This window comes from Prunus persica, chromosome G2 (assembly GCF_000346465.2).
Source record: "Prunus persica cultivar Lovell chromosome G2, Prunus_persica_NCBIv2, whole genome shotgun sequence".
Lineage (NCBI taxonomy): Eukaryota > Viridiplantae > Streptophyta > Magnoliopsida > Rosales > Rosaceae > Prunus > Prunus persica.
Window position 1 is genome coordinate 851,934 of NC_034010.1, and position 113,991 is coordinate 965,924.

Genomic DNA, 113,991 nt, shown 5'->3' on the forward strand with positions numbered 1-113,991 from the left:
TTGCCACAGGGAGCATTGTTGCATTAAGGTATGACAATCATGTGATTTAAGGCCAAGAAGTCTTGAATCTTGTACAGATACAAGATTTTTAATATTTGAAGAATAACCTTCAGGGACCTTCATACCATAGAAAGAATTGCAAACCTCTCTCTTCTCTGCTCTTGACAAATTCCAAGGCCCAGGAGGCAAACGAGTACGTCTTTCTCCATACTCGGGTTGCAAATCAGTTTTGACCCCCATGTTCAATAAATCTAATCGAGCAGCAATCCCATCTTTATTTTTTCCAGGGATCTCCAGCAATGTACCAATGATACTATCGCAAACATTCTTCTCAATGTGCATAACATCTAGGGCATGCCTCACAGGAAGGTATTTCCAATACTCGAGATCAAAGAATATTGATTTCTTCTTCCAACAAACTCTGTCACCATTTTCAACCATATGCAGCACTTCTTCTCCGGTTAATGGCTCTGGAGGTATGCCATATTCAGGTTTCCCATTAAAAGCTGCACGTTGCCTCCTATATGGATGATTGATTGGTAACCATTTTCTATGCCCAATGTAACAAATTTTGTGGCCATTTTTCAACCTGTGACTAGGTGTATCATCGCCGCATATTGGACAAGCTTTATATCCTTTAACAACACAACCAGATAAGTTTCCATAGGCGGGGAAATCATTAATTGTCCACATTAATGCAGCTCTGAGTGTAAAGTATTCTCCATTATGTGCATCATACACTCCTCTAATCCCAACCCACAAGGATTTTAAATCATCAATCAAAGGCTCCAAGTAGACGTCTATATCATTTCCGGGTTGTTTAGGACCGGAAATCAATAAGGTTAACATCATGAACTTTCGTTTCATGCACAGCCATGGAGGGAGATTATATGTAACTAAGATAACCGGCCAACAACTATATCTGCTACTTAGAGAACTGTGGGGATTGAATCCATCAGATGAAAGAGCCAATCTCAAGTTTCTCGGCTCATTACCAAACTCAGGCCATTTATCATCAAGAAGTTTCCAAGACGGGGAATCCGCCGGATGAGACATCTGACCGTCAATTGATTTTCTAGCAGCATGCCACCAAGTCAAACTCTTAGCTGTCTCATGTGATTGAAACATCCTTTTAAACCTTGGAATTGGGGGAAAATACCACACCACCTTCGCTGGCACACCCTCTTTCAAGATTGAATCTTTGCCTTCCTTCCACCTTGAGATACCACAAGTAGGACAATTAGTTGAATCCTCATACTCCTTCCTATACAAGATGCAATCATTGGGGCATGCGTGCATTTTCTCATAACTCAGCCCCAATGCACACAAAGTCTTTTTAGCCTCATACATGGAGGTTGGTATTGTATTTCCTTCTGGAAGCAAATCGCCTTGAAGTATCAATAATTCTGTAAAACAGACATCACTCATCCCATGTTTTGCCTTCAAATTATACAACTTCACTAATGCCGATAACTTCGTGTACTTTCTACAACCAGGGTACACTGGTTGATCTCCATCCCCAATCACATTGGCAAACTCATACGGATCCGAACCAAAATCACCAAAATCATTATCATCCATATCAATTTCTTCAGACACAAAACTGTACCTACTATGGCCATCATCTTCTTCAACATTTCTGCTAGCATTAGTAGTTGCTTCCCAAGGTTCTCCGTGAAATGTCCAATTCTTATAGCTTTGGTCAATTCCATTAAAGTATAAGTGATCCCTTATAATTCCAACCCCAAACAACTTCAAATTAACACATTTAACACATGGACAACGGATATGTGTTGTAGTTAGAAGATTTTCTACAGCAAAGTTCAAAAATGCTTCCACCCCAAACTCATATGCCTTCGATCTTCTATCCGAGTGCATCCATGACTTATCCATCTCCGACACTATAACCTATTATCTATAATAAAGTGAAAATACAGGCAATGACCATCACTATAGCAGATTATACAATGATCTAATCGCAAGTAATAAACAACAGAGACGACGGGTTTTAATCAAAAACAGACGTATTTGGCATATATAGACGACGGATTTTCAACAGACGTCGTCTATTATACGTAATACAAACGACGGTTTATGAAAAAACCGTCGTGTATAAGTAATACAACGACGGTAGTTTAAAAACACCGTCGTGTAATCGTCGTCGTACGCCTTAAAATTCGTCGTGTCTCAGTTTATTTTCAAGAACACAAAACCCATTAAGAACACAACATATATATGAAACCAAGCAAGAAACCAACATATACATGAAACCAAGCATGAAAACAATAAATCCATTCCCAATTCAACATAACATAGGGTGATTAAAAGATACGACAAAATTAAATCCATTCCCAATTCAACATAACAGATAATGTAATCCATGAACCCATTAAACAGAAAATCCATGAACCCATACCTATAAGCATTGGTGCACTTTGCACCTTCTCCAGAGCGGAAAATGACAAGATCAAATAAAGGTGTCCTTTTGCTGGAAATCATTTGGAAGTTGGTGATGTGTCTTTTTGTGTTGATTTCCAGCAAAAATACACCTTTATTTGATCTTGTCATGAACCCATTAAACAGAAAATCCATGAACCCATACCTATAAGCACATTATTAACAGATCGCAAAGCATATACCTAAAACCCTTTAACAAAACAACCTAATATCATTCAATGAATTTACAAGGGGAAGATAGGGTTTGTACTTACAGGTTGGACGAGCTCACAGATTCGACGAGCCTGGAGAGTGCAACTTTTAATTAGAGCAGAAGTGAGAGAGCGAAATGTTATGTCGCGTGAAATCTGAAATTTTAGGTTTCAGGGATCAAAGTATAAGACTAAGAGCCAAATCTAAAAAAATTTAGGTCGTGCGAAAATTTTTAGAGCGCGCGCGTTATAAAACGTCGAAAGAAAAACCAAGGCGAAAGTTCTACAAGTACCGACGTAAATTTAATATTCCACGACGGAAACTTCATTTTTCGGATTAAGAACGTAAGGCCGTTCATTTTTCGGATTAATTTTAAATTTATTTTGAATTTTTTATATAACGACGACTGAAAAACCACGTCGGTGTTAAGAAATTAAAGACGTTGTAAATTATATAAACCGACTTACATATTAAAATAACGTCGTTTAAAGCGTAAACCATGTCGTATGTTTTACTGTACGACGTAAAATATGTATTCCACGACCTAACCACCGTCGTTAAAAATTAATACACTAAACCCATAAAATTAAATTATACAATTTAAAAAATTAAGTTTATAAAAGGTTTTATGGTTTTAAAGCCTAACATATAACATAGACTACCCAAAAATTATACTTTAAAAATAAACCCCAATAAATAACAACACTAATCTCTAAACCCTAGACTCTAAACCCTAAACCATTAAACTAGAAGTGATTTTATGACTCATCAAAACAATTTTGTTTTGGATGGTCATTTTAAATTTTTGTTATTCAAAATGAATTTTTTCAAGGTTTATGTGGAAGAAAATATATCAATGACTTCATAGGAGTTGACTTTTCAATTTTCTGATTTATTTTATATTTATTTTGAATATTTTGATATAAAAATAATAAAATATTCTTACCATACAACAAACCACGTCGGTGTTAAATAAATTGTAGACGTTGTAAATTGTAATAGACTACTAAGTCGTTAAAATGACGTCGTTAAAATGAGAAACCACGTCGGTGTTAAGAAATTAAAAACGTTGTAAATTATATAAACCGACTTACATATTAAAATGACGTCGTTTAAAGCGTAAACCATGTCGTATGTTTTACTGTACGACGTAAAATATGTATTCCACGACCCAACCACCGTCGTTAAAAATTAATACCCTAAACCCATAAAATTAAATTATACAATTTAAAAAATTAAGTTTATAAAAGGTTTTATGGTTTTAAAGCCTAACATATACCCTAGACTACCAAAAAATTATACTTTAAAAATAAACCCCAATAAATAACAACCCTAATCTCTAAACCCTAGACTCTAAACCCTAAACCATAAAACTAGAAGTGATTTTATGACTCATCAAAACAATTTTGTTTTGGATGGTCATTTTAAATTTTTGTTATTCAAAATGAATTTTTTCAAGGTTTATGTGGAAGAAAATATATCAATGACTTCATAGGAGTTGACTTTTCAATTTTCTGATTTATTTTAAATTTATTTTGAATATTTTGATATAAAAATAATAAAATATTCTTACCACAACAACAAACCACGTCGGTGTTAATAAATTGTAGACGTTGTAAATTGTAATAGACTACTAAGTCGTTAAAATGACGTCGTTAAAATGAGAAACCATGGCGGCTATTTAACTATACGACGTAAAATATATATATCAACGACTTAACCGCTGTCGTTACATAAACGTCGTCGATGATACCCTGAACCCTTAAGAAATTGAAGATGTTGTAAACCATAAACGACTCAATTGTTCAAAGAACGTCGTCTAACTATATTTTTACGTCGTAATTGTTTAAAACACGAAACAACAAAATACGACGGTTTGTGACTTTATTAGGTCGTTGGAAAAGTATTACACGTCGGTTAAGCAATTTGTATGTTTGTTTTTTTTTTAATTTAAGAAAACCTCAACAAATTTTTACATTACATATTATAGAGAAAATTTGTACATTATACATAAATATCAAGTGTTCAATAATTGCCCTGTTTAATAATTTGGAAAACAAACTCTGCCCATTCATTCCGGACTTCATCAATGGCTTCTTGGGGGTATGAAGCTTCCTGGTTTCCCTTGGCATACTGCATAAACAATGACTATTAGGGTTTATAAATAAAAAGAAATTCAATCACAGACGACGATATTTTTCATAACCGACGTAGTATATCCATTCAACGACGTTAATTTTACACGACCGTCGTTGATAATACAAAAAACGACGTGAAATGTATGAAGGTAATTTCTTCTTACCTTATTCTCAAACCCCAAGGAAGGATCCATGATGATGTCCCTCATGAAGCGCATTACATAATACCCGCATTCGACATTGCTGGGTTGCTTTGGTGTGCCTGAGAGAGTTTTTCAAATTACATTTTTACGTCCTGCTCGGGCTATGTGGGTATTATATATTTTTAAAGCACTGTTCACGATGTTTTTGGCCTCTTCATCGACCACACGATTTCCTGGCAGAGGATCCAGAAAATAGACGGTTTCTCTCTTTGCTCTTACAATCAGCAAAATCCAATGACGGCTGCACAAAATTAATATAAAAACGACAGTTATTTACAAAAACGACGTATTATAGTATTTCACACGACGAAGTAAAGTAGCTAACGACGACATTATATATTTATCACGACGATAAATAAATACCGACGTGGTTAGTAGTTTCAAACGACTAAATAAAATAAAACACCGACGTGGTTAGTTTATAAGCTGTCATTTATTGAAAATCATAAAAACAAAATCCTAAGGAGACTAACCCTGGATTGTAAGGCATCATGAAAATCTGTTCACCGTCTGTCTTCTGAAGTCGAGCTGCTACGAGTCGTGATCTTTCAGTTATTGTGCCAGAGTTGGCACTAACTGTAGCAGGGTCGATAAAGCCAACCATACTGCACATATTGGCTTTTTTCAAAACATCGTGTAAGTACCTAAACAAATAAAATAATATAAACAAGTCAGCACACAAAACACGACGGTTATGTATAAAAAAACGACGTATTATAATATTTCACACGACGTACTGAAATAGATGAGGACGTTATAATATATTTATCACGACGGTTGTTAGTTAAGACGACGTGGTTAGTTAGTTAAGACGACGCAATATATAAACCAACGAGTTATTATTTTAGAAGTACAAACCTCATATATACAGCCAATACAGTAGCTCCAATTTCTTCCATGCCTGCAAATTGTGTAATATCTTCAGGCAGGAGGAAGGTATCGCGCTCACCACCAAACACCTCCTTATCAATTGTAAATTGGAGTGTCTTATCCTCAGGCAGGAGTGTCGTTTCCACAAAACGACAAAGGGTTTTTAAAGAAGATGGCGCCTCCATATTTGAATAAGCACCAACTTCAATAACCTGTTTAAAGAAATAAAAAAAATGACGTGGTAATTCAATAAAGACGACGGTTTAAGTAATAAAACGTCGTCTTAAAAGTATTTAAACGACGGTGAAAAAACTGTCGTGGTAATTCAATAAAGACGACGGTTTTATGAATAAAGCGTCGTCTGAAACCATTTAAACGACGGTGCAAAAACCGTCGTTTAAATATTTTATTACGTCTTAAAAAAATTCCGCCGTCTAAGTTTTAAACAAACGACGGATTAAATAAAAATATCGACGTCTGAAATTTTGAAAAACAAATAAAAAAGGCAAAGTTATGTGAACATACCTTGTCGTCATGCTTTTCTTCATCTTCTTTCTCCTTTTCTTCTTCCTTCTCTTCATCTCTTTTTTCTTCTTCCTTCTCTTCATCTGGCTGATGTTTCCCCATTTTGGCAGTATCATCCTCCAAATGTAGGGATCTCACATCACCTCCAGAGCAGCTAGCTTTGTCAGACATTGGATTTTTGGGGCTTTGGCTAATTCTTGGTTTAAGCATGCTTGGATCAAAATTGGGAATTAATTGGGAAAGCTGACTCAGGAAATGCTCCCTCTCAGCCTCTACCAATTGTTTTGTCCTAGCCTCCATCCTTAAGGCCTCTTCCCTTGCCTTAGCCTCCATCTTTTTAGTCTCTTCTTGAAGGAGAACTCTTAAACTGTCCTTCAAACGGTCGTCAAAGCTCACCCTCTGTGGTTTGGGCAAATTGAAATATTGCCTTGGGGAAACACCAGCACCAACTCCCCTCAGTCTGCCTGGATGCTCGGGGCCCAAAGCCATGGTCAGCACATCATTGCTGCCATCTACTCTGACTTTGCCTTCCGAGACTTGTTTCTGCAATTCATCCTAAAAAAAGATAAACAAAAAAACACACGACGGTTATTTATGTACAAACGACGTATTATATAATTTCACACGACGCAATAACGTATAAACCGACGTTATTATAACTTATCACGACGGTAGTTATACCGACGTGGTTATTTATTTAAAACGACGAAATGAATAAACAACCGACGTCTTATGCTATAATTAAAGATAACAGAGTAGTGATTCCTATTTAGACCGTTAACGACGTTTTTAAAAAATTTTCGACGTGGTAATATCATTCACACGACGCGAAAATGAACCACCGACGTCTTATGCTGTAATTACAGAAAACATAGTAGTGATTCCTATTTAGACCTTTAACGACGTTTTTAAAAACTTTTCGACGTGGTAATATCATTCACACGACGAAAAATATAACATACGACGTAATAAGAATAATTCACAGTTTAATAAAAATTTAAAACAGAGTGATAGTAGGCTTACAATTAATTTTGCTTTCTCTGCCACCTTTGGATCAGGGATGTTACCATGTTTGTCCTGTCTAGCTCTCTTCCATAAGGTAGATCGATCAATTTCTACCCCAGGCATGGTTTCCTCCAATTGATCCTCCAATCCAGCATATCCTTTTCGAGACAATCGATGATTGTACTCGAGTTTCTCCCTAATCTGTGCATGTTGAGAATGCACAGACTCAAAATCTTTGGATAGCCTTGAAGCTACAAAGGCATCCCATTGTGCTTTCTCTATGAATTTATATGTTTCAGGGGGTTGGCTTAATTTCTCCCTGTCATTGGTGTATGGAAGGATATAATGCCTCGTTAGTGTAGACTTGAAATCCTTCCATTTTTTGGCAGCAGAAGATAAAACAGAGGTCTTGCCCCCTTGGCCTACGACAAAAGCCATGTCAACTGCTTCCCAAATCTGCTCCTTTATATCCTTTGGGATTTGGGACCATTTCTTGTCCACAAGTGGGATCTTGGAGCGTGCCAAGACACCAATATACGACTGCATCTCAATATGTGCTTGGCCAACACCTTTCCCCCTTTTATTGTACTCAACAATTGGCCTCAGTTTCTGAAGCTTTCTCTTCACAACACGAGGCATTGTGCTCATACCTCGACCAGTCTTTGAATCATCAGAGATTGTTGTCTGGCTGGTTGGTTCTGTCTCAGCAGATGATGAAGCAAACTTCATCTTCTTCGAAGACTTCATCTCCTTCGAAGACTTGTCTTGGGGAGCTACCACTCCAAGCTTCTTGGAGCCAGAATCCTTAGTTTGTTGTTGAGAAACCATTTTAACAGACAAAACTGCAAGTGAAAATATTTCAGGAAAACATTAAGAACACAAACGACGGTATTAAAAAAATACGACGTATGATATGATTTTAGACGACGCAATGATATGATCTCAGACGTAATAAATGTTTAAAACCATTATTTATATAACGTCGTGGTATATATGTTCACACGACATCAATAGTAATACACCGTCGTGGTAAACTATTAATTATATAACGTCGTGGTATTTATGTTCATACGACGTCAATAGTAATACACCGTCGTGGTATTAACATTCACACGACGTAAAACAATAAGATATTTTTCGTCTATATTAGATACCAACCTTAGTTTCTTTTTCTTTATATTTTATCAAATAAGGGAAAAACAAAAACCATTGTTCAGCGAAATCAAACCTGCAATTAAACAAGCATATAAAAAAAGACTATTATTTTAAAAACAACTTTGTCAATTTTCAGACGACGCTAGAACAACTGACGAACCGTCGTGGTCTACCGTCGTCTTATTTAGTTGATGTAGTTGTCTTCAAAGTTGGAAACTTTCTCTCTTTGTCTGTATATTTTATCAAACTTGGAAAGAAGTAAAATGATTTTGGCCAGAAAAAAGGTAAAAAGATTTTTCAAACAAAAAACGTATGAGCATGCAAAACAGTAACCAAAATAGTGAAAATGAAAGCTTACCTTTTGCGTGCAATGAAAGAAAGAGGAAGATGATCGATGTTTAAGTTCAGAGACGACGAAGAAGACGAGAGGAAGACGATGAGAAACTCTGACAATGCTCTGACAAGGAAAAAAGACGAAAAGGTTTCTCTGGGAGATTGAAATTTTTAATCGGGTTTGGAAACAGTGCATGTGTAAGTCGAAAAGTTGCTTACATATAAATCCATTTCAAAAAAATAATACGGCGGTTACATTTAACTACGTCGTTTTTAACTAAAACGACGCAATATTTTTCATTCGACGTGGAATCATTTCATTTAACGTCGTTAGGTTTAATATAACCGACGTGGATTTTAATTTTTAAATTATGAATAGAATTTTTTTTCCCGTGACCTTTCAGTTTATTTTTCAATTACAGTGCGTTATAAATAGAGTTTTTTTTCCGGAGGAAATTTAAAACGAAGGAAATTAATATTCTGCAATATGTAAAGTTTCTTTTTTGGATGACAGATTTAAATAAAATAAGAATATAAAAACAACAAATGTGTAAGTCAAGTAGACGAAAAGTTGCTTACATATAAAACCATTTCAAAAAAATAATATGGCGGTTACATATAACTACGACGTATAAATTACAAAATACGACGGTACATTTAACTTCGGACGTGGTAAATAAATACGACAGTAGTTTGTAGGTACCGTCGTAGTAAACTCAAAAATTAAAGTACATAAGTAATAACTCGCGTCATGGTATATTATTTAACACGTCGTTTTTATTAATTTACCGACGTGGATTTCTGTAATATACGTCGATCATACCGACGTTGATTTTACAATTTAAACGGCGGTTTTTTTGTAAGGACCGCCGTTGGTTTTAAAAATTTATTCTATAAATTTGTCGCTTTCATTCATTTTCGGTTTACATTTAAGGTTCCAAGTTCTTCCTCTCTCAGTCTCTCATGTCTCAAAGATAATAATTTGGATGTTTTCTCAAAGAGAAATTGAGCTTACTCGCATCAAATATATGTCCACAAGAAGAAGCTTGTCAACTAGCCTTCTCACTTCCTTGATCAAGCCTGATAGGACACTTAGTGCTTCTGAATACTCCTTGCTTTCCATCAAAAGAGATGCAAGCCTGGCCTCCACTCGCTGTCGAAGGAAAGTTCGCTTCTCAGGGAAATCTGAAGATCAGATGTGCCTGATCCTCTGCTTGATTTTCTTGCCTAAGAAGATCCGTCGGATTTATTGTGATAGCCACTTCCTTTATCCGTAGAGCTTCAGAAGAAGAAGATGGGTTTCAAGAATGCGATAAAGAATAGAAATGGCTTCAGATGGCCTCTAAAGCATGAGCAATTGAATCAGTAGTTTCTGGGAGATATGATGAAGACATTGTCAATGCTTTGAACTACACAAGTCCTGCAGAAAGATATGTTAAAGAAACTGAAACAACGGCGGTTTTCTGTTCTACCGTCGTCTTTTCTCGTCGTCTATATTAAGTTACGATGGCGGTAGATTTATAATTACCGACGTAGATTATTTTGTTAAACGTCGTTAAGTGTACTACAACCGACGTGGATTTTAATTTTAAATTATAAATGGAGTTTTTTTTCCCGTATTCTTTCAGTTTTAGTTTTCAATTCCAAAGCGTGATAAATAGATTTTTCTTTCCCGAGGAAATTTAAAATGAGGGAAATTAATGTTCTAGAATTTGTAAACTAACACGACGCAATATTTGCAAATCTGTGTCATCTGTTAAGATTATGATGTGGAACAGAGTTCCATCTGGTAAGATTTCGTAACCCTTGGGATCTCAGACAAAACTGATTATGTCGGCGGTGTTCTATATAAACCGTCGTGGTTATTTCAATTCTTGTCATTAAGTAGATCTACCGACGTAGGATAAGAAAATCAAAGAAAAAAATTGTTAACAAAAATTCTTATTAAGACGACCGTTAAAATTAAAGGTACGACGTATAAAATGAATAAATACGACGATAAATTTTATTGTACGATTTAAAGATAACGTAGTAGAACTATACGAGAATGACGTCGATATATTTATATTTTCCGTCGTTGTAAATTAATTTAATACGGCGATATTTTGTATTTTAAAGCCGTGGATTTGTTTGTAATTATACGGCGTCTTATACGAAAACCTCGTCGTGTTATTTTATGAGTAAAAACGGCAGTTTTTATTGAAATCGTCGTCTTTACTTTCTACGTCGGTCGATTCATAACTTCTGCCGTTCTTTGTTGGCATTGATTTTACACTGCGGAAATCTGTTTCAAATAGACGTCGGTTGTTTAATTATGTACGTCGTTGTTTTTGAACAGCCATTTGAAACTCCATTTTTTAGTTGTCTAAGGTTGTATTACACGACGGTGTTTTTAGAACCGTCGTCTTTTTATAAACCACGACGGTTTTCACTGAGACCGTCGTTGTTTTCTGGTCGTCTTTTTCACTTTTTGTAGTAGTGAATGGGTTTCAACAAACTCAATTATCCTGAAGTTTTTCATCATTTTCACATCAATGTCAAACTGACCTAAAGCAAGCCCAATACTCCCCCTCCCCTAAATCAGTTTCAATTGAATTTCCCCAAAATGAACCCTACCTTCCCAACTCCTAACCCTACCCCTCAACACTCAAACCACCACCACCATCCACACTCAAAATTTGATGTGGAAAATTGTAGTTTCTAAGGTGGTTTTTTCTATTTAGTATGAAATGTAATATTATCGTTTCATTTTTATGGGTCTATTTTGTGTGAAATTTTCTTTTACCTTTAACAAGTTGACCCCCGGAATGGAATTTCTTGTATTGGCCATTCAGCACATCTTCTCTAGCCAACTTCACTAAGCCCATGTCTGTGAAAGTACTTTATTAAAACATTAGCATTTTATGGGTTTTCATTAATACATAGTTCTTTGGAATTAATAGGTATATTATTAAGGCAACGACAAAGAAAGGAAGAACTATATTTACATAGAGTGTTGCTATTTCCACCCCCTGTTCAATATTCCCACCCACCTTATCTTCCCACTATAAATTTGAAAAAACACAATCTTATCTTTCCACCCACCATTATTCCTAAAATACCATGTAATTATTAATTCATGCAAATTTCCACTATGTAATGTCCTAAAAAACACAATCCTATCTTTCCTCCCATCATTGTTCAATCGAAGAGAATTTGGGCTTTTGAGGGTTTGAGGTAGAAACTTGAGAGACAAAGAGGGTTGGTAGTTTTTGGTTTTTAGTTGGTGGTGGAAAAGGAAATTTATTTGGAAATCAATATATGAGAGGCTGGGCAAAATTGCCAGGTGACCATTTTTTTTTTTTTCTTTTTTTGGGGTGGGGGAGAGGGGAGGGAGGGAGAGGCGGGGGTGGAAGAGGGAGGGAACTGGAGACTTGGGAAGTATCAATTTGTTCATGGCTTTATTTTTGGATGAGTTTTGAATAGATTTTTCTTTACTCTATGCATTTCCATTTGTAATTTGCAAGAATTGAAGATAGAAGAAAAGAGGTAGGAATTTTGTAGGGGATTAGGAGACTGGGTAATTAGTCGGGTTACTATGTCAAGAGTGAAGGTGGCTGTGGATTGTCTAACTTGTTGGATGAATGTTCTTAGAAGTTATTTTATAAAGGAGTAAATTTATCTTTAAAAATTTGAAGATAAGATAGGCGGAAACAGCAGCACTCTTTACATATTCAATTCTAATGAATATACGTGCTCTTGTCAAACCAAAAAAGAAAAAAGGTACTCTCTTGTTGTCTTGTCACCTAGAGAAAATCAAAATAGGTTACAAAATGTACTAACTTTCTGATTTCTCTAATTTCCGAGTTGTTTCGTTTTGTGGAAGGAAGCAGAGTCAAATACACGTTATGAACTATGATTATTCCAACGGTTGTTTACTCGCATTGCCCCAAAATAGGGATTAAAATGGGTTTTCAATGAACTCAATTATCTTGAAGTTTGTCATTATTTTCACATTAATGCCAAACTGACCTAAAGCAAGCCCAATACTCCCCCCCCCCAAATCAGTTTCAACTGAATATCCCCAAAAAGAACCCTACCTTCCAAACTCCTAACCCTACCCCTCCGCACTCAAACCACCACCACCATCCACACTCAAAATTTGACGTGGAAAATTGTAGTTTGTAATGTGGTTTTTTCTATTCAGTATGAAATGTAATATTATCGTTTCATTTTTATGGGTCTAATTTGTTAAATTTTAAAGAGACGGGCTAGCAGTCTACTACTAGCAACACCGATATTGTCCCCAACCTAACCACCTACAAAGCCCAATAGGTATGGGTATCACAAAAGACCTTGGTGATATTAGTAATGGAACCATTCATTATATGTTGTATTTTATTTAGTAAGTTTCCGATGTGGGACTTCTATTCTTCAACATGTCCCCTCATGTGGGACTATCACATAGTTGGCCACACATGAAGCCAAGTCCACATCGGAGTCAAACATTACACCACGTATTGGGTAAGGGTAAGGGTTTCAAGCCCAACATGTGAACACCACATATTGGGTGAGGGGTAAGGGTAAATGCTCAATATTTCAGGCCTAATCATTTAACCCGCTCTGATACTATGTTAAATTTTAGAGAGATGGGCCAACAGTCCACTACTAGCAACACCGATATTGTCCCCAACTTAACCACCTACAAAGCCCAATAAGTGTGAGGTTTTATCACAAAAGGCCTTTGTGATATTAGTGGTGGAACCATTCATTATATGTTGTATTTTATTTAGTTAAGTTTCCGATGTGAGACTTATATTCTTCAACATATTTTGTATGAATTTTTTTACCTTTTATACATTGACCCCCGGAATGGAATTTCTTGAATCCACCACTGAGCGCATCTTCTCTAGCCAACTTAGTTAAGCCTATGTCTATGAAAGTACTTTATTAAAACATTAGCATGTTGTGGGTTTTCATTAATACATAGTTCTTTGGCGAAAGGAAAAATTAATAGCTATATTTCACTTAACTATTTAAGGCAATGAGAGAGAAAGGAAGAACCATATTTACATAAAGCGTTGCTATTTCCACTCCCTTGTCCAAATATTGTTTTTGTTTTTTTGTTGGGGGTGGGGGGGGAGAGGAGGGGGGGTTGTGGTTGGGTTGTGTGGGGTTGTGGTTGGGTTGTGTGGGGGTGTGGTGTGGGTGAACTGGAGACTTGGGAGTATCAATTTGTTCCATGGCATTAGTTTTGGATGAGTTTTGAATATATTTTTCTTTACTGTACGTATTTCCAGTTTGTTTTCCTCCTCTGATGAGTCTTCTTTTGTAATTTGCAAGAATTGAAGATAGAAGAAACTTAAGAGGTACGAATTTTGTAGGGGATTGGGAGAATGGGTAATTGGTCGGGTTACTAAGTCGAGAGTGAAGGTGCCTGTGGATTGTCTAACTTATTGGATAAATGTTTCCTAAGTCCTTAGAAGTCATTTTACAAAGGGTTAAATTTATCTTTAAAAAATTGAAGATAAGATAGATAGGAAAATAGAACAAGGGCTGGAAATAACAGCACTCTTTACATATCCAATTCTAACTAATATACGTACTCTCTTGTCAAAAAAAAAAAAAATACATACTCTTATGTTGTCTTGTCGCCTAGAGGAAATCAAAATAGGTTACAAAAAATACTAAATTTCAGATTTCTCTAATTGCCGAATTGTTTCATTTTGTGAAAGGACGCAGAGTCAGAGACACATTATGAACTACGATTATTCCAACGATTCCTTACTCGCTTGCCCCAAAACCAGGCTTAAAATGGGTTTTCAACAAACCCAATTATCTTGAAGTTTTTTTGTGTCAAGTTCTAGGTTTGTTTTAAATTTTAAATATGTGGGCATTTGTGCGAAGATTCTGGGAATTGATTCACTGGATAGATTCCCATTCCCTTTTTTTTCTTCTTCTTCTCTTATTTGGTGTCGCTCTCTTGCTCTCTCTCTTTGGCTAAAATTTTCTCTTCTCTACTATTGCTCATTTTCTTCTTCTTCTTCCTCACTTCAATCATCTTAACCTAATCAAGTCACTGGTCTGCAGGTCAGATGAAAGCCCAATTCGTCAAATCATTAAATAAGGCTAAGATAGTACTTCATTGAAAATATTAAACTAAATAAACTAATTTTGTACAAAATAAATTAAAAAACAAAGTCCACAAAATAATTTAAAATAATTAATTACAGTTTATTAAGTAATTTTTGAAATTAGTAAAATATTTAAATACCAATTATTCACTAAATAAATAATAATTAAAGTAATTGAAAAATAGTAAGATATTACTTAATTACAAAAAAGAAAAACATTTTATGTAGTACAGCAGGGGGGCTATACTCTTTAAATATTAGTACATTTTAACAGTATAGCTGCACGGCTATATGATTAAAATATTCGAACATATTAAACTAAATAAACTACTTTTGTACAAAATAAAATAAAAAACAAAGTCCACAAAATAATTTACAATAATTAATTGAAATTTATTAAATAATTTTTGAAATTAGTAAAATATTTCAATACTAATTATTCACTAAACTAAATAAATAATAATTAAAGTAATTTAAAAAGGGTAAGATATCACTTAATTAAAAAAAGAAAACCACTTTATGCAGTATAGGCGGGTGGCGTACATTTTAATAGTATAGCCGAGCGACTAGACTTTAAAAATATTGGAATATATAACAAGTATAGCCACCCTTTAAATATTAATTTATTTTAAAAGTATACTCCTTATTTACAATGGCGCTTGCATGATGCAGACGTCTGAATGAGAGAATAAATTGGTATATATATATATATTCAGTTTGTTTGATAATCTTCAATTAATATAATGGAAGGATCAAAATCAAGCTGGCATACTAATCCCAGCTTCAATTGGCCAAGCATGGGGAAAAATAATGCTCTCTTGTTGGCATCAGATTGGTTGTAGGCCAAGAAAAGTATTTAAAGTAGAAACTGACGCATTATATGGACAATGATGAATTAGTGAATGTATGCTTTAACACAAGCAATTTATTTGCAAATATTAAATATATTAGAATTTTTATTGCTCAGAACATGTGAAGGTATCTGAGCGAAGAAAAAAGACCGGTACACGCACCACAAAATTAAAAAATTAAAAAAATCAAAGAACACAACACTTTATCTTTAGTACTTTCCACTTTTTTAACCCAACATAGGTAGCACAGGCAAGGGTTTTCGTCAAACGAGTAATGGTGGGCTTGACATTAGAACATTGAGAGGTAAGAGGGCTTTTGTTTCTATTGTAGGTGAGATCAATGTCACTGGTGGATAGCAAGCAAAACCTCTGGACTATAAGAAAAATAAAAAGAGTATGGTAAAAAATAGATGAACTAACCACCACAATGGTGCAAATGGATTATTTAAGCTAAGTAGATGAATTAAAGTTGTTAAGATGAGGCACTTTCTAGTTGGATAATAGCCGCGCGGCGATACTATTCAGTGAAGAATTAATATTTCAATATTTCAATTAATTTCATAAAAATTACTTAATAAATACAAATTAATTATATTTAATTATCTTAAATAATTTTGTGGAATTTAAAATTATTTCCAAAATAGTTTCAATTATTTAAAAATTCTAAAAATTTGAATTTTAATCTCCAAACTCTAAATCCAAGTCTCGAGCCAAAAATCCTAGCTTTCGAACTTGTCCGAACTTGTTCCAAAATCGTTCGCAAGCCTTAAACGCTAGCTGTAAATCTATTGTAGGGCACTTAGGACTCAATTAGGCTTCGATAATCACGTAACTCGACCTAGGGCTTTACGATTTAGGTTTCACTCTCAGTCTTGGGTTAGTATGACGTAACTGAACCTACACTAGACATGTTTCAGCGAATTTTGTCGGGATAAACCTCGCCCAATGAACTTTAACAGGATAGACTTATCCCGGCGAACTTTGATGGGATAGACCTATCCCGGCAAATATACGTCGCCAGTCACCCCCTTTTATTCCTTCACAGCCAGAGCCACTATGTCAAAACGACCGGTCGCTTTGCCCTCCTTTCCCGAATATTAAGCCTCTGTGTCAAAACAACCAGTCACCAGTGAAAAATGATCGATCAACTCCACGCTGCCAAAATCATTTAGAGGAAGTTGAACTGTTTTTTGAGATTTTGCCCAATTCGGACCCACATTCAGCTTTAGTACCACACCAATTACCTTCGGAAGAAGTCGTTTAGGTAACATCTCCTCCTGAAACTAATAACACTAATGAAATATACCATGATGATTTGATTTCAAAAAACATAAAGGATGCAAATACCCCTATATACCAACTTCCAGAAAGAAAGAATCGTGGTAAACCTTGATTACAGTACGAAGCTGATGTTAAAGCAAAAGGAAAATGCACAATCAATAATTATATATATCTAAGAAGATTATTAGAGTCACATGTATACTTTGTGGAGCAGTTGGAAGATATATGTCCCCAGTAGTGTGACTGAAGCACTAGAAGACTCAAAATGGAAAGAAGCCATGAATGAATCATTGCGATGACAGGACCCGACCCAAATTCGACTTTGGAATTCGTGTCAAACCCGGTTTTGTCCACCCCCTGGCAGGTGTCAGGCACGAATGACCAAAATATGCTTCTTGCACTAATCCAAAAACTGATTTAGGGTTTGACTTCAATCTGAAAACCGGCAGTCTCCCTTCAAAAAGGCACATGCACAGCAAACTCAAATAGTCCCGAGCATTCAGCACAATCAACTTTACAAAACTGAACATAACAAACAATCAAACACTTGCAGCTGCACCAAGGTTAGCATAGGTTGCCCAAGTACCCTTACTGAGGGGATCAAGCCACACATACTTCTTTATGCAAGAAAATAAAGTTCAACCCATTTGTAAGCATATGAATTACATATTCCATCGCACTTTCCTAAAACCAAAAGATTCAAACTGTAATCAACCCGCTGAAACTTGAGCAAAAGATATTGATTTCATAACAATCTTCCACCTATCACATATGTGCATATACAAATACATATATATAATAGCTCATTACAGATAAGTAGGAAAACAAGAAAATTATTAAAATAACATCAAAGAACACAACCATTTATCTTTAGTACTTTCCATTTCTTTAACCCAGCATAGGTAGCACAGGCAAGGGCTTTTGTCACACAAGTAATGGTGGGCTTGATATTAACATTGAGAGGTAAGAGGGTCTTTGTTTCCTTTGTAGGTGAGATCAATGTCACCGGTGGATAGCAAGCAAAACCTATGGATTATAAGAAAAATAAAAAGGGTATGATAAAAAATAGATGAACTAACCACCACAATGGTGCAAATGGATTATTTAAGCCAAGTAGATGAATTAAAGTTGTTAAGATGAGGCACTTTCTAGTTGGATGATATTAGAAAAAGTATATACATAGATGCGCCATAAGTGTAGGCATGGCCTTTTCCTATTGATCTTGTTAACTCTATCTAGGTGTGTATGCATGGTTTTGGTCCTCCTTTTTTGGAATATACATATATTGCGGGGTGTGGAGGAGGAAGCAGTACTACAAACAGCTTAGCACATTCTAGATAGAGATTTGGGGATGAATATTCTCAAGGCTAAACAGCTTACTAATTATAAAAATAGCATGCAACTGTGTATAAAAATAGTTAGTGATTGGTTGGATAGTTTGATGGTGTTGAGCCTTCCCAATCGGACTATAAATTGGCCTCAACTCAAAATGGAATTGCATCACCCTTCCAAAGGAAAAAAAAAAAAAAAAACAGAGAATAAAATAACAAAGTAGAAGGAAAATCAAGATGGCTATGAAATTAAGTTTCTTGGCAATGCTTTTGTGCTTATTGTTAGCATCTACACCTAAAGCTCATGCTAGTGTGTTTGACGTGACGAGTGCAACATACGGTGCAAAGCCTGGCTCTGATGTCAGTACGGCCTTAGCCAAAGCTTGGAGTGATGCATGTGCATCGCCATCCGCGAGTAAAGTTGTTGTTCCGAGCGGGACATACAAGTTAAAAGAAGCAACTTTCAGAGGCCCCTGTAAGGCTCCTATTGAGATGCAAGTTCAAGGCACATTGGAGGCTCCAGCAGATGCTAGCCAACTCACAAGACCGGATACTTGGGTTGGTTTTCAGTATATTGACATGCTCACCTTATCAGGTGGTGGGACTTTTGATGGCCAAGGAGCACTTTCTTGGAATCAAAATGACTGCCACAAAAACAAAAATTGCAAACCTCTTCCCGTTAATCTGCGGTTCGAATTCCTCACAAATTCCAAAGTTCAGGACATAACTTCACTTAACAGCAAATTTTTCCACATGCATGTTTTCCGGTGCAACCATACTACATTTCAACAGCTTACCATCACAGCACCTGACGAGAGCAGAAACACAGATGGAATCCATATCGGGGCTTCGACTGCTATCAACATTACTCATTCAAAGATTGGAACTGGGGATGACTGTATTTCTATTGGTGATGACTCCCACGAAATCACAGTGACTGATGTTACTTGTGGGCCAGGCCATGGAATAAGCATTGGAAGCCTTGGAAAATATAAGGAAGAAAAGGATGTGACTGGGATCATAGTTAAGAATTGCACCCTGACTAATACGGAGAACGGTGTGAGAATCAAAACATTTCCAGATTCTCCTTCCCCTAGCACTGCCTCGGGTATACACTATGAGGATATTATCATGGTTAATGTCAGTAACCCTATCCTCATAGACCAATTGTACTGCCCATATACTCAGTGTGAACAAAAGCCTCCGTCAAAAGTTAAGATCAACAATGTCAGCTTCAAGAACATTAAGGGCTCATCTTTCTCTCCACTTGCAATCAAGCTTGTATGTACCACGGGCATACCGTGTGAGAATGTGGAGTTGACTGACATTGATCTCACCTACGGTGGAAACAAAGGCCCTCTTACCTCTATGTGTTCTAATGTCAAGCCCACAATTACTGGCGTGACAAAGGCTCTTGGTTGCGCTACATCGTCCTTGGCACCTCTTCCTTTATCCAAGAAGTAGAAAGAACTAATTAATGTTCTCTATACATAAATTGTTGTGTTCTAATTTGCTTTTGTGCTACATGTTCTCTCCTTTGTCCAAGATAAATGAATACACAACACAATTTTCATCAAAGCCAACAGGATTTAGAGCCCTCTTATACCATTATTGACCTGTTTGATCTCAATTTTCATCACTGAAAACGTCCCTTGTGAATATGGCAGTAACACCGCCTGATATTTCTCTGTCTTATATAAAAAACAATCGATAGACCTTTCCCGCCGAAATTTTGTCGGGACTATTGAAGTGGAAGCAGATGCACAATATATTATTACTGCTCTTGAGAAAGATGGGGAGGATTTAAATGTGTGGAAGGTCACCTTTTTAAAGAAGCTAAGTGCCTTGCACATTCTTTCTCTCTGGTGAGATGGCGATATAGCTCCATAGAATGTAATAAGGTGGCTCAACGAACTTTAATGGGATAGACTTATCCTGGCAAACTTTGATGGGATAGACCTATCCCGGCGACAATTATACCTTCACAGCCAGAGCCACTATGTCAAAATGCCGGTCACACCCTATATAAAGTAATGACCTTCCACAATTAATCTAGCTTGCTGCAAAAGAATTGGGGAAAAAGTAAAAATTAAAGTGCATCTGAAAAATTAATATGATGGGTTGCAAGTAGACAAAAATGAATTACAAGAGGGAAAATCTAATTTCCTATAAGAAAAGTTAGTGTATGGTGATAAAAATAAATAATAAATTTAAAGGATTTTTTGTAGCAATGGTCCCGGATTTATACCCGTAGTTACAATTTGGTCACTCAACTCCAAAAATAGCTGCAGAGGTCCCCCAATTATGATGGTGTTGCATTACTAGTCCCTTTCATCAAGTCTATCTATTTTTCCGTTAAATCCATGGGTAAAATTGAAAATTCATTCCAAATATTTATAAAAACAAAATAACAAAAAATAAATAAATAAGGGTTATTTGTAGCAATGGTCCCTCAACTATACTCGGAGTTACATTTTGGTCACTCAACTCCAAAAAATAGTTACAAAGGTCACTCAATTAGGTGTTATGTTGCACTATTAGTCCTTACCATCAAGTCTCTCTAATGGTAGGGACTAATGGTGCAACACAACACCTAATTGAGTGACCTCTGTAACTACTTTTGGAGTTTAGTGACCAAAATGTAACTCCGAGTATAGTTGAGGGACCATTGCTACAAATAACCCAAACTTAAATAATAAGGATATCATAAATCAACTTTAATAATTAGGATATCATAATTCAAGTGATTTGGTGAATGGGTTTTCAGTTTTCTTTTGTAATAGGTCAATAAGGCCTTCTCCAACCCATGAGGGGCTAAATCCGAACTTCTCCCCTCCAAAAAGTGACTATTTGGATTTTGCCTGGACTCAAATTGTTTTTCTCCCAACCTTCCGGACTCAAATTTTAAGTCCGCAACTTAATTAAATTGTTTAAGAATGGTTTAAGTCTATTTTTTTTTTTTTATGGATAACTTTTCTTCATTCAATCTTTTTAAATAACTTCATAATTAAATTTTTTGAACAATTTGACCTAAAAAAAATTAAAATTCCACAAATATAATTTTATTTCAAAAGAAAACACACAACATAATTATAAAAGAAAACACACAATACTTCAAATTCACCATACATAAATGCCAATAGGAATAAACTAATAACCACCATCGTGGGGGCTTGGATAATAGTCCCCTGAGTTATCTTCAGGATTAACTGTAGACTGTTGACCCCCTGCATGTTCTTGCATAATTTTATCTTGTTTATCCCCTCAATACTTCTTCTTTCTTGGAGTAAATTTAGACACGTCCATGGACATTATTTTTTGTTCTTGGGCTTCCGTATCTTGTTACTTCTGATACGCATAAGCATTAGCTTGATCTTGGACAAACTTGTCCAATATGTTGAGCTTTCGTCTCCTATCATCCTCGAAAGCAATACCTTGCTCCACCAAAGTTTCCAAGTACTTATCCCTTTTTTGTTGAGAAGGGTCAGCCATCTTCCCTTTTTTTTTTTGTAGCCTTTTGTTTATCTCGCCCCTCAGGCCTTGGACTAGGCATGGTGATTTCGTCTGCATCGTTATCCAAATTCACCATACTTGTACTAGCTCCAGAAGAACGTTGTGCGGGAGACTCATTTATATCGTTCCACTTTTGGCAATCTTTTAAGATTTCCCAAGCATGGTACAACTTGAAAGGCCTATTTGGAAGCTTATTATCATTAAGAAATATTGTTTTTGCATACACATCCTACGCATAAAAAATAAATTTAAGTTTGGAGTTGAATAAAATTACAAATATAAATTTAAAGCTTTAATAAGAATGGTTACTTACCATATCATGTAAATTTGAGCCACTTTGTGGGTCCGTATTGACCTTAGTCAAGCATGCCTTCCAAAGAGAACATTATTGGTTGATAGTCTTGAACCGAGAAGTAATGGCTTGATATGTTCGTCGCTTGGGTCCACTAATGCCCGGATCATTTTTCAGAAACTTTTGATATACACAATTCCAAAATGTGTTGCTTGCTTGATTGGTGCCAATAGACCCATCTTCACTGACAGAAACCCACCCTTTGCACAATGCCTCATCTTCTTCAGGCCTCCAATTCACACCTCTTTGAGGTTTTGTGGACATCTTCAACAAGAATGAAAGGAGATTGATGAGATTGACAAAGGAAATATAAATTGAGAAATAGATAAAATATTTTTGGTAGATTATTTGAGAAATGAATGGGTATTTATAGAGTTTGGAGTGAGTTTTGGGGTTGGATCTTATCTAGATTAATTTAAAATATTATTTTGACCGTTGGATTTAAATTTCAGCCGTTGGATCTTTCTTTTTTTACCATTAAAATAGCTTAGATTTAATCTAGATCGTTACTTTAAAGTTACTATTAGAATTTTAAATAATAATAAAAAATATTATTTGAATTCCAACGTCTCTTTGAGCTGGAAACAGCCAGCATGTGGGCCAGTGATACTATTTGCTTTTTAAAAATTAAAAAGAAATTATAAAATATAAAAAATAAAAAATAAAAAGGAGACAGCCAAATTGCAACGACTCTCTCCCCTAGTGCCGACACGTGGCCCATGCCACAGACAAGCCCATCAAAGTTGGTCCCAGCGCAGGTCCCAGTGGTTTTCAGAAGCACATGAGCTCTGTCACCTCAACGTGGGCTCCATTGAATAGTGTTGGGTCCATGCAATACTTGAACCCATATTTGGGTCTAAATTTGGGTTTTCCCAAATTTTGGGTCTTTCATTTTATTTGGTTGGGAAAGGTTTGAGGGATATTTTGAGTTTGAGTTCTTGGGTGGCCTAAGGTGGCCCAAATTAGATGAGCCTATTTAAATTGCCATTGTTTGGATACGCCACAGTTGTTACCACAAGAAAAGCTAAAGTATTCACTCGTGGAGTAGGAAAAATCGTTTGTTGAGGAGGTGAAGAATTACTGTGACCACTGGTTTGCCTCGGAGTGAATCCTCTCATTTCCACAGGCATTCCTGGGATTCTTGAAGCGAGGCCATCACTGCGAGGACTGTGATGTCCAAGCGCCAGTTGATTCGCCATGTTGTTGATGTTAGCTTATGTTTTTCTATTTTCAAGAGAAAAAGCCAGTCTAGACTCAGCTTTAGAACTACTGCGATTTGCAGAAAGTTAGTATTCAAATTTCTATTCAAACTCTCGATGAGAGTCTTGAGCATGCGTTCAGCTGCCACGTATTCAGCAAAAGATTGTATTTGGCTGTCTGAATTGACAGATTCTTTATCCATGTTCCCCTGTGAAGCTGTTTCCGTGGGATTGAGATTTGTGTCCTCCATGTAAACTTTTCTTCTAGTCTTTCTGACCATGCACAACGTAGTCTCACTGGCGTGCCAAAAAATATGTTCACCCCAGGAAGAGAGAGTGGAACCAGACACACTGTGTAAATAGTGTTCTGCCCTCTCCTCTGTGGATCACACTTTTATGTTAAATGCAGGGGCAAAATGATAAACCAAAAAAAAAAAAAAAATCAAGTTTTGAGAGAGTAGAAATTGGGAGAGAGAGAGAGAGAGAGAGAGTTTAATTTTAATTTGTTATTCATATTTTAATCAATTTTGATACAAAAATACCATTTTACCCCTGCATTTAATAAAAAAGTTAACAAAATTGACGGTATGACCATTTGTCCGAACGAAACTAAAATTAAATGACCACATAAACTATTTTGGAAATTGAGGTACTCAAATGCAAATCATGTCTAAATTCAAGGACTAATGAAACGATTAACCCAAGAAACTTGGCTAAGCCTAATAGAAAGATATATGATTAATCTGTTATTTGATTTTAGTGATTGGCGCTTGATGATCTGAACTTTTAATTAAGTCATTGTGTTATGAGCGGGGAACTATATTAGATTAGTTCTTTTTAATGCCTTGTATGACTAAAGACTTCAATATTCTACTTTACGCTTGTAAAGGCGTTTCTTAAGACTTTGCCCTAGATCGGGCTAGAAACATCAAGATTGGACTAAGAAACCCAAGATCGCGCTAAGAAACCCAAGATCGGGCAAGCTTTCATGACAGAGATTTCTGGTTTTTTCTAGCATGATATTAACTGAAACAGAGGTAAAAATTGATTAGTAAGCACTTTATGAACCTAAAAGTAAAAGAAAGCAAGATTTAGAACTGAAGATTTCTCAATTCAATTCATTTTAGCAACAAAAAAAAAATTGAAAACAACTGCAAAGTAATATCAGCTGGTGCCTTTTACTCTGTTGGGAGAACTTCCGGGTATTGAGTACATTCGAATGAATTTTGTACAGAAACACAAAAATAGGTTAAAGTCCGGCAATCGTATGACACATGGAGCTGAGCTAAAGAGAAAGCATTTAGAAATCAGACTATTCAATTAAAGGCCAAATTTGACCTTTTTCTTTCTTTCTCAACCAGGCAATTAGGTGCCAAATGCTTTCACCTAACCACATTCAGTACTGAAATTTAGGAAAAAGCTTGGCAGGCCTTCTATCTTGTGCACTGGACATGATAGAAAGGCTTTTATAGAAAAGCTTGGTAAGGCTTCTATGGTATACCAAAATCTCTTCGCAACATAAACTCACAACAGCTGAGGTAACTATGCGTATGACTAGTTACAAAAATACAGAGCTGATATAAAAAGGGGTACCTGGGATTAACAAACTACAGCTTTCTCAGTAATCACTAGCTAATTATCTGTAAATCTAAAAACCGAAAACAAGATATGAACAGAAAATCCAGGCATTGATCAAAGACTTATTCCTAAAGAAACGCCATCAAACATTTTATATTAAAGAAAAGGATAGCCAACGGTTGTGAACAACTGAGGATGTGCATCATATTGCACTAGTGCTTGTCCTCCTTGGGGATCTCCTTTGGTGAAACTTTTGATTCCAGTTCCTTGGTGATTCTGAAATAAAAAATCCATTAAGTAAAATTAAAGTGTCATGAAATGCAAAAGAAAACAGAGGAAATTGTTGCCATGATAATAAACATGAAATTTCGTATCACAATTCATCGAGTCCTCAAGATCATACTTAGGTGGTATCTTTGGCAATAATCCATGTCCAAGTTTGACATTGCGCCTGAAGATGGTAGCCGATTGCTTCACATCACTCCTCAGCAGAAGAACCACCGCACTTACACCAGCGACAGTCAGGATGAAGTTTGTCAAAGCCATACCTCTTGTGTTTCTTACAAAACCTACTTCCAATACAATGACAGAAATTATTTAGAATGCACTCCATTAAATGTAGTTCAAAAACTTAAAACCCAAGTCTTAGCTAACTTAGCCAATAGGATGAATGATTCATTAAGTATCAGGAATATCACTATCCTTTTTGTACCAAGAAGACTCTGTTAAAAACGATGACAAAAATATATTATTTGTAAACAGCTAATGAAATAAAAGCCAAGTGAGGATTAGTTAAAATCAAGGTCCAGACTTCATGGTTAACATTTGTTTTCTATTCAAGCAATTTCAAATCTTCAAAGAAACAAAATAAAGGACTAAATCCTATCAAATTACACAAACCCATCTAAAAAAACAAAAGAAAAGTGCACTCTAAGACAAACCCAAAAGTAAATTAGCCTCTCAACTATGTAAACATGGAACCCAGAGCCCCTATCTCAACTGGTTCAGTGCAAAAATGGAAGACATGCTGAACAACTATTATTATTATTATTATTATTGAACCAAATCACATGAAACGACAACAAATCAGCACTAAAATCTAAAATTAATTCAGAAACTTAGGGCCTGTTTGTTTGCCAGGATTGGATTGGATTATGTAGTAGTGGGATTGGATTAGATTGGATTGCATTGGATTGGAGTAGATAACACTAATCCAATCCCATGCTTGGTGTTAAACAGGATTATGTAGTTGGATTAAGTTAAAATATGCTATTTTGAGATTTATTTTTTATAAAATTGAATTAAACTATATTTTTTTACGTGAAAATTAACAATTATGCAAAAACGAAAATAAAAGCAACAAATACTCCAATAAAATAAATATAAAAAGGTATTTTCTAATAAAATCAAAATTCATAAAATTATAAATTCCAAAAATATTCAAACACACATAATTAACCTAATGATTAACAACCCGTATTTTCCCTCCATTCATTAAATATTCAAATACACAGGTTCTGGTGCTTTTAGTAGGTGGCCTTGTACACACTCCATTTAAAACCGAATTGAACTGTTAACAGTCTCTCCTGAACGTTGGAACATATCTTACATTGGACGATTCTTTACATCGTGAGCAAGTATATGTAGAAAGATACACACTTGCTCCTCCACAGGCACCAATCCATCATTTTTCAACCTCCCATGAGTATAAAGTAAATTACACAGCACACCAACTGTCCTCCTATCCATTTGGAGTTCATTGACACATTGTATGTCACTTGAAATTATGAATCTAGCTATCTAATACACTCAAACGAGTGTCATGCCTAACTGATGCGTGATTACCAAGAACTTTTCTTTTCTTCCGATATCTATGCATAAAAACACACAAATGTAACAACACCATTGTGCCCATCACAATTTTTTTGTACATGCAGTTGCCTTGCCAATACAAATAACACAACTCTTCTTCTATGCATATCTAATCATAATACATGAAACAAAATTAAAAAACTTGTACATATATCCAAGGTTAAGCCAATCAATATAACACAATGAAATTCACGACACAAGAACAATTTCCCTTTTCTCCTTCCTTAAGATTCCATTCAATGCACATGATGACATTAGTTCTATACTGTCTACGAACTCAATTAATCTATGGTTGTAGAACTAGGTTGCACTCGCATTATGTACACTCCCCCATTGGCTTACAATTAGACAAAAGCAAAATAAAGCCATGCAATTAATCATGCATAATGTAGGAGAAATTCTCAAGGAAAATGCATATATAGCAAAAAAATTCACATAAATTAAAGCAAAATTCTGAGGCTAAAGTATATGCACCATCATCATCATCATCATCATCCAAAGAAGCATTTCTGTTAAGCAAAACAGGGCAGTACAGTCCTCATGCATAATAAGACAATTCAAAAGAGAAGATCCTATCTGTAAATTGCTGGCATAAACATAAATAAATACAGTACACTTCCAAAGCTACATATGTGCTGACTCCCAAGTGCTAAAAGCTACGCTAATATTGGCTACTTAACTTGGTTGGTAATTGATCAAGGTGCAACATGGTTAGATTATATATAATCTAAACAAAACAAAACTCCACCTAAAAGATTCCACAATACATTCTGTTTTGTTAGTTGGAATGAACTCTTATGAGAACAATTCTAATAGCATGGATTAGCAACCAAAACTGTTGAGAATGGGAACAAGAAAGCAAATAACTCAAACGCAAGAACTGGATTGAATGACTTATTATTGAACAGCAACCTTTGGCTATTATATAGCCTTACATAAACTAACAAACAGCTGAAATACAGCCCACGATTCACACTAACAGAAACGTGGTAACGTGCATAAGGAAAACAGTAAACAAGTCTCCCTACATAATAGGGACTTATTTGAAACAGAAAACAAACCTAAATATCTGAGAATCCTATACTAATAAGGAATCCCAAACCCGTCATTCCCTCCCTTAAACTAACTGCCATCAAGCATTTAGTTTACATCAGCAATTTCACAAACTCCCAACATACTCCGAAGCTTCTGAAATGCATCAACCTTCAGTGGTTTGGTCATTACATCTGCCACTTGATCATCACTCCCACAATGAACCAAAGCAATCGAACCCTCCTTTGTAAGATTCCTCAAGAAGTGGTACCTTACATCGATATGTTTGCTGCGACCATGCATCACAGGATTCTTTGAAAGCTTAATGGTTGAGCTATTATCACACTTGATATGAGTACAGACCTCATCACCATGCCCGAGCTCCTTCAATACCCTTTTCATCCAAATTGCTTGACACGCACACACTGCAGCTGCTACAAACTCTGCTTCCGTAGTAGATAGCGTAACAATTGGCTGTTTTTTCGAACTCCATGACACAGCACCAGAACTTAGCAAGAACACATAGCCACTTGTACTCTTCCTATCTTCCATATCTCCTGCATAATCACTATCCGTGAAAGCAAGCAATTTACCATCTCCACTTCTCTTGTAATGAATGCCATAATTCACAGTCCCCTTTAGATATCGAAGAGCTCTCTTCGCAGCTTGTAGATGAAGCTCAGTTGGTTTTGCCATATACCTGCTTATGAGACTGGTGACAAACATCATGTCTGGTCTTGTGGCAGTAAGGTACATCAAGCTTCCCACCATTTGCTTGAAGTACGTCTCATCCACAGTGATTCCATCTTCATCCTTACTAATCTTAAAGCCTGGAATAATCGGACTATTCACCTCATTGCTTTCCAACATCCCAAATCTTTTCAGAATTTCCAGTGCATACCTTTTTTGACATATAAAGATACCATCTGCTCTTTGAAGTACTTTGATGCCAAGGAAAAATCTCATGCTTCCCAAATCAGACATATCAAATTCTCTTAACATAGAACTCTTGAACTCAGACATCATATCCTCATCATCACCAGTAAAAATTAAATCATCAACATAGATACTTACAATGATAATCTTTCCTTCTCTGTTCCTCTTTGTAAACAAAGTTTGCTCACTGTCACACCTCTGGAAGCCTTCATTGATGAAATGTGCTTCGATCCGACTAAACCAAGCTCGTGGAGCTTGTTTTAATCCATACAAAGCCTTGTGTAGCTTGTAGACCAAATGCTCCTTGCCTTTCTTCTCGTAACCTCTTGGTTGCTCAACGTAAACATTTTCACTTAGCTCTCCATGAAGGAATGCTGACTTGACATCCAACTGAAAAATCTTCCAACCATTTTGTGCTGCCAAAGCAATGATCGTTCTCACCGTGTCCATCCTTGCCACTGGTGCAAAGACCTCTGTGTAGTCTATGCCATGCTTCTGTGAGTAGCCTTTGGCTACTAAGCGTGCCTTATGCTTGTCAATCTCCCCATGCTCATTGTACTTGGTCTTGTAAACCCACTTGACACCGATCTTTTTAGCTCCAGCAGGCAACTCAGTTAATGTCCATGTCTTGTTTTTTTCAATGGAGTTGATCTCACTGTCCATAGCTTGTCTCCACTTTACATTCCTCACTGCTTCTTCAAAATGAAAAGGATCTTCAGTTGCCACAACTTGTGCCACGTGTGCCTCATCTTCACTCAAACCTTCTCCACTAACATAATCATTCAAATAAGGAGGAGCACGTCTCACTCTCCCTTCATTCTCATCAGGCCCATTTGAATTTCCTACTTCTCTACCCTGTGCTTCTTCACTGCCCTCACTCTCACTTCTTTCCCCTCTATCACCATTGCCATCTTCATCTCCATTTTCACTCACCCTCTCTTCACCCTCATTGTTTTCTTCATTCTCTCCCCACTCCAAGTCTAACAAGATTTGCGCCTCATAATTCACTCCCCAATCCCACTCTTTTTCTTCCTCAAAAATAACATCTCTACTCACAACAATTTTTCTAGCTATAGGATCAAACAATCTATACCCCTTGGACTCCTCACTAACTCCCAGTAAGACACAAGAAAAACTTTTATTATCTAATTTACCTCTTCTTGCATCTGGAATGTGAACATGAGCTAGGCATCCAAAGACCCGAAAATGCTCAACTGAGGGTTTTACTCCACTCCATGCCTCTTGTGGTGTGACATTCTTCACTACCAATGTCGGGCACCTATTCAGAACATAGAAAGTCCAATTCACAGCCTCCGGCCAAAATGTTTTCGGAATCCTCTTATCAGACAACACGGAACGGACCATATTCATCACGGTTCGATTTTTCCTCTCAGCTACGCCGTTTTGTTGTGGTGTATATGCAGTGGTTAATTGTCTTTTGATTCCACTTTGTTTGCAAAAATCATTGAAGTCATTTGAAGTGAATTCACCCCCTCTATCTGTCCGCAAACACTTGACAAACAATCCTTTCTCTTTCTCCACCATCTTTTTGAAAATCTTGAAGCAATTCAGTGCCTCACACTTTGCTGCCAACAGATATACCCATGATTTACGACTATAATCATCAATAAAACATAGTGTGTACCTCTTGCCACTGTTGGATATAGGGGAAATAGGCCCGCAAATGTCTGCATGAATGAGCTCCAATGGCTGACTTGCTCTCCACGTACTTATCTTTGGTATGTCATCTCGGTGCTGTTTGCCATTAATGCAATCCATGCATGTTGTGTTTGAAGCTTGAAACTGAGGAAGTCCATGAACCATCTTCTTGTTTTGCAAGGTTCTCAAACCTTTGTGACTCAAGTGGCCATATCGTCGATGCCAAAGGGAAGAGAGATCTTGAGAGCTTGTATGAAGACATCTTTCTGGCTGAGCATTTGTAGGGACTGGAGTCTGAGCTAGCAGTATAAACATTCTATTTACACTCATCTCAGTCTGAATAATCAAGCCCTTCATCGGATGATAGATTTTACAGACTCCCCCTTTAATCAATATTGCCAAGCCTCTTTCTTGAAGTTGTCCTATGCTCAAGAGATTATTTTTGAGCTCTGGAACATAGTACACTTCATGGACAACATGGTTAACTCCATTCAACAGCAGCTTCACATTTCCCTTTCCAACCACATTCATTCTACTATTGTTTCCCAATTTAACTGAGTGTAGAAAGCTCTCATCTAGATTGGTGAACATACCTCGATTTCCACACATATGATTGGAACACCCCGAGTCAAGGAACCATGCATCATTCCGTTTCACCTCATGTGATTCAACATATGACATCAAAAGCATCTCATCCTCTTCATTCACTTCTGTGTAATTGGCTTCCTTATCCCACTTTGGACACTCATACTGGAAATGTCCAAGATTGTGACACTTGAAACATTCCACCTCAGCTCTGTTGAATGCCTGACCTCCTCTTCCACGACCTCTTCCTCTGTAATTGGTTCTTCCACGACTTCTGCCTCCAACTCTTTCATCAGTTGTCACCTTCAGAGCTTGCTCAACGCCACTGCTCCTGTGAAACTTTTGCTCATGCACAATGAGCGAGCTTTGAAGCTCATCAATAGTGAGTGCATCCATATCCCTAGACTCCTCAATCGAACAGACTATATAATTAAATTTTTCGGTGAGGGATCTAAGAATCTTCTCACAAATTGTAACATCAGTTATAGCCTCCCCATACACTCTCATCTTGTTTGCTACTGACATGACTCTAGCAAAATAATCAGCAATTGTTTCACCAACCTTCATTTCGAGAGTTTCAAAGTCTCTTCTCAAGGCTTGAAGAGTCGAGCGCTTCACTCTAGCATTGCCTTCATATTTCTTTTTCATGGACTCCCAGATCTTCTTTGATGTATCCTTCTCCAAGATCGTCTCTAGAATAGTTCTATCTATCGCTTGGAAAAGATAGTTCTTGGCCTTGAGGTCCTTGAGCTTCAATGCTTCTAACTCTTTCTGCTGCCCTTCTGATAGAGGTCGTGCTCCTGTCATCGGCTCTTCATAACTGGTTTCAATCAGACTCCAATACTCTTTGCTTCGAAGAAAATTTTCCATAAGCATGCTCCAATGGTCAAAATGACCATCAAAACGTGGAATGGATGGTTGCACAAAATTTCCTTCGGAGGTCATCTTCTTCTCTCTCTCTGTGTGTTTGGAAATCACTCAAAAGCTGCGGCTTCTTTTCTCAGGCCCAGTGGGGGCTCTGATACCATGAAGGAAATTGAGGTTCCACCCCAAAACCAATTGGCAATGGGGGGAGTTGCCCAACTCCTTATAAACCCAGGCTAGGTCCCTTAACATTTCAATGTGGGACAAACACTCTCAACACGCCCCCGCACGTGTGGCAAAACTTTCAAGCCTAACACGTGGACAACACATATTGGGTGACGTGGAAGCACGTGTGGCCGTTGGGCCCAACACGTGAAGCCTTGCTCTGATACCAGTTTGTTGAGAATGGGAACAAGAAAGCAAATAACTCAAACGCAAGAACTGGATTGAATGACTTATTATTGAACAGCAACCTTTGGCTATTATATAGCCTTACATAAACTAACAAACAGCTAAAATACAGCCCACGATTCACACTAACAGAAACGTGGTAACGTGCATAAGGAAAATAGTAAACAAGTCTCCCTACATAATAGGGACTTATTTGAAACAGAAAACAAACCTAAATATCTGAGAATCCTATACTAATAAGGAATCCCAAACCCGTCAAAAACAACGGGGCTTCGCTGATTTATTGAAATAAGAATTCAGGAATTCTGACATCTTAAAGAGCTAGAATAACCATTGCTATTTGCTAGTTCTAAAGAAGATAACAAAATTATTAACACTACTGGTTTTCATACAAGGCTTCAAATTATTTATCAGTCTTCAATATTTTATTTCCAGCAAAGCATGCAACTGTTTTGAATTTGAAGGCTGCTGCTTAGATAGGTGTGGAGTCTCTCAACTTTTAGCCATTATGCTGGAGTGAAGTGGTTAAAGCAATAGGATTAATTGGTTGGTTTATTTTCTCTTTAAAATGCAGGAAACTGCACCTACTCTAAATGCAGAGGAACTTTTCGACAACATTTTGAACACTCATCCAAACAATATACTCATTACAGAAACTAACAAATGCTTGGCAATAGATTAGACAAAAACTTAGCCACAAGCATCAAAAAATCTATACAAAAACTCACGTCGAATATAAACAAAAACGAAAGATCTTGAGAGAACATCAACGTCATCAACTCATCAGTCAACAATGTTGGCGTGACTTATGGATATTGATTTACTTTCCTTACACACCAAGAATTCCTATTATAATTGTAATTGATTTACTTTAATTCCTGATTTCCTACTGCAAATAGATTTAGGAATTTATTATTTACTTGCCCATTCAGGTTTCGTTGTATTATAAATATGACCTCCTACAAGGAGAAGAATATACAGAAAATTCCCACAAACAAATATTCTCTTATAGTTTTCATATTTTAGCATGGTATCAGAGCCGCGATCTTGGAATTGCTGACTCTAGTTTCAAACCCCCGCCGCTGCTATGGGGGTTGATGATTTTTTCAACCCTCATGGAGGTAGCACCACCGACTCCTTCTATAATTCTCCACCAACCATCATTGAGTTGAGTGCCCCGATGGCTCCGCTCCTACAGATGCAGACTTTGACTCCGAACCCGATCCCGAATCAGGATCCTTTTTTGACGACCCCGACCCCGACCCCGACTATGACGACGACGACCCCGACCCCGACTCCGAAGACGACCTCGACCCCCACTCCGATGATGACCCCAAACCCGAATTTGTCTCTGATTCAGACCCTGATCCCAATTTCGACTCCGACTCTGGCCCCGACTCAGGCTCAGATTCCGATCCCAATTCCTACTCAACCTATATCCTGTGCATCTTCCGCTACACAAATTATGACTTCTAGATTAACGACCCCGACACGTGGACTAGATTGCGCATATTGTGGTGATCCAAGACACACTTGTGAGACTTGTTTTAAATCGCATGGCTACCCCAATTGGTGGGCTACTCTTCTAGATCGAGGACAATGCAATATGACCAGTAATGGTACTGGTTATGGATTCCATACTTCCGATAAGATTGATTCCAGGAGCTGGATAATTGATTCCGGTGCAACTGATCATATGACGTTTGATCCTGATGATTTTCTGAATACTACACCACCTCGACGAACCTGTATTGCAAATGCCAATGGTGTTACTTATCCTGTGACAGGGGCTGGCACTGTTGCACTATCATCCTCTCTCACACTGTCTAATACTTTACTTGTTCCATCTTTATCCACTAAATTGTTGTCAGTTAGTCAGCTTACTGAACAATTGAATTGTTGTGTACTCATTTACCCGAGTTTTTGTTTGCTTCAGGATATTCACACTAAGGAGATTCTTGGTCGTGGTACTAAGAGAGGGGGGCTATATTATGTCGATGACTTCAGTCCCGGCATGGCTAACAGCGTGACACATCCCTTTGATAGCAAACAAAAGCAAATCTGGTTGTGGCACCGTCGATTGGGACATCCTTCTTTTAGTTATATGAAGCATCTTATACCAGATTTATTCTCAGGTTTCAAGGACTCTGACTTCACATGTGATACTTGTATTTTGGCCAAGAGTCACCGTGTGCCCTACCCGTTGAGTACGAACAAGTGTACTACTCTATTTACGTTAATTCACTCTGATGTCTGGGGACCTTCTCCTATCACTGCTCCTTCTGGTGTTCGATGGTTTGTCACATTCATCGATGATTGTACACGGATGACATGGCTTTATTTGCTGAAGAATAAAAACGAAGTGTTTTCCTGTTTTCAGTCCTTCCACAAACAGATGAAAACTCAGTTTAATGCTCAAATCCAGATTCTTCGCTCCGACAATGGTGGAGAATTTGTCAATCATGACTTTCAGACTTACTACTAACAACATGGAATTATCCATGAGACGACTTGTCCTCAGACACCACAACAAAATGGTGTTGCTGAACGAAAGAATCGACATCTTCTTGAAACCGCCCGAGCACTTCTGATTGGAGCTCATGTTCCTCGCCATCACTGGGATGATGCTATTGTCACCGCAGTTCATCTGATCAACCGCATGCCTTCTAGTGTACTGACCTTTAAAACTCCCTTACAGGTGCTTGCACAACACAGACCTCTGTCTTCTGTTTTGGTACTCACACCCCGAATCTTTGGATGTGTGGCTTTCGTTCATCTCCACAAAAATCAACGTAGCAAACTTGATCCATGTGCGCTTCGTTGTGTTTTTGTGGGTTATGCCACTCATCAGAAAGGCTACCGCTGTTATCACCCTCCTACCCAACGAACCTATGTCACTTTGGATGTGACTTTTCTGGAATCTGAGCTGTTCTTCCATGACCCATCATCCAATTCTACACTTCAGGGGGAGATACGAAGTGAAGAGCAGAATTGGAGCAACTTGAAAAATCAAGAAATTCTCCTTTGTACAGAAATGATTGATCATTCCGAGTCTGGAGCACGAGATTACTCTCTGTCGAAAAGCGACCAATCGCCCATTCATAGCGATCAATTGCCTGACCCACCTGATCCATGCGAAGATATTTCTGATCCGAGTCTCACACCTACAGACAATACAGAACAACAAGATGAAGACCCCCCCTCTAACTCAACAGTACCAACAGACCAATCTCCTGAGAATATCCTTGAGGTAACTACTCCTACTAGACTTGTGCATTTAGATGATAAAACTATTGGATATCAATTACCTTTCAGGCAAAATAGTGGGAAGCCACCAAACCGTTATTCACCTGATATTGGCAAGACATCCAAGTATCCAATTGCAAATCATGTATCCACTGAGAAGCTGTCTGAACCACTCAAGGATTTTGTGCATCAGTTGTCTGCTATCCATATTCCAACCAAGGTCTCTGAAGCATTGAAAGATCCTAAGTGGGTCCAAGCTATAAAAGAGGAGATGAAAGCCCTTGAGAAAAATCAGACTTGGACATTAGAGACTATACCCCGAGGAAAAAAGACTATCGGATGTAGATGGGTGTTTACTATAAAACACAATGCAGATGGATCTATCGAGCGATACAAGGCAAGACTTGTGGCAAAAGGGTACACACAGACCTATGGTATAGACTATGAAGAAACCTTTGCTCCCATTGCAAAGTTAAACACCGTCAGAGTCTTATTGTCCCTTGCAGCTAATTTGGATTGGCCACTACACCAGTTTGATGTAAAGAATGCTTTTTTACATGGCGAACTCACGGAGGAGGTGTACATGGACATTCCTCCTGGATATAATACTACTCTGACTGAAACAGTTTGCAGGTTACGAAAAGCATTGTATGGATTGAAACAGTCACCACGTGCATGGTTTGGACGGTTCACCATGGCAATGAAGAACAATGGTTTGAAACAGTGCAACTCAGATCATACTCTGTTCTTGAAACATCGAAAAGGGAAGGTAACAGCATTAATAATTTATGTTGATGATATGATTATTACTGGGAATGATAAACAGGAAATATCACAGCTACAAGACTATCTGGCTACGGAGTTTGAGATGAAGGATCTAGGTGGACTCAAGTATTTCTTGGGAATTGAGGTGGCTCGATCGCAGCAAGGCATATTTTTCTCTCAAAGGAAATATGTCTTAGACTTGTTGACAGACACAGGAATGCTAGATTGTAAACCTGCGGACACTCCTATTGTTCAGAATCATCATCTTGGAGAATATCCGGATCAAGTTCCAACTAACAAAGAAAGATACCAAAGGTTAGTGGGAAGATTGATCTATTTGTCACATACTCGACCAGACATTGCTTATGCGGTGAGCGTTGTCAGTCAATTTATGCACTCTCCAAGTGAAGACCATATGAATGCAGTTCTTCGGATACTTAGATATTTGAAGTCTGCACCTGGAAAAGGACTTATGTTCTCAAAGCATGGTCATCTAAATATTGATGGTTATTCAGATGCAGATTGGGCAGGTAATGTAACAGATAGAAAATCCACATCGGGTTACTTCACATTCGTGGGAGGTAATTTGGTGACATGGAGAAGCAAGAAATAGAATGTAGTAGCTTTATCCAGTGCAGAAGCTGAGTTCAGAGGCATGACTAAAGGGATTTGTGAACTTCTTTGGTTAAGAAAGTTGCTTACTGAACTTGGGTATAAACCTACATCCACAATGAATCTCTTTTGTGACAACAAGGCTGCTATAGCCATTGCACAGAATCCGGTTCAGCATGATCGTACTAAACATGTTGAGGTGGATCGACACTTCATCAAACAAAAGCTTGAGGCTAAAGTGTTTCAGTTTCCTTTTGTGAAATCCGAGGATCAATTGGCGGATATTTTGACAAAGGCGATTTCCAGTAAAGCATTCCACAATTCACTAGATCAGTTGGGCATTGGCTACATCTATGCACCAACGTGAGAGGGAGTGTTGGCGTGACTTGTGGATATTGATTTACTTTCCTTACACACCAAGAATTCCTATTATAATTGTAATTGATTTACTTTAATTCCTGATTTCTTACTGCAAATAGATTTAGGAATTTATTATTTACTTGCCCATTCAGGTTTCGTTGTATTATAAATATGACCTCCTACAAGGAGAAGAATATACAGAAAATTTCCACAAACAAATATTCTCTTATAGTTTTCATATTTTAGCAAACAATACAATGAAAACTAACAAAACTAATGGAGAAACAACGCAACCCAACAAACCTATTTGATAAAAAATTTCACTTCCAATGTTAAATCCTGAGAAAACAAGAATTGCAGAAAGGAAACAAACAAATAGAGCTTGAGTTCCTGAAAAACCTTGGGCATGTCAACGAGGGAGACAGCGAGTTACCTGGGCGGAGACCACTGGAGAAGGCTGAAGAAACGACAGAGGTCAAGCTCAGTTGAAGCTCTGAGCGAACGAGTCAAGCGTGCGAGGCGAGAGAATGAGAGTATAAGGCTGGCAATGGTTCGTGTGTCGGAACAATAAACCTGTCAAAATGCTCAATCTGAATCCGATTCATTTAATAAACGTATCGTGTTGGGTTTGGGTCATCTTAAACAGATTGTTAAATGTATCAGGTTTGATTCATTTTAAACAAATTATTAACTTTAATAACCTATTTAATAAAAAGTAGCAGCAACTAATAAACTTCAATGACCCTTGATTAATTAAAAAAATTATTTCACTTTAAACCAAAAAAAAAAAAAAACAAGATACTACATCACTAAAGATTAAATTTTAAATTTTAAAAAAATATATGAAAACAAGAATAACATCATCATGACACGTTTTCTATTTCCACAACATAAGACTTCAGTTTGGCCTTTTGGACCTCCTCTTTTGGGTTTTCACGCACTACTTTTTGGGGCCAATCACTTGAGATTCCAAAAATCACCCTCTCCCTTTGCAATTTTCGAATAACACTCTGACAATCTTCAACCAAATTCCATTCTGCCACCAACTGAGCTCTTAATACTTGTACTTCATGGAATTTCACAATTAGGCGATGCCTAACACTTGTGACAGATGCCGCACTTTGCACGCTCAATGTCACGTCATCACTCACTACCATGTTATCATCCATTGTTCTCAGCACACGCACATCCTTGGAAGTCATTAAACTCCTCACAACTCCAATGACAACATCGTTGTCAAGGAGTAATGAGTTGTTTACTATAACTAGCCCTCGTGAGAAAGCAAAGTAGGGCATCCACACTGGTGCAGCCCCTTGCCCCCAAATCTGAGTTGGCGGTGCTAGGTTTAGATCGAGAGAAAATGAGAAGGAATATGCCATTTTATTTCTGAGTTTGAGGAGATGGATTTAAATCAAGATAAATAGGAAGGAAGAAAATTGGGAGTTGGGCTTTTTTTTTTTTTTTTAGTTGTAATTTTGTGTCTCAAGTCCTCATCTTCTCCTTCTTCTTGTAATCTCTCCTCTCTCTGTCTTTCAAGATCTTCTCCTGGCAAATCCTCTCTCAAGGTACGAATATTTTTCAAGATCTGTCCTTCTTGGAGCCCAAAAATTTGTTCTTTCTTCATTTGAAGAAGAACCCATCTTCATAAATTCAAAAAGGCCACTGCAAACACAGAATTCATATATAAAAAGTTGAATTTTGAGGACATAGAGATAAGAACAACACTAGAGCCAGGTCCGCTACTACTACTTCGTTCCGAAAAAGCCAAAACTTTGGAGTTTGAGATCTGATGAGCACGGGATGTGACCACTAACAGAGCTAGATGCATAGCAACAACAGTTGGTTTTCAGTTTAGACAGCAGCAGAGAAGAGACAGCTCAGGATGTTGAAGTTTGGATTAAGTTCAAGAATTTTAGCTTTCGTTGGGAATGATAATGGTTTTTTCGGCATGTATTATTTGGGAATGATATTTGTTTGGAATGAATGTAGTTTTTGAGCATGTACTGTTGGCATTTAAAATTTGTTCAAAAATATAGATTTTTTAAATTTTTATTAAAATAGTTTATTTTCTTAACTGGTGGAAGGGGTGGCAATTTCCTACACATTACACGACTCGAAACCCGCACAGAAAAAACACAACTTGAACCCGCACGATTAATAATTGGGTAATTTTCAGGTCAAGCCGTTATGACCCGTTTATTAAACGGGTGAGTTTCGGATCAACCCGTCAAAACACATGTTTAACCCGTTTATTAAACGGGTCGTGTCAACCCGTGTACTACACGCCAACCAACGAAAAAATGAAAAGAAATCGAGACTTCAAAACACACATAAGGGGTTTCGAACCCCCTACCACCCTCATTCCTCTCCAACACCTTATCCACCATGCTACGTACAACTTTGTGATTATATACTATGCCTTTTGATGTTTATAATGTTTCTTTTTCTTCTTTTGTTTTTCTTTCTTTTCCATCTATCTTCTCCTCTCTCTTTTTTTCTTTCATTTCCTTCTCTCCTCTCCTCTCTTTTTTTTTCCTTTTTTTTCCTTCTCTTTAGTTTTCTCTCCTCTCTCTTCTTTTTTTTTCTTTCTTTTCCTTCTCTTTACTTTTCTCTCCTCTTTTTTTTTTTTTTTAAAAAAATTTCTTTCCTTCTCTTTTCTCTCTTCTCTCTCTCTCTCTCTCTCTCTCTCTCTCTCTCTCTCTATTTTTTTTTCCTTTTCTCTTCTCTCCTATCTCTATTTTTTTTTTTCTTTCTTTTCCTTATATAGGTTGGGTTCGGGTTGAGCATTCTTGACACGTTTATTATCCCGACACGACACGACCCATTGCCAGCCTTCGTGTCGTGTGATTCGCGAATTGTAACGGGTCGTGTTCATGTTTGATATTTTTCACCCGTTTTTTTATCGTGTCGTGTCGTGTAGAAAAGCGGGTTGATAAAAACACAACACGAACACTGCAAACACGACACAAATGCCAAGTCTACTCGTTTCCTTTTATAGACGAAGCAAAGTATGACCTTTCTGAACGAACGCGTTCAGCAAAGTCATCACGACTTTCCATGACAGCTGTCACCTGTAATTTCTAAGAGATTGCCGGATTTGCTGGGATTTGTCTCCATCATTATCTTGGAGTTGTCACCTGGAATTTGCAGGGGCCACTTGGGGTTTGTGCGAGTATTAATAAATATATACATATATATATATCATAATTTAAAAAAGGGACAAGAAATTATACTTCTTTAAAAAAAAAATAGTTTGTAGAAACATTATAAATATTAAATAGTGTAGCATATAATCACAAAGATGTATGTGGCATAGTGGATAAGGTGTTTGAGAGGAAAGAGAGTGGTAGGGGTTTATTAAACGGGTCATGACAGATTGACTCGAAAATGACCTGAATTTTTATTGTGCAGGTTCGCTCTGTATTTTTTCAATGCTGATTTTGAGTCGTGTAAAGGGTCGTATCGGACATTACCACCCCTAAGCATGAGGCATCATCTGGATTCCAACCTGTTGGTTTAAATTGTTTTAGTAGAATTTCACAGGAAATTAAGATTGTCAATATTTTTTTAATCAAGTGAGAATTGTATTCATAATCTAGTTTTTTTTTTTTTTTTCTTTGCTAGGAAAAAGAAAAATTACAACCGGAAACCACACGGGCACGCATGCCCCAACAAGTCAAAATAAAAAGGAACATATCAACACAAAGGAAGACCCTGTTCCCACAGATAGGAAGGATTAAGATTATGGCCTAAACTAGCAACAACATCAGCAGTAAAATTAGCTTCCCGAAAGATGTGCTGGAAAGAAACCTCTTCACAGTAAGTGCTTAGCATCCTAATATCTTGCACATGGAGACTACTACTCCAAGGAACCGATACCATATTGTTGACACAATCAATGATGAGTTTGGAGTCTCCTTCCACAAAAATCTTCTGCCAACCATTATGGAGAGCATGGGCCAGGCCGTCCCGAAGAGCCAAACACTCCACAACTGTAATAGACACCTAACCCGAGTGTTTCGCTCCGGCTAATCTAACATTACCATTTCAGTCAGGGATCACAAAACCAGAAGCAGCCAAGTTACTACACACCGAGCCATCAAAATTCACTTTAATCCAGTCAAGAGGTGGAGACTTCCACTTGATGGCAAGCACACCATTAGGCTTCTGAGGAGGGCAGGAGTTGATTTTCCAGTAGTCCAACCCAATGTGACCAGCCACATTAAGGGCTCTTACCGGGTGGGGGGCAATATCTTTAAAAATACAATTGTTCCTGGCTTCCCAAATCTGCCAACTGAGAAGAAGAGCTTTTGAAAGAACACGGGCCATCTGCAACCTTAGTATGAGGTAACAAAGCGAACCACTCGATGCCATCAAAGTTTTGTTGAGCAATATTGGGGAAGATAGATGTGCACCTCCAATTATTAACTGCAAACTGACATTCAAAAAATAAGTGATTAATAGTCTCCATATGATTATTACAGAGAGGGCATTCTGGAATGATATTAGGTAAGAATTTGTATAGATGGCTTCTAACTTGCAACCTTTTCCGAATGAGTAACCAAGAAAAAAGCTTGACTTTGGGAGGCAGAGTACATTTTCTTCAACAAGGAAGCCTTAGGGTGGCATAGCTCATCTTGTAACTGTAAATTGTTGGCATATTTGATAGAGAACTTCCCATTAGGGTTAGGCCCCCAAATTAACTCATCCTGAAGAGGAGATAAAGGGAGAGGAATGATGAGAATTTTTTCTACAATATCTTCATCGATCGCTTGAATGAGATTGTCACGTTGCCAAACCTGATTTTGAATGAAATCTAACATTTTAACATTCAAATTGAGGTTATTTCTAAGAAAGACTGGAATTAAATCTAACGACGGAAAAGGAAAGACCCAATTAGCAGTCCAAAAAGGAATGGATTGACCATTACCAACAATCCATCTTCCTTTGTGGAGCACAGAACGCGCATCAAGGATGGCTTTCCAAGTCGAAGAATGCGAAGTCTTTTTTGCAATCGAGAGGAAGCAACCCTTCTTTAAGTATTTCTTAGCCATAATCTGAGCCCACCAATTAGAAGAATCAGTTAAGCAAATCCAACCTAGCTTTGCTAAAGCCGCCTTATTAAAGTGCGTAGCAAATCTGACCCCGAGACCCCTTAAACTTTGAGGCAAACAGATGTCTTTCCAGGCAACAGGGGGACTTTACAACCATTACCCCAGAAGAAACGTCTACATCAGGAATTCATTTCCTTGCAAACTTCTTTCGGGCATTTGAAACAGGAAAGAGTGTGGTTTGGGATACCCGAAACACTAGCCTTGATTAAGGTGAGACGACCAACCCTAGATAAAGTTTGGGCCTTACGGAAAATTTGGAACATATTCTATCTATCATCATCTTTGAATTAGCTGGGTCATTCCAAAAAATAATATTGTGTATGCCAAGGTAATGACCTAGAGTGGTCTTATGTTGTATCTGCAAGAGGTTGCTTAGAGCATTTCTAGCTTGAGAATGGACATTACCAGAAAAATAGATGGTGGACTTATGCAGATTGATTTTCTGTTCTGAAATTTTTTGAGAAATTTTCAAATAAGTAATTGATATTTCTAGCAGCCACAGCAGTTGCCCTTGCAAAAATAAGACAGTCATCTACAAAAACCAGGTTATAGATCCGGTCACCTCCATGGGAAAAAGGGCTCCATGCATAAAATAAAGATGTAAGGAGATAAAGGATCTCCTTGGCGAATTCCTCTAGAAGCACTAAAGTGTCCATAGGGAGAACCATTAATCATCATGGAGAAAGAAGTGCTAAAACACAATTCATAATACGATCACACCAATCAATGCTAAAGCCAAATTGAGACAGGCAACCTCTAATGTAATCCCAGTCAAGCAAATCATAAGCCTTTTCAAGGTCAAGTTTGATAGCCCTAGCACCCCGAGAACCTTTCTTACGCTTAAAATCATGGAACAACTCATGAGCAATAAGAATATTGTAAAAAATGGATCTCCCTAAGGCAAAGGCTCCCTGGTTTCTGGATATGCACTTCTATAGAATAGGCCTCAATCGACTAACAAGGATTTTAGTGATGATCTTATACGAGACATTGCATAAACTAATCGGCCTAAAATGGTTAACAGATTCAGGAGAGGCTACTTTAGGAATGAGGGCTGGTTAATGTCCTGTAGGGGAATATTATTGGAAATAAAATCATTGACTAGGTTTTTCACCATGTGTTTAGTGTTGTCCCAGCATTTCTGGTATAAAAAAAAGGGCATGTAAGCCATCAGGCCCAAGAGCTTTAAGTGGCCCTATACTCTGAATAGCACACTCTAATTCAAAATCTGAGACAGGAGCCAAGAGATTCTCATTATCTGAACTGGTGACACAAGGCTCAATCACTTGGAGGAATTCAGACATCAAGTGATGGTTGGGGGCCTGCTCAGCCGTAAATTTAAGCTTAAAAGCCTTAATAAAAGCATTAGGAAGGATATCACCCTCAACCCAAAGACAATCAAGATCCCTAATTCTAAGGATTTGATTACGTTTTCTTCTTATGAGGGCTTGAGTGTGGAAATATTTGGTGTTTTTGTCACCCAACTGAAGCCAGTTAGTTCTAGCTTTTTGGGCATAGAAAACCGGTTCTTGATCAAGCAAAAGTTTTAACTTCGTGTTTAGATTGAAATCTTTGTCTAACAGAAAAGGGTCGTGGGGGTTTTGAGCCAACTGCTCTTGGATTAAAACTAAGTTTTCTTGGGTAATTCTAAGTTTTTGAAAGAGGTCTCCAAACACGAGAGGTACATCAACATCATCAAGAAAATATGATTTCCCTCCAAATCAGAGCCACAAAGCGCCAATCAAGATTTGACCTTTTTATATAAAAAAATCCTACAAAGTAAGAAAAAACAAAAACAAAAAAGGTAGAGGAGACCTCTTTTCAATGTAACAATGATTCAAGACTATCCGTAGTTCAATTGACCAAAATAGAAAAAAAAACGGGGAAAGAGATGACTATTCAAAGAATTTTTTCAATGATCACGAAAGCCAACTCGTTTATTGAGAGGGTGATAGCCGTTTGTATCTTGCAACAGTACTAGGTCATCATGTTGGAAATTAAATTAGAATCTTAAATCCTCATCTTCATCTTTGCAATTGATGAGCCCAGAATAATGAAAGGCTTGTATAGATCAATAATGTGAACTGCAGGCATAATATAACTTTAGCATTCAGATCGGTTATCGGCCGGAACAATCTACGTGAACATAAGCAAAATGTTGGCCGCCCTCTTCTAGACTGATGCATTAATCAACAAAATGCATATAGTGAAAATGCCATTTGTTCTGCTCAATAAATATCTTTGATGAAAAGAAAGATGATAAACAGTGTTTATTAATTAATTCACAAAACAGACTTCAGATACAAATTTAATTCCAAATTGTACTATCAAAATCTCCTTTTACCCCATAAGGTAGTTCAACTTCCAATGAACTTCAGACAACCAATCTCACAGATATAGCACGGTATATCCAATCCTTTAGTAATATGCCTTCCGTGGATTGTTCTGCAACCCAAAAAGTCCAGAAAACATATCAGAAAGTTAGAGATGACAAGAAGATGAGAAAATTTCTTTATACTTCTAATGCCAAACATGGAAAAACACACAAAACGAGAAAAAGGTAATTACCAGAGGATTGGGTCTGTATCGGTAACCAAGCATCATTCGCTTCTTATACTGCTCATATATATCATCTTCAGGAGTCACTTCTCCGGGTTGTTGAGCACCAACCCCCAGATTGTCTTTCTTCACATTACCAGCCATTATTGGATCAGAAATTCCTCTTCTAGAGCTCCCCAGACCCTCACCTGAATTCACTTACATCATTAGGTTTCTCCCTTTGAAAAACAACGCATCACCGTAGTAGAAAGGACTGATCACTGAAAAATCTGGCAATAAATTCAAAGAATAATCTATTTTCTGGATACCATTACGAGAGTTTATGACCAACCTTCTTTCCAACCCATTTTAGACAAAAGTTTATGACCCACATTATCCGCCTGGATTTTTGCCCTATCTGCAGCTTCTTTGGCAGCTTTCTGTGAAGCTGCATCATTACAAGCGGCCATAAACTTCTCCAGCTCTTCTTGTGGGATGTAATCACCCATGTGATGACCTTTTTTAAGAGAAGGTGCTGTTAAGAAAATAGGAAGAAAAAAAACATCTTGAGACCATGTATTTGCATCTATCTGACCCAAAAATAGAGCTAAAATATAAAAATGTTTCCGAATAACTATATGCAATTTCTGGTTTCCATCAGTAACAAATATGAACCTTGAAGAGAAGCAGGTGGGGGCATTTCATCTTTTGACTGTTTAGGTTGTCTCTTTCTCTCTTCTTGAGCAGCCTTTTTCACGTAGTACTCCATCATGGCAATAGGATCTGCACCTGTTGGCGCAGTGAGCTCACCTATGATTGCAGGTACAAGTAGTAAATTCAGGACCAAGCAGAAAAACCCAATCAGTAGTCCCTAAATAGTTCAATGAATACAACAGTACAAATACATAGGTAGAGAAATCCAGACATTCCAGCAAAGGTATTACTGGCACAACTGTGTTTAAATTGTCTAACAATATAATATAGCCACTACAAAACGTCAGCTTACAAAAAATAAAAAACACCAGCAGAATTTGGGTTTTAGAAAGTGAATCACGATAACAATATGCTCCCCATCACATACCAAATTACAAACAAATTATATAGTTGTTTCTGAATACATGAACTGAAACATTAACCATATCTAAAAAATCGAAGGGGGCAAAAAACACTGAAAAGCAACAGAAGATGTTATATCGTATACCTGTCCTTCCCTCAGTGGCGTCATATAAAGCAGAGGCAGGAGTTTGATAATTTGGATGCTTCAAAATAGACCTTTGGGAACTACTTGTGGATTTGGAAGCGGACGTGTTTGTACCTCCTACACACAGTAACAACCCAAAATTTGAGTCTAAAAAGAAACTAATTTTACAGAATAAGGGCAACAACAGTTAAAGAAGATTGCTGAGGAGTGATACATATCTACAAATAATATTCCAGATTTATATATTATGGATCACAAAAATGGATATCAAATCTCAACAGTGGGAAGAATACTAGGAGTCCTAAGCACATAAGGACGTCAAAGAGAGCCCACCACCCACTGACAATCTGATAGTGTTAAATTTCTCAAGACCAGGTAGAATTCAATCAAAACACAGATTTTCAAGAAGTAACCGTAATAAAACCAAATTTTAAAACCTATGCTAAATTATTAGGCCATGGGAAGGCACACAAAAAAAAAAATTTACACAAGATTTATAATTTCTCATCAATGAAAAAGCTATTCAAACAATAGTGTTGCACAATCCAGGCAAGAACTCTCAATATTGCAGAAAAAAAAAAAAAAGATTCAAACAAATCACTTTCAGTAAACAAAAGTATTGTATAAGATATTAAGCAAAATCTAGGTTCATCAGCCTATCATGGACAAGGAATGTTAGGAGGTCTACAACTGTAACAAGCAGGAATCAAACTGAAGAAAGCTATATATATTTCAGTGAAAACAATCAATACTGGTGGAAATATGAAGCCAAAAAAAAAGACTGCAGCCGTTTGCTGTATATTAATACAGTCTGAAAAATCATAAGTTCAGTAAACTGTTGGTAAAAACCAACCCAGAGTGACACAAATTGTACCAATATACCAAAATTGGCTGATACTACCAATATTACAAAAGTTACAGTGAAATATCAGCAGCATAGGTGACAAATAAAGCTTCCCCCTTATCAAATGTCAGTACCACTATTTGGCCGAAATTTTGGCCGATCAACCGAAACTAAAATCCTAATCCTTTGTGACAAGTACAAATACACTCACACATGCACAAATACTAACCATTACGAGATGTTTGAGAATCGATGGTCTGTTGCAGGACTTTCTCCTCAATGGCAAGCTGATACTCATAATATTTGTAATCAGCACAGCTCTCGTCAAATAAAAATCTGCAAACAAAATAAAATGCCAATGCATAGAGCATATGAGCTACCATAAGCGGCAGGAAGAGCCAAACCAGAAAATACAATAAAGAAAATGATACCCAAAACCTATATCCATAGTGAATCATTCTCCTTTTGCATTTCATAAATGACAACAGACAGATTGGACATAACAGAAAAAATAATTGAGTTTAAACTTCATAATGTACTTACTTGAAAGGGGTATCTCCTGGATTTCTTTGACGTGTAATATGCTCAAATTTCCTTCCATGTCTAGCCACAAAACTTGCTAGTTTGTCAGCAACTATCTTCACTGTTGAATCATTTGGGGAAGGTGGTGCTGCATATCACTTATAAAACTGATTAATACCGAGAGCATGAACAAGGGAATGCAAATTACTCTTGTAGCAGGCGTGCCACATATTCCAATTCTTTCATTGAACATCTCTTTCCACCAATGTTGATAGGAACTTAAGGAATAAGCTGCATTCATGAGACAAGAAATATTCAAGAATGTTTTGTCCTCTTCATCCACACCACTTCAAGAGTAGAGAAGACAATTACTGAGATGATTTTCTCAATAACAGGGTATTTACCGGAGGGACAATTTCGATTAACTTCAATTATTTTTATTGGCCTAAATTTACTTCATATTTTAAAAAAAGATTCAGAAAGATACAGTCCTCCTACACATCCCTTTTTCTCAACTAGCAAACCAAAAAGAGTGGTAAAATGGCTCCTGATACCACATATAAAGAAAAAAAGTTCACTAGCCCTTTCTGGATACAAGAAATCCATCAGACTGAGAACATTGGCTAGACTCCAACCCATCTTACAGATGTGAAGAAAACATTAAATAAAATCTCATCTTGGGGAAGAGATAAAACATCAACATGAATCACAAAAATTAAAGAATAGCAACCAACAGCCAATACCGTCACTTCATATTTTATAACTTCAAAATCATAGAAGCAGAGAATGAGATGCAGGATTTTTATTTTTTTTTTTAACATGAGTCAAGAAGAAAATTTAGGGTTTAGGGTAACTATTTACAATGAGGTGAAAGGCAGGAAAAAATTTGTATGATACAGGAGCAGTTGAGTTAAATTCAACAGTTAAAGCATCAGGAGTAGATATATGAAAAAAAAAAATCACTTTCTGCCATACATCATTGTTTGTAGAATGCAATATACATATCTTGTGCAAAATATGAAAAACTTGCTAAATAACCCGTGGATAAAATTATTGGAGAAAAAGCAAAAATCGATGTCTCAAATTATGTTCTTAAAAATCAACTGAAACTGTAAACACCGTTCACTGCAATCAACCAAGTTAAAGGATATGCATAAAAGCAGTAATTACCAACATCCACTTGTCCGGGTGATTCCTCTGAGGCATCTGGCTGACCCAACTTTTGTCGTTTTGTTGGTGCATCGGCTGAAAAATTTGCAGCATCTGCTTCATCTTCATCCTCATCTGCACCTAACTTAACAGGAGGTGCCACAATCTTTGACTTCTGTTTCAAGCTGAAAGCAAGTTTGCCACCTGAAGCAGCAGCTGCGGCCTTGCGTGTATCATTAGGCTTCAGTTCAGCACTGGTTTTACCAGTGGTAAGGTTAGGAGTCGAACTCCCTGATACAACTTTACTTGGTGTAGACTCGTCTGCTATAGGACCCTTATCTTTCTCCTTCTCTTGTTGAAGTTGTTTGAACCTTTCCATGAATGAACCATCATTAACAAAGAGGCTAGGAGTCACTCCTTTGTCCATTGGAAAAGATCCAAGTTTGCTTAGGCTGTTAACAGGAATTCACTGTTTGACAAGTAAGCTTTCGAAGAATTTAGACATTGAAGTGATTCTTTTATCTGATCTTTTCAATTTTTTGTCTATTAATATACAGCATTGTATGAGATAATTTTTACGTCTTCAAAAGCAAATTATAACTCGAACGATGAAAAAAGGAAAAAAGAAAAAAAGAGAGATAATCCCACATTTTGGCAAAATGCTGTGAATGGGCCTTGGTTTCAGAAACAACGACACTGCTTATATCCACACAGCTTTATGAGTGGGAAATTCAAAAGCAGTAGATATACCGAGTGAAATTTAAAATAAATAACTGGATCTACTGAGTCAGAAAAATGATGCCAATTCCCAGACCTCAGGTGATATTTGTTCAATCACTTATATAAACATCACAAAAGTAAAAGAAACTGATGTAGATGATACTTGATCTCCCAAAAGTTTAAGTGATTGAATGGATGGTACAAGAGAATAATCTTTTACACACCCGTGTTCAATGAAACTTAAGCTAACAATCTTCATGATTCGAAGGTAACAAAAAATGTCCTCTTAGAAATATTAATACATAATCCCAGGTTTCGCGACCATAATAGGAATACAACTTACTCAGCGGCACCTTCCACCACTTCCGTATTCAATTTTGTTTGTCTAGTCTACTATTAATTTTCCTTTAATCTAAATAAAAAATCTATATTTCAAGAAAACAACCAAATTAATCATCATAGCATTGTCGAATTCAATTAGGCTCAATAATCAACACAATCCTATTATGCACCTTGCATACATACGAATCTAGCCAAACTGATATAGCAAAACACAAACCCTAAAACCAAAATCAAATTTCAAATTAAAATCATTCTGCCTCTCCATCTAATGCAAAAAAGCAAACTTCAAACCCCAATTCGCCACAGCAGTACCAAACACAGAAAACCACCACGAATCAATCCGAAAAAGCCAAAACGAAACGGAATCAATAATGGAGTAACCAACTGTAAACTAACCAGAATGAACAGATTCAATTTCAGATCGTTGATCTTCCTCCGATTGGTCAATTGGAAACACGATTTGCCTAATTAGGGATCGGAATCCGAGACCCTCCCTCTCTTTGCTTAGAGAACGAGAAAGCGAAGACCGCTTGGCTTTTTTGCACAGGGTCGTGTTCCTTATGTAGGACTTAATTTACGAGTACGTAAGTTTTTTTTTTAAAAAAAAAAAATTATTATTTTTTTGTTTTGCCAAAGTATCTTAATTTTATTCGATTTCAGAAAGTTATGAAAACATATTCTACCAAAAAATGTATTTAAGTTTTTTTTTTTTTTTTCATACATGGCTTAAGCCAAGTTGACTGCATTTGAGTTAGAATCCCCCTCATGTAGTTTGGATTAGTTGAAGAAAAATATTTCTCTCCTTACCCGGTAAGTATGAGCTTTTACATTCCTGTCAGTAGCAGTGTGACATGTATACAAAAAAATTTCTTTTTGTGTTTTTGATGAATTATTTTTACATATATATCAAACTGTTATTCGTATGAAGGTAGAATATCTCCTTACCGATAAGGAGGCAAGTAGTGTCCTTAGTTTAAAGTAAACTAGCCTCTCTGCACGCGTTTCCGTGTATGTGAGAGGTTTTTTTTTTTAAAAATTTAAATTTATTTTAGAATTAAAAAAGATAATGGATATTTGTGTTCCATAAAAATAGGATCCATTATCTGAATTTTTTTTTTAATTTTAATTTTTTTAATACGAAAATTGTGAATTTACCATATTATCCTCATTTAAATAATAATTTCAATTCTTAATGTTTACATTAACCAAGGACATTTTCTGGTATTTTGAATGTTTCACCATTCTCTGCCTTTTGCTTTATATATATAGATTATCGCTTGTATAAAAAAATGTATTTAAGATTTTTAATTTTGGCTTTTATTATGAAAATGTTAAAATGGACTATATTTTAAGCTGCATAAATGCGATAATTGATGTGTTTTACTCTAAATATTGTTTATAAAAATAAATAAATAAATAAAAAGTGGCCCTATTTCTACTCATTCTATTTTCTCGTTTGTGAGTGCTTTTGGAGCAGCAAAAAGCGCTTCTAAATAGATGAAAGCGCTTCTGTCTTTTAAAAATGGTGTGTGGCAAAAATTGCACAAGCGCTTTGGGTGAGATCCAAAAGCACTTGGAGTGGTTTTGGAAGAAGCACTTGAGAGGTACTTCTTCTTAAAAGCACTGCATGATAAAAACAAGGGAAGGACTTGGCTCCCTTTAATAAAACTTTTAAATGCAGAAAATATCCATATTTAATTTTTTTAAATGCCAAAATACCCTTTCTTTCTTCTTTTTTTTCTCTCTTTTTCTCTCCTATTAAAATCAAAACCATTATACGCGAAAAGGCCAACAGACGCAAAAACCTATCAGACTCCAAAACACCCATGGAAACCCTTAAGCTTCTATTAATCCATCATTATCTTTACATTTCACAACTTTTTTAAGTCGTGTTTTTATTTTGGGATCCTGTGAATTTTTATTTCCTATGTTTATTATAATATTTTGGGAAAACAATTTTAAATGTGGCATCCAAACGATAAACTACTTCTTTGTAGAAGAGCTTATGTCATAAGTGCTACTAGCATAAGCGCTTCGAGAAGAAGCACTCCCAAACAAGCCATTACTCTCAACAAATTTTAAAGAACAGTAATTAGTGGAAATGCTTAAAATAAAAGGTCCCTTCAAATAACAAACCAGACCCAAAACATAGGACAAGAGGCCCAAACAAATAGGCCATATCGAAAACATAGAAAGAAGAAACAAAAACAAAAAACAAAAAACAAAAAAAACAATGATGCAATCAGCTCGTTATGTTACTGTAAGCCCAAGGGAAAGAAGAAAGAAAGAAGAAAAGTCCACGATATGTCAAAAGAAGAATGTCCGAACTATTTAAACATATTTTTAAGTCTCACCAAGGAAAAAAGGGTGATGTGAATCCAAGTACAAGGCAAGTCAATAACCTAGCTAGGGTTTCGTCAAATCTCAGAAAGAGCCACTATCAAGGACACCACTAGGTAAGCACACTTGGTATGACATAATAGTTGATAAGAACATATTTGTTGTAAGTTAAGGTATGAATGAATGGCTTAAGGAATTGAATGATTCTTTGTTATGGTAAGTAAACGACATGGGAAGGTGATCGAGGAGGAACTAATATATATGATTTCTATATGTGCCGCAGATTGCAAACAAGGACGATCGATATAATTCATTACGGCTTGCTACTTCAGATGATGATGTCGTTGCTCTATCTCAGTGTTGTCTCCGTTCCAAGGATTTATATGCTGGATAAGGATACAATAAGAAAGGAACTGGCTGAAGTTGCTGCAAGAATTTTGTTTGTTATATTTACATACAGTAGCTCATGGTCTAAAGTCCTAGAAAATATCATGCAATTGATTGTACAACGACTGCGTGTATCAGATATAGTTCGATGTGGTGCAGGGTGCCGTTCTTGGCAAGCAATGATTAAGAGCTTAGAATAATGTCATCTTGCTCCTGAACTTCCATGGCTTATGCTATGTTCTCATCCCTCCTCCAGCATAGATGATTGGATTTTAAGTCTAAGTGATGGAAATGTTAGATTCTTTATATGCATGTTTTGGATCTTACACACAATCTGTAATACGTATAAAGATGTGAGGACATACCTGGAGCCATCTTCCTCGAGTACGCAGCTTCTGAACTCATCTAATCCGTAGTAGAACAGGAATGGCTCAAGACTTCTGCTCTCTCTCAGAATTTGTTTCAGCTCTCTCTTTATGATAAGAATAGGTTTAGAGAACGTGTCTGATGAGAGCAAGGCCTTAAGCTTATATAGGGCTAGGTCAAGTCATCTCTACTCATCACCGAGGGCCGACTTGACTAAACTTCCAAGCCCACTTAATTGGTTCACGCAAAAAGGAAACAAAATAGGACTCCTTAATTAGGCTCCAAAACCCTTCCTTATTTCACAAGGTTTTGGGCCTCAAGGCATAACTTAATTAAACTCTTATCAAACCTGATATGACTTAATATCTAGTGCACCGATCTAAATAGGAAAACATAACATTATGGAAACTTATATAAGGGAGAAGGAGAGGGAGAGGGAGAGGGAGAAGGTAAAATGTTTTGGCTCAATTGAGGGATTGTTAATCATGGTTGACAATCAAAATGACTACTTCTTCTGGAATCCAATATCAGGTGACTGATTGATGCTTCCTTCTTTGAAATGCCAGTGCGGCACTGGAAACTGCTCCACTTTGAAATTGGCTGCCTCTTTAGACCCTACAAGAAGAGTAAGAAGAAGCCAACAACAACAACCACCCTGTGTTGTGGTCAGTCTTTGCTCATTGGGTCGTTTGGCTTTTTGCATGCCAATCGATAGATCATGGAACTCAATTGACAATGAGGGAAAGCTCCGTTTTGATGATATAGTTATAGTGCATGGGAAATTATATGCTCCAACAAGGTGGTGGCCAAGGTCATCCTCCGCTTTAATGGTGTTTGACATAATATTCCAAGAAGATGTCAATATTTGTAGCAGCGATTTCATCCCTGGCCAGCCTAGGTACAGGGTTGAAAAGCAGGTTTTGCTTCGTTCCTGGCCACATATTCCACTTGTTTTGCCGTGGAAAAATAATAATGACAGATACATTTCCCTAGCACAAGATTATGCATCGATGATTGATTCATCATCAGGTAACTTATGACTGTGATTCGGACTGCGAAATGTTGAGGCGTCATATCTATTCCGGTAATTGCATAAAACCACCTAAGACAAAAGGATTTTGAGTGTTGAAACTAAATAGTACGAATGAAGGAGGTCCTCCATGGGAAGAGGTTGCTGATCTTGGCGACCGGATATTGTTCGTGAGCAACGTTGGCAACAAATTCATCTCTACCAACAGTGTTAATAGTGCCATTAACCATGGTGAGAGGCTTGAAAGAAACTGCATCTATTTTGCTTTTGATCATTCTTGTTTACAATCAATATCAAGTGGACATGATTTCGAGGTCTTCTCCTTGGAAAATAGGACCATTAGACATCTAGATTTCCCCGTGTGTTTTTCTGGTGCCCGACTTCCTACTCGGCCTATTTGGTTCACACCAAATCCTTGGTAGCTAGCTTATTTGATTGTTGAATCTATATGCTTTTGTTTTATTTGATTTTTTAGGGATTTGATGCATTCAAAATGAATGCTAATTATAAGTCCTCTGTTTTTACCTTGTTTGCTTAAGTAGTATTCATGTCAAACATGATGAGTTTTTAATTATTCAAGAAATTATTACGGGTTCAATTTCCATTATATATTTAGTTGGAACTTGGGTGATGGTTCCATGCATGCATATTCCTAGTTATAGCTCTCTCTTTTTTTTTCTTTTTTTTTTTCTTTTTTTCAGTTTTTCCATCTCACCAAACTTGATCCCACCAAGTTTTATGTATGTATTTTGCAGTCCAAGCTAGTTTTAAATATGATAATATCTCTTCTTCTTTTTTTCACTGACCGCAGCTGTAGATTTAATAAAGAATGCAAAACTGCAAGCAATCCTAGGAGCAGTGACATATATGCAAGCAGGCTTTCTTATTTTCCCACGAAGGAAAATAATAACCAAATTATCTTTATTTTAGGAGTTACAATGTGAACCTAACAACTAAGGAGAAGGATGATTAAAGTCCTTCAACACAACGAGTGGCAGATCCACCATGGGGTTAGACGACCCCATGACAGCCTTAGAAATGACTTGGAGGTTCCTTGTTGGCCACATTTGTCTCGTGCTCAAAACATTGCAAAGCAGTTGTAGTTGCACCAAGCGACCCCAACTTCCCCACAGTGTAGATGGCTTTAGAGGTGCCAACAATGGCATCCAGGTTACTGTAGCCATTTCTCAAAGTTTCTAGACCTATTCTAGGAGTGGGTGGTTTTGTGAAAAATCATTTGAAAAAATCAAATCTGGATGTCATGTCGTCTTGGGTTTTGTGAAAAAGCATTTTTGAAATGAGCGATTACTGTTGGTTCTTCATCTCTCTCTCAGCTCTGTTATTTTCTTTCTACTCAGTTCTTTTGTCTCACATTTTTCTCTTCTCTTCTACTTTCTCTCTCCCTAGTGCTCTCCTCGGCTACGTTCAATTATATCTTCTCTCGCTCGCTAGTGAATATAGGTTGGTTCTTCATCTATGTCTCTACTACGTTATTTTCTTTCTACTCAGTTCCTTTGTCTCACATTTTTCTCTCATATGCTACTTTCTCTCTCCCCAGTGCTCTCATCGGCTACGTTCAATTATGTCCTCTCTTGCTCGCTAGCAAATACAGGTTGCTTTTTCATCTATATCTCTGCTACGTTATTTTCTTTCTACTCAGTTCTTCTGTCTCACATTTTTCTCTTCTCCTCTGCTACTTTATCTCTCTCCAGTGCTCTCCTTGGCTATGTTCAATTCTGTCCTCTCTCGCTCGCTCGCAAATACATGTTGGTTCTTCATCTCTCTCTGCTACGTTATTTTCTTTCTGCTCAGTTGTTCTGTCTTACATTTTTCTCTCCCCCCATTGCTCTCCTCGACTACGTTCAATTTTGTCCTTTCTGTCTCGCTCGCAAATACAGGTTGGTTCTTCATCTCTCTCTCTCTCTGCTACGTTATTTTCTTTCTTCTCAGTTCTTCTATCTGATATTTTTCTTATTGCTACTTTCTCTCTCCATAGTGTTCTCTTCGTCTACATTCAATTTTGTCCTCTCTCACTCGCTCACAAATATAGGTTGGTTCTTCGTCTCTCTCTACTACGTTATTTTCTTTCTACTCAGTTCTTCTGTCTCATATTTTTCTCTCCTCTGTTATTTTCTCTCTCCCAATGCTCTTCTTGGCTACGTTCAATTATGTCCTCTCTTTCTTGCTCGCAAATACAGGTTGGTTCTTCATCTCTCTCTCTCTGCTACGTTATTTTCTTTCTACTAAGTTCTTCTGTCTCCCATTTTTCTCTCATCTGCTACTTTCACTCTCCCCAGTGCTCTCCTCGGCTACGTTCAATTATGTCCTCTCTCGCTCGCTGGCAAATACAGGTTGGTTTTTCATCTATCTCTCTGCTACGTTATTTTCTTTCTACTAAGTTCTTCTGTCTCACATTTTTTTCTCCTCTGCTACTTTATCTCTCTAGTGTTCTCCTCGGCTATGTTCAATTCTGTACTCTCTCGCTCGCTCGCAAATACAGGTTGATTTTTCATCTCTCTCCTTGCTACGTTATTTTCTTTCTACTTAGTTCTTCTATATCACATTTTTCTCTCCTATGCTACTTTCTCTCTCCTCGGCTACATTCAATTCTATCCTCTCTCGCTCACTGCAAATACAGGTTTGGTTCTTCTTTTTTCTCTCTGCTACGTCCTTTCGGTATGTAGAATTCTCCCAACTAAGTGAGAGTCTTATATATAATCCTTAGGTGAGGCCCTATCTCTTAACCGTTGAATCAAATTGGTTAGCTTTTCGATCAAATTAGTTAGCATAATCCAACGATTAAGATATAGAACATCACCTAATATCATGCCCTCACTATAGAATGACTCATTGCATGTGTATGTGTTTTTTTTTTCTTTCTAGAAACCAAGTTGAGGAAACTGAGCCATTTACCAAGTACACCCTCTCCTCCAAAGAGAGGCCCCCCCAATTCATCAGTTGCCACCTCCAAATGAGTAGTAGCTACCTAAGCTACTAAGCTATAAGCTATTCGATCATTAGTCTTGTTGTATTATCAACTCATGTTAATTTAGTCCAAGTAATTAATCAAATCAAAGTGTGAGGGGATCGGCTTTTCCCTTGACTGCCTCAAACTTTGTTTGTCTTTTTTCCGATTTTTAACAAGATTTTTTTTATATGGTGATGAGCAAGACAATAACATTGTATTCGAAAAAATATATATATATATATTACAAACTAAATTTGATCATGTCAACGCCCTCTATATGAAGATTTTTTTAAAGAAAAAAAGCGAGAAAACTAATGAAAACCCCTGTGTGGTTTTCTTTTATTATAATTTGTTTTTGGTCGAAAATACTTCATGTAAAATTACAAACGTGTTACATTCAAAATCATATATAAAATGAAGAGATATTTATTCAAAAACGCATATTAGTATGACAAATTATAAAATAAAAAACCCTAAACCCATTTTAGTATGACATATTATACAAAATCACAATGACGGGTTAAGGTTCATTTCGAGGATATTTGGGTTCTTCGTCCTTTTGGCTGATTGTGACGGAAGAGTTTGAGTTTCATGGGGGTGGTGATGCTCCTAAATATAGTAAGTGATTCCCCTATGTTGCTCTCAACTCGCCCTCCATTCTCTTCAATCTTCTAAGTAACCCATGCAGGATTTACTTTTTGGTGTTATGCAATTGAAACAACACCAAACATTAATTTCATATCCAACAATATCATTCTCTTTACTTCAGCCAATCTATTAAAATGCAAAAATTTACCCGATCCTTGCAACATGCCTCATACCTTCTTTCAATCCGTCCATGAAGTCCGACTTTTGATTTCCGACCCAGACTCGCAGTAACGACGGCTGCGATTTGAATATGTAGAACTCTCCGACATTTTACCTTAAGGTGCGAATTGGGACATTGAGCTCGCCTAGGGTTTATTCTTTTGGAGATATCTGACAACTTATGGAGGGAAGTTGACTAGGTCAACTTAGGAGACTTTTGAACTCGAAAAGACACTTTTAACTTTCATTTTGACGAACAAATTGATAGACTTGGACGGTAAGACCTAATTGGAACTACTTCTCGAATTAACGGATGCCTTAAAAAAAAAAATCGCAAGACCTAATTGAAACTCGCGGCAAAGTTAAAAACCCTTTTATATAATATGTCATGTTAAAATAGACTTAAATATATACTTATCCCACCCCCTATCTCCTTTTACTTCCATTCCAACCCTTAAATTAAAGAGTAAACTGTCGAAATCTCCTCAGAATTTGGAGCTGATTTTCAATTTTTCTTTCAGAATAATTGTCCCATTAACTTATAAATTTATAATTCAGTTTTTTTCCTTTTTCTTTTTCGATGTGCTTCGAACCAAAAGAAAATAGAAAAATGAAAAAGAGTTTAGACTCTGTGTCCACTGTGGAGCAAAGGTAAGATAAAGAAGCAAAGAAAGTGGGAAGGCCATAGCCGCCGAAAGACATAATAAGCCAATGGACGCAAGCGGTTTGAGAATCCTAACCCCTTTCTCTCCTTTCCGAATGCGCTCAACAAAAGCTCCTCTCTTTGGTTCTCTGTACTTGGCTCATCTCAACCGCAAAGTCCGCCTCTCTCTGCACTCCACTCGTTTCTCTGCCCTCTGCTCTCTCTGTACTCTCTCTCTCTCTCTCTCTCTCTCTCTCTCTCTCTCTCTCTCTATATATATATATATATATAGTATAAATGTAACAATATGTTGTCTTTATTGTCAGTGATTTAATGGTGGGTATGTGTTTTATTATGGTGCAGCTGATGGGGGCAAAGAGCATGGGGTAGGGGAAGCAGTGAAGGAAGTCTCACGAAACAAGATTCTTCAAGTGGTTCTAGTATCTCCTCAGGTACCAAGTACAAATTTTTAGGGTGGCTAACTTAAATTCACAGTTATTTAAGAACTGGGTAACTTTCTTATATAATTTTGCTTTTTGCTTTTCATTATATCGAAATATGATCTAGTGTGTATATCCATGACTCACTGTGATAAATTGTATCCATTGTTGTTACATTGAGAAGCAACAGCATTGTTAGTGGAATAATGGGTGGGATGAATCTGTGTTTTGAGTAATTTGTGCACAAGTGGTTTTCTAAATGCATCAAATACTAACAATGATAGATTGAGTAATAACCGTATTTTCGATTCATCAGGGTCTGTAAGCATGATGCTAATTCGATCTTGGATGGTTTAAACCCCCTTGTTAAGAAAATGTGAGGATTAACTCATTTTGTTGTTGGTTGATAATAAGCTCAAAATTCGTAAATAGGTCCGACTGCCTACCTGAGTTTGTTGCTATGGATTTTCCCAATGATGTGTTCCCAATTGTGGGAATGATTATTTTAGTAACCATGGACACTGGTAGGATTACATTGAGAACTTTTCTGTTCGCGAACTCTCAGTTATTTACATGAAAAAAAGGGTATATTGAAATCCTAATTGTGCGTGGCACTTCCGCATCTTACCTTTTCTTTTTATATTAAGTTCTTCTAATCTTACCCAAACTTTTCGGTTCCTGGAAAATGTGGTGACTCAAAGAGTATAATATGTGTACCCCTTCCTTTAGGTCACGAATCTCTCAATTTCATGAGGCTGGCTCTGAGATTTCTATTGTCCTTGGCAGATTCCTGGAAATACAGGTTGCATTGCCAGAACATGTGCAGCATCAGCTGTTGGACTTCACCTAGTTGGGGTATTTATTATCTATTTGCATTCAGTTTCCCTTTAATCTTTATTCCATTCTTTATAGGTGAGATAAGAAAAAAGAAAAAACAATTGTCCTATACTAGTCACTTAACATGCTTTTGTTCTTTATTAGCCATTAGGATTCAAGGTTGATGATGCAAAGTTAAAGCGAGCTGGATTGGACTATTGGCCGTATCCTAACAATTCCTAGTATATGTTAAATATGTTGTTTCGTGTTTCTTATCAAAAGATAATGTTAAGTAGTTAATTTCTTCTGTAACTTTATTGAGTACTTAGTCAAAATAGAATTTCAGAATGATTTTTTTTTAAAATCTGTGAATTAGCTATGCACATACATAAAATCTGAAAGCCATGATATTAACGGTTTTATCTTTACTGTAAAATTGCACGTCATTTCCTCGTCTTACTTTTGACTCACCCTCCTTTTCTAATTTTCTTCCAAGATACACTTCTAGGCAGCATATTCTGGTTTTGCATGCATGCCTTTGTTTCTAGACACTGCTGAAGTGATCTTGACTGGTTCAGTTACGTAAATTCCAATTGCCCAATGGCTTTACACAGTTTTACTATGTTTACTTGTTGTATAATCAATGTTCTTGATGCTTTTAATTTCACATGAAAATTCTGCTTATTTTTAACAATTAACTTCCAATTTTAGATATGTGGTTGTTAAAGTTCACAGCTCATGGGCAGAGTTCCAAGACTATTTCAGGCAACAGGTTTGGCCATCTTCAAATGTCAAAGAATGGATTTCAGAGGCCTTTCTCATAGTTTTCCTTTGACTTTTTTTTCCCACTCTCTGTTCCTTTATGACTACAGGATGGTGAAAAGCGGTTGCTCGCATTTACAAAGAGAGGAACAAGTTTTCATTCAGTAAGTTATTGCCATTTCAGTCTCACCGTCCTCAGTATTTTATCCTGATAAATCTTCATAACAATCAAACCAGCAGCGATAACTTTTGTCTGCTCTTTGCTTTTAGGGAGAGAGCTTAATCATTCTTGGTTTGGGTTCCTTGGTAAACATCAATGTTCTGAATCAAACCTGACTTGAACAATGAAATTTTTTTTCTTATGTAGATGTCTTTTATTTGTGACATTGGCCGGTCGATCTAATATGTTATAAATTCTCGCAGTAATTGCATTTCATACACTCGATTTTCATTTTTCTTTCCTCGAATCTTTTAGAGTCTGTTACATTTGTCCATTATTCCATTAAACTTGGGAAGAAAGGATGCAGCATGCTCGCGAGCAGTTGGCTGGTAAATTTTGATACTTGGTCACTCACATAGAAAGCGATACTGAATCTCAATGTTTGGTGGTCATTGATGGCTACATCCCATTAACTGTCATGAGATCATGCGAACTGATAGGCCCTCAATTTGACAATAGTCATGCTGCCAAAACACTTTCCACAATATGCTTCTCTAATATTAAAAAAGTGTAAACAGTTTATTCACTTTTCAGACCATAATATTTACTTCTTTCACCGATATGAACCATGGACTCTTGCAGTGTTTGGATCTACTTGGAAATGTCTCAAGATAATCCTCTTTTGTGATAAGAATTTATGTATTTTTTCACGAAGGCTTTGTCGCCTTTCTTTTATATAATTACTCTCTCTTAGCGGAGCATTGCACACGCTCCTCCAAAGTACTCGTTTACTTTAGTGTGGAGATGTATTTGCACTCCCATACTAAAGCACAGAAGAATACTGGAGAGTGCCATCCGCACTGCCCGTTTCTTGTCATGAAACTGAAATTTTAGCAACTCGTCTGTTTTTGTTGACATAACACTGTTGGCTGGCCAATGAAATAAGTATTTGAAACTGACTACACTAGTTCAAATTTTCAGGATTTTTCTTACAGAAGAGGTGATTTTCTCATATTTGGCTCAGAAACCTCTGGCCTACCACCTGAAGTCCTCCAAGATTGCAACAGTGAAACATTTGGCGGTGGGACCATTAGGATTCCAATGGTTGAAACTTATGTAAGATGTCTGAATCTCTCTGTAAGTGTTGGCATTGCTTTGTATGAAGCTTCCAGACAGCTAAGTTACGAGCAGCTTCAATTTCCAAATGAAAACTGTATTGATCATGAACAATCATTTGTCTCCGAGGATATTTTTGCCTAATGGATTGTACTAGAATTCATTTACTGTCAACTAGAACTGGAAAGAACATAAATAGAGCATTTGCTAATGTGAATTTTGCAGGACATAGCACTCGATTAAGTTTTAAGAGACACAAAAATGATCGAAAAAACCACCTTCTTTTGATTTTAATTTTTTGAGAGTCACATGGTTAAGTGATTATTTGATCCTACCACAAGAGCCTGACTTATGATCGACCACTTCTTCACCCTACCTTGATACTACTTGAGCTAGAGAGAGAGAGAGAGAGATCATGAGATGTTTCTTTGGGTTTTATCTATAAATATCATATGAGTAAGATTATAGAAAGAAATATTCAAGCACAAATCAGTATGTAACATAGAGCATTTTATCATTGTTTTAGGGTATGCTTCACAATCTAGTCTTATGATCTACAGTGTCTATATATATTTTTTTAATTAGGAATGAAAAATTTTCGTTACCATGTTTCGAAATGTTGGGAAATAGTTTTCATGAAATACCTTTTATTATCATTTGGAATATATGACTGGCACTGATTTCATTTTTCATTGTTCTATAGTTCATTTGGAGTTGTTGGTTATTCCAAAAGGTCCAGTTAAATGTGAAGGTACATACAAATGTTTTTTTCTTTGGAATTTGTACAAGCATTTGTACAAATGTTTCTTTGGAAATGTACAGAAGAGCGGAGAACCTGCTGCTTGCGTGCGAAGACACCATGTCTTCTTGTTGAACCACATTGAAAATTTCCATCGAAGTAAAATAGCTTTTTACTCTTTTTCGTCAAATTGTTTTGGACACAAAATAATTTAAAGCGAAATCATGGTGATCTTTCTTTTTTGGGTTTCTGATGAGGGAATGCAATCAACTTTCTCCATTATCTTGCACTTAATAAATTTACAACCAAAAACAAAAAACAAAAATTGAATGTCTACACCTATCAAATGCAAAACCCTTCCTCACATTTTTCACAAATTTTTTCCGTTACAAATTTTTAGTCCTAAATCATCTCCCATGTTTGTATAGTAATAGGAATTAAAAGTAAAATATAGAGGAATTAAAAACAAAAGTTGTAGTTTTATTTTATAATACACGTAATCCAATCATAATAGATTGCAATACATGATTTCCAAAGCTATTGGGAAAGCAAACTCAAGAGGGCGAAAAGGTTTCAAATTCCACTTCACGAAAATTTCATACTCGTCTATTATGAAGCAACCGTCACAGCCATGATGTCAGATGAACATGCAGCACCACCAGAAGTACCTCAATACTGCAAAAACTTACGCTCGACCAAACCACTAGCGCACTGCAAGATATTGCTAACGAGGTCGTGCGAATCACAGCCATGTTTCCTCTCAGGGTCGGGTATAGCCGCGCGGCTATACTCCGGTTTTTTAAAAAATTTTATCCGAACTAATAGTATAGCCAGACGGCTATTCTCCGTTTTAAAATTTTTTTAAATGTATAGCCGCGCGGCTATACCTTGTTGTGTTCTTTTTTAAAAAATAAATAGTATAGCCCGGCGGCTATACTCCGTGATTTTTAAAATTTTTCTAATAAACAGTTCCACGGTGCGGCAGTACTAGGTTTTTTTCCTTTTTCTTTTTTAATAAATAGTATAGCCGGGGGGCTATACTGTTGATATATAATATATTAAAAGAATATAGCCGCGCGGCGAATAAGCGGTTTTTAACAATTTTATTCAAATTAATAGTCTAGCCGCACGGCTATACTCCGTTTTTTAAAAACATTTATCCAAATTAATAGTATAGCCGGGCGGCTTCATGTTTGTTTTAAAGAAATAGTATACACATATATGTTATTTATATTATATATGTATGTATATATACATATATGTACAATTCAATCATTTCTTTTTCTTTCTTTTTTTACTTTTAGATTGTTGTTTTTTCATGAATCATTGCTACTTGAAATCAGAAACAGTACAAGGAAATCCAATGAAATTTTAATACTCCAAATAATAAACAAAAAACAACATAACTTGGAATTTGAGAAATTCCCCTCCACAATAACAAACTTAAAACTTCCAAATTTGCAATCAATTAGAGCTTAAAATAGTTGAAATACCCCATATTACTTTTTTTAAATAAATATTATAACAATAGATAATAAATATAATATACCTTTTTATAAAACAGAAAAAAAAAATTAAAAAAATTGAGCCCCCTCGAACAATGGGCCCAGGGCAGTTGCACTAACTACCCCTATCTACGGTCGGCATTGCCCATCAAAAATTGACCCACTCCACCCAGGCAGCCTCTAAGAAAACGTCAGTGAGCCACCCACACATAACAAATAAAAGTATGCCACTAAGCCAACCTTGTGAAAACTCCCAATTTCACCCTTGTATATTGTAACATATGTGTTAGTAAAAGGACACGAAGATATGACCGTGACACTCAAGTATTTTCTTTTAAAAAGTAATAATTATAGTGTGGTAGTACTAGCATACGATACATTCAAAAAAAAGAGGAAAAGCTCATTTCGTTTCTCACCAAACAATACCTCAAGCATTCCAAATAAAGCCATTTGCATTAAAGTACATACATATATGAATACACATTGAATTTCACTTCACCATCCTCAAAAGCCAAAACGTTGACCATTTTCATCCTAGGCACACTGCAGAGTAGACGAATTTAAATACACATCCATCAGTATTCAGTACGTAATGGCAAAGCTCATCACAACTCATCTCCCGGCAACTATAATTTTCTTTACACTCCAAGCCCAAGTACTGCTCTTTGATGAATCAGCAGCACAAGCAACAGGAGGTCAATGTGAAAAAGGAATTGACTTCCATCTCCTTCATTGCCTAATATTGATTGTAAGGTCTTGCGAAAGAGAAGAATGCCTCCTCTCGGATATTGACATTTGCTGCAAAGAGTTGGAGTTTTTGGATCCGGCGTGTCGATGTCCACGATTGATGCAAATGGTGGAATTGCAGAGGTTCTTTACAACGAGACCAAAATGGAAGAAATGCGCAAAAGAGCAAAGAACTTTCCGGCTTTCTGCAACTTAGCACAGACCGAGTGTCCCTCTTAATTTTTCACTTGTAGTGGTTGTCCTATTAATTAAGGAGAATAAATTAAGCTATTTATAAGTCAAGTTTGAGATTTGGTACGTGACTATATACTTCAAAAGCTGCATGTGTACGAGATAGCTCGAATTTAATTCAAGTTCCTCTCGTTCAATTAATTTTAGCTCATAAATTATAATGTTATAAGATCTAAAACTGAAAGTATTAAAACAAAGGCGGAACTATGAATTTTTCGAATGGTGGACTAGCTAAATTTTTTAGCTTAAAATCTAATGATATTTTTTAACTTACAATTTCTATATTTTTTTTTTCTAGAAATAAAAGTATACATTAAATCATATAACCACGCTAGTTCATAGCCCTATGAACTAATTTTCAATAAGTTTAGCAACAACAAAAAATTAAGATTAAATGCAACAAAGGGGTTAACACAAGAATAATGGGGAAACTGTCAAGAAGACCAAAAAATAATATTTCCCTATTCATAGAGATAATGGGGAAACTGCCAAGAAGACCACAAAACGAGGGCCCCAACCACAAGTGGAAACGGCAAGTTGATGGGCTAAAAACAACATGGACTACAATAATTAATTTAAATAAAATTCTTCGAAAAATTACATGGTAGCCTTGTAGGTAGTTGCGCCCGTGTATTAAAAGTTGAATGCAATCCATATGCTCTCAGGATAGGCTACTGTAAAGAAGAAGGCTGAAAGTCCTATTCCAACTCTTTCTCTTAATTATGTTCTATGAAAACCTGATTAGTAAGAGCTTTTTATTACTCAAGTTGCAGCATATGCATGTTGCATGCGTCAATCAAAACTACTGTTTCTAAACCAAAAAAAAAAACGAAGAAAATCTCATTTCGTTCTCGCCAAAAAAATCCTTCGAGCATTCCAAAAGCCATTTGCTACATTGAAATTTTACCTCACCATCCTTAAAAGGCAAATACACTGCTTGCCTGGCATCACTACTAGCAAACACCGCAAGGCTTAACCATCAAACCTTTGTATAAGGATGCACGTCAAAATATACATATAAGAGTCATAAATTCATAATGGCAGCTCATCTGTTTGCAAAAATTATAATTAGCTTCTTCACACTACTCCTAGCCCTAGAAGCACAACCAGCAGGAGGTCAATGTAAGAGAGGAGGTAATAAGTACACATACGGCCACCTCTTTCACCGCGAAAGATTGCTGACGGGGGTATGCAAAAGAAAAGAATGCTTCGCCTTGAATGTTGATGTTTGCTGCAAAGAATTGGAGGATTTGGATGAGCTGTGTCGATGCCCTCTGTTGATGGAAATGGTGGAAGCGCAGAGATTATTTTACAACGAGATAAAATTCGAAGAAATGCCCCAAAAAGCAAGGAAGTCACCTGCTTTCTGCCACTTAGCACTGACAGGGTGCCCACAATCCCTCTTAATCTATAGCTTGTAGTTTTGGTATTATAAGTTCAGGAGAACAAAGCTATATAGATGTCCGTCCTATTAATTTGACATCTCTTTCAAATGCCTCTTGTTAAAGTATTTTAGGTAAATTTTAGGTTTCATCTTTTTATTAGTCTCTGAACTTAGACCCAATTTGCATTTGAATACCTCAATTTCCAAAATGGTTCCCATGGTCCTTTAACTTTAGTTTCGTTTGCACAACTAGTCCCACCGTTACTTCTGTCAATTTTTTCTGTTAAATGCAAGGGCAAAATGATATTTTTATATTAAAACACAAAAAAAATGAATAAAAAATCATATCTTTAAAATAACAATAAAATAAAATACATAAATAAACCATAAATAAATAAATTTTAGGGGGAGTAAAAATCGGGATAGAGGGGAAAATGTAGAGTTTAATTTTAATATTTTAGTTTTTTTAATTTTTTATTCATATTTTAATCAATTTTGATACAAAAATACCATTTTGCCCATGCATTTAACAAAAAAGTTAACAAAATTGACGGCAGGATCATTTGTCCTAACGAAAAGTGAAGTTAAATGACCACGAGAACCGTTTTAGAAATTGAGGTACTCAAATGCAAATTGAGTCTAAATTCATGGACTAATAAAACGATTAACCCTAAATTTTAAATAATTTATTCCTCTCCAAGAGTACAGCAACAAAGATAATAAAACCTCATTGTACAATAATGAGTCAACTATACAAAATTATGGAGGAAATTTCTGATGTAGAAGCAATGTAGGCAAACTTTGTTGCTGCAAGTTTGGGCTTTGAGCTTAAGATTTAGAACAATGGCCCTTCTTTTATAAGAAGTTTGGGCTTTGAGCTTAGATTTAAAACAATAGCCCGTCATTTATAAGAAAACGGCAAGACGAGTGAAACTCACTAGATCAAACAACATTTTCATTTTTGAGATCATTTTTGGAATTTTATTATTTTCATTTTTAGACTTTTAATTATAATTCCTAGTGCTTCTAGAGTTTGAGGTACTATTTTTCAACTTTAGTTGGGTTTAAGTTGTTATCTTATTCTCAACTTTCTAGTGGATTCCAATTTTCATGCGGCGATCGCTTGATATCCTTTGATTGTCACGTTGTGTCAATCTCGTTATTAAATACAATACAACTCATGGTAACACTCCCTTTTGTTAGAAATATGTCCTAGTCAAACATGTGATGTTGCTTTTTGAATATTTCACCATTTTTTATGGGCAAGATCGTTGTTTTTAACCATGATATTTGGTCTATAATCATAGCAGTAAAACAACAATCCTTGGAATATGAAATAGTATAAGGGTTATGCAATGATATTGGATTAAGGAAACCTCTCATACTTACACATCATTTCCTAAACGTTCATGATCATAGGATTATTAATTAGGCATTGATCATCCACAAAGACTGGTACACACTATATATGCTCAATTAGAAGGATACTAGTCTCAAGTCATTACATGTAGAGATACTGAGATAAGTGTGTAGGTGCTTGTAAAGATAAGTACATTGAACGCAATCAAACCACGAGTTCTAGGATTGAGATCTTTACTCAAATGTCAAACTACAACTCATAAGTTACAATAGTGCAAACTAGGCCTCAAACATAAGACATCATAGTTGTCTTGTGGGTGAATCGTTTGTCTTTGAGAATGCTATAATGCTCGATATGACTCAAAGGTGTTATCGGAATTCTTGATGAACTCAAAGAGGCAAGTGAATGTACAATTAATGAATTTCTACTCTCAGCAAGGAGAGTGAATACTCTAAAGATATGATTGAAGAAATCTCTGCAAAGTAATGATATGATTAGAAAAGAAATTTGTAAACATAACTAATTAATCATATAAGTGGAGATTTCATATTAGGGTTTAACAAAAGCATCTGTACCCTGGTAATATGAATTAGGTGATTTCAAGCATATTGATTTAGTAAGTTGACCAATTTAGTGCCATCTTCCCTTGTTTCATTCGATTGAATTGGTGGAGTTTTCCCAAATGCATGCTGACAATTGTCACCAACAGTGATATGCCTTGCTTCAGTGTGTGATATGCCATGTGTTTGGGACCTACAACTTGTTTCCGTCACCTCCATCGGCATCAATTTCGTTGTAGATTCGTTGTCCTCACTAGGTCTTGCCATACACAGTTATCATAGCTAGATCACATTGTAGTCGTCATTGTTGATCTAACCGAAAATCGAAACTAACATGCATTGAACCATTTATTTGGTGACTGATCAGTGTGGAGGTTCCATGCCGGTTCTGATTCCTCCAACATCTCACTAACCACTAGTTGATTCAAAAAAAATTATTGAGAGTCATCTCCTCTCCATTGTTGAACTCATCTTCCCTAGGATCATCAACACGAAAAACTCCTCCTCAAACTTATTTTCATGTCACTAGAATGAGCTACATAAAGGGTCTTAGGGCTCGTTTGGGAGTAATTTTTGAGGATTTTAAGTGGTTCTGGGGAGAAACACTTCTCATGTGCTTCTTCATAAAATCACTTAAAATCATTTAAAGTAATTATTTTAAGAAGTGATTATCCATAAAAGTGATTATTGGCATCTCTAGAATCACTCCCAAACGAGCACTTACAGAACAATGACTTGGCCTAACAAGTTAGGGCAAGCAACCAATTTTCTTTTTTTATTTCATTTATTGCCGCATATAGCTAACTTGGGTCACTCTTTTCTTTTTCTTTTTTTTTAATACAAGTGATAGTCTAAACTAAATAGAATGGAGGTTTCTTACGCACATACTACCAAGATGTCATTGAAGTTGCATCCTCTATCCATTTACTTATTCATTGAATTAATATTTGAAAGAATGAAGAATGACTTTCTGGAGTGGATAGCGCAGCTCCAAAGCAAAAAATAAAACCAAACACGCTCGTTTCATGAAAGTAGCTACTAAAATTTATATCTTCAGCCAAAGTCCCATGCCTTCTTTCCTAATAAAAGAAAGGGGAAAAGAAAAAAAATTGAAGGGGCTGACCACTGTCACGTGAGGACTTTGAATCATGTTGTAATGGAGACGACACAACCCCATGTGAGGTCATGAGGTCCACCAAACCAAGCTTTTATGTTTTTGCTCAAGAACCCAACTTCTTCCTTTACCTTAACGTTATTTTCTCTTTGCTTTGCACAAAATGTGCTGTTTCTTAAAGCTAATTACCTACTTATAACATGATAGGCCTGCAGAGTACTTGTCTCGTACATCTAATGCACCGGTTTATTACACTTTTTAGTTATTAAAAATGAAAATCAAAAAATTTAAAGATTAAAATTCGACCGTCAATAAAATAATACATCTAAACTCGCATGACGGCTCTATTTTGATTATCCACACAAAGAAATAAAAGTCTTAGCTTTTGTTGTCAAAAAACATAACTCTTCGCTTAAGTAGTCAGCCTGATTTGCAATCATTTTTAACTTGACTATGGAAAATGAGAGGTGAAATTAAGAAGAGAAAATAAATGAATTTAATGCTGAAATAATGAACCTACCTATATGAAAAATTCAGTGCACCATTACAGCACTTCAGGCCTGGAGCTGCCGACCAGGCCATGACAAATTAAACAGTGGGGACAAATCTTCAAGGGCCAAGACATGTTCTATGCCATCTTTATTATATTATAATTTTGAAAGCCAGGGCCGAAAGGTTGGATAAGACGCGAATATATAGGAAATCTATGATCTGGAACAAAAATAAACTTTAAATCTGCAATTTAAAGAAGAAAAAATAGCAAACCATTGACAAGACAATCATTCAACCAACTTTTAGGCCTTGGTCCTGTTATTTTACCCTTGATTTTATTTTTATTATTAAAAAATTTTGAAATTGCATTTATAATTCAATTAAAAAAATCAATAATCACAAAATGCCAATACAAACTTGTCACAAAGGAACATTACAATGACGAAACATACAAGAAACTCTGCATCACCACACCAAAAAAGAAATTCGAGAAATTAAAGAAATATTCATGGGAAGAATAAGTGTTGAATAATTATTAGCTAAGATACTAATCATGATTGTATTGTTGTCACAATCTAGGTAAAAAAAATATAACACCACAAACAATCATGATCATGTGTTTAAAAAACTTTTCTTCTCATTGAAGCTTTTGATGAACCGATGTCAGTTGATTGTATCATTTGGAATGCAAATGGGGGATGTAATTAACAAAGTAAACCCATTATGATTTTGTAGAAAACTTTTATGTCGGTGTCAGAAATTTATTAGGAATTCATAAAAACACTTGTTTAAGAGTTTGAAGATGATGATCATATAATCTAGGTAGGGACAAAAATAAAATTAGGAAGAGAAAGGCCTTCAATCATTGAGATCATGGTGGGGCATACATATATTTTGTCGATCATCATCATGCTATAATGCGCTAGATAATGAAAACTTGTATATTTCATTTTAAAGATGTCTTGTAAATATGAGGAAATTAGCAAATGGCAGTGGAGAAAGGGACCCATGCCTCTGCCTATGGTTGATTATGAAGCAAGCCTCCCAATTGGAACTATTAATTTGAGGTATATTACATGGCCACATTGGTCAGGTTTAGTTTTGGTTTGGGGTTTTGCATTCTAAACTACTCTAATATACGAATAGAAGGATCGAACTCAAAAGCGAAAAAACGAACATACGAACTTAACCAACTTACCTATCTTTCACATTTCTTTTCCATCGTATATAAATCCACAACAACTCGTTATGTTTGCATTCAATGCAATTTGAGACTGGTGACACCCTTCTTTCACAACCAAACCAAATTGCATTGGTAAATGGTGAATATTATATATATTTCATGGGATTCACAGTCCAGAAAGCCTTAATTAACCTGTATTTGCATGTGATGTGTTCATCAGCAAATACATGTGCAATCCATATTCAATTACATCCTTAAACCTGTAATCACATGCACAGTGACAGTGAGTGAACCAATCTCACTATACTCCAACTCCTTGTATATATCCCAACCCCAAAACTCCAACTCCCAAACCCATCTTCTTCTCTCTCTCTCTCTCTCTCTCTCTCTCTCTCTCTCTCTCTCTCTCTCTCAAAACATTTAACACTTGCAGACATCCATCAACAAAACTTAGTGAACAAATACAGAGAAGCTCTCTCTCTCTCTACTTTCAACCATGAAAATGAAAATGAGGTTGTTTTTAATCTCAGTGACAATATTTTGTGCCATTATCTCAAGCGTGAACTCTTGTTCACCAGCAGACTTGGCAGCTCTTAAAGCCATCAAAACCAGCCTCACCGATTCCCATTTGGGCCTCTTCAACTCCTGGGTAGGAACCGACTGCTGCGTAAACTGGTACGGCGTCAGCTGCGACCCCGAAACTAAGCGAGTCGTCGACATTAACCTCCGAGGCGAGTCGGAGGACCCGATACTCACCAAATCGGGTCAGTCCGGGTTCATGTCCGGCTCCATCTCGCCCGAAATTTGCAAACTCGACCGCCTCACCACCCTCATTGTCGCAGACTGGAAGGGAATCACCGGCGAGATCCCCAAATGCCTCACTTCACTCTCCAATCTCCGAGTCCTCGACCTTATCGGAAACAAGATTTCGGGCGATATTCCAGCCGATATCGGAAACCTCAAGATGCTCACCGTCCTCAATCTGGCCGACAACCAGATATCCGGCAAGATTCCGGCTAGCATAGTAAGCATGTCCGGGTTAATGCACCTGGACCTCAGCAACAACCAAATCTCGGGCGAAATGCCGGCCGATTTCGGGAAACTCAAGATGCTGAGCCGGGCTTTGCTGAACCGGAACCAGCTCACCGGGTCGGTCCCTGTTTCCATCGGCAACATGAACCGGCTAGCCGACTTGGACCTGTCCAGGAACCGGATCTCGGGTAGTGTACCGGACTGTCTCGGAAAAATGCAAGTTCTTTCGACGCTGAATTTGGACGGGAACTTAATTTCGGGTCAATTGCCTTCCACCCTTTTGAGCAATCGGGGTTTGGGCATCTTGAACTTGAGCCGAAACAGCATTGGAGGTAACATACCGGACGTTTTCCACGGAAATTCGTATTTCATGGCGCTGGATTTGTCGTACAACAACTTGAAGGGCCCGATACCCGGTTCGCTATCGGCGGCCAAATATATCGGGCACTTGGATCTGAGCCACAACCACTTGTGTGGGACCATTCCGGTAGGCAACCCATTCGATCACCTCGAAGCGTCGTCGTTTGCCAACAATGATTGTCTCTGCGGGAATCCATTAAGGACTTGTTAATGATGGTAATGATTCAATGAATATGATTCGGCCGATAGGGATTGTAAGTTATTGTATCGGTTTCGTTTCGTTTCGTTTCGGTCCGAGGTTCCGGGCAGTTGTTTTTTATTTTATAATATGTGTGTAATTGTAACAATTTATATTATGTGGTTTAAATTTTCAAAGCTGTAATGAAATTTAAAAGCTACACCTACAAGAATTTGTCGTTTGTGTCGGGAGTTGAAAAGGACAAAGACAAGGCAGAATGCAGAATGCAGATGCATGCACGTGAAACAGAGCATCGTATACTCAATAACTGTTCATAAGATTCGTAGAGTGAGTTAGCAAACTTCCAGATCGTATACTCAATAATTTTGGCCTTGGAAACATCCAGATCGTATTGCCCAACTGTTAATTCAGCCGATATTGGAATCACACGTAGCTTATATTAATAGTTTGACAGCATAACATTCTTTGAACAAAACGAAAATGTTACAATATTACGGTATTTAAAAAAAGAACATAGATGATCATCAAATTGATGTAATCTAAGAGAGTCCCAACTTTAGTTCTTTTGTGATGGAACCTTGATTTAAGGATTTTTATCTGCTTTCTTGGTTAAAGTAGTAATTCAGCTTTAACTTTCGAGTTCACAAAAATGCAAGCACATGAAATTCCATCATAAGTTTGAGACAAACAGATCTGAAGTTAGTGGAAAAAGATGCCGACAACTATATCTCTGTGATGTATGTGTGGAATAATTGGAAATGGGATATTGCTGATATGACTCGGAAAGTTAGGGTGTTTCAAATCTCAAAGCTGAAAAGATTTCAACCTTTCATTTCTTGATATATTAAAAAATGAGAATAAAAAAACGTTAAAAAGTCTTTTCCAACAGAAAACAAGGCAATTAGATACAGATTTCATTTTAGGCCTCAAATTATTTGGATAAGGCGACTAAATCAATCAATCTGTTTGGCTTGGTCGGTCTCCTCAACATTCCCTATTCTCTTGCATGTATAAAAAAGCATTTTCAATGTAACATGCAAATAAAATAGGTAAAATTGTACTATAACAACTTAAGTTGTATGTTGCATACCTATTTGTTTCACGAAAACAGTTGGTCACTTTAAAGGACTAAACAATGCAATTGTACAAACCATTGTTAAGTTATTTACTATTATCTTTTACATTTACTATTTTATTTTATAGAAAGGAGGTGAGAGAGTGGAGAAGGGAGAGTGTGTATATTTTGCTTATCCATTTACCTATTCGCTTGGAGCATAAAAATGCTAATGTGGCTAGGCAAATAAAATTTGTCAATTTCTTGGCCTCATCTCTTGGAGATACTCAAAATAGTTGATAAAAGAACTTCATTAAAAGAAAAAAAGATGGAGAAATTTCAAGAAAGAGATGCATGATGATGGACAACAAAGCGTGGAATGCAACACAATTATAGATGATAACAATAACAAAAATTGCATGTCTGAAATCAATTATAGAGTTAATATAGGCGATTTCCAAGTGGGTCAAATCAAAACCAAATCGTAAATTGCAATTTGGTTCAATTCGGTTCAAAACTAACGAAATCGAAAAAACGAACAAACCAAACCGAACCATCCGAATTGGTTTAATCTGGTCTGTTCAAACAATTCTGGTCGAGTTTTAACCCACGATCACAAACAATAAATCAACATATGCAAGGTGGGTAGTTGCAAGCATTAACTTGCCACCATTTATGTTGGGTTGAGCAGCAGTTCCCAAAACTGGAAGGCTAAGAAGCGAGGTCAAGGTCTCATGAATTTACAGCAAATAAATGCATATACGATATGTCCTAGTCCTACAGAGCACTTCCTCTTAACTATTCCCACGTTGAATTGAATTTACGCACCAAGACAGCCAGTCGCCTGACACTGCCTGCCCCCACTCCCACATTACACAAACAATTTAACTCACAGCGCATGGTGGCAAAGATAAGTATGCTTTTACTAGCATGCGCCGGTTTACACCATTACCTCCCACCTACCTTTTATCCCATAGGAGGACAAGACTCACAAGACCAGTCAGGATCTGAAGCTGAAGAGGCCAAAAACGGAATATTGATAGGAAAAAATTGGCTCCAATAATTCAATTCAGAATTCAATATCAATAGCACGGTCTGTCTGTCTGTACCTCCACTCATCAACCTCCTTGGATACAGTAATGGGGACATCTTCCTCATTCCATGCTTCACCATATATCAACTCTCACATTTTTCTTACTTTTTTTTTTTCTCTGACTTAATAATGAGGCATACAATACAAGCCTGGTTGTTAGAATTGTGTGGTTGAAGCACCCTAAACACTAAATGTTGTCATAATGTTATTGAATCAGTTCCTGAAAATTTTATGATCATTCTATAATAACAGAAAATGTGTCCTTTTTTTATCATTCGCTAGGGAGAGGAAGGGGGGAGTATTGGAGTATTATATTGGGTTGCCTCTAAATTGTCTCTTGCGTGAATTGAATTCGGGTGCACCTGGGGGAGGGGAAGGTGTTTGGCCCACTTTTCCATTGTGGTGCCACCCTATGTGCAAAATGTGTCGAATTATTGAATCAGCAGAAAATGACTTTTAGGTTTTTTTTTGGCACTACAGCAAAGAACAGCACATGCACATCCAAGATTCTAATGGTAAAGGACTCATTTAACCTAATTACACACCTGATTATGTATTTTCAAGGGTACATCAAGAAGGAAACTATACCTAATACAAGAGGAAACTATAAGACCAGTTCAAACGCACACTTAATTTGCTTCATCTAATAATGACACATTTGATCTGGATACTAGTAATGATTAAATCAGAGAATTGGATGCTATAGTAATGACATTAGAGAGTTTAAAAGATAGGAAGTAGGTACCAACAATTTACTTTATATGGGTATGAATACCAAAATGATATATTGACCTTTTCTTTCTGCAAAACAATTATACTACACTTGAGGGCCTAAACTCCAATCCATGAACCCGAAATCTAGAATTGTAAAATATGCGTGACAATGAAATCAATCACTTGAATTACCCCACTAACATGAAGAGGTTTTCCTTTTCCCTAACATCTAATCCACTAAGGGAAGCTGTTGTGACGCACAATCAGAACGAACAGTCTTTTCAAACCAAGGAAATTCCACTAGAAAGAAATAAAAAATTAATAAAAATTATTCCTACCAACCATGTCACACTCCGGATCGGCTTCGCCGTAGCACAATATTGTCCGCTTTGGGTCCTCCTTACCTTTACAGTTTTGTTTCTGGGAGCTCACAAGCAACTTCCCAGTGGAAGTCACCCATCCTGGGATTGCTCTTGCCCAAACTCGCTTAACTTCGGAATTCCCATGACTCCAAAGCCAGTAAACTACCAAAAAGCCTCGTACTAGATGGAGACGGGCATGTACATATAAGGCACATCACCCCCTCTCTGTTGGTTGATGTGGGATGTTACAAAAACACCTATGCTATACATAATGTTCAGTTCTCAACACAACATATCTATCTAACAGATGAGTTTATATGCCCAAATTCTCAGAATTTAAAACTCTAATACTGTGTCCTGTAATATGGGATATACATGAGTATGTAAAACTATGAAACTATTCTTTCTAGAATAGACAAATGTTTGGGAAACAGAGTCATTTGACAAATACAAGAACTATCCTTTCTGGCATGGCTCCTATTCTACCTTTTTGGTAATACTCCCTGTTTGAGTCCTCTTAAGACCCACAGAGTTGGAAATATGAAATTAAATATCAATACAAGTTATTGCTCTCTGAAAAATTAAAATTAAAATCAATGAATAACGAATTTCTCAATATCACATTTCAGATTCAAATCCAATATTCCAAAATCCTTCTGGAGTCAGAGGAGGAGCATACCTATACCGATGTCGAGAAACACCTTCATGGTGCTCACAGCGGAAATTATGCTTATTTTTATCAATGTCCTTACCACCGCCATCATTGGGAAGAACAGCATCATAGAACTTTTTGCACTGCTTGCATTCAACTCCTTTCAAATTTTCCCGCTCAGCTTTCTTTCTTACAGGTTCCACAAACTTGAAACCATTTTTGCCGGCCACTGGAACTGGAATCTGCTGCTTCTGTGGCCTAATTACAGCATTCACATCCTGTGTTTCATCATCTGAGCTATCTAGGTTCATGTCATTTGGAACTGGAACTGGAAGATCAGGAACTTGTTCCATTGTGGCTTTATTCAAGTTTCCTCTGATGTTCTCAAGTGGGGTATCGAGAAAATCATCATGCGGGTCAGGCCCACCTTGGCCTTGACGGGACCTAGTATCTATCCAGCAGGCAGCAGGCCTTTTTCTCCCAGCTACTGGGGCAGATTTTGCAGTGGGAGGGCATTTTGGTGCAACGGGGAAGATGGAAGTAGGAGAGTGAGGACTAGTTTCTTGAATTAGCTTGCCTCCTTTCTCATCCTCCAAGTTATTGTTACAACTGATTTCATTCTTCACTTTTTTCACGTAACCAGCTGCTGCAGAAGCATGCTGATTTTTGTCTACAAAACCTACCATTTTTGCAATAGGTGAATGGATTAAACAAAAGATACCAGCAAATGAAATCATAGTGGTAAAACCAACCATAGGCTAAAAGTAAATGCATGCCTACTATTCGCCTAATTCTATGAAATCAGGAACCAAAGGAAGTTCTTAAAAGTAAAAGATACAACTGAGACTTCAAATCAAAAGTTACAGATGAAGATCAGCCAACCAAAAATCATCTAGCAAAACTCTATTTGGTAGATCACCATAATTTTTTGTAATAATTAATAGTTTCTGACAGTGTATTTATATTTCATTTTGCAAAAAAATAAGTAATAAAGTTGGAAAAAAGAAAAAAGCAAGAGCATCATACCATGAGAAGTTGATGGATTGTGATCATTTCTCAATGAATCACTTCCATCTTCCAACTTGTTTTGGGGGAGCATATTCTCCCTAGTAAGACCATGCTTTGTGCGGAGATAATTGTGCTGAGATTTCAGCCTTCTGTAAGCAACAGTAAGATCCGTGTACTTCTTCCTCTCAGCCAGTAAATTCAAGTTCATTGATTCAATCTGTTTATGTAACTTTTCCCCCGAATCCCTTCTTTTGGTCAGTTCGCTGACCCTATCCCTGAGATCCTCCTGTAGCTCATTAACTTTCTCCTCTAAACCAGTTACTTTGACCAGAAGCAGTTTTTTCTCCTTCACACAACCCTCCACTTCGTCGTTCTTTGTTAGGAGATCCTTTTGGAGTTGACCAACATTTTCTTCCAAAAGTTTTAATTTGGCCAGAATAAGTTTTTTCTCTTCTTCCTGATCGTCCAAAAGCTTTTCTTTATTCATTATCTCGGCATCCTGATACTCAATCTTCCGGAATAAATTTTCTTTAAGCTCATTTCCCTTGGTTACTAGGTCAATCTTTTCTCCGAGCTCCTCTTGGAGTTCATCAACTCTTTTTTCAAGATCACTCAGTTTGGCAAGAAGCACATTTCTACCTTCTTCATTCTCTTTCAGTTGTTTTTCCTTATCCACAATGACAGAATCTTTCGACTGAATCACTACGAGCAACTTACTCTGCAATTCCATTCCCTCATCGACCTCCATAGACTTCTGCTTAAGCATTTGTTCAAGCTCATTGCCTTTGAGTTGTACACTTTTCAGTTCAGCAAGTAGTTGATTCATCTTCGCTTCTTGATTCTTGGATGGATTTTCCTTGTCAAGCTTGAGTGAGCGGTTCTCTTCAAGGGTTTGTTGCTTTTCAGCTCGAAGTGTATCAATTTGACGAAAGAGATCATTTTCCTTGTCTTTCCATTCATCTTCAAATTTCTGAAAGCTTTTAGACTTGGATTGGAAATAGGGGTAGAGCTGGCTGCAGAACACATATTCAATCTGAGAAATCCTGTCTTTGGCTTCCTGAATGGTGGCAACAAGTAAAGTACTAAGCCCAGAGACATAGTCGACATCATCCAATTCACTGTCAAATGGGTCACAGCCCATCTCTGAGTTTTGACATAAATACCACAAAACCAAAAATAAGTAAAACAAGTAACCATAGCGACAAAAATCATGATGTTCCAGAAACATAAAACGTCTGTAGTAGTGAGAAATAATTAAAATTCAGTCTATTGTAAGTGACAAACATTTTCTGAAAAGTGAAAGATGCGGTGAAAAATCAACCAGGTCTAATGAAGAGCAATGCTAAGAAAACACACAATAATCAAGCAAAGCAAATGCAAATAATTTCACATAAATTTCGGCAAAATGCAAGGAACAAATATAGCTCAAGATTCAGATTAATAAAAAAACATAAACAAGAAGTTGAGTTAAAGAGATCATTACCGATCTGGACTTTGGGCATTGCAATGCCGATTTCGCGATTCCGATTCCAATTCCAATTCCCCTCTTCAGCAATCCCTAATTTGCAAAGAAAAAAAACTATGGAAATCGCAAAAAGGAAAAAAAATGAGAGAGCGAGAGAGAGAGAGAGAGAGAGAGAGAGAGAGAGAGAGAGAAGTTACCTCACTGGAAGTTGGCTCCGTCGCTACGAGAGTGCAATGTAGAAGATTAACAGCATCCCAATCGCTCGCTCTCTCTCTCTCTCTCTCACTGTGTATGTGTTTGGCTCTGCAACTTCTAGGGTTTGGGCGTGAGGGAGGGCAGATGATATCTGAAGCAAGTCTGTTATTGGCGCAGGACCGGATTGGACTGGCGGGACGATATAGTTTTATATACTCGTGTTTCAAACAGAGCTTCGCGGGCACGATTGCTTCCATTTCCACTTTTCCCCCTAAACTTTCTTTCTTTCACCAAAAAAAAATATGTACAGCATTAATACAAACTTGCAAAAAAGAATCTTATGTTTTACTATGTGGTAATTTTTTAGCTAGCTATTGGTTTAGTGGTAATTTTTAGAATACATATATAACATTTGGTTTAGTGGTAATTTTTAGAATACATATATAACATTTTGTCATATATGTAAAAATAATTCATCAAAAACACACCCAAAAAAAAAAAAAAATTATGTACACATGTAACACTGCTATTGGCAGGAATGTAAGAGCTCATACTTACATGGTAAGAAGGAAAGTATTATCATAATAGAAAAAACAAAAACAAAAACACACTTTTCTAATTTTACTGATATTAATATAGAATAAATTGTTTTTATTAAATAAGTGGACATGTCATGTTGTTAAAATGCCAATAAATATGTTGTACAAAAGTTGATAAAACCTTGGAATTAGTCCAAGTTAAGATGTGCGAGTGGGTATGGATTCAGGAATTGGTCACCCACAACCTTGTTATTTTGCTTGTGGGTTATTGACCGAAATGATCCCCCAACTATTGGTCCAGTATCATTTTAGTCCACCAACTAAAATTTTCATTTCAATGGTCCTTTTGAACATAATCTTGGTCAATTTGGGACTCTATTTCGAGCCAGTTGACGAGGATGTTGAGAACCCATTTGCAAGCCCCACTGTAGGATTTGACGTGGAAAGGGTGAAGAATTTCAAAGGTGATGTTGTAGTTGAAAAACATCTTAGGGGAGAGAACCCCTAAACCAATTCTCTTGGAGTGTGCGAATTGGTTTAGGCGAGAGCATTGACCAATCCAATTCTCTCGTTTTAGGCGTTGAAATCTCCGACATCGCAAAACTGGGGTTCAAATTTGAGGGTTTTTGGGGAAGCTTTTGACAGAGATGGGAGGGAATGTGTTTCAGCATGTGGCTTGGTCATTTTAGAAGATGGTACTTACCTAAAATTACGATTACAGTTTTGTCTCTCGATTTCATGTGAACTAGTTCATAGAATTTTACGGTGAGACCATATTGATACCAAATGAAGAATTGAAGGACCATTGAAATGAAAATTTTAGTAGTGTACCAAAATGATTAGTCCTGATCTCTTTGTGATCACTCACCGTTGGATGTAAATTCAACAGTACACTCACTCTTGCATTCCTTTTAAGAAACTTTTTTGAACCATTGAATTAATATCCAACGGTGGATGACTACAATCTCTTGGACTCCTGTGGTCCAAGAGATCGGGACTACCAAAATGATACTGGACCAATAGATGGGGGACCATTTCAATCAATATCCCTTTTGCTTATTTTTCCAATTAATTAAATGAAGGGAAGAAATTAACGAATGAAAAGAAAAGATAGTTCTTGGTTTTGATTTTTACTTTTCAAAAGACAATTAAAGTTCGGAATTCATGAAACTAGCCAAGACAATCAATCAAAGCCTGACTACACAGAAAAGAAGAATTCCGAAAAATCTGAAGAGACCGAAATCATGAACCACATAAGAATTTTGCAATGCTCTGCTGAAGAAATTTCCAAGACGGACAAAACCAGACCACACATCCTCAAACAAATAAAAGTACAGCCAAAATTGGAATTACCTATCCAGAAGGAAAAAAAACAAGGGATTTAAACTAGTTCAGTCTTCTTCGTCGATCACCTTGGTGCCCAAACCAGTAAATCCCTCTGGAGGGACCTCTGTAACAGTGACTAGTGAGTATAACTCCTCCTTGGCATCTTCTTCATCATTTCTCTTCCGTGCAATGCGGACGCGTATCCTTCTAGGCACACTTCGAATCCCACGGCTCCAAATGTGCTTGTTGAGCTTAACATCCACTCTAACATCTGTAGTACCCATAGCCTTTTCAGCAAACTTCCTGATTTCCTTTATCGCATTTGGAGCCTTCTTTTTAAATGTGCTGCATGAGAATCAAGATATAGGTTACTTAAATCATTTGCACAGCTGATGCTTAACATAGACAAAACAAAGGAATACAGCAGAAATGGAGTCTGCAACATTACACTCAAAGATGCAGAAATTTTCTAAGCAAAAACTAAACTGTGACGGGTTCTCATATCAAGTTAACCTTTCATTCTTTTAGATCGGTAAACCGGCAGGTTTCTCATCAATGCATCATTCAGAAAGATATTATAAGAACACAGGAAAATTGATCTAAACATATTCAAATTTTGTGACACACAAAGTCTAGAAATGTAATGTCATCACATAACCACCCAAATACATTTGAATTTAGGAACATGACTAAAATAAATTTTATAAACAAGAAAACAACTGCTCGTGCAAAACGATACCGACTGGGGACGTATCAAGCACAACAAAAACACAAACGAATACGAAAATATGATCATGAAACTTCATATAATACATAATAAAATCCAATTAAAGCAAACAAATTTCCCGAGAGGGAACAAAATAACAGTTTATAATGACAACAGGGTTCACTACCATCGTTTTGAGTCTCATAAGGAGCAGCCACTGACTTTTAAAAATGGATGTAATGCTTTGAAAATAACTCATCTCAATGTCTTTTGATATAAACATTATATAATAAAAAAAAGAAATTTATAACACCCTATAGCTTCTACATCTTGGTAATCAAATTCTTTTGATTTCAGTCTCAACAATCACAAATTATAATAGGAGACGCGCAAGATCAAAATCAAATAACATAAATCAGGAAGAATCAAATAAACTATGTAAGCACATATTGCTCAGAAAACACACAGAATATAAGCATTAACGAACATGGACGGAAAGATTACCATCCATGCAAGCGTTTGTGGAGGTTGATGGTGTACTCCCTGGTAACCACCTCTTCCTTTCTTCCTTTTCCGCCCTTCTCCGCCATTGTTGAAGCTCTGCGATCCCCAAACCAGACGACGACGACGACCTCCACTCACCAGCAATGAACTTGCTCCCTCGGCTGCTAAACAAGCCCTAGGGCGTTAACGGCAGATCATATACTGATGAGCTTTTCGTGAAATGCCCTTAACTTTTCTTTTAAACTACAGCATTGCCCTTACAAGTACACAAAAGCTCAAGGTTGTTTTTGTCTTTCCATTTGCTGTATTTTCTTTGTGGGTTAAACTGGGTCAGGCCCAACCAAACACCACAGCCCAAACTGCTTCCGTGGCATCTTCAAGCAAATGAGACCCAAACTGCTAGACAGACCCACCCAGCTCGGTCAAACAATCAGCTGCACAACAATTTTATTGGTTCAAAATGAAATTTATTGCAGTTAATTATGCACCCGACGTCTTGTGTTCGAATTTACTTTTTTTAATATCACTTGTATTAAAACAACGTGAAATTTAAAAGTCTATTAAATAAAACAATTTCAAATTTACCGATTTCACTATATGGTTGTTTTGTTTGGAATACTACAATTCATATATATATATATATATATATATACAGCCCCGATCTCTTGGACCACAGGAGTCTAAGAGATTGTGGTCACCCACCGTTGGATATTAATCCAATGGTTGAAAAAAGTTTTTAAAAATGAGTGCAAGAGTGAGTGAACCGTTGAATTTACATCCAACGGTGAGTGACCACAAATTTCTTGGACTCCTGTGGTCCAAGAGATCAGGACTGTATATATATATATATATATATGTCAAGATTTAAATAAGAAGGAACCAGAAAAATAAATAAGTTTTAATAACTCATTGTACATAATCATTTCAAATCTTGTTGTTCAAATATTTTTCTTCTAATAATGAAGCGTAGAAATTCAATGGATATCCAATTAAAATCTAAAAAATAGTAATTTGGTGATATTTAATCATGACTTGGCAAAAATAATCATTCAAAAAGTCAATTTTTAAGGGAATTGAAAAGTAGTGTTTTTTACCAATGAGAGTTGGTTCAGTTGGTAAGGTCTCTACATTGTGTGTAACCTCACTAATATTCGAGTCTCGCTATCAACAGTTCTCATTGGTGCACAATCTATAATTTCCTACATAAATTCATACCGGTGGCAATTGGCAGTTGAGTGCCACACGTAAGTTATTCTGGCTTAAGGTTGTGGGTTTGCCAGGTATTAGTGGTAAGAGTAGCCAAACTCCCCTTAAACTTTCTTTCATAAAAAATAAAAAAAAATAAAAAAAATAGTGATTTTTGTAAACAAAAAAAAAGTAGTGATTTTTGTGGATTTTTAGAATGAAGATTCAAGACTCAAACCCTTACTTATAATTGACCCCCAAAAAAATTCTTTAAAAAAAAACCCTTACTCATAAAATAAAAATAAATAATAAATAAACGAGACCCAAACCCTTACTAAGCTCCCGCTCCCACAGTGTGTCTGGTGCTGCCTCTCATCCTCTTCATCGTCTCATATCTCCCAACTTCCAAAGGTAGGCAACCGATCAGCTCCTTTTCCGTTAAACCTACAATTGGAAGATCAGCAGAGAGGCAAAGGTACTGGCTTTCACCTCTTATGCTTGATTTCTTTATTGTTATCCGTTAAATTTTAATTTTCCCATTATGTTAATGTGTTCGTGGTTATATATAGCTTGTAAAAGTTAGGGTTTCAGAAACCCTAATATTTGATAAGTGTTTATACATGTCTACACTCAAAAGGTCAATTGGTGTGTTGCTATTTGGTACTTGTCAAATCTTTCATTCAATTGAATAAGGTTTTTTTGTTCTGATGCTTTATTTTCTCTTCCTGATTACTTTTATATTTGTCATTCAATTGACTAACTTTTGTTTTTTGTTTTTATTAAATATTTTCCAAGTTTAGCTTTTTAGGGTTTTTTAGTAGAGCTTCATCATCCAATTGAAGAACTGAACAGAGCCAAATAAGATGGTAAGTTTGAAACCCACGAGAAAAGACACAGAAACTTTTGATTGTATATCCTGGCTTGGCTTACATTTGGATTTGGTGTTTATATTTTGTGGGTGAAATTGTGTTTTGTGTTTCAGTCAGGGAGGAAAGAAACAGTCTTGGACCTGGCCAAGTTTGTGGACAAAGGTGTCCAAGTCAAGCTCACTGGTGGTAGACAAGGTTAGTATACTTTGCTCAACTCCCCATTTCTCTTTCTCAAATAATTACTATCTAGTTTTGTTGAATTCTTGATCAATGTGTAAAAGATTCTAGCTATATCTAGCCTATAGCCTACTGGTATGTCTCTCTGCTCAATTTTTCGTGGATTTGTAGCGGTTATGAGTTATTTGATTACCGTCACGGTTAAGGAAGTATTTTCCCTGCTTTAGAGGGTCAAGGTTCAAGCAGTCTTCGGTTCTAAACCAAGAAATAGGAGTTGTAACATCCTATCAAACAATGTCTAAGATTCAGAATGTAGAAATTTACACCATTTGTAGGTTGTATAGTAAATATTTTATTAATCTGGGGTATGTGGCAACACTGAATAGATACTAGCTGATTAATAATAGGTTGTCCCACCTCTTTGCTTCGTACATAATGTCAACAGGATTTACATTTTTCTGTTTAGGAAAATATCAAGGAGAAATTTATATATTTTATAATTATCTATTATGTGTACACAATTTAATTTTCTGTTTTGAATTTGATTACAGTAACAGGGACTCTAAAAGGATATGACCAGTTGTTAAACCTTGTCCTAGACGAAGCAGTAGAGTTTCTAAGAGGTAAATGTTTTGTAGCCTTCTGGAAACTGTTTTTGCCTTGTGTGCGTTTAAATTTATAGCATCCTTGTACTCAAGAAAGACCAACTTACAGCACAGACGGCAGGAATTAGATGACTTTGAAAATTTTCTAGGAGTTTTAGTCTCTTCAGGTTCTTGTCATGATACGTTTTGTAACTTTTCTATACTAGTGGATATGATAAATTTGACGTAAGAATTTCCCCCTTCATTGCAGATTCTGATGATCCATTGAAGACTACGGACCAGACCAGGCGCCTTGGCCTAATAGTATGTATTCTTCTAGTATATCTCTGATGTTGAATCTTAAACCAGCGCCTAAAACTTCAAGCATACATACATATATACATAGATGTTCAGTGGTGGTTTAATGGTAGTGAACTATGACTAATATTGTTAGGATTTGGGGTATGGTTGGTTCTGATACTTTCAGAATGTCTGATCACATCACAATGGTGAGAATATAGTATTAAGGGAAGAGATGAAAATTGCTGGATAAAATTAGAAAAGAAAGAATCTAAGGACCATATTATTATCATGCAACTATGGCCTGTCCAACAGAATGTGAAATGCATTGGCTCCTTATCACACTTACGTCATCTTCAATTTTGTTACCCGTGATATAATATAGTTAAACATCTGGAAGTGACTGGTACATCAGTTCCTTTCCAAATTCAGTAGCCAACATCAAATACTGACTCCAGTAACATTTATTATTCCTCATCACTCTCTGGTGATCACCCATCATAGTGGCTATGTATAGGAACAGTTTCCCTCTCCTTAAAAGAGTAAGAACAACGTTGCAGCTTGCCGACCACCTCATAAGAGTGAAAAAAAGCTGGTTTTAGCATCATCTCTCACTATTTCCTTTCCTTTCTCACCTGGTCAATATTAGCAACATGTCTACCATGTGTTTGTTAGTTTTGGTAGCATCTTGTCCCAGCTTAATTGCTTTGCTCACTTGAAACACTCCAAACAACAGCTATATTCACAGGTGCTGCACCATCATTCTTTCCTGGAAGGGCCTCTTGCACCATAGCACCATGCCTCTCTCTCCCATTGAGGCATTTTGGATCCTTTTGGGTTGAACAAATGCAAAACTCCCATCTCATCTATAGTTGATTGATTTAACCCTGCAAGATAAAGAGATGTTAAATGCTCGTTACTTAACCAATTCAATTTGAGGGATTACAGAATGCATAATTGTACTCCTCTACAGTCCTTACTCCTTCATCCTTAAGCTTTAGTGAGTGAATTTTCTGATTCAACTCAATCATGTAGTCAGCTGCTAAAAGTTTATCTGCATTTTTATTTTCCCCATGTTCAGAAAACTGCCCTTTTCAGCTTTATTCTCCCATTGAAGACCAGTATTATTCAATTTAGGCTTCACAAATTTCACTTTTCTTTTTTTGGCCATCAGCATTACACAAAGTAAGTCTCTGAACTAGTTTCATCCAAATAATCCTCCATGTGCATTTTTCGATGAAATCATCAACTTCTACTTCAATTCCTCCATTAATGTCAAGTGCTAGTGCCCAGAGAACTCTCCAAAAGCACGAGTTATTTAGCAAGTAAAATACCTTTCTTGAATTCACTAGTGTTTCAGAGCGGAAAAAAAAAATTAAGAATTCAGTAGTGCTTATACATTTCTCCATCTTGTCGACTTAATATTGTCATTTTTTTCTGCCTGCTTAACTTGTTTAGAAAGCTATCCTGTTATATTTTTAGCTAGGCTAAAGCTGCTCAAATGTGTCTGTGAAGAAATATTCATTGGTAATGTTGTATGATCAAGTAAAACAAAAAGACAAAAAAGAGGAAGTTGATGCTGGAGCTCTTGGCTTTTATTTTCTCTTTCTTTTCTCAAATTATTCTCTACAACAAGTTTGAGTGTGCATTATTGTCACGCAGGTTTGTAGGGGAACTGCTGTAATGCTTGTGTCGCCAACAGATGGTACAGATGAGATTGCGAACCCTTTTAGCCAGCCTGATGGGGCCTAAAACGGAGAACTTGCTTTGCCTCTCCTCACAACACAGTTTTTAAGAAACCATGATGGGGTGATTGTGGGGACCTTGGTCTTTAAATACCATGGACATTTGATTATCAACTAATGTAAAACATTAAAATGTTTGTTACTCTCTGTTCGGTTTAGATTCTAGTAGTAAATCTGTTCTAGGAATTGGATGCTTCTAAAAATGAAACTCATTGTCTTTTGGGTGTCATCCTGCAATGTAGTTATGTAACATTGTAAAATTTGAATCCTACCTGAGTTTCATACAATTCTAGTAGGATTTTCTTTGTTGCTTCATTTGTTTTCACCGTGAAGTGTGTCGTTCTTTGGCCTTGGTGCAGAATGATATAGCGAGAGATGCTTTAGAAAGCATTGTAGTAATATTTGATGTGCACAGAAAGAGGTTGCTGCGACCAGTAAACGAGTAGATATCTTTTAAAGCTGACCTTTAAGCATTATTTAGTTGAACAGGCGTGGAAGATGTCATCTAGGAGACTGCTTAATCATTAGGCCGGTGGAAAAGAGGATTTTCTGAAGATTCTTTTGCACTGAATGGCATTTAATCATTTGGATCAAATCCACTCCAATTTTATTCACTTATACTTTATTTTATAACTAAAAAAAAGGGTGTAAGTGGATAAAATTAGAGTGGAGAAATCATTACTATTTTTCTATTTAAAAAAATAAAGATAAAAAGATAATTAACTTTTAAACTTTTTATGTTATAGAATATTACGGTAATGCAGTTACGTGGTATATCTTGTATATGTGTTATAATATTAGTGGATGTTTAGTAATACTATTCCCTAAAGCTAAAAAGAGGGAAAATAAACTTTAACGTCTATCTATATTATAACACGTGTTACAAAATATGTCACGTGACTATATTACAGTAGTATTTTATAATTTTTAGTGCTTATTGGGCCTCTCCTCCACTAACCTTTTAATGAAAGAATTTTCAATGGGGTCGGCTGTCCTCATGCGCACTTGAATAGAAAGTTGTCATTTTACGTTGCTTTTTGTATATGGATTCCATTGCAGGAAAATATGTAATGGGGTTTTTGGGAGTTTCTGGTAACAAAATTGCCAGATCTGACGAAGCTGTCCATTTAAATGATCTTGACCATGGTGCAAGGTGGAGGCATTATCCATGAAAATAAGTGGCTTGTATTGTATGAGAAGTAAATATAAAGTAGTCCAGTGGAAACATGAATCGCTTAGAGCCACACTTGGGGAAAAACCAATGAGATGTCTTTTGATTTTTTGACAGCCATTTTGGGCAATTGAAAATTTGCTGCATAGCTGTATGGTGCCCTCCCCCTTACAACCCACTTTGTGGATTGGCATTTTGATCTTCTCTCAAATCTAGTGGTTCTTTGACATATATGCAAATTTCCCTCCCTCTTTCTTTTTTTTTTTTTTTTTTTTTTTTTTGCCAAATTACCATCCTAGCTACATAGAGATATATTCTTTTTAATTCCACTAAATTTAAGATGGATCAACAACAAAAATCACATAACAGAGACGGAGAAAAAAGACTTTAAAAACTCTTTTGCAATGTGGGACTCAACATTTCTATGTTCCACTTTATGCGAGAAGGTTAAGAAAATAGTTGGGTGTCAAATGTGGCGTTGGACTAAATGTTCTTGATAACTTAAGATACAAACTCATTATTTAGATATTTCGTTGTTGCATAAATATCACCCTATGCGACAGCTTGGCATGCCAGATCAGCTAGGCATGAGAAACATGTGGAACAAGTAAGGGTAACTAACATAAGGAAATAAGAGGGAGATGACAAGTAGTGTCGCATTGTAGTTGATGTTATAAAACATAACCAAATTATTGAACTCTAAGAAAAGCTTCCCACAAAAGGAGTCGGCAACTTCAGCTCTCCATGGACAGCTGGAAACCCAACAACTTCCATGATATGACCATCACTACACCCATAAAAACTGGTTAAACCCTAAATTGTCATAAGTAAAAAAATGTCAAACCATATCTTTTCATTTTAAACCATTTTAATAGAGAAGTTTCGAGTTCAAATCTCGTATAAATTAATAGATTTGAGGTTTCGGGTTCACATTCGTCATCCGTCACTCCTGCCTCCTTTGATTATGTGCTTATCTTTAATATAACTTCATTATTAAGTATATGAATTGAATGGTATGGGCTGCTAATAAGTCATGATTTTGGTGATTAGGAATGTGGGTCCTTGTGCACCTTTTCTTTTAATTTAATTTATTTTATGTTTTGGCCCTTGTGAAATAAAATGGCATGAAACTGGGTCCAACATTTGGTTCTATAATTTGTCCCCAGGATTTGACCCCTAAAATAATAAAATAAAAAATCAACACGGGGAGCCTCCTCGTAATTGACCACAATTTTAGGCTTTACCTTACTCGAGGACAAATAAAATAAACACATGTAAACAAATACGACAGTTTTATTTTTACCTGATTTTGAAGGATTCAGGGATTCAAATTGGATTATTTTTATGACAAAAAATTACGTGTTGTACACGGCAACATGCATGTGGTCAACGCTTATATATTTTATATTTGACCTATATTATAATTATATATATATATATATGAATCTGTATTTTATTACTATTTGCTAACATGTATTTTCAACAATTCGCTATCCGTACTACAATTTTCAAAATTAGCCAACCTCAATTAATTTGCAAGATAGGTCATGGTGCGTCATGTACACGATTTAGCCTTAGATTGGGTGGATTTTCCCGTCAGTGCAAAACATGTTCCACTTCTATTATGGGGAATAAGAGCCTTTGCATTAGCTGCTCCCAACAAACATTGCCAAAAATGATCCTCATCATCTTCTTCCATGAGACTAAGAGGGTCGGAATTGCACCTTAAGGTCTCGTTTGGTTGCTCGATTTGTATTGAATTGGAATTAAGTTCAAGTTCGTCTTTATGAATCATGTTTTTTTAGATAAAATTCGTATGTATAAATTATTATTCAATTTAATAAGTTGACCAAACAATGATGCCCCGAAAACAGGCTTCCAAGCCGGATTTGGTTTCAATCTAGCCTTACGAGTCCAATCCAACCATTTAATTCATTTGTGGCCTTAATTGGTGGGAGGCTAATTAATTTTGTAGGTGATGCCACACGCATTTGGTCGCATGACTCGTCGTTCAGACACTTTACATTTCCACTGCCTAGCAGGAAACAACTCTGCTTCCAAGTTCCAAGTTCCAACCAACCCAAACTCCCCACAGACAAAACTCAGCACTTCGACGACGTCGTTACATTCAGACACACACATACACACACACATACACATACACATTCACATAATAATACATTATACATATGTACTTTTCTGACAGCTTTTCATGTGACTGAAAGGTCACGAAAGGCGGACCTACCTACATGTGGTCCCCACACAAACCCCCCCCCCCAATGCATGGCCCACCATGCAAGTGTATGCATGCGCACTCATCCACGTCATCTATTTTTTACACCCACCGCAACTCAATCTCGGCCGTCAGATCTCTGAATCCCTCGAGATCCTCGCCCCCAACTCTGCCTTTACGTTGAAAACAGCGACCAGTTATCATACGCAAATGTTCCCTTCACCTCACTTCATACTTTACAGCTTTAATGGTTTATGCCATGCACACGTGTCACCCTCCCATACGCCCTCTTCAACTCGACTAGGCAATATACCCACTCGTATCAAGTTATCATCTCGTTCCATCGCGAGAAATAAATAATTGAAAGAACCCCCCCTAAGTTGCCCATACGGTGGGCCCCATAGCTTCCGACCCTCCTCCCAACTGGATTTTCCAGTTGCAAACTTTCGAAATGACATAAAACACCCTGTCTCTTCTTCGAATTAACATTCAACTGCCATTCAGACATCGCAGAAAAAGAAATATCAAAATCAGAAAAAGCTGAACACCAACTATTACCAACAAACACATCGAATATCGTAAATCACAATAATTTTATCATTTTCCAAGCCAAAAGAAAAGAAAACACAATAAAATTAAAAAAAATAATTATCAGAGAGAATTTGATTTTCTTCAATAACGAAGCGATCTGTCTCTCCGTCGTCTCTTCTGCTCCTAAAACTGTTTCCCTCAATCTAAACCATCGGTGATGATCTCCGAGAGAGAGACGCGCCATGATAATCGAGCACAAATTTCCTCTGAAACTTTCTCGAGAATTAATTTTAATTTTCCCGAGAAAATTCAGAAATGTTTTTGGTTTCATTTCTACAAATTTAATTATCAAACCCGGACGATCTTCGCGGCCTTGACCACGGGGTTTTCTCTCGCGATGGCCTCGCGACCCGCGGCCTTGTAGTCGTAGCTGCACACGTGGCGGTCGGAGTACCGGTGCTCGGAGCAGAAGAGTTCGCCGCACCGGCACCGGAACCCGGTCAACCCGACCTTTCTCCGGCATCCGGAGCAACGGTTTACAACTCGCCGATTCGCCGATTCATCCGATCTCGCGATCTCGGACGCCGTCGTTCTGCGGGTGATCTCGGCCGGAGCCTCGAAGCTAAAGGAGCTAGATCTCGGACTTTTCTCGCCGGAAAACTTCAAGGTCACAGCCGAAGATGAGGTTGCTGTGGTGGTGGCTGAGGAGGCGTTGAAGCACTTCTGGCACATGTTGTTGGTGGAGGGATTGCCTGTGACGCCGCAGTTGTTGACGCAGTGCGTTAGAGTTTCGGGGACCTTGAACTCCGTCTCTTCCTTCTCCGCTCTCTGAGCCATTTTTTTCATTCAGATTCCTTCCGATCGATCGATCTCTCCTCTTCTCTTCTCTGATTTTTTTTCTTTTTCTTGAGATATAGATAGAAAGTATATGGAGGTTGAGGTTTTCTAGAGAGAGAAAAAGAAAGTTGTGGTTTCTAGAGAGAGGGAGAGAAGAGAGAGGTTTGAGAGGTTTGGGTGGGCGAGGGAGGAGACAGAGAAATGGGGATATGAAGGACTGAAAGGTCGGTAATGGCGATGGAATATGGGCCTCATAGAGACGCGTATAAAACATTTCTGCGTTTTATGTTTACTAAAATACCCTTCCTCCTTTTCTTTAATTATGACCTTTTGCTTAAAGAACTAAATTAAATTAAATTACATTATAAATTTTAATTATTTTGGTTCTTTGGTTTGGCTCAGGTTGCTTGTTCTAGATTGGTTCTGACGTGGCAATCGTCATTATTGAGAAAAGGCTATCCCTGACAAAGCTTATTTTAAGGTTCGGTGGGTCCCGCATTTTTACCCACATGCAGCATGATATCAATATGCAGCCGTCTGATTGATTCTATTGGTGGCGGATGTTCTAATTTCTTTTTCATTTCTTTATTTCCAATATAAATAACTCAAAAGATTAAATATGAATTCGTCTGTCTGGATTTTTATTTCTTTATTGTTCATCAATCATACAATAATTTATTTATTCATTTTTTTTTACACAAATTAATTGGTTTTCTACTCTTATGCAATTGTTCTCATTTCATTGTTATGTAGTGGACTCACATGCATATTATTAGAAAAACCACTTTATACCTTCTCAATAATTATTTGGTGTACCATTTCGGTAATAGATAGTAGAAGAAAAAATAAACGATATAGTCGTTAAGATCGTTCAAATAACAACACTCAAATTAAGAGGAATTCCAAGTAGGGAAATATGAACAAATCAACGATTCATGAAACCCTAGTGGCTTTAGTAGTTTTAGCGCAATTTTTGTTCGTTTTAGTTTTGTTTTTAGTATGTTAATTTGTTATCTTTTTAGAATTGGTGTTTTAGATGTCATGTCGATGTCTTTAACTGTATAGTTAAAGTTTATTTCCTAAAGTTGCTCTTTGATCAAAAAACAAAAACAAAACTCAATTTATATTATAATGGATGCATGTTAATATTTTTGTATTTTATTTTAACAATTAAAAAATTAGTGAGATTTTAAGTTATCTTACACAACAAATGCTTCCAAATTACGAAACCCCCTTATTTAGTCATTCTCATGATTTGCTATAAAGCTATCACATATAAAAAGAATGCTTGAAAAGCAATTTCTTACTTTTTTTTTCTTTTCTACCTTTAATTATCTTGCATTGGAATAAAAGCTGCCTCATGGATTCCTTCCCAATTTGGGGTGATTGACATCTTTAGCCTACAAAAATTTAAGTATGCATGTCTTATAAAGCTTCATATTCTTTTTCTTTTTCTTCAATCTTTAAAAAAGATTATTTAAAAAAAAAACCAAGAAAACCATCATGAAATTAAGCTGAATATATATATAAAGCAAAAAGCAGAGAATGGTAAAACATTTAAAATATCAGAAAATACCTTTGATTATTGCACACATTAAGAATTGAAATTATTAATTAAATAAGGATAATATGATAAATTCACACTTTTTATATTATAAAAATAAAAATCAGATAATGAATTTTATTTTTATAAAAGTAACTACTAATTATCTTTTTTAATTTTAAAATAAATTTTTAAAAAAAAATCTATCACAAACACGGAAGCGCGTGTAGAGAAACTAATATAAATTAAACAAGAATTTAAAAAAGATAATTAAAAAAAGTGGGTGTGAGGTGAGAGGGATATTTCCTGTCGTCCACTAGGAAGAAAGGAGTAAATAGTTTATTGTTTTTTGTTGTTGCATTGCATGGGTAAAAGAAGAGCAAAACAAAAAAAAAATAAAAAATGTACGGGATCCTAGAAGAATTGCAATGCAAGTGGAAGGGCAAAATCGAAAACGGGGAAAAATCAGAAAGCCCCACTGGGGAATGGTGGTGACAGGGGCAATTTCTCGCGTCCAGGTTTATAAGGCGAAGCCGCCCTGACTGACCCATTTCGTTGTCTCAGGAAAAGTCGCTCTCTCTGTCCTAGTCCAACGCACACGTGTACGTCACACGCGTCGTCGTCTCCCCTCCTCTACGTGTGCCAATATGAGGAGCCAGACAAAATACGCAATACTGCTGTTCACCGCAAAAACAAAACAAGACAAAAAGGAAAAGAAAAAACAACGCAAAAACTATTTCAGTATCCTTCACCTACTTTCCCAATGTTACGTTAAGATTCGAATTACAGTGTTTCTATTTTTGTTAATATAAGTTTGGATCAATATCAAAGTGTGGAAATTATGATATTTATTCAACGTTGTAATTACAGAATAGGAATATAGGAGGGAAAAGTCAATGAAGTCTAGTCCAATTAAGTTTGATTGAATAATTTAGTTGGAGCACCAAAATGTAATTCAAGGACAAGTACATGGATCATTTCGGTCAAATTTCAACAAAAAACAATGATTTCACAACCGTACATTTCGCTCGATGAGACTTCTTTATCCCGTACAAATCATTTATTCATAAGTATAAAATATCCTGTGGAAAAAAAAGCTAATTGATATTTTTAAAATGATTAATAATTTGGGAATGAGGACATACATCTAAGATTTCAAAGTGTTCACGGTATAAATATGGCATAAGGACATACATCCAAGATTATAGTCTAATACGTGTGTTAAGATTTTTTTTTTTGTGTTTTTGATAAATTATTTTTGTATATATATGTTAAATTTTAATTTACAAAAACGAAGAATGCATCGTTCATGGTAAGAAGGAAAATAATATCATTTTTCAAAATAGGTTGTGTTGTTAGGGAATTTCTCAGTCCTTTCACGGCCATGGTTTTGAAAGAGCGCAGTTGTTTCTCTCTCTCAGCACTAATAATAAATTAATGCAGCGGCATAATCTGAGAACCGCTGTGGGTTGAGCCCACCACTTGACTGGGTCCAAAGGATAGTGACTAATTGTTATAGCAAAGTCAAACACGGTGAGATAGACGGCTCTGATTGGATGCCACGTTGTTCACACGTGGCCGACGTACCTTGTTGGATAGCAAGTGGGCAAAAAGGGTCGGTCACAGATGACCCAGCCCCACCACCAGCATCTGACTGACCTCAACTTCCAACAATATTAAGATTGGGATGGGCGTGTGTGGGCCCCTATGCTCATCCTACCTAAAAGGTTCATCATATACATCTTATTATTTATTTTTAGTATAAGTATTAGGCTTAATTAAGATACAGATTAATCTGGTCCATATAGTGTTAATTGGCATGCTATTCGATACAGAGTGTTGCTAAACGAATTCTAAAATTAATTGAGTACACCCTATAATTTAAGTTAACCTTAATATTTTAATCAAAATATAAAAATTAACTAAGTACACCATATTTAACTACTAAAAATAGCCGTAGTACAATACTCTAATACCAAACCTAAACCAAGTGTTTCTTTTTACATGAATTTGTGCCATCTTTTCAGATTTTGGATTTCATCAAAATCTTTAATTTCGCAATATCAATTCTAAACCAGTACTCGCTATGTTATTCGTGAGTGCCAAGCAATACGAAGACTTTTCTACGCCTCATACGGGTTGAATATAGTGAGTAAACCCTAAACCCTAAGGTGTACTTATTAAAATTTTATTTGTTTCACAATTCAATATATCCTTTTTGGTCATTTTATATTAGGGTAAATTAGTAATTCAATAAATAGTTTGATAGTAAAGTGTACTCAATTAATTTTAGGGTTCGTTTAGCAGCACTCTTCGGTACCGAGGAATGCTAGCTATATTCTCTTTGCATTCTTCGTTTAATCTGTTCCACGTATACTCTATTCATATATAAATCTATGTGCTAGTTACGTCCTCCTTGTATTCTTCGTTTAATTTATTCTACGTGTACTCTATTCATACATAAATCTATATAAGAAGCGTATAAGATGGAAGTGTTCCTCTTTATTATTTATTTATAGTATTAACTAAGACACATATTAATCTAGTCAACAGCATGTGTTTCACGTTTTATAAAAACATGACTTATATTTAAAGTTTGGGGAATAGTATTAAGAAGCTATTAGAATTTCTGAAAATTCTTCTATTTTCTAACTTTTGGTGGGTTTGATTGAACTATTTTCACTATTGTTTGATGAACTTATGAATGTTGGATTCAAAGAGACCTTCACTAATACTCAACTCCAATTCAATCCAAGCCGAACAACCAGATGAGGGTAAGGCCGAGAGATAAAAAAACTACAAGCATTACACGCGCGTTACTTGAGCATACTACTACTTTGGCTTAAATTAAATACTCAACAAGCAAAATAAACAAGATCCAAAACATCATCCATAGCAAAGCCAGGTGACAGCTTCCTGGCCCTCACCAACTGCTGGGATTATTACACACAATCGTTCCTGACATTTGAAATACTCCCACAACAGCTTCCAACCATCTATAACACGAGACCTAACATAACAAGATCAACTTAACATAAGCAGAAGCCACATGGGTAGAAATGAGAGCATGTGTGCAATAGATAAAAAGATGAACCCTCATTCCGAGACATTTATCAGATTTTGTCCAGCTTTTCTGCCTTCACAACCGGGTTGGCTTTTGCTATAGCATCCTGAGCAGCACTTCGGTAATCATAGGGGCAGTTGTGTTTATCCGAGTAACGATGGAGTGAACAAAAGAGATTTCCACAACGGCAATTGAAGCCGGTTAGACCAACACGTTTCTTACAAGTTCCGCACCTGTTTGGAGTCTCTTTCACCTTCTCCTCACTCTTAATGTCCAAAGATGGAGTAGAGGAAGCCTGTGTTGAGATGAGCATCAAATCTGCGGACCCAGCTTGTACATCTACATCAACAGTAGCAATAGGCTCCTTCCCTCTGTCATTGGGATTGCCATTCACAGCACAATCAATGGATGCTGCAGCAACTTTAGCCTGTTCTTGCTTCAATATCAAGTCCTTGTGGCATTTGGAACACAAATTCATTGTTGCTGCACTTCCAAAGAATCCGCAGTTGTTGGCACAGAGCTTGGGAGCTTCAGGAGGAGCTTGACACCCTGTCTCGTTGTGCTCCATTTTTTTTAAATTTTCCTGCACCATAATTCCTTAAGGTCTCCAAAAATATATGATAACACAACCAAAGGTAGAAATCTCTCCCCACCTGACATCTACAATTCACCCACTAAATTAAATTCAACATAGTAGTTTAAATCTTTGGAACAAGACATGAAATGACCAGTCCATATCTTTGCTGTGATGGAAAAACTATATGGAAATGTAAATCGTCATTTCTAAGTACCATACTTGAGGGAAAATGACTCTTTAATTGTATACTTTAACCATGACACCCTAAGAGGATCTTATCAGTTACCTAAACTCAGTTTGAGGTTGGCTCTGTATACTCACCTTGGTTATTTAAATATTATTTCCTTGGTTTCACCAAAAAACGAAAACAAAATTCACATGGATAATCAAGAAAGACCTTAAGGTTTCACTTGTACATAAAAGGAAACAGAAGCAGATAAGTTTCCATTAGAAATCATTTTTCAGGGCCCTGCATATTAATAGGAAATTTTTTACATTTTAAAAAGTATAATGCAACATCAGATGCATCAATCAAGAGTATGCTCCCTCAAACTTTACCAAAGAAATCAAACATAAAATCAGTGTGTCCCTTCCCTTGCTATATACCCTTCCAAAGAACCATATTATTAGATGGTCAACCCTATTCAATGACAAATTTATGAAGAAAAAGATGGCTGTCTGCTTTATTCTTATCGTTCACAAATGATGATTTAATCATGCTTTGCTATCTTCAATAATGATTAATGGCTTCATAGTTGGATTAAAAAGACCTTATACTTCTAACCAGATACTTTCATGACATTCAACAAAATAAAGAGAGAAGCAAAGAAATTATAGCAGCAACTCTCCAATATTTGACACATACAAAAGAGACTGACAATGACACCCCATAAGGCGTAGACATTTCTTACTTCTCCTGTCCCAAATCACAGTGAAACCAAACTGACAAATAGACAATTCAATGTTTACAGGGCAAAGCAAAAAGTAGAGAACACCATTCCTGCAACTACCTAGCAATACAAGTATAAAACTTCTGCAATTCCTGCAAGTATATGAGTATAAAACATGCACAATCTGAAATGTATATTCAATTCACTGGATGCCAAAACCCACAGATACAGTATTGGAAACCCAAAAACTCAACAACAATAAAAAATTAAATCCCTTTATTTCATTCCAAGAAGAAAACCTACCATTTCTTCAACTGACTTTTAACAAAGACTAACTAGCCATCACTGTCACCAACTTCCAAGAAACACCCTTGTATCACACAACAAAATGTCTTCTGTTCCATCTATTGTTGTTTTGTTTTTGCCTTACTTTTTTCCCTAATGTTTTCATTGCCTTCATATAATATTTGCACGTCTTCTAATATTTCATAACCTTCTAACTTGTGGTTGGGACTTCCATTCAGTCACACTGGACAGAAGCATGCTTCATGTGTCACAATGACTTGGCTAAAGTTGAGATTATTATTGAAGCTTTAATGACAATTCTAACTATGAAGCCTGAATATGAAACTCATACAAATGAAAAGAGTTCCATTTAACTAGACATATCATTTAAAAGTTAGGAACGAAAAAGAACGGTCGCCTTTTACTTTTCTCTTTCTGCTAGGGAAAAATAACCCTTGGTGTATGACAGTATTAGTAGTTTTCACTTTGCCACCCTAAGATTTAGAAGGTGAAAACTTTCGTCAACATTCTTTATTCTTTTAATTGTTCAACAAGTTAAACAGAAAATACAACTTTGCAAGAACATGAATGTCCATTGAAAAGAAAAGTGTGTAGTTCATCCATCATGACAGAGAGACAGACAGACAGACAGACAGACAGGGACAGAGACAGAGACAGGTTAACAGAAGAGCAGGGAATAAATTTTGCAATTTTTTCATCTTGTCCGAGAGAGTTCCATCAATGTAAATTCAGAGATTAGCTTTTCTGATTGGTTATGCTTTGCCACTCAAGAGCTCCACATGAGCTTATGCCTATTTGTGGGCATTTGACACAACAAGCCTTGGCTAAAACCTTCATGAAAATAACAGGCTAAAACCTTCATGAAAATTCGCCAGTCAGCATAATAACCACATAATCATACTTCTGCTAAAATGCTTTACCAAAAAAAAATAAAACACAATAATCCAAACATTAAACACATATATTTGCTCAACATTGGGGCAGATAGTAGCGATTGGAGCATACAACTATTGACAGGAACATGGCCCTCTTTGTCCTAACAAATTAAAATACCCAGTTAAGGTAAAATCACCATCAGAAGAAAATACGTGGATCTTTCTGTAAACTCAATGAACCTTACAAAAAACCTCAAAACAACAATTGAAACTAATCCCCTTGTTCTCGATGCAAGGCTAGGAAATCATGAGACAATCTAAAAACTCATATAATATTGCGCTCCATAGCTTTCAAGAAATTAGCTTATCAGACAGCTCATGAACAATACTCAAAAGCCCTTCCACATGCTTGTTCCTACCTTTCATTTTCTCTCTCTATTTTTTGTAAAGAAAGAAGAGAGTAAATGGATGGTAATGACGAATTCGAATTCTTTTTCGTGGTACTGAGTCATTGACTTCTTCATAGATTTATATTAATACATAAAACATACTCATCAGAAAACCTAACCTCTTACATACATATCCCCTTTTCAAGTCTTGAAAGAAGAAGTGATGTAATCAACTTTAAGCTAATTCACCATGGCCAATGAAAAAATAAAGACACAAACCACTTTAACCAACTCATCAAGCTAAAAACTTGCAAAAAATTCATAATCTGCACAAAAGAACCTTAATTTCTTATTGTTAACATCACAAACTGGGAATTAACACCAGGGTTTCCATCAAAACATAAAACCCACCATCATAATCACATCTTTTATCATATACATAAAGTTCTGAGCGTCTTCAACCATTTTGAACATGTTTCATCAAAACAAGCAGAACCCAAAAACGATTAGTGACAGAAGAGCAATCTACGACTCACCTGTTCGCAGAGAAACCAACCTCCTCAAAGTAGAACCTGTAATTCACAGAGAGATGGTCCCTATCCGCTCCCCTTCAATGAATAAATAATTAAATTATCAAAATTTTAAAAAATCGAACACTCAAATAGAGAGAGAGAGAGAGAGAGAGAGAGAGAGAGAGAGAGAGACGAACCCTAAAGCGAACAGGAAAGAGAAAGGTGTCAGAGGAGGAGAAGTCGAAGCCACCTGTTCCAGCTGGGATTTATAGGCGATGAGGGAGCGTGGAGGTTGAGCGAGAGCAATGATTTGATGTGGTCAATATGTTACGGTTTAAGCCACGTTTCTGATTTTCATTGGACGAGAGGGAAAACCGTCAGAAAATGGTATTAACGCATTTGAAATAAGAAGTAGTGAACCAATCAGGTTCTGGAAAACACAGATTTCATATAGACTCAGCCTTACCTGATATTTTTTTGTCCTGGAGTGGAAGTGAGTTGCGTGCTCAGTAATGTTTTGTTTTTGTTGGGTTTTTTCTTTCTTGATGTTACGTGCGCAGTGTTTTGTCAGTTTCTTCAAAATGTTATTTTTTTGGGTGTGGTTTTATCGGAAAAGCTCGAAGAGGAAAAGAGAGCGACTCATGTACGATTTCTTTACTAAATTACCGATCGTCAATTACGCCATTTTTGTATAATAGGCGTCACGAAGTATTTTTAAAATTATGTCATTCAATTTGCTATAAAAGAGTGTAATCTTGATCCAACTAAACTGCAATCTATATACTTCAATGCCTGGTTTTGTATTTCGAAAACTGCCCAACTCAAAATGACTATCCCATATTATTTTTTTCAACACCTTTTGATTTTTTTTTTTTGGAGCAATAAGTCTTTAAATTTGTGCATGATTCGCATTTTAGTCATTAAACTCAAAAAATGATTGTTGTAGCACTTCGCTAGTTTTATTTTTAAATATCAAAATACGAATCGGGCACAAATTCATAGACTATTGCTTCTAAATAGTCTATTTTTTATATATTAATTGTCACATTTTGAGTGGTAAATCACATATTTGAACAATAATATGCGAGTCAATTCAATGTTAAGAGGGAACCATATGTTGGAAAATAGTGTATAATTACTATATTATTCTCATATAAAATTCAAGAAACATTAATGTAATTAAATGCACAGTTTAATGCATACACATGAGCAAAAAAATTGTTACATAAACATGAAGCACTTGACCTCCCCAAAAAAAAGTATGGGTTAACATGATAATCGATCAAGGCTAGTATTTTATAATATGTCTTTAGTACAATTTGCAGCCACTATGTTGTTCATGGTTGACCGACACTTGTCTCCTAGAATACAATAATCACGTTATTACGGTAATAGTATCTTAAGCTATAAGATACTATCGAACCACAATTATGTTGAACACTCTCTCGTATAAACTCAAACCCCTATTTAGAGTGCAAGTGACTCAGAAAATGCTATGACTTCATTTAGGGAATGTTTGGTAGTGCTTTTTGATTGACTAAAAGCACTTTATGACAATAAAAAACGCTTGTAGTTGCGTTTGGCAGAACAATTAAAACGTACTCACTTCATGGAGAAGCACATACCATGTGTTTTTTAGGAAGTACTTGAATTTTTAACAAAAAAATCAATATTTTTTTTCTTCAATAAAAAGCGTTTATAACAAAAGTACTTATAAGCGTAAGTACTTCATAGAGAAGTAGTTCAAAATAATTATATTTTATAGATGTGGAAGTGATTGTTTATAATAAAATGGTTGTACATTTGTTTATAATCAAATGTCTATTCTTCAAAGGACGATAGTTGCATAGTTTCACTTATAATCAAATGGTCACTACTTTTCATGAAAACCCACATCCCACGAAAGGCCACATGACATCCTAATTGACATAGCATTTACATTCAAAATTGAATTATTTATTAATTCATAATTAAATTAATTAACAATCCCTTACATGAATGAAAACTTCTTGCACAAGATGCAAAATGATATGCAAATGCTTGCGAAAATTTATGACTGAAAAATGTATTGAGATGTATTAAAAAAAGGTTTCGAATTCTTCTTTGTAAATTACTATTGAATTTATGTCACGAATTAGTGAACACGCTACAACTATTATTCATCTATACAAAAAGTTCTAAATAGTTTTTTTCTCTAACCTTGCAGTCTTAAAAATTCGGGAATCAACGGTATTCATAGTTTAACATTTGCTGATGGATTTTATTTACCACCATTTAATTTTATTTGGACCGTTAGATATCGAGATGAAAAGTATTTTGAATTTGAACCTTTGGATAACAATAGTCAAATGTTATCCAGGGCCCAAAAAAAAAAAAAAAGAAGCAAATTTTAGGTTTCAATCTTTGGGTTGGAGATACCCTAAAAAAAGCCCAAATTAAAATTGGACCGGATTGTCCAAATCTTTGAGAAGCTGACCTAAATAAGAATAAGAATATATAAAAAGAGTTGCCAGAAAAGGAAAAAAGCCCATAAACAACCATACGAATTATTATCCCCAACCTGCAGCAAACAAAGAAGAGAGAAATCACACCATTCTCCCACTCCCAGTAGAAAATTATAATTTGCGATATATAATTTCCCAGAAGGCATCCTCTCAATCAAAACACTCTCTCTTCTCTCTCAAAATTCCATTTTCTCCCCGGAAATTCGCTCCCGGGGGGTTTTTTCCCATGAAACCCTGTAATCCAATAACCTAGGAATTCTTTTCCATCACTTTCCCGGGAAAATCCCATATCTTTCCGTACACAGTTATCGCCGAGTTCCGGAGGAGGGAGGGATTTGATTCGGTTGCGGGTATTTATAAACCGAGAGCTAGGGGTTTGCGATTAGTTGAGGTTTCTGGAGCATTTGGTAAGAGGGGTTATTTTGAGGCTGGAAATTAGGGTTTGTGGCGATGGGCAGCGTGGATCGAGTCGATGATAGGACCTTTAGGGTTAATTTGACGGGCGATTCAGTTGTCAAGTTGAGAGCGAGTGTGAGGGAGAAGCTTAAGGAGTTCATGGGGGATTACACCGACGACACTCTTGTGGTACGGACTCTCTCATTTGGCTTTTGGTCCCTTTTGCGCGTTGTTCTGAAATTTACGATGATTGTTGGCCAGTTTTCAGTGGTTTGATTGCGTTTTGGAGCATTTGTCGGTTTGATTTTATGTTTTATTTGGGTGATTGCATATGGTTTTCTTGGTTCTTTCTTCATGTGGAGGAAAGATTTGGCTTTGGCTTTGGTTTTGGCTTCACCGTCTAAATTATGGTTATCCTGAAATTTAATGTATTTGGCTGCCAATGTTGATGCCATGAATTGGGTTTAAGTGACGTTGGCTAGGAAATGTTGCCATTTGCTTTAAGGTAGGCGATTAGGTCCGACTTGGAGATGCTAAGCATTGCAGTACTCTTGAATTTTGGTTTCATCTAAATCATTACCCAGATTTTTGAGTTTATACTTTTAGTTGGTATGACCGTATGAGTATGTAGAGAATGTTTGCATTTCTCTTGCCCCTCAGGTCAGGTATATTTTATGATTGAAAAAAGTTAAGATACATCACTCCTTTGGATTTTCTTTGAGGAATTTATGCCCATTGTTCAAAATGTGAGCTGTAAGTGTGCCAAATGTTTTAGGCTTTTGTTTATGACTGCATTGCTTGGGCATTTGTACGGAATCTGTTAAGGTGGCTGTCTGTGTGGGGAGTTTTTAGGGGCACAAAGCTTCCAAGATAGTTTATTTTTTAGAGGGAGGGAGAACATACCATTGTGAAAAAGTCTTCTTGCAATATTGCTCATGACCTATATGTGCAATGAATTTGAAACATCATTTTCAAGGATTGGTGCAGGCCCTAGACTTGTGAATAATATAGGCTTCAAGCCTAGGGTTTACATGGGGTTTTGAGATTACGCTACTGCGGAGGTGGTATGTCCAACACACCATTAGGCATGATGTAAGGGACATGCGTTTTAAGGTTTCCATAATTGAAAATTGAAAACATAATGTTAGTAAGCTTCGGGTACCTCTTGGACTTTCTTGGGACACATTGAGATTGCTTTCTGATCTTATTATGTTTTTATTTTCAAGGATGATCCTCATCTGTACCTTATAAAAGTGACAGGATCACAAAAATTAAACAAAAAAATTAAATATCCCGAAGTAGTCTACCAATTTATTTATATTTTACGCAACACAGTTGAGAAGTTGCATATAAGTACATGTACCTGTCTCTGTTTTTGGTTGTGGCTTTGCAGATGTATTTTTTGTGTAAACGAACCGTTTCATATGTGCAAGTTTTGTGTTTCTTGAGATTTACAGTCTTGTTTAATCCATTGTGTTGTTTCTTGTGCCCATATTTCTTACGATAAATGATATGAATGCCGTTTTTCAGGGTTAGTATATAAATGACTAACTGGCATATAACCGTATTGTATTTTTATTTGTTTTAGATGTGTATGGGTGGCACCTGAGGTCTATAGTATAAGTTTAGTAGTTCAAGATGATGCGAGTATTCTGAGTCTTATCCAGTTCCATCTCAGAGCTATAAGTATAAACTTCTAAAGTACATCTCTGATAATGAAGGGTTTCTAGGAACCATGCCTAATTATTTAGGAATATACTTGTAAATTCCTCCTCCCTCACTCCGTCCTTCTCCTTGCCTTCACCCCCTTCTCTCTCTAGATATTTATGTGTATATAAGCATAAACTACATACACCTATTCTCTAGTTCTCTTGTTCTGGGTTCGTGGGCAGAAATCATAGAATAGGAATAAATGTAACTTGGCTTATTTAGGGGCAAGATATTTTGTCTTTCTCCTTTTAATATCATTTTTGCTCAATTTGGTGATGATGGGGAGATGCAAGGTGTATTTGGGTTGAATTTAGGGTATGGTTGATCAAACTTGGGTGTTTCTCTTGGTGTAAGTTTATACTGGTTATGCTTTACTTTGGATTTAGATTTGGTTTTCTTCTTATCTTGTAAATTTGGGTGTAATTTAGGCCATGGTTGTTAACAAATGGGTTGCTGGTTTTTAGGTTTCACTTTTTTAGGCTCTATGGTGGTTGTGTAATTGGTTAGACTTGGGTTAGCACATTTGATAGGGCCGGATTTTATTATATTTTTACAATTTTTCCTCACGTGGGCATGGTTGGGTTCAAATTGCAATCCTTTTATGCCTTATGTTCGACCTAAGGACCGTAAGTTATGTCATGTGATGGGATTTTGTACATTTGAGATTTTTCCTCACGTATAATGTGGAAGTAATGCCAATAGAAGAGAGTTATATGCATACTATTTAATGTTTAGTGATACGACAGAATTTCTTCTCATCTCATTTGTTTAATATACACATTTCAGTGGATTTTAATTTGCATAAGATCAGAGTGAAACATTCCTTTTGTGGATGCTTTTTCTTCTTGATGACCAGTTGGCCTTCGTCTCCATTTTTATTTGTGTTTCATTGTCTACTTGGGTTCATCCTCTTGGTTTTTTCTTTATGTAGAATTATACACAACTTATGCCATTAGAACTCTAGCTCAGTTTTCTAACTGATGTTGCAGGAATATGTAATTGTCCTTTTAAGGAATGGCAGGCGGAAAGAAGAAGCGAAGAATGAGTTGAACGTATTTTTGGGGGATGACAGTGATTCTTTTGTTTCTTGGTAATTTATTATTTTCCCCCTTTTATGAGCAATGTTAGTTCATAGATGATGGTTGTTTAGCAACCCAGCTCTGGTCACACATGTATTGTGGACAAAAGTTTTAATTATTTGTTTAAAATTTTCCTCAATAGGTTGTGGGATCACCTGGCTTCAAATTTGGATTTGCATGTGCAATCTCAGGATTCTGATATGGAAGATGCGAGTAAAATAAAAACTACATCAGGTGACCAAACAGGAAATACTGATGGTTATCATTTGGGTTCTGAGCCAGAAAGAGAGAAGTCTAATAAATTAACTAGAAGCCGGCACAATAGGGAATGGAAAGGACTAGCGAGGGATGCAGCTGAACCCCCTCCTTTTCTAAGCTCTGAGATTGGAGATATTCATGTAGATGAAAAAAGTCATAGCAAAGTCATTCGTGCAAAATCTCCTTTGCGCCAACCTGCAGCTCAGAGGAAAAGGATTCGGCCTGATGAGCGACATAATACAGAGGTTTGAATTTGTAATTTTTTCTTTTATGATCCTGAAGCAGGGTCTAGTTGAATTGGACTCTGATAATTTGACCTTGGGTTTTGCAGCTGTTTTTGATTGGTGACATATGATTAATGTTATAATTATCTATTCTTCAGTTGTATTGGCTGGTAAATTTATTTTTTTTGTCAATGTAATAAATATTTATAATTAATATATGCTGAAGTTTGGCATAAACTGCTATATTAAAGTATTCAAGGGCATAAACTGCTATATTAAAGTATTCAAGGCTGATATTGAGTTCTGGAACTATCCTATCTGTAATTTGGAGTTTTCAATTTTGTACTAATAAAATCTGAAAATTTGTTCAAGTACTCTTGTAAGCGATTGTCTTGTTTATTATTCTTCAATCAATCATAGAGATTTTGCTGTGGATTGGCTTTCATGTTGTTGCTTGGATGTCAATAAACTGTCTTTGAACGTATTAACGGTTTTCAATGTACATACAGCTGATCTTGTCCACTTTTGCTAATCCTCCATCTATCTGTTAAGATGATATTGTAGACTAGAGTAACTATGCTATTTATGTGTATTTAAGGAAGATCATTTTGGACTGCTATAACTGGTACAACTAGCCTTCTTCTGACACATCGATGGGTTGAATCTTAAAACACTACTTGCTCACAGGCTTGACAAGCCAAACAAAATGATAGACTATATTTTTTCTGCTCACAACTTTTTTGGTATAGAAAGTATGCACTTTGATAACTATTATCCAATTTTCTCATTCAATTTCTTGACAGAGGGAACCAGTTTCTCAAGTGAATATTGATGCCCCTCGACGGCTACTCCAATTTGCCATGCGGGATGCGCTGACAACCTCAAGGCAATCAAATTCAACAATGCAGCCCACATTGAAGCGACTCCGTTCTGTGGTTTCTACACCCACTGTTGACTCATCAGTGGCTGATCGTCCTCGACGAATTCAATCTGTTGCCAGGGTGCCAAATCCCATGTCAACTGTAATGAAAGCTGTTGCAGAAGCTGCTGAAAATGTAACAAGAGTTAAATCATCAGGTAGTGTGTTTGACCGACTTGGTCGTGGTATGGATGTCTCAGAGATGAGTGACCCACTTGCATCGTTTAGAGAAGCTGCTACTGAGGATGGTGTATATGAAGATGCCATCCAAATTCGTGAGCAAATGCGATCAACATATCTTAAAAAAAGTGAACACAGTGGGCAGTTTGTAAGGAATGCTATCTTAGAAAGTGAAACTGGTTTGGCTTCTGATTGTATATCAGACAATGAAGGGTTTGATGATGTCAATGTTATGGGTCGTAGAGTTACTGATGTTTCCCAAACTGGGACATCTGGTGGAAGCAAGGGTGCTGACGATGTTATGCGGATATCAAGGAATAAAGATCAGGGTCAACCTACTGCACCTGCAAATTCTGCTCATAAGATTGTGAACATATCTGTGAATGTCAATACTTGGAAACCACCCCATTATCAGGAGCCAAAAGAAGTTGCTGACTCAGATGACTGGACTTCCGTACAGGATGGTGAGGTAGGGGTTCCCAAATCTGATTTGCGGGTCATGAAAGAGAACAGCAACCCTGTCACAGTTAGTAATGGAAATGTAAGATCGATCTCCCCCACCACACACGGCAAATTTTTTTTCGTCCACAGTTCTTTTTTTTTTGGGTGCCCTGGAGACTGCCATTGAATATGTTGTTTTCATGATAACAGGCGAACCCTGCTGCAGATTCTCAAAGGATGCTTTCCTCTTCTACTGGTGTGTTTTGAAACTCTGAAATAGTCAGCTCTCTTTTTGCTTCCATGCTAATATCGTAATTCCTGTTACTGTTCCCCCTTATTTAGGGGAGTCAGGACCCTGTTTCTAGCTCCTCAAACAATTGATTTCCTTATTGGTGCTGTATCATCTTGATTTGAGCACTACGCAAATTTACATCTTATTAAGTTTTGTTCTTGGAATATCGCATAGGTGTGTATGCTGCTGGACGTCCTTTGGAGGATGCAGAATCTCGAACCATCTTTGTTAACAATGTAATAGCTCCTCTTCTTGTTCAAGGTTTAACATATTGTCTTGGTTCTGTGCATTGTCAGTTTCGATTATATTTTGTTATGAATGCACAGGTCCATTTTGCTGCTACAAAAGATAGTCTTTCTCGACATTTCAACAAGTTTGGGGAAGTGCTAAAAGTGGTGATACTTACTGATGCAGCAACTGGGCAACCTAAAGGGTAAGATGTGTCGTCTCATCCAAATCCTTCCTTTTTCTTTGAGGATGATACACATTCAGTTGTTTTTTTTTGGCTAAATAACTTTACTTGAGCAGGTCGGCCTATGTAGAGTTCACACGGAAGGAGGCGGCAGACAATGCATTATCTCTGGATGGAACCTCCTTCATGTCCCGGATCCTTAAGGTAATGATTATCTCTGATGGTTTTTGCTATTGTGAGCTCTTTGGGAATATACATCATATTTAGCTTGCTTCTTAATATATGATCTTGTAAGGTATAAATAGTTCATAGCAGGGAATATGTGTGTTGATTGCATTTTGGGCTGTGACCGAAAATGAACATGGAATGGTTTTAATCTTTAGGGTTTAAAAGGTAGTTACTTTGCAACAAAATATTGACCTTGTTATCATCCTATTGCAGGTTGTGAAGAGGGGCGCTGCACATCAAGAAGCAGCTCCTGTCATCACATGGCCACGGATTGCCCGGGGATCCCCATTTGCCACTGCGAGGTTTGCTAGGTCGCCTTTCCCAAGAGGCATGTCTGGTGCATATAGGCCTCGTCCCCTAATCAAACCTGGTGCCAGGAGCATGCAGTGGAAGCGGGATACTCAAGCCACTCCAGGTGAGAGTGGTCCTCCAGTCACTGGCAATCCTGTTCCTTCTCCGACAGCTCGTAGTCTAACCTACGTGCGAACAGAACCCAAGCCAGAGGGCAACTAGTCCAAAAATGTTACCTTCAGCAATATGCTCGACTTGAAATTGCACCACTTGAAATGCTAGAGGTTTTTGGAAATCCAATAAATTGGAGTATATTCTTTTTGTAAATGGTGGAGAACATTGTTACATGGAGGCTGAAGTGGAGGGGAAGGTTTCCCTACTCGCAAATTTTTGGTTTATTCTTTTGATTTGGAGATAAAAGAGGGGTTTGGTTGTTATGGCATGGGATAAAGCGAGGGAAAGTATTTTGGATCGAGTACTTAGGTGTTTCTTCCGGAGATAATATTGTTCGCGATAAAATTTGTGAATAGGGCTGACGGATATATGGTTTCTTTTTGGAAGGATAATCTGTTGATTTTGCTTTGTAATATTTATACATTGATAAACCAAAAAAAAGGGTAAAAAGGATGAAAAGAGAGATTAGTTGCCTCGTATGGTGTTATTTTCTATTTTTGTTTAGATATATTGCAAATTCAATTTAGTAACGTCTGTCATGATATTCCGCGTTTTTCAGTAATGAAGATGCTAAATGTTCTTGAATGAATCACTGCCAAATAAGAAAATTAGAATAATATACCCCAAAAAGAAGATAACAGGGTTAGTTATTCTAATTGTTGCCACCATATATTTTGCCAGTTACAATTGCACAAACAAACCACTCACATAAGCTTGCTGCATCCTAAATATAATTTCCAAAGACATTTCCAAATGTCGAACAACATAAGATTTCGTTTATATCGCCGTAAAATGAATCCGGACCATTGTTTAAGTTGATTATGGTCTAAATGTGACAACATACATGTAGCAGGAACTGCTGGTATTTTCAGATGGGTGAACTGATAATGCCATTGGCTTGATTTATAGGCTGGTTTGGTAGACACAGATGGGATTATTAGAGTCGTTTTCACTTCCCGTAAAATGAAAGGATACAAAAATCCAATAACATAACAACCATTTAACAAAATTCATGAAAACAATCTCATGAACAAGAATTAAAACTCATCTTGTAAGCACAGCAAACAAGACTCCAACTGACAAACCAGCAATACACAAGAAAGAAACCCCGCGAACCCGAACAAAGAAGACATTCAAATTCTTAGCAACCTGAAGAGTGAGTGTCAAAATCTGCAACCGACCTTGCTCCTCCATCTTCTTAAAGAAGTAGATCGGCTTCAAACTCTGCCTCAACATGAATGCCAATGAGATCGGCAACCCAAATGCCAAAATGCTCTGAATTGAGACCTCTGGAATTGGCGTGGACTTGGTTATGTATGAAATCCAAGCTCCAACACCAAGCTGGACCAACCCCAGAAGAGCAAATGCCCTGCTCAGATTATACATGTTCTTTGCCATCCCTTCAAGAACTTCTCTGGTCTCATTGGCCAAGGATGATAGATCTCGCTCCACGGTCGGTCCTTCAATTTCTTGGTGCTTGAAATCAGGGTTTTGACTAGGGTATTCACTTGGGTTTTGGGGCTTTTCAGATTCTGATGGTGGTGAACTAGAGGTTGAAAGAAATCTGGGTCTTTGATCTGATAACCATAAATTGGTACCGAAACTTGAACATGACTGTGTAAAACCAAAATTGGGTTTTTTGGGTTGTGGATCAAAAACCCTTTGGTGCATAAATTCAGGGTTTTGAGTACTGGATTTTCTAGTTGGTACCCAACTGACATTGAGGTTTATGGGTTTTGGATTTGGTGCTGTTTTGTAGTCTTTGACAATGGTGGTGGGGTTTGAGGGTGTTTGTGAGAAAGTGGAATTGGAGGAGTGGGTGAAGGGTTTAGGCGTAGAGTCTTGGAGATTTTGGGTGGCGAGGTAGGCGGAGGATACAGACCATGATGAATAAGGATGAGAGAGCCTTGCAAACTTGGAGCTGAATCTGCGTGAGATCATGGCGGCCATTTTTGGTGAAACAAAAATTCAGAGAGACGCAGAGACAGAGAGAGGGTTGGGAGAGAGTGAGAGCCGTAAGGTAAAATTTTAGACTTGTCAGCAGAATGACCCCAATGTAGTCACCCGGCCCAAAATTATTTCAAGCGGGCCATTGTGCAGACCCAAATTGGAATATTAGATTGGGGAAGGAGTTTAATAAATAAATAAATAAGGATTATTTGATTCGATTTTCTAAATGTAGTTTCTACTTGCTTGTTACTGCGTTATTTCAAAATAAAATAAAATAAAATAAAATAACTGGTTTATGTGTTAGGATATTGTTTGATGTCATATCTCAAAAGTGGACAATCTTAATTTTGTTGTCTATTGTCGTTCATTCATATTATAACACGTGAATAAATTCTCATATTATAACATGTGAATAAACAAATTTTAATGTTATATTAAGTGAAAAAGTTATACTATGTAACAGTATCTCAGTAATTTCTCATTTTCTAGAATTTTTAGGCATTATATGATAACCACTGTGTGAAAGTGTGACCATAATAAAAATGGGCCTGAAATAATTAGGGTGGGTCGAACCAAATCAAAGAAAGATTCATGTCATTACACGCTAATAAGATTTTGACTTGATTTGGATCAACCAAATGGGGCCAAATGTCCTATTAAGGAACTTTAGGAAATCTTATCCAAAAGGTAAAACTTTCTCAAATCATTCCATAGAATTCAGAATAGATAAAGTGGCTCAAATTGAGGACTAAGATATAGTAAGAAATCCTTAGCTTCCCAACGAAATGAGGTAAGAGATCAACGCGATTATGCGACAATATATTTGGTATTAAGAATGGTATTTGGACCTAAATTGAAAATAAGAGCTCAGCCAAGATTTCTGCAATACAACTTGCACTTGCATTTGTGAGATAAAAAGTACTTGGAACACATTCTCACTATAGGTAGCTAACAATATCAATTGAAAGCTTGGAAAATGGAGATCATGCACCAAAATAAATAAATAAAAGAACAAGAAAGAAAAAGAGCAAAACCCAGAACCAGAAGCTCTTTTAATTTATTCCATTATAAGTAAAAAGAAATGAGAACCAAGAGAGATACCCACCAATCTCTATGAAGTAGTCAATAATTCATGAGCTCTCCCTTAACTCTCATTTTTTTATAAAAAACATAAATTAATTTACTGCATGTAGTAAGCAATGAAGGACACAATGGAGGCACCAACCACGGACCCCAAGACAGGGAGGCTGGCAGAGGCATCATTTGCGGCTCCTCCCGGTCCTGGGGCAGGGGCGGGGCTGTGGGTGTAGGCGTGACCCTCATGAGCCATCACAGCGCTGACAGAGGCGGCGGCGAAGAGGACAGCGCAGACAATCTTCTTCATTTCCATGGTGGCCTTGTGGTGGAATTTGTTGGGCTGAGATCGGTGAAACTTGACGTTGAAGATGAGCAGTGAAGAGTATTCGCTGAAAACGCCTTGGAGTTGAGAGTGCTGCCTTGGGAGTTTGGTGGGGGGTTTAGGAGGGATTTAAGGGAGATTTTTCATGCCTATCTTTTTGGAATATCGAAATTGATAGGTTTAATACCATTTTTGGCATTTTCTGTTTTGGGGTAAATCATAATATTGTTGGTAAAGCTAACTCTTTTGTATATTATTAGTAATTAAATAATAAAATAATTATAAATATTGGATCAGTACGGGTTTTTATCTGGTTAGAGATTGTTACTTGTCTTTTTAACCAAACGTTTTGGTACGGATCGGATTAGAATAATTAAACATAAAAAATAATTATTAAACCAAACAATCGATACGATCAGTACGCAGATAATTCGAATGAGATATACACCTCTAAACATGATATAAGGGATTATAAAAAATGTTAGGGTATATCGGGTATTGTGGTAAAGTGTTTGGTTATCTATAAAAAACGGAAGAAAAGAACAATTAATGCATTGGATATTAATTGCTGACAATATGATGCAATATTTCCGAGTTTGTGCTAAGGAAATCCATTTCTCATGGTTTATTTGACGTATGATTAAGTGTAATGTCTGTTAAAACAAATTTGCCAAATAAAATTTGGGATATTGAGATTTATAATAAACTAGTCCCTTGGCACATGCTCACGCACATGTGTCAATTGGTTTTCTTTTTATTTTTTATTTTATTTATAGAATTAAAAAAAGATAACATGGGTAGTTATGTTCCATAAAAGTAGGACCTATTATCTGATTTTGTTTTAATTTTAATTTTTTTAAATATGAAAAAAAAATGTGAATTTACCATATTATCCTCATTTAATTAATAATTTCAATTTTTAATGTTTCAATGAACTAATGGTATTTTCTGGTATTTTGAATGTTTCACAATTCTTTGCCTTTTGCTTTATATATTTGCATAATAAAATTTGGGATATTGAGATTTATAATAAATTACAATGGTTAGGGTGTTCGGTTTCACTCCCAAATCATGGCCAATTAAGAGTGAATTAAAATAAGAGGTGAAACCAAATCAAACCAAACTCTTGTGCTGTTTAGGCTCAGTTTGGGATTGCTGTCACTTTTTTTAAAAAAGTTGCTTCTGCTGTGCTTTGAAAATATTTAGCTGTAAAGTAAAGCAGTTCTATTTTTGGTAAACAATAATTTTAAAGTGTTGTTAGTACAAAAAGCAGTGTCAAAACCATTTGGTAAATTTTAATATAAAATTGTTGTAACTGTGAATAATGACTAAAATAGACATGATGTTAAAAGTGTTATGTACTAATCATATGGTGGTAGTGGTAGTGATGGAGTGGAGGTGGTTGTGGTGATGAAGGTGGAGTTGGTGGTTGTGGTTGCGGTGGTGGTGGTGGGGATGGCGGTTGTGGAGGTGGTGGTGTTGGTGTTGGTTGTGGTGGTGGTGGTGGTGGTGACCCCTT

At 36.7% G+C, this 113,991-nt stretch overlaps 12 protein-coding genes across 17 annotated transcripts; 5 read left to right on the top strand and 7 right to left on the bottom strand.

The window, feature by feature from the left end:
- On the top strand, nucleotides 18,370–19,918 carry LOC109947098 (exopolygalacturonase-like). Its single transcript, XM_020556547.1, has one exon. The coding sequence runs from the start codon at nucleotides 18,692–18,694 to the stop codon at nucleotides 19,916–19,918; it is 1,227 nt and encodes a 408-aa protein (XP_020412136.1). The 5' UTR covers nucleotides 18,370–18,691.
- On the bottom strand, nucleotides 44,638–50,422 carry LOC18784887 (SURP and G-patch domain-containing protein 1-like protein). 3 transcript variants are annotated; one of them, XM_020557060.1, is made up of 9 exons: nucleotides 50,265–50,422; nucleotides 48,828–49,258; nucleotides 47,679–47,805; nucleotides 47,365–47,471; nucleotides 46,292–46,408; nucleotides 45,766–45,900; nucleotides 45,443–45,625; nucleotides 45,121–45,299; nucleotides 44,638–44,997 (listed from the first exon to the last, which is right to left on the bottom strand). In XM_020557060.1, the coding sequence occupies exons 2-9, from the start codon at nucleotides 49,231–49,233 to the stop codon at nucleotides 44,971–44,973; spliced, it is 1,281 nt and encodes a 426-aa protein (XP_020412649.1). In that variant the 5' UTR covers nucleotides 49,234–49,258; nucleotides 50,265–50,422; the 3' UTR covers nucleotides 44,638–44,970. The 3 variants fall into 3 exon arrangements, with proteins under 3 accessions (XP_020412649.1, XP_007218044.1, XP_020412648.1); XM_007217982.2 differs by having other exon boundaries at nucleotides 48,828–49,275; nucleotides 50,265–50,391; XM_020557059.1 differs by having other exon boundaries at nucleotides 44,775–44,997; nucleotides 48,828–49,291; nucleotides 50,265–50,390.
- On the top strand, nucleotides 58,371–61,926 carry LOC18787013 (putative tRNA (cytidine(34)-2'-O)-methyltransferase). Of its 2 annotated transcripts, none has more exons than XM_020556212.1 (7): nucleotides 58,371–58,634; nucleotides 58,773–58,861; nucleotides 59,636–59,704; nucleotides 59,831–59,889; nucleotides 60,377–60,437; nucleotides 60,538–60,591; nucleotides 60,698–61,560. In XM_020556212.1, exons 1-7 carry the CDS (start codon nucleotides 58,478–58,480, stop codon nucleotides 60,761–60,763), a joined length of 555 nt encoding a protein of 184 aa, XP_020411801.1. In that variant the 5' UTR covers nucleotides 58,371–58,477; the 3' UTR covers nucleotides 60,764–61,560. The 2 variants fall into 2 exon arrangements, with proteins under 2 accessions (XP_020411801.1, XP_007218291.2); XM_007218229.2 differs by lacking the exon at nucleotides 60,698–61,560 and adding an exon at nucleotides 61,569–61,926 and having other exon boundaries at nucleotides 58,372–58,634.
- On the top strand, nucleotides 71,222–72,822 carry LOC18787088 (DNA damage-repair/toleration protein DRT100). Its single transcript, XM_007220410.2, has one exon. The coding sequence runs from the start codon at nucleotides 71,515–71,517 to the stop codon at nucleotides 72,619–72,621; it is 1,107 nt and encodes a 368-aa protein (XP_007220472.2). The 5' UTR covers nucleotides 71,222–71,514; the 3' UTR covers nucleotides 72,622–72,822.
- On the bottom strand, nucleotides 76,162–79,753 carry LOC18785182 (protein gamma response 1). 2 transcript variants are annotated; one of them, XM_020556398.1, is made up of 4 exons: nucleotides 79,155–79,753; nucleotides 78,976–79,050; nucleotides 77,511–78,549; nucleotides 76,162–77,163 (listed from the first exon to the last, which is right to left on the bottom strand). In XM_020556398.1, the coding sequence occupies exons 1-4, from the start codon at nucleotides 79,407–79,409 to the stop codon at nucleotides 76,451–76,453; spliced, it is 2,082 nt and encodes a 693-aa protein (XP_020411987.1). In that variant the 5' UTR covers nucleotides 79,410–79,753; the 3' UTR covers nucleotides 76,162–76,450. The 2 variants fall into 2 exon arrangements, with proteins under 2 accessions (XP_020411987.1, XP_020411988.1); XM_020556399.1 differs by having other exon boundaries at nucleotides 77,511–78,635; nucleotides 79,155–79,169.
- On the bottom strand, nucleotides 80,788–82,419 carry LOC18785214 (60S ribosomal protein L31). Its single transcript, XM_007218547.2, has 2 exons — nucleotides 82,228–82,419; nucleotides 80,788–81,362 (listed from the first exon to the last, which is right to left on the bottom strand). Exons 1-2 carry the CDS (start codon nucleotides 82,311–82,313, stop codon nucleotides 81,083–81,085), a joined length of 366 nt encoding a protein of 121 aa, XP_007218609.1. The 5' UTR covers nucleotides 82,314–82,419; the 3' UTR covers nucleotides 80,788–81,082.
- On the top strand, nucleotides 83,472–87,412 carry LOC18785097 (sm-like protein LSM7). 2 transcript variants are annotated; one of them, XM_020558364.1, is made up of 6 exons: nucleotides 83,472–83,887; nucleotides 84,208–84,278; nucleotides 84,395–84,476; nucleotides 85,010–85,081; nucleotides 85,314–85,366; nucleotides 87,005–87,412. In XM_020558364.1, the coding sequence occupies exons 2-6, from the start codon at nucleotides 84,276–84,278 to the stop codon at nucleotides 87,092–87,094; spliced, it is 300 nt and encodes a 99-aa protein (XP_020413953.1). In that variant the 5' UTR covers nucleotides 83,472–83,887; nucleotides 84,208–84,275; the 3' UTR covers nucleotides 87,095–87,412. The 2 variants fall into 2 exon arrangements, with proteins under 2 accessions (XP_020413953.1, XP_007218644.1); XM_007218582.2 differs by having other exon boundaries at nucleotides 83,474–83,887; nucleotides 84,213–84,278.
- LOC18785082 (zinc finger A20 and AN1 domain-containing stress-associated protein 5) lies at nucleotides 90,944–92,101 on the bottom strand. Its single transcript, XM_007218457.2, has one exon. It carries the CDS (start codon nucleotides 91,866–91,868, stop codon nucleotides 91,371–91,373), a length of 498 nt encoding a protein of 165 aa, XP_007218519.1. The 5' UTR covers nucleotides 91,869–92,101; the 3' UTR covers nucleotides 90,944–91,370.
- LOC18787438 (zinc finger A20 and AN1 domain-containing stress-associated protein 8) lies at nucleotides 96,219–100,309 on the bottom strand. The gene is made up of 3 exons (XM_007218440.2): nucleotides 100,213–100,309; nucleotides 100,040–100,111; nucleotides 96,219–97,049 (listed from the first exon to the last, which is right to left on the bottom strand). Exon 3 carries the CDS (start codon nucleotides 97,032–97,034, stop codon nucleotides 96,516–96,518), a length of 519 nt encoding a protein of 172 aa, XP_007218502.1. The 5' UTR covers nucleotides 97,035–97,049; nucleotides 100,040–100,111; nucleotides 100,213–100,309; the 3' UTR covers nucleotides 96,219–96,515.
- LOC18785000 (nucleolin 2) lies at nucleotides 102,323–109,653 on the top strand. The gene is made up of 9 exons (XM_020556726.1): nucleotides 102,323–103,104; nucleotides 105,615–105,715; nucleotides 105,847–106,207; nucleotides 106,990–107,826; nucleotides 107,937–107,982; nucleotides 108,193–108,254; nucleotides 108,345–108,451; nucleotides 108,547–108,634; nucleotides 108,872–109,653. The coding sequence occupies exons 1-9, from the start codon at nucleotides 102,970–102,972 to the stop codon at nucleotides 109,169–109,171; spliced, it is 2,037 nt and encodes a 678-aa protein (XP_020412315.1). The 5' UTR covers nucleotides 102,323–102,969; the 3' UTR covers nucleotides 109,172–109,653.
- On the bottom strand, nucleotides 110,038–111,157 carry LOC18786192. The gene has a single exon (XM_007218348.2). It carries the CDS (start codon nucleotides 111,071–111,073, stop codon nucleotides 110,168–110,170), a length of 906 nt encoding a protein of 301 aa, XP_007218410.2. The 5' UTR covers nucleotides 111,074–111,157; the 3' UTR covers nucleotides 110,038–110,167.
- On the bottom strand, nucleotides 112,194–112,582 carry LOC18786049 (arabinogalactan peptide 23). The gene has a single exon (XM_007219581.2). The coding sequence runs from the start codon at nucleotides 112,461–112,463 to the stop codon at nucleotides 112,254–112,256; it is 210 nt and encodes a 69-aa protein (XP_007219643.1). The 5' UTR covers nucleotides 112,464–112,582; the 3' UTR covers nucleotides 112,194–112,253.

Excerpts from the sequence above, each read along its gene's own strand:
- LOC109947098 (XM_020556547.1), top strand. The coding sequence starts at position 18,692 with ATGGCTATGAAATTAAGTTTCTTGGCAATGCTTTTGTGCTTATTGTTA.
- LOC18784887 (XM_020557060.1), bottom strand. The coding sequence starts at position 49,233 with ATGGACAAAGGAGTGACTCCTAGCCTCTTTGTTAATGATGGTTCATTC. Across the intron at positions 47,806-48,827 it reads ACCCGGACAAGTGGATGTTG|CACCACCTTCCCCAAATGAT; the intron begins GTAATTACTGCT and ends AGTGATATGCAG. Across the intron at positions 45,626-45,765 it reads CCCACCTGCTTCTCTTCAAG|CACCTTCTCTTAAAAAAGGT; the intron begins GTTCATATTTGT and ends TTTTCTTAACAG.
- LOC18787013 (XM_007218229.2), top strand. The coding sequence starts at position 58,478 with ATGGACGCAAGCGGTTTGAGAATCCTAACCCCTTTCTCTCCTTTCCGA. Across the intron at positions 58,635-58,772 it reads CTCTGCCCTCTGCTCTCTCT|CTGATGGGGGCAAAGAGCAT; the intron begins GTACTCTCTCTC and ends ATTATGGTGCAG. Across the intron at positions 58,862-59,635 it reads TGGTTCTAGTATCTCCTCAG|ATTCCTGGAAATACAGGTTG; the intron begins GTACCAAGTACA and ends TGTCCTTGGCAG.
- LOC18787088 (XM_007220410.2), top strand. The coding sequence starts at position 71,515 with ATGAAAATGAAAATGAGGTTGTTTTTAATCTCAGTGACAATATTTTGT.
- LOC18785182 (XM_020556398.1), bottom strand. The coding sequence starts at position 79,409 with ATGGAAGCAATCGTGCCCGCGAAGCTCTGTTTGAAACACGAGTATATA. Across the intron at positions 78,550-78,975 it reads AATGCCCAAAGTCCAGATCG|GAAGCCAAAGACAGGATTTC; the intron begins GTAATGATCTCT and ends GCCACCATTCAG. Across the intron at positions 77,164-77,510 it reads CAATCCATCAACTTCTCATG|GTTTTGTAGACAAAAATCAG; the intron begins GTATGATGCTCT and ends CAAAAATGGTAG.
- LOC18785214 (XM_007218547.2), bottom strand. The coding sequence starts at position 82,313 with ATGGCGGAGAAGGGCGGAAAAGGAAGAAAGGAAGAGGTGGTTACCAGG. Across the intron at positions 81,363-82,227 it reads CACAAACGCTTGCATGGATG|CACATTTAAAAAGAAGGCTC; the intron begins GTAATCTTTCCG and ends ATTCTCATGCAG.
- LOC18785097 (XM_020558364.1), top strand. Across the intron at positions 84,477-85,009 it reads GCTCACTGGTGGTAGACAAG|TAACAGGGACTCTAAAAGGA; the intron begins GTTAGTATACTT and ends ATTTGATTACAG. Across the intron at positions 85,367-87,004 it reads CCAGGCGCCTTGGCCTAATA|GTTTGTAGGGGAACTGCTGT; the intron begins GTATGTATTCTT and ends ATTGTCACGCAG.
- LOC18785082 (XM_007218457.2), bottom strand. The coding sequence starts at position 91,868 with ATGAAAAAAATGGCTCAGAGAGCGGAGAAGGAAGAGACGGAGTTCAAG.
- LOC18787438 (XM_007218440.2), bottom strand. The coding sequence starts at position 97,034 with ATGGAGCACAACGAGACAGGGTGTCAAGCTCCTCCTGAAGCTCCCAAG.
- LOC18785000 (XM_020556726.1), top strand. The coding sequence starts at position 102,970 with ATGGGCAGCGTGGATCGAGTCGATGATAGGACCTTTAGGGTTAATTTG. Across the intron at positions 103,105-105,614 it reads ACACCGACGACACTCTTGTG|GAATATGTAATTGTCCTTTT; the intron begins GTACGGACTCTC and ends CTGATGTTGCAG. Across the intron at positions 106,208-106,989 it reads ATGAGCGACATAATACAGAG|AGGGAACCAGTTTCTCAAGT; the intron begins GTTTGAATTTGT and ends ATTTCTTGACAG.
- LOC18786192 (XM_007218348.2), bottom strand. The coding sequence starts at position 111,073 with ATGGCCGCCATGATCTCACGCAGATTCAGCTCCAAGTTTGCAAGGCTC.
- LOC18786049 (XM_007219581.2), bottom strand. The coding sequence starts at position 112,463 with ATGGAAATGAAGAAGATTGTCTGCGCTGTCCTCTTCGCCGCCGCCTCT.